The following is a 141,182-nucleotide window of genomic DNA, read 5'->3' as shown; positions in this document are numbered from 1 at the left end:
AAGCCCAAGAATTTGAGGTTGCTGTGAGATGTGACAACACAGCACTCTACCAAGGGTGACATAGTGAGACTCTGTCTCAAAAAAAAAAAAAGAATAAAAAGTAAAATAAAATAAGAAAACAGAAGATATTATGAAAAACAATAAAAAAGATAAATGTGTGGATAAACCCAGATAACAACTGAAAAAAGTTAAATGAAAATAAAATCAGGATATAGACAATAGCATAAAAACTAGGATAGGAAAATGGGATCGAAAAATGATAAGCAGGAATAAATGTAAAACTCTGGTAGATCAAGGATGCAGGTAGGTAATCATAGGCATAATAAAAGCATATATACAATGTAAAGGCTAGTAAAGGGGGAAATAAAAAATGTTGAATCAGGTCAAAAACTAATAAGGAAGGATAGAAAGAGAACTGAAGGGGCCACTAGGAAGCCAATTGTATAATTAAGTGGTAAATCCAGGCACAAACATATCACTCGTTCATATGATTACTTCACTATAGTAACATGCTAAAAAGACAAAGGTTATCATGCTGTAGTACAAAAATAAAACAAAACAATCTAAATGTTTCTTCATGACACGCGGCCATTCAAGCGCATGAACGAGAGGATGGGAAAGGGTGAACCATGCAGACAGAACAGTGGTGGAGGCAGAGATCTGAAAGGCTCCTCAGCAGCAGGACGCGTGGGCTCACCCTGCACATGCGCGCCCACTTCAGTACACCAGGAGCACCACCCAAACTCAAGACTTGTTAGTCACCAAAAAGTCTCAACAGATTTTGAAGTGTTGACAACATACAGAGCACAGTTTATGACCACAGTGAAATTAAGCTACAAATAAATAACAAAAAGATACAGAGAAAAACTCCCAACTGTCTGGAAAGAAAGTGATAAACTTCTGAACACCCCATCAGTCAAGGAGAGATCACATTTAAAATTAAGAAATATTGGCTCGACACCTGTGGCTTAAGCAGCTAAGGCGCCAGCCCCATACACCTGAGCTGGCGGGTTTGAATCCAGTCCGGGCCCACCAAACAACAATGAGAGCTGCAATCAAAAAAAAATATCCCGGCATTGTGGTGGGCGCCTGTAGTCCCAGCTACTTGGGAGGCAGAGGCAGGAGAATCACTTGAGCCCAGGAGTTGGAGATTGCTGTGAGCTGTGATGCCACAGCACTCTACCCAGGGCGACAGCTTGAGGCTCTGTCTCAAAAAAAAAAAGAAAAAAAATTAGGAAATATTTTGAATTGGTGAAGAAAACAACACAAAGTATGAAAACTCATGTGATATAGTTAAAACTGTGTTGAGAATACAAAATACTCTTTCATGCATACATTAGGAAAAATGCTAAAAATCAAAGTACTAATTTTTTTCTCAAGAACTGAAGAAAATAACAGAAAATTGAATTATTAAACTCGATGTATGACAAGAAAAAAAAATCAAAATAACATTGGTAATTAACAAAACAGAAAACGTACATGAGAAAAAAATAGCCAAAAGTTGTTTGCTTGAAATAAAATAATGAAAGTTTAATTGAGAAAATGTAAGAAGGCACAATTTAACTATATCAAAAATGAAAATGGAGATACCAGTAAAGATCCCACAGATGTTAAAGTAAAGATAAAAGAATACACTGAATGATTTATTCCAGTAAATTTGACAATTTAGATAAATTGAACAAATTCTGAAAAATACAACTTGCCAAAACTGATACAAGAAAAATGTATAAGTCTGAATGATCCTATTGAAAAGATGCCACAAAGAAAACTCTAGATCCAGTTGGCTTGCCCCCAAAATTTCTCCAAATGTTTGTGGAATAAATAATACCAATGTTACACAAACTCTTCCAGAGGAAAGAAAAAAAGAGTAATGTTTTACAACTTTATTTAGAAGACCATCATGACCTTATTGTTATAATCTGACAAGATCATTACAGGCGAGCTCTGATGTGAGAATGGGCACCAATGTCAATGTGAAACTCTGATAGATCAAGGATTCAGGTAGCATAATTAACACATGCCTCCAAGGCAATCCCAATTAAAATCTCAGCAGATTTTTTAGTTCTTTAAAAATTAGCAAATCACAATCAACAATATATAAAAATATCCCATACTAATTAAGAAATAATCCATATGCATAAGAACATTAAAAATCAAAAATAAATACAGGCTTGGCACCTGTAGCTCAGCTGTTAGGGCGCTGGCCACATACATCAAGGCCGGCGGGTTCAAACATGGCCCAGGCCAGCTGAACTACAGTATCAACTGCAACAAAGAAATAACTGGGTGTTGTGGCAGGTGCCTGTGGTCCCAGCTACTCGGGAGGCTGAGACAAGAGAATCACTTAAGCCCAAGTGTGTGAGGTTGCTCTGAGTTGTGACACCACGGCACTCTACCGAGGATGACATAGTAAGACTCTGTCTCAAAATAAATACATACGTACATACAAATAACATATAATCAAATGTAAAGTATCACAATTATCTCAACGGGTGCAGAAGAAAAACTTTAAAAAATATATAGCTCCCATTAATTATGAGAATGCTAAGAAATGGAAGAAAAGGGAGTGAACTTGTTACCAGGATGGTGAGGAAGCTGCCACATGTAATCGGGACTGCACTGTGGGCACGAAACTTTACCACTTTAATTAAACAGAAAGAAAGATATATGAGTTGGAAAGCAGGAAATAAAATCCTTAATTCATTGACAATACATAGAAAGTATAAAATCTATTTTTAAAATTATTTATTGATATATTATTTCAGTAATATCACTAAATATAAGGCCAGCCTACAAAGTTATTATTCTATATACTTATAGCAAATAATTAAGAATGAAATTTTAAATTATAATAGTATTTTTTCAAAATCTTTAAAAAAAATCTTCTTAGATCTTGAGCCAGGCACAGTGGTGGCACCCATAGTCCCAGATACTGGGAAGGCTGAGGCAGGCAGATCACTTGAGCCCAGGAGTCTGAGGTTGAGCTGTGATACTACCACTGACCCCCAGCCTAAGCAAAAGAGAAAGACTCAAAAAAAGTGTTCGAGAGCTTGAAAACTATGTTTTATTGAGAGAAATTAGAGAAGACCTAAATGAGAAAGAGAAATACCATGTTCATGGATTGGAAGAGTCTATAAATATATATGTTGATTCTTTTCCCGAAATTAACACGTCTCCAAGGCAATCCCAATTAAAATCTCAGCAGATTTTTCATGTTATTGATTTTATTGATGAATGGACTTTTGGTTTGATATTTGCTTTCTTGATGTGCTGTTGAGCAAAAGAAGCTCAGTATAAAGGAACACACACTCCACGTGTGACGTGAAGACCTGACTGTCAATGCTGGTTTGTGCTGTGAGAGGTCAGGGAGGTGGCCTTCCTGGCACTCCTGCCTTGGGGAGAAGGCGGTGGTGCTGCTTCTTGGTCTGGGAGCTGTCCACAGGGTATGCTTCACCTGTAAAGATATAGCCAGCAGCGTGCTTGGGATGTGCACCTTGTGAGGCACCTGGCTGCACCTGTGGGAGCTGACAAGTAAGCCTGGCCCCACTCCCACCACTGTCAAGCCACCCTGGACCTTCCTGGGAGGCTCTGCCACTCCCCTGAGACACCAGGGACCTTTCACACCCTCTTGGTGTGTGTGGCATCAACACCCTCCAAATCCGAGCTAAGCTTTGGTGGGGTGCTCCCCACTAATGGTGGGCGACTGTAAGAGTGCACTTCCTGATGTCTACATGTAAAAGACTGAAACTGGACCCACACCTTTCCCCACTCACAAAAATTGATTCAAGATGGATAAAGGACTTAAATTTAAGGCATGAAACAATAAAAATCCTCAAAGAAAGCATAGGAAAAACACTGGAAGATATCGGCCTGGGGAAAGACTTCATGAAGAAGACTGCCATGGCAATTGCAACAACAACAAAAATAAACAAATGGGACTTCATTAAACTGAAAAGCTTCTGTACAGCTAAGGAGACAATAACCAAAGCAAAGAGACAACCTACACAATGGGAAAGGATGTTTGCATATTTTCAATCAGACAAAAGCTTGATAACTAGGATCTATAGAGAACTCAAATTAATCCACGTGAAAAAAGCCAACAATCCCATATATCAATGGGCAAGAGACATGAATAGAACTTTCTCTAAAGATGACAGACGAATGGCTAACAAACACATGAAAAAATGTTCATCATCTCTATATATTAGAGAAATGCAAATCAAAACCACCCTGAGATATCATCTAACCCCAGTGAGAATGGCCCACATCACAAAATCTCAAAACTGCAGATGCTGGCGTGGATGTGGAGAGAAGGGAACACTTTTACACTGCTGGTGGGACTGCAAACTAGTACAACCTTTCTGGAAGGAAGTATGGAGAAACCTCAAAGCACTCAAGCTAGACCTCCCATTTGATCCTGCAATCCCATTACTGGGCATCTACCCAGAAGGAAAAAAATCCTTTTATCATAAGGATACTTGTACTAGACTGTTTATTGCAGCTCAATTTACAATCGCCAAAATGTGGAAACAGCCTAAATGCCCACCAACCCAGGAATGGATTAACAAGCTGTGGTATATGTATACCATGGAATACTATTCAGCCATTAAAAAAAATGGAGACTTTACATCCTTCGTATTAACCTGGATGGAAGTGGAAGACATTATTCTTAGCAAAGCATCACAAGAATGGAGAAGCATGAATCCTATGTACTCAATTTTGATATGAGAACAATTAATGACAATTATGGTTATGGGGGGGAAACAGAAAGAGGGACGGAGGGAGGTGGGTGGGGCCTTGGTGTGTGTCACACTTTATGGGGGCAAGACATGATTGCAAGAGGGACTTTACCTAACAATTGCAATCAGTGTAACCTGGCTTATTGTACCCTCAATGAATCCCCAACAATAAAAAAATAAAAATAAAAAATAAAAAAGAGTGCCCTTCCTTCATTCTAAAGTAGAATGACCCCAGCAGGTTGTTGTGTGGAAATTAACAAGATGAATCTAAAAATTACCTACCTGGAAATGCAACAATCTCCAGGTCAGTCTTGAAAGAAAAGAAGTCAGAGGACTTCCAACATAAGATATATATGAAGAACTAAGGGAGTCCTGCGTGTCACGCAATGTGAACCTGAAGCTGGGAGCACAGGGAGCCGGGTAGCAGAGTCAAGTCACAGGATGTGCTGTGCAGGGGTGGCACCTGGGTCCCCACCGGGGCCAGGATGAGTCGCTGCAGGAGAGGACGGACCGGGTCTCGGTGCTAACTCCTGCTGCTCCCCACACACACAGCCCTGAGTGAGGAGGAAACAACAAACCTTTTAGATCACACCATAGGAAAATGTCTCCATAACCCTGAAATGAAGGGCAACATTTTAAAAGAATACGATTGTATGGGCAGCGCCTGTGGCTCAAGGAGTAGGGCACTGTCCCATATGCCGGAGGTGGCAGGTTCAAACCTAGCCCTGGCCGAAAACCACAAAAGAAAAATAAATACGATTGTATGTAGAACTTAGTTAAGAATAAGAATGTCTGTATGAAAAGATACCATTTAAGGAGTGAAAAGTCCAGGTACTAAGTGTGTAGTGTAATATAATATACTCTTACTACACACACGGTGCCTAATAAATGTATACACATTTTAAGAGGAAAAGCTATCCTATTCTTCCCAGCATTCATTTAACACCTTATCACACTACATATTGCTACAGCAATCATTCATCTTTGAGAAGTAATACATAGATAATACTGCTTACAATGTGAATACCTTTTTCTGGCACTCCCCGTATATCCTAGGTTTGACAATTAAGTTTGTGAATTTACCCTAGAAAAAGTGCTACATACTTACTGCTGAATATCACTACAGTCACCTTCAAAGCACTCCCTCCCCTTGGGGAGTTATGCACTGACACTAATCCCTAGTCCACCCTTCGAAGCAATTTTGGAACTCTTCTGGCATGCCATCAGATCTGTGGTCATACGGCACACAAAAAACACACAACAATGCACTCCCCTCAGCAAGATACTGCCACACATAGACACTGACACGGCTGTTAGACACTGGTGCACCAGGTAGGAACCCTTACTGAGCTGCCTGTGCAGTGCTGCCAGGCAAAGGGTGGCAAGTTCGCAAACTTAACTGTGAGACCTTCATATGATGACAGCTCCACTGGGTATTGCCCTAGTGGGGACTTCTGAGGTGGCTCCATCCAGGACAAGTCTCTGCCAAGGCCCCCTGTCCAGGACATCCTTTGGCACGTGGGTGGAGGCAGCCATGGCTCCTCAGCTCACGCATCTGTGCACCTGCAGAATCAGCGTCTGAGCCCCGGGCACAGCAGCACAAACCTCAACTGGGCCCAGTTAGCCACAGCTGGGCAGCCACGGCCCTGCAATGTTGGGAGCAGGTACTTGAGGGGGGCCTGGGAAGCCAGCGATTTCTGCCCCAAAGATCCTAACATTCTGAACCTGCCTTTGGGGTCATCGTCTCATTGTGTGGTAAACAACACCAGGCTCCCTTGGCCCATAAGAACCTTCTTATCAGGCATCGTCTTGGCCACACACTTGCACACTGTTCATTCTGTGCATGGCCAGGCTGGGATGTTTGAAATGTTTATATTCTGCTTTTCTTTTACTTATAAATTCTATCTTTAAACCATCTCTCTCTTCTCTCACTATACTATAGTAGGCCACATGGCATGTGCTTAGAAACGTCTTCTGCCAGGTGTCCTGGTCCAGTGTCACCCATGTAAAGCCCTGGCACACAGGCTCCATCCAGCCAAGTTCTGTGCAAACTTGTGACACAGACAGCCTTTACTCCAGTTCCCAGTTCCTCGTTTTTGTCTGAGGCCTCATCACGGTGGCCTTCCCTGGCCATATTTCTACCAGATTCTGATCATACCCCTGGGCATCATTGCTGAGAAACATCATTACTGAGCTCTCCCTGTGCTGCCCTCCTCTCAGCCCCTGCCAACTGCCCTGAGTGCCTCCCTCTCGCAGCTCAGGCCTCTGCAAACCTGCCTGGCCCTGTTTGCTGCACAGCATGTTAGGACAGAGCAGCCCACACCTGGTCCCCATTTTCCATCTTGGTCCAGGCAACGTGCAAATAACAAGTATTTCTCACAGTTCCAGAGGCGGGAAAGCCCAAGACTCAGGCACCACACCCCCCGAGGGCCTTGGTGCTGCTTCGCCTGAGACAGAGGGCAAGGGGGCTGGACTGTTCTCTTAGAGCAGCACCTCTGAAAGCCCTACTTAGGACTCTCATGAGGCCACCAGGTCTCAGCACACATTTTGGAGGGGATAGCCACTCACACGATAGCAGGTGAGATCCAGTATTGGCCAGAGGATATAACTGGCAATTCACAGACGGGGACCCAACAGGGCTGACCAGTAAGTGATGCTCGGCCTCACCAAGACAGCCTGGCAGGTGCAGTCCTTTTCAAGAATGGGTGTTGTTTTGGGTGCGACATGAATGATGTCTTGCCTGCTGTTGCATTTTGACAGGTTGAATTTCCCACAAGGTTTCAGGACACTTGGGGACACAAGTGCTTTCATTGTCACACATGCATTGTGCCTCAGATCCGCTTTGCCAACAGTGGGCTCCTTGGGTACGCTGGGTGGGACACGCCTTCCTTCCCACAGCACCGCCTCCTTAGAAGGCGAGGGTGCCAGGCACCCTCTCACCTTTGACAAACTTCTGCCTTCCTTCCTGCGAGGCTGTCAGGGCACCAGCTCTGTGCTAGGCCCTGTCCTTGCCCACAAGAGCCCAGCCCAAAGACAGAAGAGATGTGGGTTGTGCTGGAGCCTGAGAAATGTTGGGAGGTAGAATTAGATTCAGAAACAAGAAACTGGTGGCCACCCTCAGAAACACGTCCTTCCACGATATGAAGTCATGTTTGCAGACAGTGGCAGGGGTGAGCCTGGTGACTGGGAGTCAGGCCCACAGAGACAGTGTCTGCCTGGCACACAACAGAGGCCCAGCCATGGGCACAGGTGAGGCTGGCCAGGCAGGCCCCGCCCTGCCCTCCCGGCTGACAACACAGATTTGGCCAATGATTTGAGGGACCCAGAGGGCCTCTGAGCTGTCAGAAAGCTCCTATCTGCTGCTGCCAGGGCCCAGCTTCCTCTTACGCATTTGCTTTTGATATTCCTGTTTTTCATACATTTATTAAAGAACTCTCAAGGCATTCCTTAACTGTGGCAAGTATAACAAAGCCAGTTCTGAAACGCACCTTCCTCCTTCTCCCATGGAAGCTTCGCCAGCAAATCTTCACTTTGTTTTCGTGGGCACAGCCTATTGGCTCTGCCAAGATTCCCCACACTGTCTTTTAAAACAGAAGCACGTTTTAAATGTTCTAGTTTACTGGATATGTTTTCTTTTCCTCATGGTGGAAATCATTTCTCATTACTGCAATGGATATTTAATAAACATTATAGTGAAAGGGAAATGCCAACTCACTCAACATGAAAGCTGGAAAGTCATGAAGTGAACAGAGAGTGGGGAAGGGAGATAAGTCCAGCATACGTTTTTTAAAAATAGTGGTGTTGGGGAGTTTTTAAAATAAAGGACTTGATTGTTCCTTATTTATTTCTCTTACACTGTCTTGGCTGGTGAGACTTGGTGCCTTCCTAGGAAACAGCTTTTCTTGTCCGAGTGCTCTGTGAGCCACAAAACACAGATTTGGCCATGACGTTCGGGCACCATGAAGGGTTTTCTGTGGAGCCTGTGGCCCGGGGCTGCAGGGGGCATGACCAGCCCTCTGGGAGTCCCTTCTGAGCTCCCTGTGGAAAATGGTGTTCGGTGAAGGCATGTTTCCAGGGGTCCACCCTCACCCGAAGAGACCACTGTTGGTGCCATGGAACCTCTTCAGAGGCCCCAGCCCCTGTGTTCTCTGCTTCCCCTGAGTCCAGAAGCATCCCACAGGCCTTCTTCCTGGAGTGGGCACTGGAGCGTGTCCTGGAGGCTAACCCTCAAATAATCTCTCTGAGCATGTAGGTTGTGCCTAAATGGCTCGTGGCAAGGAGGCAGCCAAGTCCCCTCCCACCAAGATCCTCTTTGGGTGGCCACCCCTTGATGGTCCTGCTCTCATGTCCCTTCCTCCAGGTGGCAAAGTGGCCGCCAGCAGCAACTGTAGCAACACACTCCATTGTCACACACTCTGGGGGAAGACAGAAGAAAGTGACGTCCCAGATGCTCTCTCTGAAGAAGTTTCCTACAAGCCACAGAGATTCCCCTCTTTGAGGGTCACTGTCCAGAAGCAAGTGGAACTTATGCCAATTTCTGAAGTGAAGACTGGGAGCTCCCGGGCAGCACTGGGAGGACTGAGGACCTTCAAACTGATCGGTCAGTGGTGGGAAGTGCCAGCCAGCCCTGTACCTGCAGAGTGAGGAAGGCCAGACCCTGTAGCTGTCCCCAGCTCCATGAGCGCCCAGGCCCATGCCAGGATGTGTGAGCACCCCCCATACTACCCAGCAGCACCAAGCAGGGGCTGGAGCCACGGGGAGCCCAGAAGTGACGTCAGTGTGAGGCAGGGCTGGGCATGGGCACCGTGTGCAGCATGTCCAAGAACAGCAGAAGCAAACACACAGTAAAGGCACAGGGGAGTGCCAGGTGGAGGGCTCTGGGGTGCAGGCACCACCCTCCATCCTGAGCTGGGAGGGACATGGAGACAGGTGTGTGTGTCTGTGGTGGGCTGTATATTTATGTGCCCCCAAACCCATGAGGGGAGGCCCTGGCCCCCAGTGAGTGGCATTTGTGTGAAGGGCCTCTGGGGATGATTAGGTGGGGGGTGGAGCCCACAGGATGACACTCACACCTTTACATGAAGAGACAGACTAGAGCTTGCATTCTCCACATGTGAGGAGGTGAAGGCCCCCTTTGCCCACGGGACTGACCCTTACCAGGGGCCACATGTGCTCGCACCTTGACCCTGAACCCCCAGCCTCCACAACCATGAGAAAAATGTCTGCTGTTTAAGCCACGTGGCCAACGTGAATTTGTGTGATGGAATTTAACCTAACTGCATGGTTAGCCACATGCTGGCTCTGGCTGGAATGCAGGTGCGTCTGGGTGAGGTGGCTGCACCCTCTGGTGGGGGTGACTCTGGCAGGCACTAGAGAGCCCTGGCTCAGACTTGTTCCCTGAGGTTAAAGTGATTGGGAAATGGGAACAAGTGAAAAGTTTCTCAGGGAACCTACAATTAACTGCCAGTTTTTAAATCTGACAAAAGCTTGTAGTGGGGGCTTGGGAAACAGAGTGGCTTGGGAAAAGAGCTGTCCCCAGCTTGATGAGCCCCCAGGCCCATGGAGTGGCAGATGGCGGGACAGCAAGGTGTCTGGCGCTGGGCCCCAGGGACCTCACTGTGCAGCGCCTCGGGGAGATGCCTGTGCAGGGGCAGCGACAGTGAGCACGGGACCCCCCACGGCACCAGGGCCAGAAAAGCCTGGCCACCTGGCCACCGTCTCTATCTCCCCCTGTCTCTCTGTCTTCCCCTGAATCTCTGTCTCTGTTCTTTCTCGCTCTCTCTCTCTGTCTCTCTGTATTTCTGTCTCTCTATCTCTGTCTCATGTGGCAGCCCATATAGCCTATGGCTAGGAGTAGTGAGAGTTATAAGAAACACCTGTAGCTCAATAATGTTCCAATAATGGAACACCTTGGTGGAAAGGGCATGGAGAGGGATTTGGCTCTCCTAACAAGCATGAGAGCTCGCGAGATGAGAGCAGTGGTGAATTGGCAGTCTCTACACCTGTGGTGTTGAGCCGCACGACATCAGCCTTATATTAGGCTGGAGGAGCAGGCAGTCGGGAGCATGCGCATTCTATCACAGACCCGCTTACTCTGACTCTGTCTCCTCTTCTGTCTGCAGAACACCAGCACGGCGTCTCTGCTGAGAATTACCAAGCTCTGCTAAAGACTAAGATCTATCTTTCTAAGAAGACTGCTTTACTCTCTCTAAGACACTCTCTCTCTCCAGCTAAAGTAGATAGCCCTCAGGAACCTAAGAGAAACTGTACCAGAGCAAGGTAACTTAGTGGTCCGCGTCCGGAACCTAGTTAAGCCGGGCCTGAGACCTGGCCAGTCTTGGGCGCTGACAAGTGGTGTCAGGAATGAGATGTGACAGTCTCACACATACACAACTCAATATAGGCAGAACTCTGAGCGAGGTCTTGTTAACGAGGCTGGGAGCACATGGAGGCTCTTGTCTAGGACACTCCATGGCCAGGAGGAAGGGGTGGGCTGGGCAGGATGTGGCGGAGCAGCACAGAGGTCCTGGGAGTGCCCTGAGGTTCTAGCTGCTGCTCTGAGCCCTGTCTTGTGATGGTTATGGGATGGGCCCACTCGGCTCCTCAAGTACAAGCACACAGCTGGTGCTTAATGGCAATCAATTGATCTGTGGAGCTGGAACCAGAAATGTGCAGCCTGCCTCTTCCTCTCCTGTTTGGTCACTAAAGGAAGCAGTGGCTGGTGCATAAAACCTCCAGGCAACACGGGGCAGCCAGCTGTACTCACCCCAGTGCGGGGCAGAGATGGCTGCACCAGAGGCTGAGATGTTCCCTTCAGCTGCTTAGACAGGTGTACAATGGACCACCACACTCAGTACCCAGAGCTCTTCCCCAGGATGAGTAGACCACAGTGTCTGCCTTCCTGGTGTGATGGCATCTGCTGGAGCCTGAAGTTAGGGTAAAATTCTCCTGCGTTATCCACCATGGCCAGTGGATCCTGCTTGCACCCGACATTGGTCTTTCCTGCAGAGGAAGGGGGAGGCACAGGCCCTGAGCACAGGTGCCTGGTCTAATGCAGGCCTGCTGGCCACTCCCTCCTCCTGGTCTGGTTAGGTCTGTGCTTCTCTCCTCTGGCCAGAGGCCATCTAGCTCCCCAAGATGAGCCATCGCCCCTTTCCTTCCTCTATTTTTCAGCACTTCGAATCTTCCTCTGAGCTGAGATGCCACATGGCAGTCCCAAGAATGCCCGCCACCACCACTCCCCTTCCTCTCAGCCAAGTGAGGACAAGGCATCCTTCTCTGCAGGAGCCAAGACAAAGGCTCTGGGGGCTCCCATGGGACAGGGCTATCCAGGCTGAAGGTTGGTCCAGCAGAGGCCAGTAGATGGCTTGACTCTGCTGGTGGTGACTATAGCCGGTGTCTTCCTGGGACTCCGTTGCAGCGTCTTGAGGTGTCTGGATCACAAGCACCTAGTTTCCTTAAAAAGAAGCCTCTCTTCCATGGCGGAATTAGGATATGCTGCTTTTGCAGCCTCAGGAGGAGTTTTTTTTGTGGCACATGGGTGGAAAGAGGTGCCTTTCAGGGACTCTGCATGGCAGTGTGGCAGGCACACTGTGGGCTGTCCTCTGGAGCCATCGAGAGGACCCATGTCCAAAGGCAAAAGCCACTTGGGAGAACAGGAAGGTGCTTGCTGGTGCCTTTTGCAAGTTGACTTTCTGCCTTTGTCCTACTGATTTTCTGGAAAGAAAAGCTTCTCTGGAGGCTGAGATAAAACACTCCTTCTGTTTGCAGTTTCCCTCGAAAGCCACACAGGATAAAAAGAAGCTGCTGGGTGCTTTTCAACCTCATGGGCTCCAGCGTCCTGTCCCGTGAGCACACCAAGCACCCTGCACAAGAGAAGGCCAAGAAGAGAAAGATACAGGAACAAAAGAGAAACTGTCCCTCTCCTTCAACTTGTCTGTGAGCCTGAGAGAAACTTTTCTTTACTGAAGGAAGAAAAATACACTTTTCTCAGCAAGCCCTGCCTGGCAAGGATGGATGTTTTTTATGCTGATTTATAAAACCACCTGGAACTCAGATGCTGCTTGGGCTCTGCCCCCTCTCACGCCTTCCCAGTTGGGGTTAGCTGCACCCCAAAGGAGGGAGTCCTACAGCCGTTTAGATCCGGTGCCCACCCGTTTTTATTGCCACAAATACCTGTCATCAAGTGGTCAGTTTTCATTGTGGACTTTGGGGGGGAGATCTTAGTGCTAATTCTATTTATTCCTTTAAAGCAAATGATAATAAATCAGCACCAACCTGAGACGTCAGAACTCAGTTCCCATGAATGAAGTAGCATTCAAGAAAATAAAACCTCTCCAGAATCATCCTTCATACCTCACGGCTCTTTCTCCAACTCCCACTTTCCTTATGAGGCCGTCTGTCCCTGTGGCCTAAGGAAGTTGGTCAGCAGTCTCGGGACCAAAGCCACCTGCGGGGCAGTGACCCTCACGGGGCAGTGACCCTCAGAAAGACCTTCCCCAAATCAGCTGCTCTGGCCTCTCAGAGTGAGCCTGGTATACTCTGCCACCTGCCTTTCCTTACACATTCAATTTCTTAAATGTTTTTCTCCATCTATTAAAAAATGTGTTTTTTTGTAAAAAATTTCAGAACTACAGCAAGAAAAGGCCCCAACTTCCTTCTAAGTTCCATTAACTATTTAATAGCATATTTCAAGATGTTCCTGTGTGAACATGGAAATACCTACCAACAAGCTCTGGTGTCCCCTTGGGGGCCACTCGGATCGCCATCTGTCTGAAGGCTGAGTAGGGTCCACATACAGATGTGAGGAATTAAGCCCAGATCCCCAGGGATGGATGTGCAGGGTGTTTCTAGTGTTTTACTTTATTTACAAACAGGGCTGCAGTGGAGGTGCAGACACATGCACACATCCATATGAGCACACACAGAAGCATGCACACATGCCCATATGATCACACACACCCCCACACAGACAGACACACAGAGGCACACATACGCACACACAGGCACCCCCCCCACACAACACACACACACAGGCACACACCCACACTACCCCACCCATACACACACAGGCACACATACACACACACAGGCACCCCCCCCCCACACACACACAGGCACACCCCCCCCCACACACACAGGCACACACCTACACACACACAGTTGGGGGCTCACAGTTGGGGCTTTCAATAGGGGCTCTCAGCGGGGGAGTTCTCAGTGTAGGGCTCACAACGAGAGGGGCTCTCAGTGGGAGGCTTGTAGTGAGGGGACTTGCAGTGGGGCCTCACGGGTTGCTCTCAGTGGTGGGGCTCAAAGTTGGGGGCTCACAGTGGAAGGCTCATAGAGGGGGGCTTACACCTTAAGGGAGGTTGCCAAGCCCCAGGGTACATTTGGGGGCCTGGTTCTTGGTTCTAGATGTATTCAGGACAGGGCTGCCAGGCCACTTAGTCAGGAATCTCCCTGGCTAACTTCAACAGGAGCCTGGGCCAGAACCCTTTGTACCTGGGGAGGGCCTGGTTGACCTTGTGGCTGGTGGGATGGCAGCTGTGTCCCCTGCCCTCCCCCAGGAGGGCAGAGTGTGGGGCAAGGGGCTTGCGACAACTCTAACCCAAAAGCAGTTGTATTCCCTCACCACTTGTGGAAATATCCCTTGCTTGGAAAGGAGGTGACCACCAAGTTTCCTTCGTCAGGCTGTTTTTCCCCTGAAAGGATCACCGTGCAACCTCTGTCTGTGCCTCTGCTGGGGACAACAGCACACAGGCCGGCTCTGTGGTCACCTTTCATCTCTTTCTGCCTTTATTGCAAATTCTTCTAAGGAGGTGTTTGCCAAGTGGTTCCCAGAAGCCTGTCCCCAGGCCAGACAGAGCCCATAATGAAGTTTTCCCTGGTCTGTGGTAAAGACAGAAAAATGGCACCAGTGGAAGAATCTCTGCCTAAGGCCACAGGGAGCTCACTGCACAGTTGTTTGTTGTCCTTTGTTCTGGGGTCATTCTGTGAGGCAACTCCTAGCAGCACTCGCTCAGGGAAGGACAGATCAGCTCTGCGCTGCTCTCCCTGGGAGTCTGACAGCCTGCCTGGGACCTCAGACACTCCTCACATCAGGAGGGGCACATCTGTCCCTCCCTTGAACCTGGGGGTCCTTTCTGATGGCTTCAAAAAACAGAGTCAGCAGAGGGAAACCTGCCTGACTATCAGGGCTGGGTCAGAAAAGGCCTGTACCCTTCTCCTGGGACACCTCTGATAGCCCCCAGCTGGGGAGAGCGGGGATGAGAGAGAAAGAATTAGAAACAGAGAGAAAGGGGGAGAGGGAGAGAATTAGAAATGGAGAGAAGGGGAGAGGGAGAGAATTAGAGACATAGAAATGAGGAGGGAGAGAAATAGGGATGGGGGAGAATGTGAGGGAACCAGGAGATGGAGAGGGGGCGAGAGGGAGCAGCACTGTGCCCATGGTAGGGGTGGGGGGAGTCCTCGCACAAGGCAGGGGAGACTTAACTCCACCGGCAGCTCCTGGGCGGAAGAATCAGGTGAGCTGAGATGTTCAAAGTCAGAGTCCTCAGTGCCTTGGTCTGTCCACCGTGCTGCTGCTTGTCTGCAGAGCCACTCGGTCCTGGAGCTGTCCTGTCTGCACCTCAGGCCTGCGGGGCACCTGTGTCTTTGGTTCTGGGTGATGTCAGAGGAGTGGTTCCTGGGAAGCAGAAAGTCACGTGTGCAGCTGAGGAGAAATGTATCCCAGAGGCTTAGGGACATCTGAGGAGGTTGGGTGACACTTGGAAGAAAGAGGTTTTACTAGAATTCAAGGAGAGAGGTTTTTATTTAATAAAGTTCTTGAAAGCTTAACAAGCATTCGAATTAAAGGTGTGACTTGTGTTGGGAAAAAGACACTTAAGCCAGAAGGCCTGGACAGAAGGCCCCAGAAGGCAGCCACTGTGGGAGGCTCCTCTGTCCAGATCACCGCAGGGTGTGGAGACCACCCAGACTGCCTGACAGTGTCCAGTGCCAGGTGGCAACAGGTGACAGAAAGAGGCTTCTGCAGAGGAGGAGTCAGTTGTTTTAAGTGTGTTCCCAGTTTGTGGTAGGTTCACTGGCACACAGAAAGCCCAGGGGAGAGAGGAGTCAGTTTCACTCCACACTGCAGCGCAGTTATCAAGCACCAACTGTGTGACCTGAGTGTAGTGCTCGCTGCTCTCGGGGGCACGGCACATCTTACCCAGAAACTCTAAACCAATTACACGGGGTGGGGGGTGGGGTGTAGCTGGGGCCCTGGGCTCCAACAACCAATTCTTGACTCCAGGGCCTGATGGAGGCAGATGCTCATTCTGAGGACCCTGTCTGGGTCTTGGGATCCCCTGAGAGAAAGTCCTGGATTGGGGGTCCTTGTTGTTCACAGGAAGAAGACGACCCAGGAGGCAGAGCCAGGCTGGGTGAGCACAGGGCCCCACCTGACCCACATGCAGCATCCATGTGGGAACTGTTGTGGGTGAGTGCTGGGTGGCCAGCAACTTGAATCAGTCTCACTTGGTCGTAGGGACAGAGACCAGGGATTGAGATCTGGGGAGAGAAAGAGAAGAGAAGAGAGAGAGGGAGGGTAGGGAGAAAGGGGGAGAGAGAGAGAGAGAGAGAGAGAGACAGAGAGTGGGGGAGGGAGAGAGGAAGGAGAGAACCGGAGAGAGGGAAGGGAAGAGAGGGAAGTGGAGTGAGGAAGAGAGGGAGGGAGGGATGGGGAGAGGGAGAGAGTGAGGGAGGAGAAGGGAGAAAGAGGGAGAGAAAGAGAGGGAGGAGGGAGAGAGGGAGGGAAAGGGAAAGGGGGAGAGAGAGGGAGGGAGAAAGAGGGAGAGAAGAAGGGGAGAGGGAAGGGGAGCAGAAGGAAAGGGGGAGAGAGAGAGGGAGGAGAAGGGAGAAAGAGGGAGAGAAAGAGAGGGAGGAGGGAGAGAGGGAGGGAAAGGGAAAGGGGGAGAGAGAGGGAGGGAGAAAGAGGGAGAGAGAGGGAGGGAGAAAGAGGGAGAGGAAGGGGAGAGGGAAGGGGAGCAGAAGGAAAGGGGGAGAGAGAGAGGGAGGAGGTGGAGGGGGAGAGGGAGGGAGGGAAGCAGGAAGAGGGAGAGGGAGAAAGGGGGAGAGAGAAGAGGATGAGAGGAAGGGAGGGATGGGGGAGAGGGAGAAAGAAGGGAAGGGAGAGGAGGAGGAGGAGGGAGGGAGGATGGGGAGAGAGAGAAGGAGGGGGATAGGGAAGGAGGAGAAAGGAGGGGAAGGGAGGGAGATCTCAATCTGGCAGCTGCTAGGTGGTTGTTAGCAGTTTGTAACACAGAGATCCCAACCTTTACCTCCAGTTAAGACAGAACATATTTTATTGTACCAGAGAGGACCCCAGGCGGAAGCTGGGCCACGGCAAGAAGTCCCTCCCTCCTGGAGCTGAGATCTCCATCTCTGCCACTTAAGCCACAACCTGGGTACCAATAACAGTGGCATCCTGCACAGCTTGGCTGGCCTATGCCCTGGCCCTGGGCTCTGAGGGTGCAGTAACTCTCTGGCCCAGCCAGTGCAGGTCTCTCTCTGTGGATAGCCTTTCAGCCGGTAGCCTCCAGGGCCCCGTCATGTCTTGGGGCCGGGGTGGGCCTGCAAACCACACTGCCCCAAAGTCGATACCTCCTTCAGGATCATCCCAGATGAGGGACACCAGTAGGATGTGCTGGGAAGTGGGACAATTGTGGCCCATTGGCCTGAGCTTACCCTGGCAGGAACCTCTGCAGGCCAGTCTCATGTGCAGAGGAAGTGAAAGGAAAGAGGAAATGGGCACCAGAGGTGACAGGTTGCTCCTGTCCCCAAGAAAAGGGGTACCCAGAACCACCCCAGAGGCCCAGCTGGAGGAAGCCAGTCTCCTGGCCCCTTCCCAGCCTCCCTGTCCCTCACCTCCTGCAGGGCAGGGCCTCTCACCTGTGCCCGCCATCTGACATCTCTGGAAATCCCATTCATTGCCCTGGTGGGACAGGGAATTGCATTCTTCTCACTTCCCTGTATCTGCCCTTTGCCCTGCAGCTTTGCAAGGTGTTTGCTGTTTATATTTCAAGACTTCCAGGGACAAACTGAGCTTTCTAAAACAAGCACAGTGGAATTTGACACCAGTCACCCAGTGTGGAATATTTTCTTCCACTGGTCACAAACTCATCCCAAGACTCCAGCAGTGATTTTTGTAGGATCTTCCAGCAGCTGTCCCAGAGACAAAGACAGGCTCACTGGGGAATGGGCCAAAGCCAAACCCTTCCTTCCCCAGACACCTTGAGCCCAGTGAAAAAGGATCTTTCCTGTGTCAACTAGAACCCCAAGAGATGATACTAGACATTTAGGCAGAGCAGGAAGCCCACACTGTCCACACTGTCCCCAGAGTGGGGGTCCATGCTCTGCTGCACCCACACCCTCTGCCCCTGGACACATTGCTGGTGCCATGTTTACTGGTGACAAAAAAAGAAAAGCCCCTAATAAAATGCCAAGAAGGAAGTTCTTTGAAAAACAAGCTTGTCCTTCCAGAGTCTGGCTTGGGTACTGCAAACCCTCAGGCCAGCCTTGGCCCTGGGAAGGCCTAGTCTCAGAATCCAAGGCCAGGCAGGCTGTGCGGACGACAGGGGATGCCTCTGATGGTGGCCGGGAGGAGTCCCAGGAGTGCTGGACCTCACTACCCAGGTTGGAAAGAGTCTCAGTGTGCACCAAAAGAAAGGAACCTTGAGGTGACCCTCACAATGTGAGGGAGGTGACCACTATCCACCTGAGGACTATGGTGACTCCCTCGCACTCTGAGGAAAGTGACCGCTGTCTGCCCGAGGGCTGTGATGACCCCCTCACACTCTGAGGGAGGTAACTGCTGTATGGTGTCAGACAGGACAGCCCCATACAAGGTCTGTGGCCCCTGTAGCCCACTCACTGGCACTGTTCCCCACTCCGAAATGTGGGACCACCTTTTTCCTTTTGCTCATCCAGGCTTCCCAGAAAACCTACCAAATCCCAAATGCCTGGTGTGCTCTCAGCTGCCTCAGCAGGATGTGAGCAGGTGGAGATTTGGACTTGAAGCTCACTTCTTTCTGGCTCCCCTGCTCCTAGAAAGTGGGTCTATAGCTGCCAGGCAGATGTTTATAACTCAGGGACTACCTGTATTTTAGAAAAGGAAGTAAACAACATTCCAGGAAGGTAGCTTGTCCTGCTGGCTGACGTCTGCTGGGCTTCGGAGATGGTGCCATTGGGAAGTTCACAGGTGCCTGTGCAAGCCTGTGTGTGTACTGTAGACCCGAGGCGAGATGACCTCAGACCCCTCCACTGCCCACATGTCCTGCCTTCTGCTGGCTCCTGCTGCAGGCTGGGCAAGCCCTTCTACCTACTTCACTTTGTTTTGATCATGATAAAAACAAGCAAAACCTGTATGTAAAGTAAATCATTCAAAATTATGCTGAGAACATAATTGGAAAACCACTTTGTGAACTGGGTGGGTTCTTCCCTCCTGGGTCTCTAAACACAAAATTTGCATGAAAGATTTCTGAAAATATTTATTTGAAATTGAAAGCTCCATCTCCCTCTCAACCCAAGGTGAGGCCAGCATGGGCCCCTCTAAGACAGTTTCCTTGAGCAGCACATGGTTATTAAATGTAATTGTCCTGTGCAGGTGACTCAACCTATGGATTTGGTCAGAATGACACGTGGGGGTAAACATGGAATTATCCCGCAGCCTCCGGGCACACCAGGAAGCAGCTATCGAGGCTCCATCCCTGCTTGCCTTGCAGTGGTGTTAACAGCCGGGTACCCAGCATGACGTCGTGATGCGTTTGTAATTCAGGCCATGCTTTCATGTGGTTGCACTGGGCAGGAGCAGTGAAATAAGAGATCCAGTGTTTTGTGAGCCCATTTTGAACTTTCTGTCCATGCGCTAGAAGGAAATCTATAAAATGCCAAAGTATGTTGGTCCTAAGGGAAGCCAGGTGCGTGAGGGGAGTCGGCAGCTAGTATTTCACGAGCATGCACTCCCAGGCCCAAGGACCAGGAACCTGTGATTCTGAAGTCCTCTTGGGCACTCAGCAACCTGGGATCCATTTGCAAAATTAAGAGCACTCAGGAAAGAAAATACCATCACCACCCTGGGGGTGGGGAGACAAGAAGCTGCCTAGTGGTGTCTGTCTGTCCCAAATCAGGCTGTTCCTGTTTGTGCACATCCCTAGGCTCAGAGGACCTTTGACTGTGTGACTGTTCTGCGGCTGCTTCGGGGTCTGGAGGCAGCTTTTCTCACACTATGTGGGAAAGCAGAGGAAGGGGGAAGCTCTCTGCTCACTTCCACCAGCGCTCCACATAAAGACACCAAGTCTCTTCAAAAGAGGCCTATCCATGCCAGGGGCAGGAGCTGCATTATTATAGGACCCTACTATACCTTCTAGAAATTTCCAGGAGCCAAAATCCAGGGTAAGTGGAGGCTGAAATTGAGCTCCAAGGCACTGGCAAGGGTGGCAATCTCAGAGGCTGAGCTGGTGGCTTTCTGCCTGGGTCTCCCTCGTGTGTCCAAACACACACACGGAAGCTCCCTGCCTGGTAAACACACATACACACACACACACAGCAGCTCCACGCCACTGCCTAGGCTCATCTCAGTGCCAGCATTGGGCAGGAGCTGCAGGATCAGGATCCTCTTGGGCCACAGAGGAAGCCACAGCCAACTGGTGGAGGTACCCCCGGGTCTGCTGCTCTGTACACAGTGGTTTCAGCCTTTGGTCACAGTGCTGGGGCCCCTGGTTCCCATTGTGCCCACCACACCACCCACCCTTCCTGGATGCTTCTTAAGAAGAAGGGGGGAGGGTCAGGACAATAATGGTCGGGATTACCACAAAACGGCACTCGCCAGAGCTCTCAAGACAGTCCAATCTCTGTTGAGAGGCCCATTTTAGGTGACGCCTGTGAAAGCTTGGGTGCATTATTCTAAGTTAAAGAATACACATGTGCTTCATTTCCTAAGATTTTATGACTGCAAAAGCAGGCAGGCCTACTCTGCTTCCCAAGACCACAGGACCCCAGACCCGCCCCTTCCTGCTAGTAAGGAGACACATGGGGAGGGCAGGGGCCCTCCGTGGAGCGTGCCAAGCTGTGCCCACTTAGACTGAGGGCTGGGCCCACAGTGCCGTGCACACTGCTGCCTGGGGCTCTGGCCTCCCCAGGCCATATAGCTCACCAGGGGAGCCGGCAGTGGCCACTGCACCTGGGCACAGATGTGGTAGAGGAAGAGAAGAGGGCCTGGGAGGGCCTGACAGGGTGGACCAGGCTCTGGGGCTAGATGCCCCGCAGAGGGGCACTTCCCATGGGCAGAGGCAGCTTGTGATTGCAGCCTGGTGGGAGGCCTTGTTTGGAGGTACAGATATGTCTGCTTGCAAGAAGTGGCCCCTTGGCCAGGGCCCCTCAGAAGACAGGAGGAATACTCTCAGGCCTGAGTCTGTGGGCCCCAGCAGATGGCAAGCTCAAGGCACCTGCCAGGTTTAGTGGCCAACTCTGGTTTAGCCTTTAGTTGTGTGTTGACCGGCTATGTGCCTGAGGGGCCATGCAGTGCCCTGGCCTCTGCCTCACAGGATGACGGCAGCACCTGGCCCAAACATGGCATCTGACAAGGGGTGTCCTTACAGGGCAGGAGGCAGGGACAGGGGCCAAGTGGCTGCACTGGTAAGTGGGCAGAAGCTGCTCCAGTGAGGCCAGTGGGAACGGAGAGGGCTGGGGACTGTGCCAGTCACAGAAGGCCTAGTGGAGCCAGAGCTGGACAGGTGTGTGATCCTTCAGTGCTGCCCAGCAGCCCCTCCGCCAGGGCTGAGAACCAGCACCACTGAGGTTTGGGAGTGTGAGGGACAAAAGCTTATGAAGAAAATGCTGAATTTGCTGCTGAAGTGCTGTGGAGACAGCACCAACCCAGCAGGTACTTCCAGGGCAGAGGAAGCAAGGGGGAATCCAAAGGGGTGGTGAGAAAGGGGCAGAGTGGCCAGCAGGGGTGGGTTGCAAAGGAGGAAACAGGGTGCAGGGGCTGGTGCCAGGAGCCGGAGGCACACAAAGGGACAGGGAGTGGGTGAGGACCACTGAGCTGGGTGTGGAGGAGGCCAAGGGCAGGCGGCCAGGCCTGGGGGGCTCCTGGGCTCCCCAACCAGGTCCAACACAGGCCCTGGCCAAACTCATGATGAGGCCACAGGGCTGGTCCAACCTGGTAGTCCAACGCTGGACCTTCACCTAGCCCGGCCAGGAGCTGGAGCTGGCCTTGGGGAGCAACCGAGTGTCCCTGGCCACTTGCATACATAGCCTCCCGGGTCCCTGTCTCCCAGTCCTTTCCTCGAATTGGGGATCTCTTGACCCAAAAGACCTGGTGAGCGGCTGGAGCTGTCCCCTGTAAGGTTCGTATGGAGCCCCAGGCCGCCCTTGTAGTGGCCTAGGTCAGGCGCGCACAGTCCCCACAATCAGGTCTGTCCGCGCCAGGGTGGCCTGGGAGGGCTCGGGGCGGGGCGGGGAGGGGGTGGGGGCGGGGACGAGGGTTCCGTGCGCTGCGGGCCGCGGCCGCGTGGGGCGCTGCGGGGGCGGCGGTTAAAGTCCAGGCGCGGGCGCGCGCGCTCAGAGTGAGCTCGGCTGCCACTACTGTTGCTGCTGTAGCCACGCAGGGGCTGAGCTGCGACCGCGCCCCTGTCCGAGCCCCGAGCCCCGAGCCTCGGCGCCCGAATCCGGTGCCCCGACCCCAGCCAGGCGCAGAGGCTGCGGCGCCGCGGTCCTCGCAGTCCCCGCGGACGCCTGGCCCCGGCTCCGGACCGCAGACCCGCACCTGAGCGCGGTGCGCGGAGCGGCCCGGCGGGTCGGGACCCGGACGGCTGCTGGCGGCGGCGGGATGGGGAAATTCCAGTCCAAGCATTGTGAAGTGCAGGCCGGCCAGGCGGGTGGGCGGGGCGCGGGCCAGTCACTGTCCCTCCCTTTGCCCCCGCGTCCTCCGGCCGCCGCCGCCTGCAGGCAGAGAGAGAGTCCGGAAGGTGAGCGGACGGGCTTGGCGGGGGCGACGACCCTCCAGGCCCCGAGCCCAACGCGCATCCGGCGGTGCAGTCCTCGGAGTGGGCAAGGCCGCCGGGGAGAGGGAGTGTGCGGGACCCAGCCCACCACGCCTTCCGCGGCCCCCAGGGCAGGAGGTGGCGCCGGGCGGCCGGACACCGCCAAAGCGCAGCGCCGGCGGGGCTGACGCGGGTCCCCTTCCTTCCCTCCTCGGTGCCGGTTCCCGGACGTCCGCTCGGCTGGCCTCAGGGGACAGCTCTGTGGTGTTCGGGTACGCGAGCGGCCGCAAGGGCGCGGAGGAGGCGGAGCGGCGGGCTGAAGGCGGCGTGGAGCACCGCGCGCGGGATAAGCAGGTAGGCGGCCGCGGGGACGGCAGCCAGAGGATGAGGGATCGGACTTGCTCTTGCCTGGACAAGGACAGAGAAGGCGTGAGCTAAGATGGCCCGGCCAGAGTGACGTTCCACCGGCCAAGGGAACCTGACCCCTGCAGCCTCGTGATGTCCCTGCTGGGGGTCGGTCGTGTGGAGTGGAGCCTTATTGGCGTCCAGTGGTGGAGGTGTAGGGGTTCCGTGGACCTTGTCTGGGGGTGGGGGCTCTGCATTTCAGGCTGCAGGAGCTGGGAATGGGACGGGAGGGGAACTGGGCTGGAGGAGCTGGGGGGCCTGGATGTCCCATGCTGGAGGAGCTGGGAGCGAGACTGGGGGCTTGGGGCCAGGTGCTTGCACAGCAAAAATGGTGGGGAGGTGGAGGCTAGCGGTGCCTTCCTTCTTTTGGAGAGCTGGCCACAGGACTGCAGGGGGAAGGCAGAGGGACAGCTGGACAGCCATAGCCAGCCAGATTGCAACTGCTACTTGCAGATGCCGCCAGAGGTCCCAGGGGGTCTGGCTTGGGACACAGGTGTCCCTGGGGGTGGATTGGGAAGGTGCTTTCTCTAGAAGCAGAGAGCTACAGGGGCAGAGGGGCCCTGGAAGGATCTTGGATAAATTAGACTAGCACACGTTTGTAGCACAGGCGGAAGTTGGTATTAGATGGTCATCTGTGTTAATATGAGTGCACTGCAGTAGTGTCGACAGTCACATCCCATGTCCCAAACCCTCACCTGCCCACTGCTTCCTCCCACACCCCCAGAGTCCTCCACAGACAGAGTACACTGGCTCACAGAGTCAGCTTCCTTTTTGGAAGGGCATTCTTCTGTCAGCTGATAAATAAAATGTTCTGGCTGTATTTGTAAACATTTTGTGCATCCCTGTCCTGGGAAGGGGCCCAGATATGCCCGGAAATTAACCTGTAATAGAGTTAGGGTTTGTGCTTCCTGAGGCAACTTTCTGGTGCCTTGCTCATTAAGGCAGGAAATATATTCTAAGGTAGTGGTCCCCAACCTTTTTGGCACCAGGGACTTTTTGTGGGAGCCAGTTTTTTCAGGGATGGAGGGAGGCAGATGGTATGAGACTGCAGGCAATTGATTCATTGTGGTCCCTGTGTAGTCAAGCCTCCCTGTAATATGTCTGCAGCTGTCCCCAGCACTGGCATCACTGCCTCAGCTCCATCAGATCATTGGGCGTTAGGTTCTCCTAAGGAGCTGTAACCCAGATTTTTCGCACATGCAGTTTACAGTAGGGCCTGTGCTCCTGTGAAACTCTGACACAGCTGCTGACCTGACAGAAGGCAGAGCTCAGGCAGTGATGGGGAGTGGCTGTGAATACAGATGCAACTTTACTCACCTGCCACTCACCTCCTGCTGTGTGACCTGGTTCCTAACAGGGCATGGACCAGTACCAGGGGTTGGGGTCTGCAGTTCTAAGGTATAATAATGATGGATGGGCATTCACCTTATTTGTGGTCAAGAGCTTAGGCCAGTCCTTGGCCCTTGGCTGTCTGGCCTGGGGCCTTCTCTGGAAGCATGGTCAGTGCAGGCACATTTGGCTTCATCACAAAGTGGTTGCAATGAAGCAGAGTTATTGTTTAGGCCAAGATGTCCACACTTAGGGACTTTTCTTTTTTTGAGACAGAGTCTCGCTATGTTGACCTCTGTAGAGTGATGTACCGTCACAGCTCACAGCAACCTCCAACTCTTGGGCTTAAGCGATTCTCTTGCGTCAGCCTCCCATGTAGCTGGGACTACAGATGCCTGCCACAACACCCAGCTATTTTTTGGTTGTAGTTGTCATTGTTTGACAGGCCCAGACTGGGTTCCAACCCACCAGCTCTGATGTATGTGGCCGGTGCCCTAGCCACTGAGCTCCAGGCACTAAGCCTAGGGACTTTGGGGTGGGGGGGCAGCTTGGGTTTTACCTTTTAATTTTACATTCATTTCATGAAAGAAAGTTCCTTTTTAATACATGAAGGATGAAATCTCAGAATGAAGGACTGTCCCTTAAATACATTTCACTTTCAGACAAAGGCATTGCTTCTTGCTTCCCTCATTTTGCCATCAGTCTGACCATTTCTGGCCAGCCACCCACCTGGAGTTGAGATGGGCAGCCCCGGTGTGCTCAATGCCCCATTGCTGCCCCTGCTCACCAGACGGCATGTGCTACCTGGGGTGGCTTGTGCTGAGAGCTCTGTCTGTGGCCTGTCCTCCCGCACAGCCTAAGGAAGGCCAGCCCTGGACCACCCACTGCACCCCCTGGTGATGTGGGATGAGGACAGCATGGGGACTCCCTCTTCTCTGCAGTTCTGCCCATGTTTTCATGCAAGGTGACCCATGCGCACCATTTTGCCACAAGAATTGTGGCAAATAACCTGTGGAAATTAAGTCCACATCCACAACCTCTAACTCTCCCCCCACCACCTAAAAGTAAAGCAGATGAGGTTGGCTTCTCCATTGTTAGTGAGCTATGCTGTTTTCTGCCTTTATTTACATCTGAAAAACTCTTATAAATGTCAGCATTTCCCAGGGAGGTGGCCCAGCTGCCCCATCTAGATGGTTCTCCCTGTCAATTCTGAGATGTACAGCAGTTTGGACTTGGTGGGATCTGCCCAGCTTCATTACTAACTGTCACCAAAGGGCCAGGACTGTGGGTTTGTTGGTGATGGTGTAACAGAGGATCTTGAGTGGAGTGCATGTGTTCAGAGAATGTGGAGAGACAGGTGGTGGGTGACATGGCAGCACCTATGGGGCTGTTTTTAAGTGGGGTAGTGATCAGCCAGGAGAAGCAGGTCACATCACAGCTCCATCCTGGGAGAGGGCCCTCTAGCTAGCATCCAGGCTGCCCAAAGAGCTTTAACTTCTCTGAGATGCTTCCTGTGGCTGGTAGTTCAGAAGACAAGAGTTACTGTTAACATTTGCAGTTTTGTTGTGAATTAAACATAGATTTCCATGAAGCCTGAGAAAGGAGGGTCCCAGCTAACTCCAGAGGTGGAGTTTTAACTGAGGCTCATGGTAGACCAGTCTAGTGAGTCGAGGAGGCTGTGGCTGTGTTCTCTATGAAGGCTTTCCACCACCTGCAGGAGGTAGAGGGCAGAATCTTGGTTGTCTTGCTTGGATGGACCTTGCCTCTCAGCTCCACTTATAGTCCTGGCCACACCCACACGCAGTTCTCAGCTCATTGGCATGTGTAGCATGTCTGCTGAAAGGAAGCAGCCTCGAAAGGAACTGGGACGCCTCATGAGAATAGAGACCCGCTGGTACCTTTGAGGGCTGAACCCCAGGGCCAGTCCCAGGGATATGAGCCCCACCCTCTGGCTCTAGCAGACCTTGCCCTCCGTGTAGCCTTGCCCATAGGTGGCCCTCTCTTTGCTTTTAGAGTCTATGGCCCCATGATGTGGCTTGATGCCTTCCCAGTGGCTAGGATGCCTGGGACCCTCACACTCTCATGCCCTGCAGAGGCCACCTGGGAGGGGTCGGAGCGTTGGATGTAGTAGTGGGGTCCACAAGTCTCAGTGAGCAGGAACAGATTCGTGTAGACGTTCCTGGGACTCTCCCACGGCCTCAGTCAATGCAGAGAGCTGCAGATACGTGTTTATAGGCAATGTGGGAGGGACTGAATTTGTCCCAAGACAAGGCCGTGTGGATGCCATGGGCCATGTGGAAGGAGTGGTATTTCCTATTTGACTTTGCGCAAGTAGGTGGTGGCTGCTTCAGCATCTGCATTCACCAGATGCCATGGATGAATAGTGGCCTTAGCAGGGAGCAGGGGTTCATGGGGACACTGTTGGGCACAGACTCCAAGGGCTGACCCTGGGTCTTCCATGGTCCATATTCTGGGTACCCTGTGACCTCATGGAATTTAAGCCCAAGAGAGGCCTCAGCATCAGAGCCAGGAGTGGCAGCCACAGTACATTGTGGCCACACCTCACTTGTTTGGTGCCCATTGTGTGCCTGGCCTGTCGGTGCCAGCAACTGTGTCTCTACCTTGGGCTGTGCACGGAGCCTGGGGGCTCACTTGGAGGCGGGACACTGAGGATGGACTTGGGGGTCCCAGGGACATGGGGGTCCCCAAGGTCAGGCAACATTAAGCCCTCAGCCCTTCCCACACTTCTGAAATTGCCCTGCTAGATCCCACTCCACCTAGGGATGGGCCACATAGTCCTGACTAATCCCCGCCCTTGAGAGGACTTAAGGAATAATCTGGCAGGTGCCCCCCTGTAGAAAAAACTTCACAGGAAGGGACAAGATCAGCAAGGGGCAGCAGAGGGAGGTGGCCACAGATCATGCCTGGGATGAGTGGAGAAGTTTGTCTTGTTTCTTGCCTGAAAATGTGGGTAGGTGCTGTCTGCAGGAGTAGAAAGGACTCGCCAGGCCACCTGGCTTCCCCCACTGCGGGAGGTGCTGGGGTCATCTCTAGGCATGCAACCAACAGCATCTGGTGCCCAGCAGGGGCTGAGAGCCACATGGATTGGCCCAACACTGTGTGTGTAGCACCCCGTATGTCCTGTAGCAGGCGCTCTATGACGTGGACCAGGTGAAGCTGTGGATGGCACCCCAGTGGTGGGGCTGGAGAGCGGATCGTGTTGGCCACGGTAGGGGCCTGAGGCCACCTGGTGTCCCAGCACCCAGGCGTGTGAAAGCCTGCGCTCTGGCTGGCAGCGGCAGAGTCGACCCTCCTGTCCATAAATACACCTTGGTGGAAGCTTCAGAGAAGCCCAAAACCACCAGGGGAGAGCTAGACAGAGACTGGGACTAGCGCACCTGCTCCCAGGACTGGCTCTGGAGCTAGAGGTGTCACAGAAAAAGCTGAAGAAGGAGCCCACAGGAAGCACTGCCCCTGGACGTCTGTAACAGCCTCTGGAGCCAAGACTGCCTGCTTGGCAGCTGGACGAGCTGGGATTTCAGCTTTCTGGACATAGAAGAAGAGATGTGACCCTGCCTTGCCCTCCTCAGTGGGGCCACAGCCACTGCAGAGAAACACGGACTGCCTCTAAGCAGCCATGTGTCTTCCTCATCCTCATCTTCATTTGTGGCTGGGTCACTTGAGTAACTTTGAGGGTGTGGTGGTTTGCTTGAAGAGCTTACATTTTACCTGTATTTGAAGCTTCTGGCTAGTTTGCAGTCTTCAGAAATAAGCCCTGGCAATGTCTGTCTGACCTGTGTCCACCTAAAGGGCTGTGGGCGGAGATTCAGATGAGGCATGAGCTCCTGAGGGCTCTGGCGGGAGCTGGTGTATGCTGAGGGTCCTGTGGGAAAGGGCAGAGCCATGGGGGTGACCAAATGTGGGCTCACCCCTGGGCTGGAAACCCCATGTGACCAGAGCCCTGGTAAGGAGTGGGGTTCACCAGCCAGTGCCCCATCTGTGCACTGTGACCCTGCCTTGCACACATTGATGGCCTGGCCACCTGTCTGAAAGGAACATCAGTGGGGCTGTGAGATCCTGAGATCAGTCTGTCTGCCTGGCCTGCCTTGTTGGAGGCCGTCACCATCACCTCCTGGCAATACACCTGCGCAGAGCTGGCTGGAGAAGGTCCAGACTCCTGGGCTGAGGAGAGGGTGGAATGTGACCCCACGACTGACCCCCACTGTGTGGCCAAAGGGTGTCCACCTTGTCAGTCCCTGCAGAAGTTTTCAAAGAAATCTTGATCAGATATCACAACTGGGAACCCCTGACGTGGCCATTTTAAAATGTGGCCCCTTCGCTAACCAAGGCTTCCTTTACCTCAGAGTTAGTGAAGGCACCTGCGTGCCTGGTGCTCACCAGGGTGGCCAAGGCCCTCTTGTCCCTGGACCTCAGGTGTCCCTCTGTGGTGTGAGGTGTGAGCTCCCTTGTGGTGCTATGAGGAGAGAGAAAGGGACAGAGATGAAGGACCCGAGACCGGAGCTGGTGCAGGACGCTCTTGGTGGCAGGTGATGCCCACTTCCACTCGGCCAGGTAGTGAGAGCCAGGGCCAGCCCAGTGGGGCCAGGAGCTGCCTGGGAGAATGGGCCCCATACAACGGGGCTTTCCTGTCCTTCTCTGGCATCTGCACGAAGCACTGGGGATGCACCAAGCCAGAGGGACACAGGAGAAGTGTGGCTCCGGCCAATTGCTCTGAGCTCAGCCTCGCCCCAGCCTCGCCGCCAGACTTGCTGCTGGTCTCTCAGTGACCTCGTGGTGACTGTGTGGGTGGGTCCCACAGCCTCCTTACCAGGCCAGTCCCACCGAGCAGGCACAGCAGTCACTGAGGCCAGTGAGACGGCCAGGGGGTCTCAGCCACTTGGCCTCAAATTCAGGGAAAGCCTCCCTGCCAAGGCGCTTCCTACAGGCAGGTGGAACTGCTCCCAGAGGGACACCCAAGTCATCACAGGAAGTTGTCAGGGAAGCCTTCCAAGGCTTTGTCAGGCCTAGGGTGAGATCACCTTTGAAGGCAGTACTGTGTGTCGACACTAGGTGCACTTCCACACTGTGCACCCAGTGGGACCTTAGGCCTTCTGTGGGGCTGGAACCACAGGAGGTCACAGAGCAAAGTGAGAGAGGTTGTGGAGTGAGGTGACAGGGTCCTGTCCCACTCATGGCCACTCCCCAGCCTAATGGTGGTTCACTGGGCCAATGCTTAGGGTGTAGTCCTGGAGAGGAAACGAGGCACTGGCCTCTTCAGCACCGCCTTTCTGGAGGCCGCCTCTCCACTGAGCAGTTTGGATGCAGTTAGAGAGCTGTGCAGACACCCCTATCTGCCCGCAACAGCGGTACCTCCCAAGCTAGCAAGCTGTAGTCTGCTTTCATCTGGAGGGAGTCTTGGCAGGGCCCTGCTGGCAGCCACTCATACCATTGAACAAACTGGTCTGCTGGGTCCTGTTTGCTGCTTTTGGCCGGGACCTTCTCAGGGCACTGCCAGACCCTGGCAGCCAGAAGGGAAGGATTTGTTCTTTTGTTCTGTAGAATTTTCCAAGGAAACTGCAACTAGTGTTGAGCTTTGAAGTTAGAGAAGCTAAAAGCATGGAATACTTTAATAAAATTTTAAGTTGGAGATTATTTTGACACAACCATTAAACATCTGGTGGATTTGAATTCGGAGCTCTGCTGTAGCAGGTGCCGTCCTGTGGCAGGACCTATCCTGACACACAGCTTTGCTTTGCTGTCAGCTTTCTAGGACTGGGTCTCTGGTGACAGCTAAGGGAAGGTATGGTCTAGCTGCAGTTCCATTTGTCCTTTTGAAATTGAAGACCTGATCTTGTGCAGTTGTCAGGAAGGACCTGCCAGTGCTGGGGCCCCGGCACCTCCTTCCCTCTGGCCCCAGGCCTAACTAGGGCTCTCTGGGACACTTCGGCATTCAGCATGCAATAAGCTCAGCCATCCTCTGAAGGTCCCAGCAGATGCTGGCCTCTCTGTGCACTGAATGCAGGACCCCCTGCTTGTGCCACCAACTCTCCAGGGCAACTTCTCATGCCCAACGCTGACCAGCCCCAGACAGGACGGGCAGGAAGGGTTTCACATGGTCTCTGGCTTCTCCGCTGAATACTCTGGTGTCATCCTGGGACCAGAAAGGATGCTGCCTGTGGGCTCATGCCCAGGGAGCCCACCAGGTCTCTCTGCCCCGTCCCAGGGTGCTCCAGCCCCTAGTCCCTTCTTTTTGCTGACATTCACCCTGGGGACCCCTTCCCCTTGGTGGCTGCACCTCATGTCTCTGTCTAGTTTGGCCTCTCCCTGAGCCCTGCAAGGCAGGCCCCCTTGGATCTAAGAGGCATCTCCACCTCTGCATGGACAGGACTGAACTGATGTTTCTCCCCACCCTGCCCCCTACAGAATGTCTTCTCCCCATTCAGGACAAACACCACCACACAGCCTCTGTCCTGTCAGTCTGCCCTGCCCCTCCTGGCCCCTGCTTTGCTGGGGGTTTGTAGGGTCTGCTCCCTTTGGCTCTGGGTGTAGGCCCTGCTCAGACTGAGCCCTGCTCCTCCCCAGCCTGTATAACTTGCCTCCCATTGCCCGGTTGGCTCTGAGGTTCTCCAGACCTGGTCCTTATCCCTCCTGGGGGGTGCCTTCCAGGGCCCCTACCCATCTGTGCAGCATGAGGACAGCAGGCCTGTGGAGCCCTCCCTGCAGGTGGGACACCTCCTGGGTGTGCTCTCCTGATCTGGCCTGGCTGCCTCCCTGCTCTGGGCCTTGAACCCCCTGTGGGCAGGGCTGGGCTCCCTTGGGCACTTTACCCAGGAGGAGGCCACAGCTGTGGGCACCGTCCTTTTGCTTTAGGGCCACGGTTCATCTGGGACAGTCAGGAGCCTTGTTCTCCCAGGGTGGGAGCAGGATTTCAATCTGAAAGACTGTGGGGGATGGTCCTCATTGCAGAATTCCCTGAAAAGGAGGTAAATCTCCTAAGGAGTGCCTCCACAACTGCTTGGCATTCCTCATAGAAAGACTGGGGTTCATTTACGCACCTTGTAAGCTGGCCGTTTGTGCAGGGTGGCAGTGCCAAGGAAGAGACACCTTCCCTGCCAGGCAGACCGTGGCCCGTGAGCACACCTTGGCGTCCTGGTCTGCGCCCACTAACTGGTCCACATGTGTTCACTGTGAGTGCTGAGTCTGTGCCCACTAACTGGTCCATATGTGTTCACTGTGAGTGCTGAGTCTGTGCCCACTAACTGGTCCATGTGTGTTCACCGTGAGTGCTGAGTCTGCGCCCAGTAACTGGTCCATATGTGTTCACTGTGAGTGCTGAGTCTGTGCCCACTAACTGGTCCATGTGTGTTCACCATGATGCTGAGTTTGGCTTCAGGATGCTGAGAACAGTAGGTGGTGACATGGACATGGATTCAGTTCTGTGGCCTCCTAGAACATTCCAGAGAATTGCAACTGTGTGTGTAGGTTCTGTCTCCTCATGGCCACTGCCTCCGAGCAGCCTCTCCTTGGCCCACTCCCTGCCCTCAGACCCCCACTCATCCCTCCCTAGGCCAGTCTTAGGGCAGGATCCATACTCGAGGACACAGCCAAGGGCCCAGGGGAGTCCTGCCCACCTATGGGGTTGAGTCAGGTGTTTTCTGGTTTTGCTGCCATTACGCAGTTATGGCTCTGTCCACAGCCTTGTTTTAAAAGGTCAGTCCCAGGTGCAGTGGCTCCTGACTGTAATCCTAGCACTCTGAGAGGCTGAAGTGGGAGAATTGCTTGAGGCCTGGAGTCTAATACCATCTGGGCAACATAGTGAGACTCTGTCCCCCCAAAAAAGAAAAAAATAATTAGCTGGGCGTGGTAGCACAGGCCTGTAGTCCCAGCTACTCTGCTTACGTGAGCCCAGGCATTTGAGGCTGTGTGAGCTCTGATGACACCACGGCACTCCAGCCTGGACAACAGAGCAACACTGTGTCCCTAAAAACAACAAAATAGACCAAGCCGTGGCAGAGATAATGGAGTTGGCAGCAAGACATTAGAGCAGTGATGATAAATATGTTCCTTATTGGCTGGGTGCTGTGGCTCATGCCTGTAATCCCAGCACTTGGGAGGCTGAGGTGGGTGGATTGCCTGATCTCATGAGTTTAAGACCAGCTTGAGCAAGGGCAAGATCCTGCCTCTAAAAAGTAGCTGGGCATTATGGCAGGCTCCTGTAGTCCCAGATACTTGAGAGGCTAATGCAAAAGGATTGCTTGAACCCAAGAGTTGGAGGTTACTGTGAACTATGACACCATGGCACTCTACCCAGGGTAACCAAGTGAGACTTTGTATCAAAAAAAAAAAAAAAAAAACCCAAACAAATAAATATATATATTCCTTGTTTTCCAGAAGGTCAAGGAAACATGAGCATGGTGAGGCTAGAAGTGGAAGAAGATGTTAGAAAACCTAGTAGAACTCATATGGAAAGAACAGTGCTGGAGAGGAGCAGTGTGCAATGGGGTGGACGCCGCGTGAGGCCCAGCAGGCAGCTGTGGCAGGAGAAATGACCACACAGAGCACAGAGCGCATAGAAAGATTACGCAGCAGTGCGTCAAGCAGCCCTGTGTGGAGCTGGGGTCCGAAGGAGAGAACAGAAAGAGCAATGGGCAAATACTTGAGGAAATATTGGCCACAACTTTCCAAATTTGATGGAAACTCTGGACCACAGACCAGGCAAGCTCACACAGTGTGTTCCAAGAATAATAAAGATGACATCGGGCCATGTCCTTATCGAGCTGCCCAAAAATACTAATAAAGAGAAGAGCTTAAAAGCAGCCAGAGGAAGGCGTCATGGTGGGAGGGCCGGCACAAAGAGTCTGGCTGTGCCCAGGGGCTCTATGACCTTGCCCCCAGCCCTGGGCAGGGGCTCCTGGTGGCTCCTCACACTGCACCCCTGTGAGATGCTGTCACTTTCCCCCTTACGGGAGGAAACCGGACAAGCAGGGTCAGTCAGGGACTCCAACTCAGCCCGGGCAGACCCCAGTGCTGTTCTTGCCACCTGGCTGCCATTCCTGACTGGAATCTAGGGTCAACAATAACCTTGCACCCCAAGGAAGGGACTCTCAAGGGAGGGGCTGCCCTCTGGGGCTGGGGGGCTGCTGTGAGACATGGCTTGTCAGGACAGTCAGTGGTGAGGCAGTGGCAAAGGGTGGACACCTGAATACCTCTGCAGATACTCTGCCAGTGCAAAGGCCCTGTGGCAGGCGTGGGGGAGGGAGAGGCCTGGACAGTAGGGGTTCGGGTCAGGGTTCAGGGTGTGCAGGACTGAGGCAGGCTTGGGGGCCAGAGAGAGAATAACCACGGCTCCACTGTGCCCCTCCCAGGAGTGCCCCAGGTACGTGGCCACTTCTGCCAATGCTGAGTGCTGGGCAGCCTTTGGGCAGCACCCTGGGTTGGAGGACCTGCTCCCTGAGTTATAGAGCCCACAGGTGGGTGCATCTGGCCTTTTCTCTCTCATTGATTTGTTTTGAGTGATTTAGGTGTTCTTTAAACCGCTGAGTTCAGCCAGGAAGATGGGTAGTGCCTGTCAGGTCTGGTGAGGTTTCTTGAGGTGCACACTGCATTTGGAGCAGTGGGCAGCATGGCTATGCCGGGAGTGGGGGCTCAGGGTTGGGGTGACTCAGCAGCCACATGGGGGGTCCTTGGAGGCACAACAGCAGGCAGGCCTTGTGTGGGGACTCACACCGGGACGGTCCCCAAGGCAGACTGGGCGTGGTAGCAGGAGCCGGCTGCTTACCACAGGCAGAGCCCTGCCCGGCAGAAAGGCCCCAGGTGGGAACTTGGGAGATAGCCTGCAGCTTCCAGCCCACCTCTCAGGAGGGCAGCCAGGGAAAACCACCCTGGGGTTCTTTGGGCTTGTTCTCAGGTCTCTTTTGTTTGTCGCGAAGAGAACATGGCTCAGAGTCTGGCATGGATGAAGGACCACTGGGACAGAGTGGGGCCTGACCCTGCTTTGGGGTGTTGGGGAACGGCGGGTAGGGGCAGTGGATGCTGCATCTCTGTCCACAGTGCTGTTTGGACTCAGGGCCCTGGCAGTGAGTCCTGGGTCAGGGCAAAGTGACCAGGCCTGCCCTGGCCTTCCCACTGGACCACTATCCCTCTGCTTTCAGCTCTAGGGACCAGAAATGCATCCACGGCCCTCATGTCCTGATGCTTAAACCCCCACCTGTGCCCAATCTCTGTGCTCTCTTGACCCTGAGAAGGGCTGTGAGGGGGGGTTTCCTGCCACTGAGGGTTCAAGCCTTGGACCCTTCCCAAGATGAGATTGTGTGTTATTTGACAAAGATGTGCATTAGGTCTCCTCAGAACACTTTTTATCTCTCACAGGCAAGGTCTCAACTAAATTCCTTTACGAGGAGGTTTTGGTTTATATATACAAAGGTAGCTGAGTTTTAGTCTTTGCTCCAGATACCGGAGCGGCAGGTGGGAGGCTGGGCCAAGTTGACCTCACAGACCTTCCTGCCAACAGCAACAGGCCTAGTTTGGAAGTTATTAAATTGTGGTGTGCAGGGAATGTTTCCACATCATACTACAGAGGGCACGTAAAAAAGACAAAAAGCTTATTTCTGTTTTCAGAGTAGCTTGGTCCTCAGGATCTCAGCCAGTGCTCATGTCCAAGTGCCTTGTCACCTTCAGCCTGTGGCTCTCTGGTGTGACATGGGCCCTGCACGTCAACACACGCTGCCTTCAAAAGTAGAAGAAAACCTTAAAATGAAGTAGTGTTCTTTTCCAGCTTTGAACCATGAGGCTTTACTACAATTGAAAGAAAACTGAAGTGTCCATGGGTTTGCAGTGCAGGACTCTGGCTCTGCATCCCCCAGCAGGACGGAGCCTCGTCCGGAGGAAGCGACTGAGAGTGGCTAGGGATCTGCGTCAAGGTTTGTTGGTGTTTTGAGGCCTGTCGTTCAGCTCAGTGGGCAGCGTTGGAGTCTGGAAGGTCAATCCCCTTGGTTTTCTTCTCTGTGAAATTGCAGATCATTAGCTCCAAAAATAATAACAGCAGCAGCACGTCAGTTGAGAGAAGGAAATTAGTCTGCAGAGTAGTGGCAAAAAGACATTGTAGACTAAAAACAAAATTTTAAGATGCTAAGAATTTAAAGCATAGAAGAAGTTTCTGACTGTCCATGTCTGTCTGTGTGTAGAGCATGCACATGTGTGTATACATAACACAGGGTATATACATGTACACACAAGTGCTACATGTATGTTTAATACTGAGCTGAAGATGTTTCATTTCACGGCATCTCCTCTCCATTTGCTGCACCGCAGACACCCTTGGTCTCCCCCATCACTTCATCACCTCCATACAACCCAATCATCTGCATATATCCCCAGTCACCCCTGGTCACCCCCATCACCCCATACATCCCCATATACTCCTAGTCATCCCCATATACCTCCATCATCCCCATGTCCCTGAGTCACCTCCATCATCCCCATACAACACCATCATTCCCACACACCCCCATCATCCCCATATACCCCTGGTCACTCCTAGTCACCCCTGGACAACCTACCCACCCTCAGACAACCTGGGTGAAGGACACTGGGCAGGAATGGACCCTGTTCCTGAGCTGAGGTGTGAGCTGGCTGCACTCATGGTGTCTCTGTCCCACTCAAGCTGAGTAACATGGGCAACTCCATCCCAGCCCCTCTCTCCAGGCATGGGGAGGACGTCCTGGCCACCCAGCTTGGGAGCTCAGTGGGTTCTCAGTGGCCCCTTCCTGCTTGTGACATTTTTCCTGTGTATGTTTGATGTTGGAGTTATCACTCTCTTGCTGCTAATGGTGACCATTGGATGGTGCCCAGGGGTCTCACCGGTGGGTGTGGTCAGCCGTCCTGCCTTAGGCTGCCCAGATGTGGCCCTGGCAAGTGCAGGCCCCTTAGGATCGAGTGTTTGCTAGGTGGGTGGGTGCCAACAAATAAATCCTATTAATGCAGAAAAATGTGTGGTCCATTCCCTACTGTTGTGATTAAAATGATGAGAGGCTGTGGTAGGTGAGATGAAGATGGAGATGGAAACAGGTTAATGTTCTGGCCTCTTAGAGGGAGTTCAGTCATAGTGAAGCACTATCCTGTGAGAATATAATGAGTAGTTTAGAAGACCTTTTGGTCCCAAAGTTGCTGCTTTTGTAGATATAAATTTCAAATTTTGTTGTTAAAAACATAATAGTCCTAGCCTTGAAATACCGATGGGCAAATTCCAGGAGCCCCTGCCTCAGATCTGGAAGCTCCGTTGTAATTTTGAAGGAAACTAAAGGCATTTGTCACTTGTGTGAGAAGACCATTTGGATGGCCTGCGGGTTTTACTTCCTCAAATCTTTCCCTTTGGAATCAGAAGTTCAGAATAATATGTGCGGCACCTAAATGGCAGCTCCTGCGGTGTTGTCGTAACCTCTCTGGGCCTCGGCTGCACATGTGTCGGAATTATTAAGCCCGTAAAACTACATTGTCACATCTGAAACTGTTTAGCAGTTGAAACCGAGACTCGACTTCAAAGCCAGCCATGGAGTTTCCAGACAGACACGCAGGCGGATCACCTTGAAGTCAAATTCCAGCGGATGGCAGCCTTGCAGACGCAGCCTCCGCCACCTCCTCCCACCTCCTTGTAAGAAAACACACTCTATTCCTGAGGCATTGGTGGGGCACACTCTGCCTCCCCACAAACCTGCGTTCTGGTGACATTTGGGAGCTGGCACCTTTGCATTTGGGTGTCCCCACAGAGAGGAGTGGGGGAGTTCTGTGCATTTAAAGAGGCTGGAAACAGCTTCCCCCACCACCACCACCTACCCTGGGCCTGAAGCCCACCGCCCTTTCTGCTTCCTGCCCCTCCCCTGCCCCACTCCTGGCACAGGGTCCCCCACTCCCACCCCCACCCCCTGCTGACTGAGGCTGTGACCTTGCCTTCCTGTCCCCTGGAGCCTATACCTGGACCCTCCGGACCCCCCATAAAGCCCAGAGACGCTGGCCTCAGCTCTGCCACCCTTGTGCCTTTTCCTACATAGTTCCATTCTGTCCTCTCTCCCTGGGCTGCCTGCAGACACCACATTAATCACGCCCATGTCCAGCCCCTGAGTAGCCTCTGAGGTAGGAGCCCAGGCCCCTCCCAGACTTCTCTGAGACTGGCACTGCCCTCCCCACACCCAGCCTCCAGTCTGAGCCCCAGAGACTCCCTTGATACTCGCCACAGCCCCACAGCTCTGCTCCACTACCACTACCAGGCAGCCCTGGGCCTTGGTACCCAAATTTGGGGCACCACCAAGTTTGCAGGATTAGCCTTGGTTGAGCTGACTCCAAAAAGAGCAAGGTTGTCGTGGTGCCTTTTGCTTCTGGATAGTTCTGTGGCCAGTCGGGTGCAGAGTGGCCGTGGGAGCTGAGGTCATCACTTGGACCCCCCTTTCCCATTCTCTAAGGCCTGGGGAACCAATTTCCGGGTGGTTTCCCAAGGATCTGGTAAAGGCTGTCCCAATAGGTGGTCCAGGGGCCTGCGGGGTGGGCAGTGCCACTGTGCAGGGGCTGCTGTGGCTGTGGCTAGTGGTGGCATGGATGCAGGAGATGCCCAGCCTGGCCCTATGTATAGGAGCAGCATCTTCCAGACAGCAGCCCCAACCAGGCTCCACACCCCTCGTCTCCAGAGGCAACTGGGAGCACCCACCTTCTGTTCCATCAAGACAGTTTCAGAAAATGCCACCCAATACACAGCTCAGTTCCCTTCTCCTGTCACCCTCACAGCCTCCCCCAAAGGGGCCTGTTCCCCTCCTCCTCGTCTTCTATATGTGTGCATGTGTGTACGTGTATGCTTGTGTGCATTCATGTGCATGTGTGTACCTTCTTGCATGCACGTGTGTACGTGTGTACATGTGTGCGTGCACTGTGTACATTCATGTGTGCATGCACATGTGTATGAGGGTATGCTTATGTGTGCATGCACATGTGTGTATGTCCAAGTGTGTGTGTGCATGCGTATGTGCATGTATGTGTGCATGCACTGTGCATATGTATGTGCATGTGTGTACGTGTGTGCATGCACTGTGTACATTCATGTGTGCGTGTACATTCATGTGTGCATGCACATGTGTATGCATGTATACTTATGTGTGCATGCACATGCGTGTACATGTGTGTATATGTCCAAGTGTGTGTGTGCATGCACTGTGCATATGTATGTGTATGTGTGTATATGTCCAAGTGTGTGTGTGCATGCACTGTGCATGTGTATGTGCATGTGTGTACATGTGTGTATATGTCCAAGTGTGTGTGTGCATGCACTGTGCATGTGTATGTGCATGTGTGTACATGTGTGCATGGACTGTCTCTCCCTCCATCCCTCTGCCACTGTGTCTGTCTCTGTCTCTGTGTCTCGTCTTTCTTTGTATCTCTGTGTCTCTCTGCTCCCCTCTCTTCCCTCTTCATCCCCCCTTCTTGGACTCCTATGCATGCAGAACCTCTCCTGCTCATACCCCCAGGACACCTGGAAGAGAAATGGGCCTCAGGAATGAATGCTCCCAGTCCAGCCTCTTGGCAGCGATGTGACCTTTACCTTCTGTTTGGGGGGGCCAGTATTTCTGTAGCCCTAGACCAGGTGTTAGGATGTGAGCCCCAAGGGAGGTCATCCACATGTGTTTTCTTGGGCAGCCAGGCGTGCTGGGGAAACACAGGCAATGAGTTTGCAGGGTGTTGTGGGGTGGCCCTTCTCCTCCATGGCCAGACCCGCAGGTACAGACGGCCCCGCCCCCATGAATGAGTCTGAATTCTGGATCCATAGGAAGGAAGGCCAGGTCTAGCCCCGTCTTAGACTTGGCTCACTGCTAGCTTTCTGGACAGGAGTAAATATTTTCCTGTGGGGAAAACAGAATTCTCCAGAACACAAGTCATAGTGAGTGGCTCTTGGAAATGCAGGCACTGTCCCAAGCAGTCTGTCCCGCACAGCCCAGCTCCATGGCAGCTTTTGAAGAGCAGCTTGCAGTGGCTCATCCCTTGGCCAGGATTGCTGGGTGGGAGAAGAGACCCTCAGAGCCCGTGCTGCTGCTGTCTCCATGCAGAATGACACTCTTGCCTGTTCTCCAGGCCAGGTAGGGAGCCAAGTCACTGTTTCTGCATATCTGTCCTCTTCCTTGAGGCTTGAAGCAGCTTGACCCCTGGTGTCAGTACCCGCAGACCCCAGCTCTCCCCAGGCCTCATTCTGCCCACATGGCCCCCACCTGCAGTCCTGGGCCATCTTTGGCCCCACCTACCCTGAGAGGGGGCATAGCTCTGCTCTGGGTGGTGACCAGCATGGGGCTGGCACCTCCAGGTCTCCAGGGGTGTCCATGATAGGTCACTCAGAGTGTCTGTTCTGACGGGTGGCATGCAGGGACCAGTCTCCCTCCAAGTGCTATTGCACAGGAGTATGCAGAGAAAGCCAGGAGCTGAGGTTTCATGTGAAATCTCCCACCTCACTCCTTGGCAGCTGTGGAACGTGTCTCAAGGCCTATGACCTGGGCTGTCCTGGGGCCTTGACTGGGCGGAGTTGAGGCAGGGTTTGCTTACTGGGTGGGTGGGTGGGGCACAGACAGCTTAATTCTGTGCTTGTGACTAAAGGAGTGAACAAGGATTTGCTGTGTAGCCAGGGTGTGGACAGTGGCCTCTGGGAGGGGTGAGAGGACTTGAAGCCTAATGTTGGCTGCAGGGAGGCATTGCTGGCCCAGGGGCCTCTGTGGGCTGGGATGGGACCGTCTTCCACTGGTCCCAGGTGAGGCTGGTGGAGCAGAGGCCAGCTTGCTCAGGCACACAGGACAGGCCCAAGGTGGGCACCATGGGTTTCTTTAGGGCCCTGTTCCCACTGGGATTCAAACCCTCTGGGGCAGGGCATTGGTTGGGCTCTTTGTCAGTTCCCAGTTGCCTGGAGGGGCCTAGAGGTAAGGGGCTGGGGCTTCAGCACAGCAGGGCAGGGCATGGGGCAGCCACAGGAGGGTGGTGGGGAGCCCAAAAGAGTTGACTTGAGCACCAGGGAGACCCACCAAGAGCACCTCTGAGCACAGGCAGCTCCTGCTGACCAGGAGGGCTTGACAGGGTGTGGTTGGTGGTGCCACACACACGGCAGGAAGGGCTCAAGGAAGGGGTATGGCCCTGCAGAATGGGGCTCATGGTTGGAGGGTGTTCTATGAGGGTTTTGGCTCCTTTGTGATGGCAAAGTGGGGGCCCTCAGGCGGGGGTCACACTCAGGAACATCAGGAGAGGCACTGTCTGCTTGGCCAGGTTGGCCCCAAAGCCAGTGTTCTGTGGGCTGTGGCCACTGAAGAAGTCATGCCAGGGGGGATGGGGCTACATACCTGGCTGTCAGCCTGGGAGCAGGTTCTATATGTTGTAGTTAGCCTTCCGGGCCCTTTCATTTAACTGAAGCAGGTACACTCAAGGACATATTTAAGTAACTGGGTGGATTTGATTTAATTCACTGTTTCAGAGAGCAGAATTAGTTTTCCCTGCAAATGTTCATTTTTCCCCTTACTGGATCCTGTCTGCATCTCCGAAGTAGGTTGATTTAGCTCTTCGAAAAAGCACTGTAGCGGTGCCTGTGGCTCAAGGAGTAGGGCGCCGGTCCCATATGCCGGAGGTGGCGGGTTCAAACCTAGCCCCGGCCAAAAAAAAAAGCACTGTAGGGCGGCGCCTGTGGCTCAGTGAGTATGGCGCCAGCCCCATATACCGAGGGTGGCGGGTTCAAACCTGGCCCTGGCCAAACTGCAACAAAAAAGTAGCCGGGCATTGTGGTGGGTGCCTGTAGTCCCAGCTACTTGGGAGGCTGAAGCAAGAGAATCGCCTAAGCCCAAGAGCTGGAGGTTGCTGTGAGCTGTGGTGCCACAACACTCTACTAAGGGCCATAAAGCGAGACTCTGTCTCTTAAAAAAAAAAAGAAAAGAAAGAAAAAAGAAAAAGCACTGTATATTCTAAAGTTGGGATATTTGTGGATATATATTTTTCACTATAATTTCCCTCATATTAGGGAATTCAGTCATGAGCTCATTATCGTAGCCTTGGGTAGTTTGCAGCCTGGGTTTGTTGTGGTAGCCTTGGTTGGTGGTTGGGGCCTTGGCAGTGCCTCCAGGAGACAAACTGAGGGTCTGTGCAGATTCTTTCCATCTGGAGCAGCTGTGTTGCCCCAGACTCCATGCATTTACACTTTTGTCTGGTACCAATTCAATACTTCAAAAATCAAATGCTCAGATTACTTTAGAAATGAGAAATGGAAGGTATTTTTAAAATTTCCACTATATTAACTTCATAGAGTACAAGGTGGGCTTTGTTTTTAATCAATGTTTTCAGCCAGGTGCAACCCCTTGAAAATCCCAGGCCCTGGCTGGATATGGTGTTTCACGCCTGTAATCCTAGCACTCTGGGAGGCTGAGGCAGGTGGATCGCCTGAGTTCAGGAGTTCGAGACCAGCCTGAGTCACAGGGAGACCCTGTCTCTAAAAAATAGCTGGGGTGTTGTGGTGGGCGCCTACAGTCCCAGCTACTTGGGAGACTGAGGCGAGAGAATCACTTGAGCACAAGAGTTTGAAGTTGCTTTTGGGCTATGATGCCATAGCACTCTACTGAGGGCAACAGAGTAAGACTCTGTCTTAAAAGAAAAAAAGAAAATCCCAGGCCCTGTCACCCTCACTGTGTCTCTTCAGGGCTGGCCCCACCACTCCCATCACCTCTCATCTGGCTGGCCCCTGAAGGGCTATACTTGGAGTCCTTTCACCAGGAAATGCTGTGTACGGCTGGAGGAAGCAGGATCCCTCTAGGACCTTGCAGAGTTTGAGCACACTAACCACTTGCCTCATGGGAGGTGCGGGGTGGGCAGAGGACCATGAAACCCTGAGGGGCTCCTTACCCAGGCCCCCTGTCTACCTTCTCCATGTTGCAGGACAAGGTCTGAGTCGGGGCTCCCGGGATGGATGCAGGTGCCTCAGAGGATACCCACTTCGGTGTTCAGGGTCACCACTGTCCCTCCCTACCAGTGGTGGACAGGGGCAGGGAGCTCACAATCCTCAGCCTGGGTGCAAGCTCCCCTGGCTACCTCGTGAAAACATTTCTATCAGTAGCTGATGCGTTGTGCCTCGTGCACCCACAAGGAAGCTGCAGGCACAGGCTACACCCAGGAGCCCTGTGGGCACCACCCTATACCCCACGGAAGCCTGGAGCTGCAGCTTCACAGGCTGCTTTGCTTTTACAGAGAAAAATTAACCCCAAGTCAGGTTTTTAGAGACTATTTGGTTTAGTCCCACATCTACCTACGACAGAGATCCTTCCAGCTCAGGACACTTTGCTGTGAACGGGCTTCACAGGGCCAGAGTGCACTCTCAGTACCACGCAAAGTCAGTGGGCTGCATGCCAAAGCAGGATATGCTTTTTTAAGAATTAGGTATTTGTTTCTTACTAAAATAACCTCAAGCTCTGCTTCCCCCAGCTGTCCCCCTGGGGCCCACAGGGCCTCCACCTCTGGGTTACCCTGTGCCCCGTGGGGAGCTCAACAGGACTCAACCTCAGTGGAGTGACTGTAGGGCCTGTTTGTAAATGGGGGGCCTAATCTCCTTCCCTCTGCTGTGGCCTGGGGTGGCAGCCAGCCTTCCTGGAACCTTCCTCTATCCCCTGTGAGGACCCTGAACGATGAGCAGTGTGGCAGCAAGGACCTGCACCCAGCTTTGTCCCCAGCCCTCTTTGCCTGGGAGCCCAAGCATCTGGGTCGTCAAGGTGTGCTTGCGGGGTGGCTGTGGGACCCGTGCCCCACAGGAGACAAGGAGAGGTGCAGGACCTCACCTGACCCCATTGGGAAGGAATGACAAAGCTGCGGCCATGAGGGAGACAGCCTCTGGCTGATGGGGACAGGTCTGAGCGCCATGTGGTGTCTCCTCACTCAGTTCTCCAGTGACCTGCAAGTTCCTGGAGCCAGAAACAGAAAAGCTGGGATGTAGCGACACCCACCACGCCTCTCTCAGGAAAGGCCCTGGGGCTCTGCAGTCCAGTGCGCAGGATCCCTTGGCTCAGGGCCACTCCCCAATCACACTGTCTCCTACCCCAGCCCTTTCCTTCTGGAGGCTGTTTGTGAGACCATGTGAGCTAGTTCTGTTCAGCAGTTCCTTAGGTCAAAGGCCTTTAGATTTGTTTGAGGCCCTTTCCCTTTTTTTGCATAACTGGTCCCACCAGGCAGCCCTGGAGGAGGCACTGTCCCCTGGCGCTTGGTTCTGGGCACTGCAGAGTGGTGCACGTATCAGCCTCTGGCAGGAGGTGCTGGGAGCTGGCTGGGGGAGCAAGGGTCTCCCATGCAGCCTCTGGCACACAGTGTTGTGGCCTGGGGCTCAGGTTCAGATGACCTGGAGCACAGGCTCACTTTGAATAAGCAGGCATGGTCCCTGGGAACTACTGCTTCATCCTGGAGGTATCATGATGGGACCTAAAACACAGGGGACTGTGTGTTTTGCTCTCTAAAACTCTGAGTCTCAGGGAGGTGTGGGGGGGTGGGAGGGACACCCCAGAGGCCCCGTCAGGTTCTAGCTGTAGCTGCCCTGAGCTCGTGTCTAGGTCTCCCCATCTGCCCAGCTGAGCTATGTGGTCACTCACAGCCTTGTTTTCTCTGCAGGAGCTGCCCAGCGGGAACCCCAAGGACGGGTCTGTCCGGGAGAACCAGTGTCCTCTGGAGGGTAAGTGTAGCCCCTGTGGTACCTCCCCCCACCCCTTTACCTCCCAGAGTGCCTGTGGCAAGGCTCCTGGGAGGCCTCCCTCATGCCACCCAAGCAGGTCATGTGTAGCCTCAGAGGCTGTTTGTTGTAACACGCCCTTCGCACACTGTCCATTCGGATCCACATGGATGGGCAGCTTGGATCTGCTAAGTGGTCAGAGTGTCTGGGAGCCTGTGGTCTTTACTGGGGCAGGCCAGGTCTTGTGCGAAGGTTACCTATGAGTCCTTGAATCAGATGGGTCTGAGGATGGGTGTCTGCGTGAGGCCAACCCTGAACAGTGAGCCTGTGAGATGCCAGCCTGGTCTGAGTCCCTGCCACACACACGTGTCTTCGGGGTATCAGTCTTCCCTATGGGATATGCAGGATGTGACTAGGCTCAGGTGCCCAGAGGGTGCCAGGACCTGACTCGTTGGGAGTTCAGCCAGCTCAGACATGCACCTGTCCATAGGTGCTCAGCAGGCACCCAGGCCCCCTAGGCCGGGTCACAGCCTGGGAGAGCTGGAGGGCTCTGCCCATCCCTCATGGCCAGAGGCTGTGGCAAGGGAGGCTGCTATGATGTTACACTCAGCTCCAGATAGCTTGTGCAGCCAGGGAGGGGAGCCCCAGGACACTGGGACCACTGCCCTGGGGCCCGAGGGGCCTCCTTGTACTCCATGGCATTGGTATCTTAAATCCCCGGGGATGGTGTGAGGTGCTATAGGCTGGGGGGCAGGGGAGGTATGTGGCTGTGGCTAGCCCTGGTGGGAGTCCTCTGCCCTTGCCTGGGTCCCTTGACACCCTTTGTTCTGTGAGCACAGGTTCTCGGCTCCAGCCATCAGGGAGGGACCACAGCTCAGCAGAGGAGGGCTGCATCCTCCCACACCCTCTGCCCCCAAGTTACCTCTCTCACCCCTGCAGTGGCACTGCCCCCGGAGAAGGCTGAGGGCCACGAGGGCCCAGGACAGCTTTTCAGCACAGAGGATGGAGAGAGGGTGACGCCCTGTGAGGGCCTGCGAGGGCCCGGCAGAAAGCGCCTGCACATCGATGTAGGTCTTTCTTTGCACCCCTCACCCTCCTGAGTGTCCCCGGGCAGGGTGGGCGTGTGTTGGCTCTAACCAGGCATCCGTGCATGCTCTGGCCTGGCAGTTCCACTGTTTGGCCAGTTTGAGGTGTTTGAGTGAGACTTGGACGTGCTGCTGGTCAGCCACTTTGGACACAGGATGTCACTGTGAACTTGGCCAAACTGACGGATGTGGCATAGATAATCCGAGAAGCTTTCCCAGCCATGGCATGCACCACACAGCAGGATAATGCCAAAGCCGATTCACAAGCTGTCTCGCTTTTCCGGCCCCGGGGACCACGAAGCAGGGGTCCCACTTTCCTGCCAGGGCCTAGGGACATTTTGTCGGTTTTAAACTGAGATTTGTGGAGCTGACAACCCTTGACAATTGGCATGGCCTTGTCTCCTTCCAGGTGATGCTGAGCACTGGGAAGAGCCAGATCACAGGGCACAAAGCTGGGTCCCCACCAGGAGGGGAGGTATGGGGTGAGGACAGGGTCTGCAGAGCCCTCTCCCAGCTGCAAAGAGGACATTTAGATCACCCTTGAGCTGGGGCTGCAGGAGACCCCTCAGAAAGGCCCCAGGACACTGCCCTCTGTGGGTCAGGGGTCACTGGCATGATGGCACATGAGAGGCTGAGGGCCCTGGGGGGCACTTCCAGCCAAGTGCCCCACTGACTCCTTGCCCCATCTCTGTGTGCCACCCACAGGCCCTCCAGTGTGACGTCTCGGTGGAGGACGATGACCACCAAGAGTGGACATTCACACTCTATGACTTTGACAACAGTGGGAAAGTCACCAGGGAGGTAGCATGCTTGTGTTTGCACCAGGCAGTCATGGGAGGGACTGCTCAGGGCCCAGTCTCCTAGCTCTCCAACCAGGCTGGGCCCAGTGGACAGAGAGATGGGGACACAGGGGGGAAGGGCTCCTGGCTTGTTGCTGCCCAGCATTCCAGGCAGCTTCCAGCGCTGTAGGGTATCCTCACAAGAGCAGGCCTGCCTTGGCCCACTGGAGGCACAGACAGGGCTGCCTTTGGGGGTATGGCCAGCACTGCCCAGATGTCTGTGCTCAACCCTGGGGTTCACCTGGGATGCTGAGTGGATGGAGCAGGGGGTCAGAGAGGACATTGCCCCCTTGAGGTCTGCTATGACATTGATGCCCGGCCCTAGGACATGTCCAGCCTGATGCACACCATCTATGAGGTAGTCGATGCCTCCATCAATCACTCCTCAGGCAGCAGCAAGACTCTCCGAGTGAAGCTGACGGTCAGCCCTGAGCCCTCTGGCAGGAGGAAAGAGGGGCTTCCCTCCAGCCAGGGTGAGTGGGTCTGAGCCCTTACCCAGGAGCTGGCCTGGCTAAGAGAACAAAATGAGTGGGTGGGCAAATGAGGGAGGGAGCCAGTGAGCTCACATGCAGGAGCCCTCTTGTAGACCGGGAGCCCCCTCGCTGCAGAATGGAGGGTGAGCTCGCCGAGGACCCACGGGCAGCTGACAGGAGGCTGTTTGCCCACATCAGGTAAGGAGCTGGGCCTGTGGGGGGGTGGCTCCATTTTGAGAAGCCCCTGCTTACCGCAAGCCTAACAAGCTGTCTGACGTGCACCCAGCAAACCCAAGCTCGTCACCTGGGCGGGCGCTCTAGGCACTGCCTGTCGGGTGAGGGCCCCATCCCATGGCCAGTGGCCTGACTGAGCTCCTGAGTTTGTCTGACAGAGCTTTGGCAGCTGGGGCTCCCAGTCTGGACTCACTCTGGTTTTATGTGGTCCTGCTCACCAGCTTTGGAGGTGACAGGGCTGGGGGTGGCCACCATTGCTTCAAGTGGTGAGCAGAGAACACAGTGTGAGTGGTTCAGCCCAGCGCCTGTGGCTCTGAGGCACATGGTGTGTGATGGGGATCCTGGGGTCCTAGCTGAGCTGCCCATGACCTTGTTTCTGGAGACAATGTGCAGCTGTGTCCGCGCTGTGGGCCCTTCCTCCTGCCCTGCAGAGAAGTGGACACTGGTTGGCGCCCCAGGGACTCCGTGTGCCTGCTGCAGGCTCCATCATCAGGAGCGCTGTTCTGCGGGTGCCGGTGGCCAGGCTCCTCCTCTGTGCTCTGCACAGGAGGCCCAATGCTGACCCACAGTCCTGCTCTGCACGGGGGCCCTACTGTGTGGACGAGAGCACAGAGCGCAGAAACCACTACCTAGACCTGGCCGGTATCGAGAACTACACGTCTAAATTTGGTCCTGGTAGGTACTGAGACCCCATGCAGCAGGCCCTGGACGGGTATGAGTCTGGGATTCCCCCACCGGAGCCCCAGATGTGGACCTGTCTCCCCTCCTGGCTACCTGTTGGTGCCTCCTGAAAGCAAGGGGACCGCCTATCCATGGTGAGAATACCTGGTCCAAAGTGAGAAGGAGACCCTGCCTTGGGGTGAGAAGTGGGCATCTCGAGAGGATTACCAGCTCACCGAGAGGAGTTGGTTCACCAGCAGCATGGCCTGCCAGCCTGCCAGCCTGCCCGGCACAGACCCACACATGGCTGTAGAGAGATTACTGAGTCAGAGTCTGGCTGCTCCCCAAGGGCTGGGGGCCAGGTGACCCTCACTGGCCCTGATGAGGAATCCACAGAAGCAGAAGGGGTCTGCTTAAGCAATTCAAACATTTTTAAAATGTCTTTGAGGAGCTTCTTGAGTCTGAAATACCTTGGCTAAAGGGCTGTGGCCCGGGTGCAGGTGGCTAAAGCAGTCTGTTAGCTGGATGAGCTTTGTCTCTTGGGCTAGTCTGTGCGCAGGGCTGTGCCCTCACAGGCTTAAACAGCACACTGTGGGACAGCAGCCCACGGGCCTTCCCAGAATCTATTTCATAAGGAAGATTTAGTGGAAATGAGTTCTGGAGGCCCCTTTGCTGCACATTTTCTGACATAACACAATGTTCTGCCTTAGACAGGGTCTCAGCCCTGCCAGAGACGCTCTCCTCGTAGGACCCACCATGTGGTCAGGGGCTGCATTCAAGGAGAACAGGGTGGAGCCAGGCAGGGGTCACCTAAGGTGACCAGACCCGTTTCCTATGGGTGACAGTAGGGTCCCCTGGGCAGGGCACGTCCTGGGTTCTGGCATCACCTCTTCCTGCAGTTGCTTTGGGCACATGGCTGTCTGCAGACCCGGCTCCCAGGCAGCCTGTGGCAGGTCCCTGTGTAGTTGTTCCCAGTGTGGCCCTTGGTAATGTGTCACTGCTGTGAAGAGAAGTCAGAAACCCAACCCACGGGTTTGGGTGCTGCATGCCAGGCCTCACACTCTGTCCCTGCCCCCAGGGTCCCCTCCGGTGCCGGCCAGGCAGGAGCACCACGGCAGGGCCTCACACCTACAGAACAGGTCGCGTTCCCAGGAGTCGGATGCACACCTGCTGCAGCACCGCAGGTCCCAGGTGTTGGCCGATCATGCCACGTTGGCCACAGAGCCTGCTGCCCGAGTCCTAGACATGCAGTCCCGGCTGAAGGTGCAGGACAAGCCGCTCCTCAAGTCACCCAAGGGCATGGGGAAGCTGCCTGGAATGTTGGGCAACAGCAAGCCCGGGAGAGTCTTCAGCTACTACCTGCTGGCCCAGGCCCCCCCAGATGGTCATCCCCCTCCACAGGCCCCACTGCCGGCCTATGGCCACAAGCGATACCGGCAGAAGGGCAGGGAGGGCCACTCGCCACTCAAGGCCACGCATGGCCAGCCTGCCTCTGTGGAACATGAGGCGGTACGGGACCTGCCACCCATGGTGACAGGTGAGGGCTACCCGGTGCCCATGATCCAGAGGCACGAGCACCACCACCACCACGAGCACCACCATCACCACCACCACCACCATCTGCACCCCGCCTAGCCCCACTACGCGCCCTCAGACCCCAGGTGCAGGTGGGGAGGTAGCACCTCGAGGAACACGGGAAAAAGGGCCCTGTTTCCTCCGTAATGCCGCTGGCGCTCCTGTTTAAAGCTGTTCTGTGTAGCCCATAAAACCCACACAGGTGCATAGAAAGCGCTCCTGTGTCTGCCTCCATGTATGATTCTAAACAAGGCCCCAGAACACTGAAGGAGCTTCTGCTCAGACACTGCCACCTCTGGGTGCTCCTGGCACAGGGAGGCAAGGCCAAGATTGAGTGCAAAAGTTGGAGCCTCTCATGTAATTTGCTCCTCATAAGGTCAGGGAGGGTCCTGGGAGCACCTGTTCCTTGGCAGGGTCCTCGATTCCCTGAGCTGTGCTGAGCAGAATTCACAAAGGGAGCCGGGCTGTGTGGGAACTATCTAGAAATGCTGGAGGTGCCGCCAAGGCGGTACGCACAGGCAGAAGGACAGAATAGGGGTTGGAAGTGGTGGAGATGCCAGACGCAGGGGATCCTCACCTGGCTCATGGAGCAGAGCATGGGCAGCCTCCGCAACACGGCCCCTCTGGGGAGGACTTCAGGCTCCAGGGCACAGCGATAGCTGTGGAGGCTATGCAGCCTCAAGGCCCTGTCACCTGAGACTGGTGCCTGAAGCTTTCTGGCCACCACAGGTGACTTTGTGCTCCCTCTTGGCACCATTTTTAGGGATAAAGCAAATTTACAGTCAGTTGGTAATAGAGGTTTTTTTCCAGGCATAATAAAAATTTTTGTGTTTTGTAGTATGTAATACCTTATATTAAAAGTCTTCAAAGAGACAGACACCTCCATCAACGTGTGGCATGGGGTGCCATGTGGAGCCCACACATTTACAGGAGACGTGACACACAGCACACACCCCAGTGTTGTGGGTGGGGTTTCTTTTTTCATTGTACTGGTCTAAGAACACCCCAAATCCCAAGACTAGACCCCAGGTGGGTCTGTTCTGACAGGAACCCTCCGCACCTCCATCTGGGGCTGACAGGCAGGACTGTCCTCTGGAGAAACCAAAGCTGGCTGTGCCAGGTCACTCTTTCTTCACCCAAACGTCCCAGGGGTCTTCTGAGTGACCTAGGAGTTGAGGAAGGTATTTATAAGTCTTTCCTGCTGTTACACAACAAAAGTCTCACTGTGTGTTTATCTAGAATATTTCTTTGGGGCTGAATGAAGACAGTGCGTCACAGGTTCAGTGCATTTCTGTCCCACCTTGGAGGCCGTGGACTGCTGGGCCGGTGTTTCTGAGCTCTCCCTCATCACTGGCCACACTGTGCCTTTCTGTATCAACCACAAAATCACAGGGCCCTAGGGCAGCCAGTGCAGCGGGCTGTGCAGCTTCCTCTGTAAGCACTGAACACTCCGGCATCCAGGCAGCCATCCGTGCTCTTGCTGTTTCCTCCAAAACTCTCGCTTGACGTTGGGGTACTGTGGTGTCTTGGGTGGGGCAGCCTCCCCCCAGGCTATCCTCAGTGCACCCTTCCCATTCTGGAATTTCAGATGGAAGCTGGCACTTGGGGACAGCTCTAAGCATCTGGCCCCACATCCATAAGCCCAAGCCACATCCAGCACCAAGGACTTCCTAGGCCTTGCTCTGGATGCCTGAGTCAAACTGGCTGCCCTCTGCAGAGCCTGTCCTCTAGCTGCACCATCCTCAGTGGCAGTATGGGTCACAGGAAGCCCTGGTGTTCCTGCCCTGCACTGTACCCTTCCAACACGCTGATCTCACCTCCAGATGTCCTATTCCAGAGCCCTCACTGCCCCAGGAAAAGGGCTGCCTCCAATGGGGGTCCCCACCAGAGGGACAACCTCAGTTCCCTCTGCCTGGGGGGTCCTCCGGTTCCTGATTAGCCCCCACTCTCCTCTCATCAGCGTGGCCTCCAGCCCTGGTCACTGTTTCCCTTCATGTTTGTGTGGGGTCATGGTCTTCGCTGCCCCCCTGCACAAGCTGGCATCTGCTTCAAGGTGCCACTGTAGTGGGTGGACAGGAGGGTCACAGCTCAGTGACAGCATCACCAGAGGCATGGTCCCTACAGGGCTGGGGTCCCTCTGAGCTGGGGCTTTGTCCTGGGTGTGGACGTGGGCACGGCCAGCATTTACCAAAGGCCTGAGGACAGCTGTGTCCTCACAGTCACTTCCCAACAGTCTGATCCCTGCCTGTGCTGTGTCCTGTGTCTTGTATGTAAGACCCACTGGAAACACATGACCGACAGCTTCTCATGTCACACAACTGTCACTGCATGCAGCCAGTGTTCCCACACGCTCAGTCAGGAAAGCTCTGCCAGAAACTTCAGAACGTTTTCGTCCTGAGACCCCTGGTAACTGCTGGTCTGCTTTCTTCATGGAGCTGCCTGTTCACGTGCATGGAATCTCATAGCACAAGACCCTGTGTGGCGGCTTCCTCCACCGAATGAGATGTTCTCCAGGCTCACTAGGGTTTCATCCCCTGACTCAATGACGCCACTGTGGGACAGCGCTCGTCCACTCTGTGAGCTCGGCCACCGTGAAGGATGCTGCTGTGCACGTGGCCGGTTTTCAAGGACACGTTTTTCCCAGCTGTGTACCGGGTTAACCCAGGTTGGGGCCGCCCTCGCATTCCTGCTCACACTGCTAGGGTCTCCACACCAGTGTGAGGCAGTGCCTCCCTGGGCTGCTGCGGTGAAACACTGCCCTCTAACTGAGGCTTCCCTTGGTGCAGATTGGGTCACCTCTACACATTGCTGCCGTCTTCAGGCACCACGCTGCCGAGGCTACTGGGAGAAGGGGACGAGACAGTCCCTCTGACTAAAGTGGGTGTTTTGTTTCCATGTCTCTTGACAATTCACGTAGTAATTCTTTAGCCACCAAGTTTGCTTTGGCTGATCAGACCTCAGAGCTCTCCAAGACAAAGGGTGGGTGCATTTTTGCCCATTATTTAATTTTAATGCTGAACGAGACACACAAGACTCTTCAACATACCAGATTTCACAGGATTTTTTTCTTCTACAAACATTTTATTCTTCTACAAACAAAGTCATACAAAGACAAGGAACCTATAATAGGAAAACATGAAATCAATTTTAAATGGCTGCTGTTACTGGTCACATGTTTACAATGGAAAGGAGCTGGGTGCTGACAGGCTACATGTGGGCAGTGCTGGGGCCCGACAGCTGAGCCCATGCAATGCACCCTGAGGGAACGAAGCTTCAGCCATCTGGCAGCACTCTCAGCTGCTGACCTCCCACTCCCAGCTGCTGACCAACACTCAGAGCTGGTGCTGACACTGCTGTGCCTTCAGCCTGCCCTGCTCGGACACAGCACCTTCAGGACTTACTCTCAAGAGTTGAGTTTTGCTGCTTAACTTAGCACAGAAGCCCCTAGACTCGCTGACCATCTGGGACATGCCCCAAGGCCAGCGTCCCATGCTGTCCACAGCACTTAGCAGTGTCCGAAAGCCTGTCCTGGCTGCAGCTCCGTGCGGGGTGGACAGTCCTGGGAGCCTGAGAGCCAGAGGGAAGCAGGCAAGGGCGTGGCCGTTTGGGTCCTCTTCACCGACAACCTAGCGTCTGTTTAAATAAATAAATAAGCCACATAGGAGGGAAGCACAAATCACTGCCACCACCTGCAGCCTGTGAGCGTGATCATGACCTACAGAGCAGAGGGGTCAAAGGCAAAGTGCAGATGCCACCAGGTCCCTGGAAGCCACTGTGCATTCCAGTGTACACCAGGAGCCCAAGGCAGGGCACACTAAGCTCAGCAGGACTTGATGCTCCAGGGCCTCCTGTGTCTGAGCCCAGGGGAGGGCAGGACAACATGTCTGCCAGCAGTTCTGAAAGGCTCTCCCAGGCCGTGGGGAAGGCTTGGCATTCACTGTGTGTGTGTTGCCCTGGGGTCCATAGGTGCCACCATCTGTAGCCTGTGCTCAGGGCAGGGGCCCAGTCAGTGCTATGAGGAAAAGCAGGGGTGGATTCTGGTGGGGAGCAGAGGCTGGGACAGGACTGCAGTGGACGGATGAACATGCTCCTTCCCAGATCTGAGCCGGGGCAGGAAGATACTGGCATCTGCCCACATACCCAGCGACAACTGGCTGCAACCCTGGAAACTGGGCTCCTTGTCCATTTGGCTGCCTCAAATGTGGGCCTGTCTGTGAGCCCACTCCCCACGTGGGAGGGTACGCTGACCTTGGTCTACGGAGCCAAGCCAAGGATACAGGCATGGACAGAGTCCTTTTGCGCACCAGTTTAATGTGCACGGACACGGGAGAGGAACGAAGCTGTGAGCCCCAGGCTGCTGTGTCATCATCAGTGCCCAGAGACGGCTTCAGCCCAGCTGGGCTTTTCAAGAATGTCCAGTATGGGCAGATGAAGCATGACTGCCCCAGAAGCTGGACAGGCCCCGTCAGGGAAAGCACTTCCAGAAGCTTCTCTGTCCACTCTGCTGTCTCCCCTCAGACATGAGGAAACTTCCAGCCGCACTCCCCTCTTGGCCCATCGTTTAAGCCTGCCTGGAATAGGAAAGCCCCGGGTGATAGGTCTAGAAACTTCCAAGGGAGGCCCTAGGGACAGGTCAGGCTGCATCTTGGGTGAGCCCATCTGCTTGTCCACCGCAGCCCGGTGCTGTCCGGTGTTAGGAGTAGATGGTGATAACCTCGCGGCCACCACCCCTGACCAAGAGGACTCTGTTCAGCCCCTCAGTCAAGACCTCAAGAAACTCCATGTCTGGGTCGCAGGGTTAAGGCCATAGCAAATGTCATGGGGTGTGAGAAGGAGAAGTCCTGAGGGTGGGGCTTCACCCTCCCCACTGGTGTGCTAAGACACCACTAGAAAGAGCTGAGAGACTGAGATATCATCTAACCCCAGTGAGAATGGCCCACATCACAAATTCTCAAAACTGCAGATGCTGGTGTGGATGTGGAGAGAAGGGAACACTTTTACACTGCTGGTGGGACTGCAAACTAGTACAACCTTTCTGGAAGGAAGTATGGAGAAACCTCAAAGCACTCAAGCTAGACCTCCCATTTGATCCTGCAATCCCATTACTGGGCATCTACCCAGAAGGAAAAAAATCCTTTTATCATAAGGACACTTGTACTAGACTGTTTATTGCAGCTCAATTTACAATCGCCAAAATGTAGAAACAGCCTAAATGCCCACTAACCCAGGAATGGATTAAAAAGCTGTGGTATATGTATACCATGGAATACTATTCAGCCATTAAAAAAAATGGAGACTTTACATCCTTCGTATTAACCTGGATGGAAGTGGAAGACATTATTCTTAGCAAAGCATCACAAGAATGGAGAAGCATGAATCCTATGTACTCAATTTTGATATGAGGACAATTAATGACAAGGTTATGAGGGGGGGAAGCAGAAAGAGGGACGGAGGGACGGGGGTGGGGCCTTGGTGTGTGTCACACCTTCTGGGGGCAAGACATGATTGCAAGAGGGACTTTACCTAACAATTGCAATCAGTGTAACCTGGCTTATTGTACCTTCAATGAATCCCCAACAATAAATTAAAAAAAAAATTAATTATGTATAATTTCTGATATATGCTTGTTCAAATGGTCTTATCTTTGCTATAGTTCAAATTTCCAAGGACTTTGTTCTTTTGGATATCGTATAAAGGAAATTTATTAGACCAACTGACAAAATAGGAATATAGATAATAGATTAGGCAAACGTACTGCATCAATGTGAATTTCAGAATGTGTCAACTGCATTGCTGTTATGTAAGAGAATACTTCTATTCTTAGAAAATACTCATTTATGTACTAGGGATAGAGGATCATTATATATACACATACAATTTACCTTCAAATAATTTGGAAAATTTTAAGAAATGCTAACATATACATATAGGATATGGGATAAAACATGAACAGTAGGTAAAGAGAAGTAAAAGGCAAAAATGCATTCTTTGTATGATTTGAACTATTTTAATTTTTGGAAAATTTTAAATATGCTATTATTTTGAAATGTAAAAAAACATATTTAATTTTTTAATAAAATCAAATGGCAATCAAGTAAAAAAAAAAAAAAAAGAAAGAGCCGAGAGGATGCAGGGGAGAGGCCACAGCGAGGACGGGCACACCCGACAGGAACAGCCAGGCGCCGGGTCTGTGACCCCCGCAGGGTCCTGACTGAGGCCTTCCGACCAGCAGACCCTGAGGGCCACCCTGCCCAGTAGTGCTGGGCACAGACCTAGCAAGGAGGAACATGGCACCAAACCCACAAATAGGAGTCCCCAGGACACCTAGGGGACCATGGTATCCTGGGTACCAAGAAAGAGCAAATTCCTAAAGCTTGGGGCCAATTTGAGTCTTAAAACCTGAGAGCCTGGAGTGGCACCTGTAGGGCAGCGGCTAGGGCACTAGCCGCATACACCGGAGCTGGAGGGTTCGATCCCAGCCCAGCCGCATACACCGGAGCTGGAGGGTTCGATCCCAGCCCCTGGCCTGCCAAAAACAATGACAACCACAACCAAAAAATAGCTGGGTATTGGGGCGGGCACCTGTATTCCCAGCTTTTGGGAGGCTGAGGCAAGAGAATCGCTTAAGCCCAAGAGTTTTGAGGTGACACCACGGCACTCTACTGAGGGTGACATAGTAAGACTCTGTCCCAAAAAACAAACAAACAAACAACAATGACAAAAAAACACCTGAGAGGCTGGCTTCTCACCTGCCACAACCTCCAGGGCACGTGGGCCTGAACCTCAGGACGTCCCAGGATGCCACCGACCACCAGCAGCACAAGACAGGGCAGCTTCCCCAGACTCTGCGCAGTCAGCTGTTAGCTCCTCCCCCCTGGCTCATGCCTAGGGTCAGAGCCTGTGAGCTGGGAGCCCCCTGGGGGATTGGGGGCGGGGACCCAGGGACCCATCAGTCCCACCTTGGTGCTGGTGCACAGGCTTCCTGGCACAGCAGTGGGTTGGGGTTATAGCGTCCCTGAGGGGCATTCAGGGGCACAGGCTCCATGGTAGCTGCCTTCAGCAGCCCAATCCCTGGGTCTTCCTGTTTTCTCCACAGCTATTAGCCACAGATGATGCCAAGTGGATTTACTATCTCCTCACGTCCACCCACTGAAAGATGTCCCCAAAATATGCCAAACCCTTGCAGGGCTTTCCTGGCACTCCAAGGCCCAGGTGCTAAGAGACCCTGCCCATGGGTCTCAACCCTCTGCCTCTGCTTAAGAAACAGGCTGAATGTTGGAGCTGGAGGTCTGCTCTCTGGCTGCGCAGACCCATGCGGGCCCCTCCCCCACACTGATGCCAAGGTCACCCCTAGCTCTTTGGTGGGGGTGCCAGTCCCCGGAGCCCCACCTGACTGAAGAGAGGACAGCCAGCCTCACTCACATCGCCCACGACACTGACTCCAATGAGTGACGTTAGGCAGTGGGTTCTGCACACACCCCAGTGGGCAACTCTGGAAAAGGATACAGTTCTCGTCCCCTTGCCGGCTGCGGGGAGGCCCCGGCATATTCAGCAGGACCAGCTGTGCATCCTGGGATTTGCTGAGGACGACCTCATTGAGCCTCACTGCTGTGTGCATCCTCCTCACGTTAGACTGGTCCCTGCAGGGCAGTGGGCGGTGGGTGGCGGTCAGCAGGACACGAGGCTGTGCCCAGCCCTGGCCACCCACTGCATGCACATGTGAGTCTGCAGGAGTCAGGCAGACCCATTGGGTAAGGCGTCCAGGAGGTGACCGTGTGAGTCTCTGCCAGGCTACAGGGCAATTTATCCAGCAATGAGAAGCACTGGGCTTCTCAACGCCTTAAAACTAACCACCTCCAAAGATGCCAACATTCACCAAGGGACATGGCACAGCCCACGCCAGCACTTGGCCCACTGTCTGTGTATGCAAAGCAGCAGTTCTCATGGACAGACAAGCGGGCAGAGCCACCATCCTGGCATCCCAGCATGGGTACAGCCCCACATGGCCTGCACTGTCTCCCGCCGAAATCCCAGGGCTGCTCTCAGACCCTGTCCTGGGCCTGCCAAGGGCCTCCTCCTGAGGACCACAACATGGAAGCTCAGGATGGAAACGTCCAGAGTCCCAGCCAGACTGCGGGGGCATCAGACCCAAGCTGCCACCTGGACCCTGTCTCATGGGAGGGCCGGTCTCTGCGCTCCAGGAAGCAGCAAGAGCAGTACCTTCTTACGCCACTTCTCAGAGCATCCCTGGACCCCCAGGAGGTCCTTGGCCAGGTACATTTGGGGACATGCAGACTGGGGCTGGTGGCAGTGCAGGGACCAGTGCCCACAGAAACAGCAACCTCCTACACCCCCACCGGCCACACACAGAACCAGCCAAGGGCAACGCTGCTGGAAGCACCGACCTCTATCTGTGCTGATGCCCAGCCCCTGCACTGACCCAGGTCAAAGTGCATCTGTGGTCACCACCACAGCCCCTAAGGGAGGTCACCTGTGTCCTGGACACAGAGGGCCGGGTGGGTGGACAAATGGGGCTGCCTCACCCCGGGTCAGGGAAAGGGCCTCAGGATGCCCGGGATCATGCCCTGTGTCCTGGACACAGAGGGCCGGGTGGGTGGATAAATGGGGTTGCCTCACCCCGGGTCAGGGAAAGGGCCTCAGGATGCTCAGGGTCACGCCCTGTCATCAACTGGACTTTTCGCCAAATAAATCTGATGATAACTACCAATTACAAGAAGGAAAACAGGGAAATGGGCCCTTTATCTTCTCTCTCCAATTTAGTGTGATGAAATTACAGATGGGGTCTTTGTCCACGGCACAACCAAGGGTCTTTCATTACAAAAACTAACTATAATTACCAGCATGTTTGGGGACAAACAGCAATTCCAGAGATGTGTGTGTGTGTGACATTAAAAGATCTGTCAGTTTTAAGAGATGTCCTGAAAAACACATATAATCTTAAAATCAGAGGTTTGGATCTGGGTGGGTTTGGGTCCCAGGGCAACATGCCCTTGTGGAGTCACAGGCATGACAGGGACCAGGAGCAGCCTGGCCTCTCCCAGAAGCTGATAACACCCTGAACTTGCTCCCAACAGCCTGGCTGTGCATCAGAGCACAAGACACACATGAACATATACTCACAGAAGCCCTCACATGAGTGCACACGAACATGCACCCACCCCAAGTATGTTCCTCCAGACCCCCTGCTAAGTCACATGCATCCCACATCAGGACTGACCAGAGAGGGCAGGGCTGACCTCCAGACCTTCTGGAAGTTTCTCCCAGCTTAGGGCACAAGCAGCGGCCAGGCCAGCAGGGTAAGGCCAGGCTCCAGCACGCCCCATGTGGCATCAGGGCTGCAGGGTCCTGGCTCCTATTTTCTGAGCACAGGCTGCTGGGATATGAACCTGACCCTTCCACACATGGCATATCCTCACATGTGCATGTGAATGCAAACCCTGCTTCTGTGTCTCTGTAGTTCAGGGCTTTTGTTTTAATTATTACACTATCTTGGAGGCCCTGAGATTTATAGGGTAAGAAAGTAGAAAGCAGAGTTTTCTGAGTTTCCCCAGTTCCTGTACATCCCCTGGTGTCAGCCCCCTGTGGCCCAAATCCTTTTCATGACACCGTGTCCAGCTGGCTCAGGCTTGGGGGTTGAGCAAAAAACAGCGTGCAGCTGCTCAGCCCAGGCACTCTTCCCCAGCGCCAGGATGCCACCTGCCCTGGAGGGAGATGGAGAGCCTCCCCAACCCCCAACAGCCCCTGCTGGTCTCGTGGCATGGACCCTCAGACCATCCCCAGCCCATGGAACTCATCCTCCATGCCTGGAGGCGCAGACATGGGGGCTTCTCCCTAAGGCCTAAGTTGGGGCCACCCCCACCTTCACCTGGACGCAAAGGGCAGCAACTTCCTAGGGGTGAGCAGGGTTCACGCCAACAGCATGGCTTGCTGGGGACCCATCTGAGCCTAACGCCCTCATCAGGAGCACGTGGATAGGGTCACTGATCATGTGCCCTCTCCATTCAGGAAGGGTGTGAACCGACCTCCTGGGTCTCAGTTCTTGGGTGTCACTTAAAGGACAGATTTTGGGTGTGCTCTGAGCCACTCTGAACAGAACAAGAGCAAAGTAAATGGAAGCAGGCACTGAGGCCACAGCAGCACCCAGCATGCTCAGCCCACACGTGGCCACTGTGCACACAACATGCGTGGGTGAGCACACACAGGCCACACAGAGGCATGCAAGGCAGCCTGGGCCCAGCAAGCAGACTTACAGGTGTCCCCATTCTCTACGTGGGAGAGAAGAACACAAGAACATGTTACTTCAACAGTGAACACGAAGCACATTTCAAAACAACCCTCAGCCATGCCCTGGGCGCCCTGGTCAGCGGTGGCCTGGGCCCTTCAAGGGTCTTTCCTGCAAGCGTCCTGCCTGAGAACTCAGGGATCTAGGGCTTAGCTCCACTGTCTTGGACACCGGTTCCCATGTGGCTCTGGCTCTTACCAGGCCCTGGGATCAGCCACGCTGCACCCCAGGGCCCTTGGCCAGCCCCAGACAGGACTCAGAGCAATGTCATGGGGGACCATGGCGGGCCCGTAAGCTCAACAGGCAGCCTAAATGTCAGCAGAGCTATCAGTCCACATAGCTCTTACCTATTGAGGCCAGTGCCTCTGTCCACAGCCGTGGCCAGACCCACCAACACAGACCATAAGCCCTGGGCTCTACAACCACCTGCACTGCCAAGCTCAGCCCTCAGCAAGTTCCTGCTCTGTAACAGGCAGCCAGGGTGTGGGTTTGGCCCCTGAAGCTCTTCGGTGGACAAGGAAGGGAGCCTGTCCCCACTGTTGGGTCTGTTTAGCCAGGACCTGACCCCCGAGGCCGCACATGAGTGAACACACAAGGACACTCACGGTTTTAGGCTGAAGAGGTCTTTGAATCCAGACATACTGGCATCTCTGTTCTTGTACTTCTCCGCAATCAGCTTCTCCCTCGTCCAGGTCATCTGTACCTTGTCTGGAGTGGACGGGGCTTGGGTCCTGGCGGCTACAGCTGAGTGGGACGCAGTATTCCTATCGTGGATTAGCTGGGCCTGGTGGGGAGAAGCAGGGTTAACCATGGGCATTAGTGTGACCAGCAAGTGCAAGGGAGAGGGCAGGCTGGCCGCAGAACCTAAAGAGCCATGAGCAACTGCCCTAGGACCCTGCACCCGGCCTCCCTGCCCCAGGCTCCCACGCCAAACCCGTCACTTCCTTCTCTCCCTCCTCCTGCCTTCCTGTCCTGGCCCTGAAAGCCAGGAGAGAAAGGACTCATGACCATGACCTCTGTGGATGTAGGGTCCAGTTTCTCTGTCCCTAGGGAAGCCAGGGATCTAGGGGGCAGCAAGGGCGCTTTTCACAGCGGGTCAATGGGTCACTTCTGACTCCCCTGGGAAGATGAAAAGGAAAATCCTCCTGGGTGCTGTCCACAGTCCAGAGGCGCTGCAAGGTCACACATGGTGTGCAGTCCAGGTGTGACAATTCTCAGGTGAACCATGTCCTCCCCAGAGTCCTTTACATCTGCAATGCTATCAGGAGCCAGCCGCAGGGCAGGCTGAATATGTGCTCCAGGCGTGGTACCAGCGTGGAAAGGCCCCTACCAGGTAGCAGGTGCTCTGTGGCCTGCCCCTCTTGCCCACATGGGGCTTATCCTTAGTTCTCAATGCTCTGATCCCTGCCTGGACACGGCACGGGGGACAGAGTTGTCCCAGAGGTGCATTTTGTGAGCACCAAATGCTTAGCTTCTCGGTTGACTTACAAAGCGAAAATGCTGAGAGTGACTTCACCAGAGCAAATTCTTCCTCCCCCAAAGGTTTCAAAATTCTGAATTTTGACATTGACCCGTATCAGAAGGCCCTAAGATCAGCATATATGGAGGGGCCAGGGCTGGCCCCCTCCCAGATGCCCAGCCGGGCTTGGTGTCCCAGGAGCCGTGGCTTGGTGTCCCAGGAGCCGTGCGTGGGGTTGAGCACCTGGAGCATTATGTCCAGCTACATGGGTGGCCTCAAGGAATGGGGCCTCTAGACTAGACCATTCTCATCTGAGCCCAGAGTCCCCTGGACACCAGGCTGTGTCCTGAATCTGCCTCTGCCCCGGGCCCAGCTCCCACTGAGGTTGCCCTTGGGAAGCACAGGCTGGAGCAGCCCCCAGGACCCCACCATGCTGGGCCCAACAGGACCGGCCAGAGCAGCCACACCTGCACCACTGCCCCAACTCATTCTGCTCCAGGGCTGCTCACTCTTCCCACCATGCCCGTAATTCACCCCTTTTGCTCATCCTTGCTCAGAGACCCCTGTGCCCACAACAAACTGCTGGAGCACATCCCAGAAACATCCTTGGTGGCCGCTTGTGCCACAAGGACTCCTCCCCACTATGGGAGTCTTGTCTTCTGCAGCCCGACCCATCTGCGTGCCCACACGCCACGGCACAGGAAACACAGGACACAGGGAGGAAATGCACAGAAGGCACTTCATGGTCATCACCAGGGGCTGACTTTCCAGAGACGCCAAAACGCTGCCTGTACCTGGTGCCAGGCAGGTCACCAGACAGGACCACTGGCCCATGTGGTGGTGCAGGCCCAGGAGACCTCAGCACTCCTGCAGCCCAGGAGGGTGGTGGAGCTGCACAGAGAAGCCTCCAGCCACCACATCCCATTGCCTAATTTCTTAATTTCCAAGCACATTCTGTGAGAACAGTTCCTCTACTTTAAACATATTAGGTTTTTAGGTGAGAACTAAGATGAGATAGCAGGATCTCGTCCCTCAGACAGGAGGCCATGCTTACAACCAGCAAGGACTCCCAAGGATGAAAAGCCAACCTCTCACCCTGGACTGGATGGCTCCGGACCTGGTCACCAAGGGCCCAGGCTGTTCCTTCCACAAATGTGTCCCGAGAGGGGGCCGCAGGCTGAACCCAGGCCACTGTCCTGGCCAAAAACGGCTCCGGGGCCCGATGCCCTAGGACAGTGAAGGGAGGGCGGAAGGGGCCTCTCTGGGCAGGTTTGACTGCTGGGAGCTCTACACAGAAGCACCCAGAGAAGACTCAACAGGAACCAGGCGACAAAAAGGGAGGACGGGGCTGCCACACCCTCAGTCCTGGGGTGCAGCCTCCTTCCTTTAGGATCACCTCAGACCCTTACACAGCCTCGCCCCCCAGCTCCTATGACTGACAGGACTCTGTACCCCAAGTTCCACACCTGGCTGCCCAGAGCACCACAAAAGTGCCTGTTAAGTGCGGTGGCAGTGGGGATGTGAAGAGGCACAAAGACAGAGCAGCCCAGCTCTGGCCAGCCCCAGAGACCCCAGCCGCTGGACCCCCTGGGAAGCAGCACAGGAGATGCAGTGGGAAGGCCTGTGCCATGACAGACACCCGCCTGCCACTTCTGGTGACCGCAGCACCGACGGTCCAGCAAGGCTGGGCTGGTCATGCACGTGTGGGAAACCCTCAGACTGTGGGGACAGTCAGGGCAGGTGTGCTGAGCCAGGTGTGGTAAGAAGCAGCCACATGGACCCACGCGTGGTGGTGACACTTTCAGGTTGAAGCAGGAGAAGCCTCAGTCACAGTGGCATCTGCCACCTCAACCTCACAGTTCTCATGGCAGCAGGGCCTAGGTGTCCTGGCCAAGGTGCCGAGGGACCTAGTGACCCTTCCTCCTGTCTGAGGCTTGGGCCCACTGCTGCTGCCATGACTCTGGGCACCAGAAGCCACAGACAAACCAGGGCGAGGTGATACTACTCACACCCCCGACGGGGCTATATCCACACCAGAGCCCAGGGGACCACATGCAGATGAGGACATGGAGGGAGGGTCCCCACAGGATCCACATCCTCACTAGGGGCTATAACCCCCCTCCTTGGCTGTGTCAAGAAGTGGCCAGTGAGGAGACTGACACTGTCCTCTGAGCACACTGGACACACTGGACCCCCACAGAGACAGCCGGGGTCCTTGATAGCACGGTCTTCCATTGCAGTGACATGAGGGAGACTGTAACACTGGGCCTTGCTCACAGCTCATGCCCCACATGGGCGGCCAGCAGGGCTCCCTCGAGCAGCCACACAGGGCCGTCCCTGGCTACATGTCCAAACACCAGGCCCACGGTAACCTCACAGGTGCCTAGCCTGACTCTCCTGTGACCCTGAACTCAGAAACCAGAGCCTAAAGGGCGCCAGGTCTGACTTCCAAGAGGGCCCTCCCAACTCACCCTTCCTGACACCTTCCGGCTCACAATCCATTACACCACGTTGCCCCTTAACCATGGTAGCCCCTTCTCCTGGTGGACCCCAGACTGAAACCTCAGGACAATCTCTCAGCTGCCAGGGACCTGCCCAGGGAAACAGCACTGGGTCCTCCAGAGTCTCCAGGAGGTTCTGTGGGCTCTGAGCCCACCCACGCCCGCTAGGGGCCTGCAGGTAGCCAGCACCGCAATTCCACACGTCCCTCATCAGTCAGCAACCACAGGGTGTCTCCTCTCCCTGCCAGCTGCCATCACCGTCCTCACAGAAAATCATCAAGTCCACACACATCCACCTGACCAGCCTACACAGACCTGTGTGTGCAACCCCAGCTAAAGACTACATGCATGTGTCTGCATGTGTATGTACATCGGTGTATCTGTGTCTGCACGTATGTGTGTGTCTGCATATCTGCATGTTTGCGTCTGCATGTGTAGTGTCTTCATGGGTCTGCGTATCTGTGTGTCTACATGTCTGCACCTATCTGTTTCTGTGTGTGTCTACGTGTGCCTGTGTGTGTTGGTGTGTGGGGGCAGCCGGCAACCCTCTCCCCCATCTCCGATTACCCCCGCCCCCCGCCGTAGTTCTGGCCTCGGCAGCCTTGTGCACTCAGGGGAGGGGCCTTGAGGCTCCAGACCCACCTCTCTCTCCTGCTCGTTCTTGGACAGCTGCATCTGCTTCAGCATCTGGGATCTCTGCTCCATCATCAGAGTCTTTTCATAGGTGAACGCAGAAATGTCATTTTCAACCTAGAAAGTTCCACAGCACAGCATAAAAAATCAGGCATCAGGGCGGCGCCTGTGGCTCAAGGAGTAGGGCGCCGGTCCCATATGCCGGAGGTGGTGGGTTCAAACCCAGCCCCAGCCCCCCCCAAAAAAAAAACCAGGCATCAGACCAAACATCCTTATTACCCCTGGAGCCCACATATCCACCCCCAACAGTTGCTGCTCTGGGTGCAGACCCAAAGCACAGGTGCCCTGGGCTCCAGGACAGACAAACCCCACGCAGGAGTCACATGCAACCTCCAGCACCACAGGGGCTGAGGGGCAGGGTTGGGGCACTGGTACACAGGCTGGGGGGGCCTGGTACGTGGTGGGGGCTGGTATGCAGGCTGGGGGGTGCTGGTACGTGGGGGGCTGGTACACAGGCTCAGTGGGGGCTGCTGGTGCGCAGGCTCGGCCTTGCTTTGCCAGGCCAGGCAGCATTTTCTTTCATAACTTGGAAATAATGTTATTGGATTGATTATTAAAACCCGTAACACCAGCTCAGCACCTGTGGCTCAAGCGGCTAAGGCGCCAGCCACATACACCTGAGCTGGCAGGTTTGAATCCAGCCTGGGCCCACCAAACGACGACAGCTGCAACCAAAAAATAGCTGAGCATTGTGGCAGGAGCCTGTAGTACTTGGGAGGCGGAGGCAGGAGAACTGCTTGAACCCAGGAGTTTGAGGTTGCTATGAGCTGTGATGCCATGGCAATCTACCCAGGGCGACAGCTTGAGGCTCTGTCTCAAAAACAGTAACACTGGTTGGCGCAGTGGCTTGTGCCTATAATCCCAGCACTCAAGAGAGGCCAGGCAGGAGATTAACTTGAGGTCAGGAGTTAAAGACCAGCCTAACCAAGCTCTATTAAAAATAGAAAAAAAATTAGCCAGGTGTGGTGGCAGGCACCTGTAGTCCCAGCTACTCGGGAGGCTGAGGCATGAGGATTGCTTGAGCCCAGGAGTTTGAGGTTGCTGTGAGTATGGGTGACTGTGAGTATGGGTGACAGAGTGAGACTCTGTTTAAAAAACAAAACAAAACAAAACAAACTGAACAAACCAGTAACATGAACAAGGCAACTCCACAGTGGGGACCCCATAAGCAAAAGCTATGACAAGTGACGGGATAACCTTGGAAGGCAGAAGCCTGTTCAGACAAGGTCCTGAATGCAGAAATCACACCAGGAGGAACCTTACTTAGAAACCCAGTGCTTGCAACAAAGTAGCAGACACCAAACCCACTGTACAAAGCTGGGTGGAAGAAGAAAACCCAGTGGGTGACAAGGGCCACATCCCTGCATCTGTGGGCCTGGTGCCTGCAGACCCAGTGCCTTGGGAGGCCCAGGCAGGAGTTACGCAGGAACCCAGGAGTTTGAGGCTGCAGAGAGCAGTGACCACGGAGCTCTGGGCCACAGGGTGAGACCCTGTCACCAAAAATAAAGAAAATAAAAATCTCCACAGAGTAAGAGAGAAAAAAATAACCCTGTAGAACAATCAAGTTCATAGGACTGACACAAGGAACCCAAAATGTCATCAATAACAACATGAAGAGATGCTCCTCTCGCCAAGAGCATAATGCATTTGTCCTGGCCGGGTGCGGTGGCTCACATCTGTAATCCTAGCACTCTGGGAGGCCAAGGTAGGTGGCTTGCCTAAGCTCATGGGTTCCAGACCAGCCTGAGCAAGAACAAGACTCCATCTCTAAAAATAACAGGGTGATAATTATAGTGGGCGCCTACAGTTCCAACTATGTGGGAAGCTGAGGCAAGGAGAATCACTTGAGTCCCAGAGTTTGACACTGCTGTGAGCTATGACACCAAGCACTCTACTGAGAGCAACAAAGTGAGACTCTGTCTCAAAAAAAAAAGTGACTGCCCCGTGCAACGTGGGGCCCTGCACGGGGGCCCAAGGGTGTCCAGGCACACAGCACAGGGAGGTACCAAGCCACTCCCTGGAGTGAGCAGCGTGCTGTGGCTGGGCAGGCGCTCACCATCTCCACCACCTCCACCTCGGCGCTGATCCGCAGGTGGTACAGGAATGTCTGCAGGTCCTTCTTCATCTGGATGCTGTTGTCATCCTCCTGGGCCACCGTGAAGATGCGCATCCGACACTTGCGCCACACCTGGGGAGCAGGCACTTGCTCAGCCTCGGAGCTGCTGGGAGTACCCCCCCACGCCGCCCCTGCGCAGCCCACCTTGTGCTGGCGCAGTAGGAAGGGCAGCAGCATGAGCATGCCACCGTCATGCACGATCCACCACACATCAATGCTCCCGCCGCCAAAGCGTTCCTGGTTTTGTGGAAACAAGTCCACATTTTTGGCCACCAGCAAGGCCTGCTGCGCTGCGGTGGTGTCACGGACGGTTTCTGTGGGGAGAGGCCACCACAGGTGAGTCGCCAGGGCAGGGGGCGTTTGGGGGCCCCAAGCAGAACATGGGAGCACATGGAGGGCTAGGGTCCCCTGAGACGTGCCCAGACACCAGCTGCTGCGGGAGGCAGATAGGGCGAGGTGGTGGGGTCCCAGCGGAAACCCTACCCTTGGCTCATCAGCCCCTACACAGAGGGCCAAACTCAGTCAGACTGAAGACCTGTTCCCCGGGACCGCGCAGAGCCCACGCTGGCCTCACCTACCAATGAAGTTCCTCCAGGAGAAAGGATTGTCCACCTGCTTCCAGGACGCCGGCCAGGCCATGAGCACGGTGTTGTGCTTCATGCCCCCGAGTCCAGCTGACTGGACCAGGTGGGAGGTGCCGTCCCGCAGGTTGGAGGAGACAACCAGCTGGCAGAAGCCCTTGGTCTTCTCTGCACCCATCAGAGACCGGATGTTCTGCAGGACACAGGCCAGGTCAGTGCAGTGGCCGCAAAGAGTGGCGTGCAGGGTACCCCTAGCATCCCTGCCACCCCTGCTGAGGTGCCCAGGCTGGTGTGCCCACGGACAGCAGGGTGCACCTGGTGTCACAGGACACATGAGGCCAGGTGGCTCTCTGGGGTGACCGAACTGTCACAAACCCATGCTGTTGTTTGTGGACACTTTCCACTGTCTCTCTCTCTGGATTATCACATTTCACAGGGGCCAGGAGTGAAATACCAGAGAAGCAACAAACCAGACACCACCAGTGCGCGGTTTTTGCCCTGCCCTGTCCTCTCGCAGGCGTCTACCCAGGCTGCACAGCCCAGCAGCTTATTTCCAGGGGAAGCAGGACACATATGAGCAAGGCCAAAGCCTGTGGTAGGCCGTGGTGCTGTGGATGCTAGCCTCCTGCCCCTGCCAAGTTCCCAGGCTCCCGGGGTGCAGCCTCAGGCCACTGAGTGCTCTTAGGCTGTGCCACCTTGTGAGACCGCTCTGTGGGTTTCAGGCCTATGTGGCACCGGTGACACTTTGACGCTCTGACCTCCCCATTTGGAGTGTAGAGTCCCACCTTTGTGTTTGGGATGCAAACAGACAAAGGGGATCCTAAGTTTCAAAGCCTGTGCACATGGGATGGCCACAGCCATCCAGGGTGGCCACAGCCAAGGTCTCACCAGTATCCAAACTAGATGATTTAAAGGGTGAGGTTTGGAACCTCTGAGTTGATGAGATTTGGATACTGGGATGCGTGGAATGTAATTTACATGTAAAGCAAATATGAACTGGGTTGAATGGTTACCCCCAAATGATGTTCAAGTTCTTAATCCCAGGAAGCTGTGAACATGACTTCATTTGGAAAAAATGTCCTTGTGGATATAATTAGGAATTTTACAAATAACATAGGATCATCCTGGATTACTGAGCTGGGCTCTAAAACCAGTGACAAGTGTCCTTATGGGGAAGGTGGGGGAGATCTGAGACAGAGGATAAGAGATAGCTGTGTGAAGATGAGGCCGACATGGCCCTCGCCCACGATGCCTGGAGACACGAGAGCTGTGAGAGGCAGGAGCCTGGCCCTGCCATGCCTGGAGCTCAGGCTGATGGGAGTGGGGCATGTCCTTGGCTGGAGCTGCCAGTGTGGAAGGATGCAGAGTTGAGCTCCTTCTCTGCCTGGTGCTGAGAATCCAGCTGACCCCAGGCCAGCCCAGCAGGCAGCACCGCAGCCTGGCTTGCCCAGGGCACCTCAAGCCCCACATACAACATTGTAGCCCAACCAGCCTCCCCTAGCACCTCCTGCCCTCACCCACATCTACCCAGCTGTCTGGGGAACCCAGAGGAGCCATGTGGGGAATAGTACTAGGAAGAGTCAGGAGAGAGCCTGCTCACACTTTCTAAATTTTACAACCTCATATATCTTAATGATTGGTGGAGAACGTGTCCCCTGACAAAGTGCAATGGGCCCAGTGCCGGTCAGCGTGTCCCTGCCTGTGCCAAAGCTCTTTAAACTGCAGATAAGAGCAGGAACCGCAGCTTCCCTACTCTGCCATCTTTAAATACTTCTCAAGTAAAAAGCATTTTGAGATAAGATGATCTCACCATAAATTTGGTTTACAAGTGAAAAAGTGACAATGATAAAGATGGTTCTCCCACAGAGGAGTGTGGCCAGAGGGTCCAGCTGCCCCCACCACTTGAATCCCCTCCTGCTTTTGAGAGCACAGGTTAAGTAGAACTCGGTCCAGACCCTTGGACAGTGTCCCATCAGACAGCTGTGACTCCAGGACTTTCTACCAAGAATACTCCCACTGCGTTGAACACGGTGTGTACCAGGATGCCATCTACAAATGTCCTGCACTGGACACCACCTCAGTGTCCGAGACACAGAAATATTAGGGAGAAAAATACTCTGCAGTAGGAGCATCACAGAGGAACATCTGTGAAACAGACACCACACAGCCACCAAAAATAAAGCGCGCATTCTGTGAAAATAGACAGTTGGTATTTTAAAGCAAGCATAGAAGAACGTCCCAGACTGTCTGAAAGGGGCTGTGAACCTGCCCGTGTCCAAGGAGGTTCTGGCACCCCCTCCCCTCCAGCTGCTTTCTCCTCAGCCCCTGAGAGATACTGGGGCACGACAGGAGCTGGGGGCCGTACCCCATCCTGTGCCCCGACACACCCACCCTGCGCTGCAGCCAGTGACTGCACAGCTACCACACAGCATCAGAAACAAGGTGCCAAGACCGTCCCCACCCACAGACCCATCCATTGGAGCAGACACAGGAAGCTGTAAGACACCACGGTGGCTCAGGTGCCACAAGAAGTGGCTTCCAGCCCAAAGAACAGCAGGCACCCTCGAGAACAACTATGATGCAGCCTCACAGTTTACAGCCAATGGAGGCCACCATTTTAACTGGAGTGTCCTGTGGTACAGAAAGAGAATCACTGTCCCGGAAAGAAAAGGACCCAGCATGTCTCCTGAACAAGCTAAGCCTCCCAGCAGCCAGAGAGGCAGGCTGTCCAATCCCACTGGACCTGGCTCCAAGTCCCAGTGGTCCAGCCCTCCTTTGGGTAGTTGTGCCATCCCCAGGTTATCCCCAGCTTGGGTATGAAAGAGCCTCTAGGTGTGGCTGCAGGTCTACAGACATGGTGATAGAGGGCCACGCTCAGGACACCTGGCCGCACCAGCAAGACCTTGGGGCAGCTGCAGGAGGAAGCAGCCACCCCCACATGGCGCAGGCCCATAGTTGCATCCACAGGCACCGAAGGGGCAGAGACAGGCAGCACGCAGGCCTCATGTTGTTGCACAGTGAAGCCAAACACAGCAGAGCCATCACAGCGGGTACCAGGTGGAGCCCTCGTCCCAGGTTCAGCCTCAGAAAGCTCACGGCCCCAGGTGCCTAGGCCCACAGCCTCCAGGGCACAGCTGGGCTGCCCCAAGGTCTTGGCAAGCTGCACACCCTTCACTCCTGCTCACTTCAACTCAAAAGCCCATCGTCAAGGAAACAGATGATAGCACAGCACACAAAATTGCATGGACATGACCCCCACCCACCTCCTCAGCCTGCTGCGCCTCCAAGTGCTTGTCCAGGTAGGTGCCCTCCAGCACCGAGCCCACGATGGTCAGGCCCTTGCCAGCCTTCAGCTGTGAGGTGAAGGACAGCAGACGGGGGTGCTTCACACGCTGCTCAGCATCCAGGTTCAGCAATACCAGCACCTGGGGCCTGCAGGCCAGATGGGGCAGGGCAGGGGTCAGCATGGACTCAACACGAGTAGGATGGAAGGGACAGGGGACAGGCACAGGTGAGAGAGACTGGACACGTGGGTGAGACTGGACACACAGGTGAGACAGGTTAGACTGGGCACGCGGGTGAGACAGGTGGGACGGGTGAGACTGGGCACGCGGGTGAGACAGGTGGGACGGGTGAGACTGGGCACGCGGGTGAGACAGGTGGGACAGGTGAGACTGGGCATGCGGGTGAGACAGGTGGGACGGGTGAGACTGGGCACGCGGGTGAGACAGGTGGGACGGGTTAGACTGGGCACGCGGGTGAGACAGGTGAGACGGGTTAGACTGGGCATGCGGGTGAGACAGGTGGGATGGGTTAGACTGGGCATGCGGGTGTGACAGATAAGACATGTGACAGGTGGGATAGGTCACGGAGGTGAAACAGGTCACACACAGGTAAGAGGCAGGATGAATAAGACAGAACAGGTAGGACTGATGAGGTAGGCCACACAGGTAAGAAAGGTTAGGAAGCTAAGATCCGTGGGACAGGTGACAAAGGTGGGGCAGGAAGTGGCTGGCTGCCTGTGTCCTCGCCCTGTGGCAGGGACATGTGCCTGTCCCCAAGACCACTGGGGGCCCCAGTCTGGCCTCTGAGATGTCCTTGCTGGCAGAGACCTCTCCCCAGCACATCGCCTGGCTGAAGTGAGAAGGCTGAAACTCACGGGACGGGGGCATCCCCACTGAGAATGGGGCGGGGGCTGTGGGCCAAGCTAACCTCCAGTTCTTAGTATGGGGGGGGCCCTGCTCCACGCGGAGCAGGGCGTAGCGGGCGGCATTCAGCGACAGGCCCCGGATGCCATCACCCCACTCCTTCTCAGCCCTGCAAAGAAAGGAAGTCCATCAGCTACGCACCCAGCACCTAATACAGAGCCCACAGGCAGACCCTGGCATCCCAGCTCGCATCTCCCATCAGCCAACGTGGGGTTTCTTCTCTGGTCTGCGAGACGGCCGGGGTGGGGTGGGAGGGCAGGGACCCAGGGCCCCCCTGGAAGCACCTGAGGGCCATCAGAACAGTGTGCCCTGAAGAGAGGCAGCAGACTCTGGTCCCCATCCCCCACTGACTGCCCACGAAAGGGCCAGGAGGGGATGTACTGCATACCCTGTTTCCCCGAAAATAAGACAGTGTCTTATTTTAAGGTGTGCTCCCAAAGATGCGCTAGGTCTTATTTTCAGGGGGCGTCTTATCTTTCCTGTAAGTAGGTCTTATTTTTGGAGGATGTCTTATTTTCGGGGAAACAGGGTACTGCAGAGCCTGTGCCTCCCTTCCAGGGGCCAGTGAGTGGCAACAGCAGACAGGGTCTCCTTGGGAAGCCTCCATGCCCTCTGCCCTTGGGAGCTGCAGTTTAGGGGCTATGTCTTTGGAGGAACCAAGGGTGATGCTTGATATGTACCAGGAGCCCTCCCACCGGGGGCAGAGGTCAGAGGCCGTGACATGAGGGCACCACAGCTAGCACGCGGAGGGCAAGCGTGGCTGTGGTTTGCAATCACAGACATAGCCGATGACATGTCACAGGACAGAAGAAACAAACAGTGGCAGATGCAACCTGCCGCCTGCCACCAAGATGGCACAGAGCTGAGCTCTTAGGCTGAGATGCCATCTCCACCAAGTGTAGGTGAACCTGGGCTACAGCAGCTCAGCCTTCCCCAGGCCACTGCCACCATCCCCACCGACCCCAGAGGACTTACCCGCGGAACTCGATGTACTTGTAGATGCAGCCGGCAATGAGCATGGCAACCAGCGCGTAGTACCAGGAGCAGAGGAACATCAGGGCCAAACACAGGCTCATGCCCAGGAAGGACAGCGTCCTGGGGGGCAGGCGGTGCCCGCTCAGACCACATCTGAGCATCTGCCCCAGGCGTTCCCTTCCCTCAGTGTCCTTGTGGGCGTCCCCTGGCAAGCCAGCACCGACTCTGCACCCTGGCTCCCTCGCACGGGTACCCCGGCTCCAGGACCACAGGGATGCCCATGCCCTTCCCAGCCTGATGCATTCAGCACCACAGCTGTTCCTGCGGCCACCAGGCAGGGCGCAGGAGGCCAGCATGGACATCTGGATGTGCAGAGATGTCACTACCAACCATAAGGGCAGAGACCAAAGACAGGTAGCCCTGTCTTTGAAAGAAACTGTCTTTCTTTGGGGCTTGATCCAGAAAGACAGTTAAGAACCCCCAGGGTCCGCAGGCCATGTGAGTCCTCCCTGGTCACCAAGGCAAGAGGCAAGTCCTCACCAGTGGTAGTACTTGAAGCGCGGGCGCCAGTTGGGAGTGCGCAGCAGGGTCTGCACGGCGCAGGCCAGGTTCACGAACAGGTAGCACATGAGGAAGAACCTGCCGTGGGTGCAGGCACTGAGCACACGGCTGGGGCCTCACAGGGCCTTCCGCAGAGCTGCTCAACCTCCACACCACTGTCCATCCAGGAAAGTCCCTATCCTGTTCACTCTGTCCTCCATCCAGGAGAGTCCCTATCCTGTTCACTCTGTCTTCCATCATGGGGAGTCCCTGTCCTGTCCACTCTGTCCTCCACCATGGGGAATCCCTGTCCTGTTCACTCCACTATCCTCCACCATGGGGAGTCTCTCTCCTGTGCACTCTGTCCTCCACCATGGGGAGTCCCTGTCCTGTCCACTCTGTCCTCCTCCATGGGGAATCCCTGTCCTATGCACTCTGTCCTCCACCATGGGAGTCCCTGTCCTGTCCACTGTCCTCCACCATGGGGAGTCCCTGTCCTATCCACTGTCCTCCACCATGGGGAGTCCCTGTCCTGTCCACTCCGCTATCCTCCACCATGGGGAATCCCTGTCCTGTGCACTCTGTCCTCCACCATGGGGAATCCCTGTCCTGTCCACTGTCCTCCACCATGGGGAGTCCCTGTCCACTCTGCTATCCTCCACCATGGGGAGTCCCTCTCCTGTGCACTGTCCTCCACCATGGGGAGTCCCTGTCCTGTTCACTCTGTCCTCCACCATGGGGAGTCCCTGTCCTCCACCATGGGGAGTCCCTGTCCACTCCGCTATCCTCCACCATGGGGAGTCCCTGTCCTGTGCACTGTCCTCCACCATGGGGAGTCCCTGTCCTGTTCACTCTGTCCTCCACCATGGGGAGTCCCTGTCCTGTCCACTCTGTCCTCCACCATGGGGAGTCCCTGTCCTGTCCACTCTGTCCTCCACCATGGGGAGTCCCTGTCCTGTCCACTCCGCTATCCTCCACCATGGGGAGTCCCTGTCCTGTCCACTCTGTCCTTCACCATGGGGAGTCCCTGTCCTGTCCACTCTGTCCTTCACCATGGGGAGTCCCTGTCCTGTCCACTCTGTCCTCTACCATGGGGAGTCCCTGTCCTGTGCACTCTGTCCTCCACCATGGGGAGTCCCTGTCCTGTGCACTCTGTCCTCCACCATGGGGAGTCCCTGTCCTGTGCACTCTGTCCTCCACCATGGGGAGTCCCTGTCCTGTGCACTCTGTCCTCCACCATGGGGAGTCCCTGTCCTGTGCACTCTGTCCTCCACCATGGGGAGTCCCTGTCCTGTGCACTCTGTCCTCCACCATGGGGAGTCCCTGTCCTGTCCACTCTGTCCTTCACCATGGGGAGTCCCTGTCCTGTGCACTCTGTCCTCCACCATGGGGAGTCCCTGTCCTGTGCACTCTGTCCTCCACCATGGGGAGTCCCTGTCCTGTGCACTCTGTCCTCCACCATGGGGAGTCCCTGTCCTGTGCACTCTGTCCTCCACCATGGGGAGTCCCTGTCCTGTGCACTCTGTCCTCCACCATGGGGAGTCCCTGTCCTGTCCACTCTGTCCTCCACCATGGGGAGTCCCTGTCCTGTGCACTCTGTCCTCCACCATGGGGAGTCCCTGTCCTGTGCACTCTGTCCTCCACCATGGGGAGTCCCTGTCCTGTGCACTCTGTCCTCCACCATGGGGAGTCCCTGTCCTGTGCACTCTGTCCTCCACCATGGGGAGTCCCTGTCCTGTGCACTCTGTCCTCCACCATGGGGAGTCCCTGTCCTGTGCACTCTGTCCTCCACCATGGGGAGTCCCTGTCCTGTTCACTCTGTCCTCCACCATGGGGAGTCCCTGTTCTGTCCACTCCGCTATCCTCCACCATGGGGAGTCCCTGTCCTGTCCACTCTGGCCTCTACCAAGTCCTGTCCATACTGTCCCTCCCCTGATGGGTTCTCCATGCACATAACTTAGCCCCCACATTTCTGCACACAACCGAGTCAGGCTCCCCAGACCTTTTCTGTCCCCTGGCCATTGCTCCCCGATAGGCATCTGCCTAGCACACTGTCCCAGCTGGCCCTCTGAAGGCACAGGCCTTGAGGCCCTAGGTGCTGCCTTCCCTAGCCTCCATACCCTCCTGGCCTAAGCCTGCACCCATAGGCCCTATGGAGCCAGCCCCCTCCTGCAGCCCCGACACCCACCGTGTCTGTCAGTGAGGCTGCGCTCTGGGCCACATACAACCATAGGAATAAGTGGCGGCCAGGTACCCTGCACCCTTGTCCCCACAACTCACATGGAGAGGATTGGGGCCACGCTGTCCAGGGAGGCGATGAGGACGCCCATCTCACAGATGAGGGCAGTGAGCAGCAGGGCCCAGGTGGGCTCCCCGTTGGCCTTCCCATGGCCAAACACCTAAGGGAAGAGGGACAGGTGGGGACAGAAGAAATGCCTTCCTGTTGGGAGAGAATACATAGGGCAGCCCAGCAGAAACTGACACTCAAGGCACAGCAGCTGCACCTCAGGCAGGGAAGCCCACCAGCCAGGGAGCCAGTCTTTATCTGGCTTTGCTCCTACCCTGCGTGGCCCCAAGCACAGAAGCTCCTGTCTCAAGTTTCCCTGACCACATTGGGTGATGTCTAAGTACAGAAGCCCCTGCCTCAGTTTCCCTGACCACGCAGGGCGGTGTGTCCAGGCACAGAAGCCCCTGCCTCAGTTTCCCTGACCACACAGGGCGGTGTGTCCAGGCACAGAAGCCCCTGTCTCAGTTTCCCTGACCACACAGGGTGGTGTGCCCAGGCACAGAATCCCCTGCCTCAGTTTCCCTGACCACACAGGGCGGTGTGTCCAGGCACAGAAGCCCCTGCCTCAGTTTCCCTGACCACACAGGGCGGTGTGCCCAGGCATAGAATCCCCTGCCTCAGTTTCTCTGACTACACAGGGAGGTATGCCCAGGCACAGAAACCCCTGCCTCAGTTTCCCCGACCACATGGGGCGGTGTGTTCAGGTAGGGAAGCCCGTGTCTCAGTTTCCCCAACCATGCAGGGCAGTGTGCCCAGGTATTTACCAGCTCCCACCCCTTGTAAGAAGCCTGGCTGAGCCTCTGGGGGTTCCCTGCAGACAACACTGCTCTTCTGAGGCCACCACTCCTCTCCTTTTAAGGGATCAGTGCAGCATGCCAGGGGCTCACCTGAAGGAAGGGGATGATGCCGTCACGGGCGATGGCCTGCAACAGGCGGGGTGCCCCCGTGAGGCTCTGCAGGCCAGCACCACAGGTGGAGAAGAAGGAGCCAATAACGATGACCCAGGGCGATGGCCAGGCCAGCATGCCGATGACCAGGTTCCCCTGCAGTGCCTCCCCGAACCTGCAGACAGGTGGCATCGCTCAAAGTGCCAGGTAAAAGCCACAAAAGCTATTTTACCTACGAAGGGGCCTCCTGGTGGGGCCCCAGTTCCAATCTCACCACAAACCCTGGGCAGCATCTGCCCACCTGGCCAGAACTCTCCGACAGTAGGGGTATCTGGCTCCCTTGATGTTCCTCTCAGGAGCAAGGGAAGAGCTGGCCTAGCACCCAGACCCCACTGTCAGAGACCGCTCAGCAGCCCGAGGCACAGGTTCAGTGGACACCCTGCCGGGGCTCAACACCTCCACTTGGCAGCAGGCCCAGGGTCCCAAACCTGCTGCCTCCCTAGAGGGGCCTGCACTCCGGTGCCCCAGCTCTACCAGGTTGGGGTTCACTCTGAGTGTCCCCTAGCTCAGGGCAATAACATGTTAACGTCTGGGCCAAACAAGGGGGTCCCATCCCTGGCCCAGGGTGGCTGTCTGCTCCAGATGACATCGTAACATCCGAGAGTGACTCTAATCTCAAGGCTGAACACAGCAGTCAGCGCGAGTGGTGGGGAGACGTACTTGTCTCGCAGGACCACGCCCTCGATGCAGGCCCCGAAGAGCACGATGCAGGAGAGGTCTACAGCACGTCAAGGAGCAGCAGCTAGAGTGGACGTGGGTGCTAGCCAGGAGTGACCCTGCCCCACCCATCCTAGGCACGCTGCAGTGCCCTGACCCCGTGGTCCTCAGGGTACTCTCCTCAAAGCTCCCTACCCCCACCCCGGCTCCACAGAACAAAGCTCAGGTGGTCAGCATGTGTCTGGCCTAGAGACACTCGCTCAACTGGACAGAACGGGACTCCTGGACTTCATAAGCCAGTGACCCAGCCTGCTGAAAACCATTCAATGCTGCACGTGCTAACCAGGACTATCCCACAGCATCTCATGTGTGTGATAGTTTAAGTAGCACAGGGCAGGGCCATGTGGTCAGAAGCTGTATGGCCCCCTCCCCTGGCCTTGACCATTCAAGGATACAAATGAAGGATGTGGTCACAATTGCCAAAATGGTCCCTGTTGGGATGGACTTCTGGGCATCCTTGAGGTCCCCGGACCGGTTTGAGCCCGCCATGATACCTGAAGAAACAGAAGATCCTGTTACCAGCACACCAGGCTGGGGCAGAGTCAGACATGGCCACCACGAGCTGGAATAGCCCAAGTTTGTGTTAGCCAGTAGCCCCAGAGGAGCCAGGCCCAGGGCCTATGCCTAGATCCCGCCTGTTCACACTGTAGGACTGCAGCTGTGAGGTACAGGCCAAGGAGTGCTAGACATCCCCACACACAGATTTCTAGTACCCAAACTGAGTTGGGGAGCAGGGGGATTCGCAGGACCCTGCCAAGGGCTCCTGTGGCCTTGTGACCCCCACGGCCCAGGGCCAGGCTCCCTGAGGATGTAGCCAGACTCTGACTGACCCAGCGGAACCAATGTCAATGGAAGCATGACAAAACATGACCCCAGGAGCACCTGGAGCCTGGCACAGTAGGCCCAGGGACTGACAGCCCCTCCTGCCACAGCATCCACATCAAGTGGTGCCAACCGAGCTCAGAGAGGCCCAGGCACCATGTGACCCCACCACAGGGTCAGCTGGAAAACTGCATGCTGACGATGGTGTCAGGGGCAGCAGAGACATGGGGACCAGTGCTGTAGGTGTCCTCAACACCTGGTGCCATCCAGAGGTCCTCCCGCCTCCCACTGTGCCTGCACTCAGAGCCCAGCATCTGAAAAGATGCCAGCCCACTGACCTGAGTGCCCTGTCACTGGATCTAAGCTCTGGGGCCTGGGATGGGCTGGGACAGAGTCTAGGAGGTGGCCACGGCACAGACATGGGCTGGGAGCAGAGGGGCAGTAACAGCCACACAGGTGCCAGCTGCCAGCTGAGTTGATGTGCTGGTATGTGACAGCTGAGGGGAGTTGGCACAGCCTAAGCCATCTAGACCCGATGAGGACACACGTCTCACTCTTGGGTAGGGCACACATGGCCAAGGCTCCCACTCAGAGGCCACCTGACAGTGGACAGCACCTCAGCATCAAACACCCCAAAGCCAAACAGCAGCCTGCTCAGAGCACACCCACTAGACGGGGCTCTCACAGCCCAGAACAGGCTGGGGCACATACTGCTGTCCCCCAACCAAACACATAGGAAAGGGGGGCAGGGCTGAGCATGTCAGAAACGAGAGCCAGAGATGGAGAGACAGACAGAAAAAGACACTGAGAGATAGAGAGAGACACAGAGACAGCTGGAGTGCAGCTGGCCTTACCGGTCACGGAGGGGAAGTAGATGCCAACCAGTAGTGTGAAGTAGGTGGTGATGTCCATGAGCACATAGGGCAGCCCGCTGGCTCGGCTCTCCTCAAGCGTGGACGCCGCAGGCATGCCCTCCTTCTCCACATAGGACCCCTTGCTCGCATATGCACTCCACAAGTTTTCTGTGGGTAAAAAGCAGGCTAGGCAAGGAGTCTTTCTAATGGGGTTCTAGCACCTTCCGTCAGGGCTCCCACTGTGGGAGAACTTGCACCCCAGCAAACACCACTTGTGGCTGGAGAGGCTCTGACATCACAGGAGGACAGCTAATTCTAGAAACTCATGTCTGTGAAAACTACCTTCCCCACACCCACGAGCAAAGTGCAGCACAAAGGCTAACTCCACATGCACAACACACGTCCTAAAAAGCCACCTGTTTCCTGTCACCTGTTCTTGGAGCAGGTTCCACTTGGAACGCACCTGCTAGGGCGTCCTTTTCCCTAAGACCTCAGGCCTGGTCCCTGGGCTGGGAGGAGGGATGTGGAGGGAAAAATGCGCATTCCCACTGTTAAAATCACCCAAGCTTCCCTTGCAACCCTGTGCACTCATGGAAATAGATAACCAACTCCGAGACCACAGCTGGCCTGGGCAGAGGGGCTGTCCTAGGTTCAGGCTGGAATGAACAGGGCCAGGCACCTGGGTGCAGCAGGGACCAGGGTCTCGGGTGCCAGCACCCCACCAGCCCCCACCCACCCCAGACCCTGCAGGAGCTCCTACCCAGGAAGACACCGCTGGCCACACCGGGGATGCCCTGGATCTCAGTGACATTGTTCTGAGCAAAGTACTCGTCACAGGTAGCGCTGGGCTGGGAGTCGTTGCAGAAGAGGCCCCAGAGTGCGGTGGTCGCTGAACCATTGCTGTCCGCGTGCACCTTGGCACAGACGTCAAAGCTGCGCCTCGAGAGAGTACGGTTCCCCAGCAGGCAGACCCTGGGGGCGGGCAGCCATGACGCCTATGGCCATATCCCAAGTGAGGGGGGGCGGGGAAGGGAAGGAAGAGGGGGCCCAAGGAGGTCCTGGCAGTGGCTTTTCTTCTGACAATGAGCCTTCCAAAGTAGGAGGGCTATCGAGACACACGAGGGACCAGAGCCCAGCCCTGCAGGCCCCTATACTTCTCAGCCAGCCTGGTCCAAACGTATTAAGTGGAAAGTCCAGGAGTAACCCCAAGCCCTCCACTGTGCCCTGCCCTGAGCACGTGGTGGACCCCACAGCCCCTCCCTTCGTCTGGCATCTGCGCTGTGGACATCCAGCTGCACCACTGGAAGCCCACAGTGAGGTGTTCATGCACCAATGTCCAACTTGGTCACGACCCATAGAGTGTACCGGAGCTGGTTTCTAAGTTAAACTTCCTCACGGGCACAAAGGCTCCACCTCACTTGGCCTCGGCACACTGAAGGCTCAGAATGTGCCCCCAGCAAGCCAGATGCCCGCCCCGCCCCCAAACAAGCTCCCAGGACATGGGGCTGCTCTGCCTCCCTCTGCTGGGGGTACCAAATGCAGGTGAACGATGCTGTTCCCACAAGGGGAGGGGGGCCAGGCCTTTCCTTGGTCCTGCTCTCTGGGTGCTTGGGGGCCTTGGGCCACCTGCCCCAACTGCCCTTCCGAAAACAGGACGAGGAAAGAGGCCATTGGGGCATCTGTGATGAAGGCCAAAGTGGTGGTGGGAGGGGCACACCCAGAAGCTCCACATGGCCTGACTGTCCCCTGGGCTGCTGGCCACCCAGTACCTGTGGGGCCCTCACCTGGCCTTCTGCCCTAACAGACATGGCGATACCCAGCACAGGAGCACTTGTGTCTACCGCAACCTCAGCTAATGCCCAGGTCACACCCACACCCTGCTCCTCGGGACTGGACTCCGGTCACACACCACGCACAGCTCGGAGGGCCCCAGACAGCCCTGGGAACTCACGGAATGTCCGGGGGGTCAAAAGCAGTCTTGATGACGCCTGCATAGATGGCCAGGATGGATAGCACCACACAGGCCAGGAATACCAGGGCCAGCTTGTTGACATACTTGACACCCACGAAGACCACCACGGCCATGAGCGCCAGCGTGCAGGTGCCATACACACGCATGTTGTGCAGCATGGCCGCCGCCTCCCCGGCTGCCCCCTCCGCCTGGAAGATGGCCGCGCTGGGCGAGATGTAGGTCTGTGGGCACAAGGTGGTCAGGAGAGCCCTGCCAGACCCAACTGGCCCCAGAGACCCAGGCCCCAAACCCACACACCACACAGGGAAGCCCATCCCTGGGAGGCTCTGGAACCTGCTGGAGTCACAGAGTGAACCCCACCAGCCCAGGCTGCTAGACACTGGATTTGGCAGGGGCAGGGACGTGGGAGGAATAAGGATGACAGTGTTAGGGGGCATCCCATGGCCTTGACGGGGCCTCACTAGGCTCTGAGAACAAGAAAGGGACTTGAAAACTCGCTTGGTGATGACAGGTGTGAGTTGTGGCTTCTTCTTGGAAGGCCATGATGTGCCTTGGTGAGCAACCTGCTGGTCTGTGACACTGACCATCACACACAAAGATAAGTGAGAGGACACAGAAGGGGCTGGAGTCCTGGGCAGGGGCTGTCCAGTCTCAACCCAGATCTGTGGCCCTGACATCCAGGAAGCCATTGCCCTGTGCTCACCACTGATTGCAGTGGGGGTGCCTGAGCAGGCCCAAGTGGCTGCTGTCTGGAGGCTCCTGCAGGGAGCAGGGGGTAGGGACAGGGCATGGTGGGGGCGGCCTGGCCAAGGAACTACCCAAACAACACACCTACCAAAAAAATTTCGATGGTCCCCAAGATGTACATGGCCCCTGCAAAAGTCGTGCCCAGGTAGAAGCAGAGGCCTACAGCACCTCCAAACTCAGGTCCCAGTGCCCGGGAAATCATGTAGTAGGAGCCGCCGGCTATAACACAAACAGCAAGGGAGACCCAACAGGTCAGAGGTGCCACATGCCATGAACTCTGCTGTCAGGAGCAGAACTCATGGATGTGGGGACACCTGTCTCCCTCCCACGCCCCAGAGACAAAGACGCGTAGCTCCTGCTCCACAGGAGTCCACAGCAGCTCTTAGGTGACAGCGTCTTCATGGAAATTATCACGAGGAAGGGGATGAAAGCCCACTGCCTGCAGGACGGCATGAAGGCAAAAGAGAACAACCCCGGCTGTCTAAAACTGGTGTGTTCCATGTCATATCTAAAGGGCCCTCTTAGACAGCTGACACCCCCAGTGCCATGGTCTGCCCACCCGGCTGTGGACGACCCTGGACCGTCTGGGTGCCATCTCCGTGTGAGGCTGCTAGGCTGAGCCTGAGGACAGCCAGAGACGCAGGTGCCCATGGCACTTGTTTGCCCAGGGCTAGGACGGAGGCTGCTGTGGACTAGGGAACTTTAACTGCTGGGAGGTTCAGTGGAAGGGGCCAAGCACAGGAATCAGGAGCCATGTAAGCTGAGCCATTTATGCACACACAGGACACCAGACTGTAGGGAAGAGAGCTGGCACAGTCTCAGCTCACTGATGACTGTTGGTTGTGAGTTACTGTTACTAATGTAAGTTGTGGGAACAGCGTGTATCTCACCTGTTTTCATGGGACAAATGTTCAAAGCACTTAGTCCAAGGCACAACCCGAGCCCTGGGTCCCGCTGCAAATAACCCCCTTCCTACAGGGCCCTGGCATGGCCACTGCTGGCCCCAGGACAGATGGTGACAGAGATGGCAGCAAAATGGGGAGAAACACAGATGGCCATGATTTCAAGGGCTCAAGTATCCCGAAGAGCCGGCAGAGACCAGAGATGCAGGTAGCCCCCAGCCCACCCTCACTAGGTGGAGCAGGAGAAAACCCCTGGCGGCAGTCAGGGAGGTGGGGACTCTGAGTCCAGAGGGAGCGCTTACTGGAGCTCTATGCCAGTAACCTCTAGGCCTGCAGGGCCAGGCTGGGGGCGGCTCTGGCTGCCTGCTTTGGAAAAGCCCAACCAAACATCTGGGGGCTCTACGGACGAGGTGCCAGATCCAGGATACCAGCCTGCAGTCCTAGTGCAGATGAGAGCAGTGAACTCAGATGCAGGAGCTTCTTGCTCAGCCACCCAAAGCAGGCAGTCATGGGTGTATCCCCCTGGGGCCTTCAGAGACAGGGGTCTTTCCGCCTCCCCTGAGAAACACAACACCCTGGTGCAGGGCTAAGGCAAGTAGAGTCAGGATCCCCAGAGGCCCCTGCGCACACAGTGTCATAACTGTGCCCTGAAAAGAAGACCCAGCTAAAGGGTCTGGAGGGCTGCATGGTGATGGGATCCTTTACCTGGGACCACACCATTGGTAGCGATGGCACTCATGGAAATGGCAGTCAGCAGTGTCTGCAAAAAACAGGTGTGTTTTAGAAGAAGGTACTTTGCAGAAGCCCACCAGCCTCAGACACTCTGTGAAGACTGGCCCACACACCCCGCCACACACTCCCAGGCCTGGTCCCAGGAGCTGCTGAGTATCCAGGGCCCAGAGGCCCCATCCCCTGCTACGCAGTCCACAAAGCTGCCTGCGAACTTCAGACTTGGGAACCAGCCCCCAAAGACCTTGGGGCACAATGGGACCCTGTGTCTGCCTGCCATGGAGCTACCTCCCCTTGGGGTGCAAGGATGCCATCTTAGTGCCCACCTCCCAGGGCTGCTGGGGAACTTGGGTGGGCCCTGCCTCTAGTCGCCCTGCCTGTGGGACCAGGAAGTCCCCACACCGTGGGGTGGAAGGAGATACATCTACAGTGTTTTAATTCTTCCCAGGCAGAATGTCTCAGGTCAACTGGGTAACTAAAACCACCAAATTCTGCTTCTTAACAAGAATGAATGGCAACAGGAAAGGCTGGCAGGGGACAAGTGTTCTCGGAACGTTTCAGGCTGGGGCTTGTCCGGCCAAGTGATGGCTCTGGCAGCATAGGGAGGTCTGAGCTGGCTATGCCGCCCAGCCTGATGGGTCCCTTCCTCCACCACAGGGCTCTCTGAAAATGCTCACAATCTTCCTAACTGAAAGGTGACCTTGCCAAATCCCCCAGAAGCATTCAGCTGCTGGGACCGCCACGCGGCTTCTCTGCTAAGCTGTGACCTTCCTTTCTGAAGGAGGTGGGGGACCCCACTGACCTATTGATAAGCAGACTGGCTCCACAGCCAATCCTCCCTGCGGCTGTGGCCCGCTCTGGCTGAGAAGACGGCTCTCTGCAGAGGTGTCTTCAATGGAGCCCAGGGCTTGGCCAGCAGCCCCTGGACAACCATGGCTCTCAGGGTACAGGAAAGCCCTGCTGCTCAGCTAAGCTGCCCCCAAGACAAGGACACCGCAGCTGGGACCCAGGGAACTCACGCAGGAGCAGCACATGGCCACAATGAGGAAGGACTCCAGGACGCCAGCCGCCCCCACGATCCAGGTGAGGCGCAGGAAGAGAATCACGCCCAGGATGTTCTGCAGGCAGGGCAGGTAGACACCGATGAATGTGCCCATGCGCGGGGTCTGAAAGACAGGCAGCATGTCCATAGCCGTGGGGACAGGGGAAGGCCAGGATGGACCCCAGGGCCAGCGGCAACTGCACCACATCCCACACAGCCACAGCGGGACCCCCTTGCCCAGGAGCTTCCTGTACCCACCCCGCACCCCAGGGCAGAGATCAGGCTCAGAGAGTTATAAAAGTACTGGGAGAAGGGGACCCAGCTCTGACCTCACACCCAGGAAAGCTAGGAGTCCAGGTGACGTGGCCAGAAGGATAAGAGAGCTGACTACCTGCGTAACTAAGCATTCCAGCTTCTGGCAGCATCCTAAACCCTCAGAGGATGTCACCACAAGAAGACAGCGCAGCTCATAGCTCTGCCCGCTTAGGCCAGCGTCCCTGGTGACCATGCGGGAGAAAAGCACTAAAATCCACATGCTACCTGGCCTGTCAAGTGCAGGCTCTGGGTACACGCCCCACTACCCCCCACTGTCCCATCCAAGGCCACCTGTGGGCCAAAGGCAGGAAGTGCAGACCTGGGACAACAGCCAGGACAGGCCTGAGATCTGGGGACACAAGAGCGGTCAGGGGACAGGCCTGAGATCTGGGGACACAGAGCTATCAAGGGAGAGGCCTGAGATTTGGAGGCACGAGAGCTGTCAGGGGACAGGCCTGAGATTTGGAGGCACGAGAGCTGTCAGGGGACAGGCCTGAGATCTGGGGACATAGAACTATCAGGACAGGCCTGAGATCTGGGGGCATGAGAGCTGTCAGGGGACAGGCCTGAGATCTGGGGAACACAAGAATGAAAAGACAGTCCCCAGGATGAGAGGAAATCTGAACAGGAGAAACTCCTCACATTTAGTCAATAGGAAAAAGGGGGAAGATGTGCTTTGAAAACATCTGTGAATGAGCCAGGGACCTTGTGTGGAGACCAGCATGGGCTGCAACCCTGGTCAGGTGATGAAGGCAGGTGCTGACAGTCACATCTAGGACGGAGAGGGTGTGGGACAGGCTTCTCAGGGTCACCTTATAGGAACACCTTCTACAGCAAAGCTGGGGACAGGGCAGGCAGAAGAGTCCCATGCCTCTGAGACCCCGAGGAAAGAAAATGGTTTGTTTATTTATTTAGAGACAGAGTCCCACTCAGCCACCCTGAGATAGACTGCTGTGGCATCACAGCTCACAGCAACCTCAAACTGTTGGGCTTAAGTGATTCTCTTGCCTCAGCCTCTCAAGTAGCTGGGACTACAGGTGCCCACCACAACATCTGGCTATTTTTTTTGTTGCAATTATCATTGTTGTTTAGCAGGCCCAGGCTGGGTTTGAACCCACCAGCTCTGGTACACGTGGCCAGTGCCCTAACCACTGAGTACAGGTGCCAAGCCTGGTTTTTTGGGGGTTTTTTTTGTTTTGTTTTTTTGAGACAGACTCACCATGTCACCCTCAGTAGAGTGCCGTAGCATCACAGCTCACAGCAACCTCAAACTCCAGGACTTAAGCGATCCTCTTGCCTCAGCCTCCCAAGTAGCTGGGACTATAGGCCACAATGCTCAGCTATTCTTTAGAGATGGGGTCTCACTCTTGCTCAGGCTGGTTTCAAACTCCTGAGTTCAAGTGATCCACCCACCTCGGCCTCCCGAATGTTGTAATTACAGGTGTGAGCCACCACATCCAGCCCAGGAAAACAGTTTGAAGGATGTATCCCAGAGTATGGGAAGCCCTGGGTCTGGAAGTCTGGCAGAACTGAGGGGTCCCCTGAGCCCTAGAAGCCTAACGCTAACCCTGGGGCAGTGATGTGTGCTGGGCTTGGGCACAGTGCCTCAAAAGGACAGGGTGACCCTGGGCACAGCTGGCTACTGAGCCCTCCACCCAGGAAACCTGACGTGCCTGTGGTTCTTGGTGCAGACAGCAGAGGTGGTGGTAGTCGGATAAGCTCATAAATGTGAGAACATGCACGCTGGGTGCTAGGCCAGCTCTCAGCACGTGACATGCGGGACAAAGTCCCTCCGGCCAGAGCCAGCGGGCAGCCTCTGGCCCATTCAAGGGCTTCCACTTGCTAGGGCTCAGCCTCTGATTGAGCAGAGGACAAGTAAGTCCAGACACTGGCTCCTTGCCCAGAGGTGAGGACTGAGGCCTTCTGAAAGAGCACAGCTAGCCCTGGCCTCTCACTCGACCTAATTGCGCCGCAGGAGGCTGGAGATGCCTGGGTCTGAAAAGGCCCTGTAAAGGGAAAGAGCAATTTACAGAGAAACGGATGCTGTGTCTCTGGAGACGAGTCTGAGCCCCACCAGAGGGAACAATGTGGCTTGCTGCCACAGGGACGTAGCCATGCGCATTTCCAACTGAAACCATCCCAGAGCACTGTACGCCAGGCTGGCAGAGAAAAACGGGAGCCCTGCCTGCTCTGTGGAATGAGACCCTGGCAGCATCGGTGTAGGACTCCTGCACCAGTGGCCAGGGAGCTATCATGCCTGGTGGGGTCATGGTGGGGGTGGGTGGCAGGCAGCCTTCTGGGCTGGGATGCTGTAGGTCCTGACCAGGGTGTAGTCTGAACAGAACCTGCAGCTGGACACTGAGCTCACATCTTGGTTCAGAGCAGGTGAGACTTGGGGTGCATTTTCCAAGGCACCTTGAGAAGACTGGCTGGCTGGGCTCTGCACAAGGGTCTCTCGAGGTGCTGGGGCAGTGGGGGCGGGGGGAAGGGGGGTGATGGGTGCTTGGTGTTTGTGGCCAGGCCTGGCAGTGCCTTGAGCTGAATAGAGCCAAGGCTGAGGGTCAGTTTCGGAGTCTTTCAGACCAGGCATTCACAAGAAAGCGTCTGTTCCTGGACCAGGCCAAGGTCTCCCTGGTACACAAGGTGCAGGGAATGGACAAGTGGATGGACAGGTATGTGCATCTGCATAGGGAAGGCCTGAGGCTCCGGAGTCTGAGAGCAAGAGCCAGACCACGAGGAGGCACCCAGACACCCACAGAACCCCAGAAATGGGGTTGCCTCAGGTAATAAACCTACCATCGTGGTGTCCACATGTGGCCTCCCCTGCTAGGAGGGGCCAGCTGATGCACTGGGCTGGCTCAGGCTCTGGGCTGGGGACAGGCCTGGCAGGGAATGCCGGAGAAAGGTGAGACTCAGTTCTGAAGAAGCCACTGCCCCGCCGACCCCAGAAAGGCTGCAAGTCATGCCCTTCATTCCTTTTTCTCTTACTGCTTCAATCCCAGACACATGGTGCTTCTCAGAAGCGACAACCAGCTTGGTGTGGGGCTCATACTTGCAACCTCTGCGCTATGGGACGCCAAGGTGGGGGGAATCACTTTAGCCCAGGAGTTCAAAGCTGCAGTGAACTGTGATCATGCCACTAAACTCCAGCCTCGGCAACAGAGCGAGACACTGTCTCTTAAAAAAAAGCCACCAGGGCGGCGCCTGTGGCTCAAGGAGTAGGGTGCCGGTCCCATATGCTGCAGGTGGTGGGTTCAAACCCAGCCCCGGCCAAAAAAAAAAAAAGCCACCATACACCCTTAGCTGCCTACAGGGCATGACTTATGCTGCCAGGACCCAGGAAACACCAGTTTGGTGTCAAGACCATGGGGCTGGGAGGGAGACACAGCCCTGACGACCCTCCTGGCCTGTGGAGGCTGGGCCCACCACAAGGCTTTCCTCAGTGGAGTTTTGTTTGAATCTTCTGATTTTACAGTGATACATACGTATTGCAAAAACTTTAAACAGCAGAGGGAGATGAGAAGAAACCAGGACCCCCATCACCCCTGGGTAAGGACCGTACTGGCCAGACACGGCCCCTCTTCTGTACACATGCTGACCTAGGGCAGTGCCTATGGCTCAAAGGAGTAGGGTGCTGGCCCCATATGCGGGAGGTGGTGGATTCAAACCCAATCCTAGCCAAAAAAAAAAAAAAAAACTGCACATGCTGACCCGGTGTGGGAACACCCTGCCCAGTCCCAGCCATGGCAGTGCTCAGGTAACTGTGCTCAGTCGCAGCAGTATATCGGAGCCTCTCATGGGATACTTCAGTAGTTTCTATGCTTTGACTTTTTTTTGAAGACAGAGTCTCACTCTGTCATCCAGGCTAGAGCTGTGCCTCACAGCCACCTCAGACTCCTGGGCTCAAGTGATCCTCCTGCCTTAGCTTCCTGAGCAGCTAGGACTATAGGCACCTGCCACCATGCCTGGCTAATTTTTTTTTTTTTTTTATTAAATCAAAGCTGTGTACATTAATGCGATCATGGGGTACCATACACTGGTTTTACAGACCGTTTGACATTTTCATCACACTGGTTAATGTAGCCTTCCTGGCATTTTCTTAGTTATTGTGTTAAGACATTTATATTCTACATTTACTAAGTTTCACATGTACCCTTGCAAGATGCACCATAGGTGTAATCCCACCAATCGCCCTCCCTCCGCCCATCCTCCCCCCCCCCTTCCCTGTATTCTTAGGTTATAACTGGGTTATAGCTTTCATATGAAAGCCATAAATTAGTTTCATAGTAGGGCTGAGTACATTGGATACTTTTTCTTCCATTCTTATGCCTGGCTAATTTTAAAGTTTTTGTAGAGATAGGATCTTGCTATGTCGCACAGGCTGGACTCAAACAATCCTCTTGCCATGACCTCCCAGGGTGCAGGGATTACAGACATAAGCCTCCATTCCCAGCCACACTCTGACTCACAAAAACTTCCCAAAGGAACAGCCTTCCCAGGGACCCCACCATGCTCCCCTTCTTAGGATAAACTCTCGGATAGTCCCTGGGAAATTCCTAAGAAAATGGTATCAGACTAAGTGTTCTATGATTGAAAAACAAAAAGGATGACCCCACTGCTCCACTTGCGGCCCCTCGGGAAGATGCCACTCAGCGTCAGGTCCCTGCCCTCCAGCCCCATCGTCTAGGGCAGCTCTTGCAGGATGAACAGAGACCCCAACCTCTGTCCCCAACAACCAAACACAGAGCTGGCAGATGTGCAGGCTGACTGCTGTGCCTCCCCTGGAGGGCACTGAGGGAGAAGAATGGAGAAGAGACCAGGAAACAGGCCCTGGGACCCCCATGCAGATAGAAGAGGCAGCTCTACTATGAATGCTGTACCTGGGCCTCACGCCGCCGGCTGTCCTCAGCTTCCTCATGCTCCACTACGCCCTGGCTCAGGTTGGTGTAGTTGGCCAGCTTGTTGAGCAGCGAGGACACCATGGGGTTGCTGTCCATCTCTTCCTGCAGCGTGAGGGCATCAGTCACCACGGCTTGTGCACGAGTGCCCTCCCACACCCACGTCTGGGGGCCGCCCTGCCCGGGGAGCCCTGCTGGCCCCCCTAACTCCACAAGTTCCTGTCCTAATTTCATGATCTGGACACCTGTACCCCAGGTCAGAGGTTGTGACCACCAGCCAGGGAGGTGCACCCTCAGACCCAGGAGACCCCTCACAACAGGCCTCCCTTCTCTGCCCAACAGTGTGAGACTGGGCCTCCCATGTGGAGAGAGGCCCTGCCTCAACCCAAGCTCACTGCCAGCCTGAGACCCTCCATGAAAGCCATGGCTGTAGGTGCCTTCTGGTAGAAAACAGAATTACCTCAAAAAGTGCCATGTTCTTTCCTTCAAAGAAACTCTCTTTCTCCACTTCAACACTGTTAACAAACGGGACATTTTCTCTTGGGTTTCCATCTCCTGCTGAGGAAGGAACAACGCAGGTTGAGCTTTGGAAAGAGGTAAAAGGACAAAAGGCAAGAGACACCTTGGCTGGAGGCGGGCCCTGGGGACCCACCGTGGGCAGGAGGCAGGTCCTAGGGACCCCACCATCAGTGGGAGGCGCACCCTGGGAACCCACTGTGAGAGGCAGGCCCTGGGAACCCACCGTGAAAGGCAGGCCCTGGGGACCCACTGTGAGAGGTGGGCCCTGGGGACCCACCGTGGGCAGGAGGCAGGTCCTAGGGACCCCACCATCAGTGGGAGGCGCACCCTGGGAACCCACTGTGAGAGGTGGGCCCTGGGGACCCCACCGTGGGTGGGAGGTGGGCTCTGTGGGTGAAGACAGGCCCTGAGGACCCCATCTGGTCCCCGGCACAGCAGTATGGCCACCAGTTGGTCATGTCTGGTCCTCAGCTAAGGGGACTTGTTTTCACAAACTCTCCTTCCTCCCAAACACCCAAGATCACTGGTGCCTGAGAGCACATGTGCTATTCTGCGAAGTGAGTGTGAGGAAGCGGGAGGAGCTGCCCCAGAGCCACCTGCAAGTCCCCCAGACCCTCCAGCTTTGAAAATTTTTCCTTCGACTCAGAGTTTGGTAAAATCACTTTCAGAGTCCGGTTGCACCTCCCAGACTCACTACATGATCCACCACTTTCCAGGGTACACAGGCTTTTCCACTCTGGCCCACAGTGAAGACACCAACAGCACCAAGTGTGTGGCCCCTGATTGGACAACCCCCTCCTGCCTGTTCCCCAAGACTAGGGAGGAAGGCCCTGTGATGGCAGGGGCAGTGCCAGGTGTTGGCTTGGGACCCTGGAGGTGGGGCAGGGCGAGCTAAGGCTCCTTAGCACTGAGAACTGCTGGCATCTACAGCAGGTCAGAAAACCCGAAGAACATGCGTGATACAGGTTGACTGTCCCTGTCCCCTCCCTGAAGCAGCAGTGCCGAGGAGTTCTGGCCAAGAAGGCCCTGTACTTGTGAATGTGACAGGGGTGATACAAGGGGCTTTGAGCAGCACGAACACTCTCACATGAGGCCGCGACAGCAGGCTCCACCTCAGGTGACCTGTTACAGCAGCACAAACAGACCTAGTCAGCACTGGCCACCTACAAACACCAAGTTCTGCCTGCAGCCCATAGCCAGGAGCACGGGTCTGTGAATGCACAAGGGTGTACACACACCCCTCGCCCCAGCACACCCTGGGGAAGACCCTGCCCAGCAGCCTGCACACTGCCCCTCACTGTTCAAAACACTGGGGGCCACCTGCCTGGCTCCACACAGACCCTGGAGGCACACGCCCAGGCCTCACACACAACAGCAGCTGGACAGCGAGAGCCAGCAGGATGAGTGGCCAAGAGGACGGGGCTTCCTTGGGCTCCCCTACATCACAGCCCTGCAGATACCCACCCACCTACCCGCCAACGGCAGAGGCTGCAGGATGGCTGAGGGCAACTCGGGGGCAGGTCTCAGGCCCCCAAAACCACAGCCCAGGGGCCCTCACAGGGAGGGGTTTGCCTGTGCAGCCAGGCCTTGCTCACTTTCTGGGGGCTGTGACCGCCATGTGGAGGCCTTCCCACCACCCGCTCTGGAAAAGAGCAGAGCAAGCTGTGGTGACAGCCCAGCCCAGGAAAGGGGACCTGGAGGGGAAGACACACAGAGGCACCCTCATGGCCACCCATGGAAACACCTGTCCTCACTCCACAAAGTCCCTTGGCCCTTTCAGCCCAGTGTAAATTTAGGAGAATCTCTAAATACAGTGTGGAAAATGGGGCTGGTTTCTCACTGTCTAGGAAGCAAGTACGTGGAGCAGGGAGTGTGAGTGTGAGTGGAAGCACCACGTGAGGGCCATGTTTGTCACCTTTGCAACACGTGCACAAGTGTGCACCAGCTGCCCATACACGTCCACACGCACGTGGGTGTGCACAGCACAGTTCCAAGTAGCACTGACCATCTGCACCTGGTTTCTGTTATCTCCACATGGATGCTCAGGGCTCCCGGGAGAGCTGGTGATTCTGGGGCTGGGCAGGGAGGCCAGAAGCAGAAGCACCTCGAGCTGGATGGGAAGGAAATGTTCTGAGAAGGAGAAGGATGGTGCCCTGTCAAAGTGGTATGCAGAGAGCTAAACAGACTCCTGCGGCTGCCTGGGACATCCCAGCATCAAAGAACTGATCACAGTACGGAAGCCACCACCCACCCAGCAAGAGCCCAAGATATGAACAGAGGAACTAACCCAGGCAGGGCCAACCCCAAAGTAGGGAGAACAGGAGACAGAGCTGCCTCCCAGTGCCAAATCTGACACCACCCCAATCTTCATGGCAGCCCTGACCCTGACCCCATCCCAATCCTCACAGAAGCCACCTGAGGTGAGAACCACTGGTGCTGCCAGGACTAGTGGTGAAGCTGGGAGGACATGGACATGTCTCCGATGTTCCTGAGGGGCACGGGCCACTGAGAGGGAGACGCGTCCAGTCGCACCAGGGAAAGCAACCCATGTCTCAGTCTGTGTCCATCACATCACGGTGTGTCCTTTGAGCACTGTCGAGATGAGTCTATACACCTGACCAGGGATATCCACACAGCTGCCTGCTCTTAAAATGCCCCGGAAGAAAGGAGGACTCAGATGTAAGGAAGGAGGCAGCTGCCCGAGTGCAGGTGTCTCTCAGTGCAGCAGCTCTGGGCTCAGTGACGAGATCCCGGTCAGATCTCCTCTGTGCCACTCTTAATCTCTGATTTGGGTAAACATATTACAAAGATTTTAAAAGAAAAAGCATTGATTTTAGGAAATACACCCAGCAAAGAACGTTACATCTGCTACTTACTACAGTTTAGGAAAAAGTTTGTGTGAGAGGCAGGGCTAAGGCAGGATTTAGAGACTGGCCTGGGCAACACAGCAAGACCCTCTCTCTACAAAAAATTAAAAGTAACCAATGTGGTCCTGCACACCTGTGGTCCCAGCTACTCAGGAAGCTGAGCTGGGAAGATCACTTTACCATCCAAGACTTGGAGGCTGCTGTGACCAAAGCACTGCATTCCAGCTTGGGTGACAGAGCGAGACCCTACCTCTTAAAAAAGAAAAGAAAAAGAAAAATACGTGTAGACAAAAACACACGGAGAGATGGGAGGAGGCAGGGGGTGGAGGGACAGGATGCAACATTGGGGCCACGGGGGGCAGAGGGTGCATGGAAATCACTTGTGCTCTTCTTGAAACTTCTCTGGAGTTACATCAAAATTGGATTAAAAGAAAAAATACAAATATATTCAACTAAAAAGAATTTCTAAAAATCTCCCCCATAAATTCTGTCTTTCCAAGACGAAATCCCAACTGAGAGCTTTTCACTCCATTTCACATTTTGTGCAGACTCTGGCTCAGAGCCCCTCTTCTGGATACAACCACCAACCCCAACTGTTATGCAGATCAGCAGTTATCGCAAGTGCTCCCAGAGTAAACGGGGGAGGGGGTGAAGTGGGGAGTGGGAAGTGCTCATTTCTAGACTGGGAACTTTGTCTAGTAGGTGCAGACCACCAAGCTCTGACCAGACAGGGGAGAGAGGGAGGGACAGAGGTGGGAGGACAGGAAGGTTTCAGATTCTCCCTCAGGCCGAGCCAACCCCCTGCTGATGACCTTGGACAAAGTCGCTGGCTCCTAGGGCTCAAGTTTCTCTTTGCACCACTTAAGAGACTCAGCCCACAGGCCCGGCATCCCACACCAGGAGCGCTGGCTCACAGCTCAGCTGCCGGCCTGCGTCCTCTCTGGCAACACAGTCTGGTCATAGTCGGGTTCTAAACAGCATGAAACTATGGCTTGCAAGGGCTGTTTATCTGCAGGAGCAGAGACAAATGTGCACATGGCAGCCATGTTCCCCTGACCTAAGACAACTGTCTTCCCATGGCCATGAACACTCCTAGGCAGCAAGGGGACGGCCACCTGTGCTCACGGCACACCTTGCTTCATGTGAAACTCGAGGAAAGGCGGCAACATCCACCAGGCCCCAAGGACACCCACCTGCCTGCTGATAGAGACACAGGAAACAGTGGCCTGGACAGGACTCCAAATAAACAAAGCAAAGGAGCTCCCCACATGCCACACAGGAGGCGCAAAACAAAACCAGAAACAACTTGGTCAAATGAATATTTAGCAATTCACTTTATAGGATGACCATGAAGTCTGAGAAACTTGGAAAAGAAGGGCCAGGCTACACGTCCGGCACTGTGAAGCCACGCACAGAGGCCTGGCTGGGCTGCGGAGTCAGGAGTGCAGGGCACTCTGCACCTTCCGCTTTCATTTTGCTGCTTTTAAAGTAACATGATGAGCACAGAGAAGGGAGAAATGCATAAAAAGGGACAGCAAAACACCCGTCAGAATGTTGGCAAATCCTTGTCACCAAAAAGTCTTAAATCCGGGGCAGCACCTGTGGCTCAGTGGGTAGGGCACCAGTCCCATATACCGAGTGTGGCGGATTCGAACCCGGCGCTGGCCAGCTAAAAAAGCAGAAAGTCTTAAATCATAATTATAATCATAGATCCTTTAAAAAGAATATGTTCACTCTAACTCTCTAGAGAAGAGTGTCCACTTAGCCCCTACATGCTTTCAAAAGTGCTTATGCCAGCTGGCACCGGTAGCACAGGGGTTACAGCGCCAGCCACATACACCGAGGCTGGCGGGTTTGAACCCAGCACAGGCCTGCTAAGCAACAATGACAACTGCAACAAAAAATAGCTGGGCTTTGGGCAGCTCCTGTAGCTCAGTGAGTAGGGCGCCAGCCCCATATACGGAGGGTGATGAGTTGGAACCCAGCCCCAGCCACACTGCAACAAAAAAATAGTCAGGTGTTGTGGCGGGCATTGAGACTCTGTCTCAAAAAAATAAAATAAAATAAAAAATAAAAAAAGGGGGGCTCATGTCTCAGCAGGAAGCAAGCACCCATTTGGGAGACGTGGAAATGTTCCCTGTGGCTAGAACAGCCAGGAGCTAAGCCTGACCAAGTGTATCTCTATGACATCACTGCCTCAGTTCTACTGCAGTCCAGGGACTCTCCACTGAAACTCAAATGCTTCTGGCCAGGCATGGTGGCTGTCACCTGTGATCCCAGCACTCTGGGAGGCCAAGGTGGGTGGATTGGCCTGAGCTCTGGAGTTTGAGACCAGCCTGAGCAAGAGCTAGACCTGGTCTCTACTGAAAACAGAAAAATTAGCCAGGCGTTGTGGCAGGTGCCTGTAGTCCCAGGTACTCAGGAGGCTGAGGCAGGAGAATCACTTGAGCCCCAGGAGTTTGAAGTTGCTGTGAGCTATGACACCATGGCATTCTACCCAAGGTGACTTAGATTCTGTCTCAAAAAAAAATTAAATAGGCTGGGGCGTGGCGGTTCATGCCTGTAATTCCAGCACTTGGGAGGCTGAAGTGGGTGGATTGCCTGAGGTCACAAGTTCGAGAGCAGCCTGAGCAAGAGCAAGACCTCGTCTCTAAAAAATAGCCAGGTGTTGTGGCAGGTGTCTGTAGTCCCAGCTACCCAGGAGGCTGAGGCAGGAGGATGGCTTGAACCCAAGAGTTTGAGGTTGCTGTGAGCTAAGATACCACAGCACTCTACTGAGGGTAACAAACTGAAACTCTGTCTCAAAAAAAAAAAAAAGTGCTCGCTTCGGCAGCACATATACTAAAATTGGAACGATACAGAGAAGATTAGCATGGCCCCTGCGCAAGGATGACACGCAAATTCGTGAAGCGTTCCATATTTTTAAGTTTACCATCTTAACCATTAAAAAAAAAAAAAAAAAAATTAAATGCTTCTACCTGAAGGTTCACCCGCATTTCTGTAAAGTGAAAGAAAATGCCAAGACCATATTATGTGGATGATTTTTATGTCTATCTTTAAGTTTAAATACATTCAAATTTGAGTTCATATTTTTTCAGAAGGAAGAACATATTACACCTGAGGCTTGAAAAAGGGAAACCCTGGATTCTAGAAAATTCTTGGGGAGATGAAGACATCACAGAACCTGTCCCCCATCTCCCCCTCCCTGCATGGAGCACCCTGGCTCCACACAGCCACCGCACACCCAGGGGATGCTGCGTACTCCTGAGGACACTGAGAAGGGCAGTGGGCTCCCCTCCAGCTGGACCCACCCAGAGCAGGGATAAAGCTGCCTGCCCTGGGTGGCAGCTCCTTCCTCCTCCTCCTGACCACTCACAGTGACCCAGGGACCTGAGGATAGACCCCTGGTGTCCTCCTAGGGCAGGTCCCTGGCTGGCAGGAAGTCCCCTGAGTGCCAGGGTGCCCTGTGGCACGGCCTCCGACAGCTTGGCTGAAGGGAAGGACCCCAGACAAGGGAGGGCCTGGCAGACAGATCAAGTGTCCTCGGACAAGCCACCTCCACAGGCCTGGAGAGCAGGAAGCAGACACCTGCTGTCCCCAGGCAGGTGCGGCACAAACTGCCCAGCCCCCACCAAGGTCAGTCTGCTCTGAGGGAGGGATGCCTGTCTCCTCCTCAGGATAGATGTTTAATCAGTCTGGCCAGGGGTCATAGCACTAACCTCCTAACAAGACTTATCTCCCTGGGGCAGCACCTGTGGCTCAAAGGAGTAAGGCACCAACCCTGTACGCCAGAGGTGGTGGGTTCAAACCCAGCCCCGGCCAAAAACCACAAAAAAAAAAAAAAAAAAAAAAAGGACTTATCTCCCCTCCTCCCCAGAGGTAAGCCCTAAAATGCCTGTTAACCTGTTCACTTCATATTACAGAGGTAGCAGCAACTGAAAAGGCTGGTTTGGAAATGCAGCCTGCGCCTCACTTGTGCCCCCCAACCTGGGGTGCAGCAGAATTTACTTTAGACATGCCACACAGACATGAACACACAGAGGGGCAGTAGGGTCGGCCCTCTTAGGACACCCAGGATGGGTCGTCCAAAGCTCAGGCTTTGTCCTGTCTCACAACAGTTGTGAGTAATGACTGCTCCTATGCCTGAGAAACACAGCTGACATGCTTATAAGAAAGGGTCTTCAGGGCGGCACCTGTGGCTCAAAGGAGTAGAGAGCCAGCCCCATATGCCAGAGGTGGCGGGTTCAAACCCAGCCCTGGCCAAAAACTGCAAAAAAAAAAAAAAAAAAAAGAAAGAAAGAAAGAAAGGGTCTTCAGCCAGTAACATCCTCAATGAAATAAACCAGGTGTAGAATTTCAACCTCCTCCTCCCCACAGCTGCCCATGAATGACACCACCAGGGCTGGAGGCCCATGGTCCACTCACTGAGTGAGGGTCCAGATAGCCATGACCACAGAACAGACCAAAGGTGCTGACAGGGATCTTCCCTCTAATACGGAGGGGACTATCTGTGAACTACCCCCACAACAATGCGTAAAACATCCATAAAATTGCTCCCCACCTGTGTGGTCAGGATGCTGGAGCTGGCTGTCCTAGAGGTGCCTGACAAACACGTGCAGGTGGTGAATTCTGCAGACCCAGCTGCCGCGGTCCCAGCAGGACATACCAGAGTCACGCACAAAGAAGCCAATATGGTGCCGTGTATGCAGGGCTGGGACCCACCACACGGCCACCACCTTACCTGGGTCTCACCTCAGCACATGGCTTCATGGACTCCACCAGAGCCACCCGCAGGCACGTCCACAGGACACACACCCAACACCCACAAGCGTCTCAACACAAGCCCAATCTGAGCAGGGAGCCAATAATGGGAATTGGTCACAACACTTAACTACACAAAGCATCCTTGAACCATTGCCTTTCTCATTAAAAACAAATAAGGCAGCAGGGTGGGGGTGCAAAGTGGACTGAGCTCAGTGAAGAAAGCCCGACGGGGAGGGGCTCCATGGCGTCCACAGGACATGGACACACCTGACAGGTGACCTGGTGACCAGCCAGCACCCTTAAGTCCTGCTGATGGTGTGTGTCCCAGACATGAGAGTCCCTCCCCAGGACACGGAGCCCAGACTGACCCTGCCTGAGGGACATTCTCCAGAACACCTGCCTGAACTCCCCCAAACTGCCCAGGTCCTTAAAAAGGGAAGTAAGAAACTGCGCAGCCATAGGAGCCTGGGGAGAAGTGAAGATCACGTGCCACATAGGACCCTGAGGTCTTGGGATAGGAAAGGCCGCAGAGGAACAACCTTTGAAATCCTAACAACCTGGGCTAGGCGAGATGGCCACACCTGCAATCCCAGCACGTGGGAGGCTGAGGCAGGAGGACCACCTGCACCCAGGAGTTCAAGCTGCAGTGAGCTGTGACTGAACCACTGCACTCCATCCTGGGTGACAGAGAGAGTAAGGGAGAGAGAGAAATCCTAGCAGCATGGAGAGCCATGGACAGTCAGACCCCAGGGCAGCTCTCTGCTAGGGCCAGGTATACCAGGTGCCTCCTCAGACCCCACAGCCTGGTCTCTACCCTACCCCCTAGTGGGAAATAGCCAAGCCTTCCCCAAGAGGCCCCTGTGCATGGAGGATGGGCTCTTGACAGCTGCCACTTGTTGCTTCTTATTGAGGTTCAAGGAAAGCTCCGACAGCCCATCTGCTTCCTGAGCACTGCTGTGGACATAGAACACAAGGCTCATCCACCACTGGAGGCTGTGGGTCTCGACAGGGGCCTGTACCAAGCTGGGTGCACCCAAGGCGACTGGCAGCATCTGCTCAGCAGGCCCAGCCCACCAGGTCCAGCTCACCTGGCCCCCACCAGGCTTGGGGCCCACCAAGACCTCAGGGGACCTCTCCCAGAGATGCCCTGAGGCTCTGGCAGGTGGGGGTGGGTGGGTCGGGAGCTGTCCTTCTTCTCTGCCTGTGAAGGTTGCGAGTACCTGCTCTAGCCAGGAGCACTGGCCAGGAGATATTGCCTTGTTTTTTCCACCTTTTCATTTTTTTTTTTTCCCACCTTTTCATTTTATTACCAGAAAGGATCCATGTAAGCATAGGGGACACATGCCCCACGCACCCCCAGGAGGTGCCACAGTGCCCATAAGAGCCCACCACGCTTAGGCTTCCCTTTGTTATTGTTTTCTTTTTTTTTTATTGAGACAAGGCCTCAAGCTGTTGCCCTGGAAAGAGCACCATAGCATCACAGCTCACAGCAACCTCCAACTCCTGGGCTCAAGCAATTCTCTTACCTCGGCCTCCCAAGTAGCTGGGACCTCAGGCGCCCACCACAACGCTGGCTATTTTTTGGTTGCAGCCATCATTGTTGTTTGGCGATGGGGCTGGATTGGAACCTGCCAGCTCAGGTGTATGTGGCTGACGCCTCAGCCGCTTGAGCCACAGGCACCGCACCTAGGCTTCCCTCTGAATGAGGGTTTGCTTGGCCAGGAGATGCATACTTGCTAGGTTTGGACACACAGGTGCCCTGCGTCACTCATCAACATCCGCCCCCCCCTTCCAAGAAACCCACCACTCTCTTTTTCCTGCCAAGACGCAGCCTCTGATGTTTGTTTCACCCAAGTTTTTCTTGCACCTTACTGTGCTTCTATAAAGTTGAAGCCCCACCCCTGCTGCCAGCAAGCTAACTGCAACTTCTCCCAGCCAAGCCAACTAGGGTTGCCCCTCCCAGGGAGGACAGGGGAGCTGAGGTGTGCAGGGTGGTATCCTCTGGCCACAGGACAGGGTGGCCCCTCTAACCAGACCAGAAAGCAGGTGGATTGGGGATTCAGCAGAGTTGACCAGTTCGCAAAGCCCAGCAGGCAGCCCCAGGCCTGTCATCCTATCTGGGACCTGGGGCCACGAGACCCAATCATCTGCTCTGGGCCATTGGGTCAGACCCCCATGCTCGTTGTCCTGGTTTAGAAAAGTGCTCCCTCCAGGTAATATCCCCAGCAGGCCCCTCATCTCTTGTCAAATCACAAGGCTTGCCCCAGCTGCCCCGCATGCAGGCCCAGCCTCTTCCCTCCATAGGCAGAGGGCAGAAAGAGCCAGTTGAGCTGGTTGGTCAGCTGCCTCCAAGCTGGGGGTCTCCCCAGCTCACCAGCACAGGACACCAGGCAAAGATCACCAGGGACCTGTCTGTCCTCCAGGCCTGAGGGCAAGGGACAAACAGCTAGCAGAAGTGGAAGTGGCAGAGCCCCAGGTGCCACCTGGGGTCCCCCACCCCCCAGCCCAGGGCCCAGGAGCACCCCATAAAGCCACTTGCTGGCAGACAATTTGTTTGAAGTGCAATAAATTCCCAAACACTAAAAATTAGCCAGTGACTCCTGACCCTTGTTCCTACCTTCACATTCGGCAGCTGCATGCACCCTAAAATCTAGCAACCTAGCGAATCTAGGCAAGTGGGGTCCCCATGAGGCATAAGCTTACAAGAAAGAGTTCTAATTTGGGCCCAGAAACTGCACCTGTGCTTATAGCAGCAAGCCCCCTGAAACTGTAACATGTTCTGAAAAAGAGGGAACACTGAAGTGGCCCAGCCACCAGCCTGAGACAGCCACTCTGCATCCGGGGCACTTCTATGCCACCTTCCCTTCTGGAGTGAGGGTCCCAGGGAAGGACCAGCCCACCTGGGGTTTCCAGGAGAATGAAGGACGGTCCTAAGGACACACCTGCCTTTTGGGGGAGAAGCTGAGTATCTGATGGGGTGGAAGGTGGGTCCGGGTCCCACGTCTCACAGGGCCCTATGCCTAGCACAGTCACCCAGGCACTGCCCTTCCTTTGCCCTGCCAACTCTCCTCCACTGAACGGTGCCCTAATGCCCGTTTCTTCAAGGCTGAAGTTGCACTCAGGTCTCTGTCCTAGGCCGAGGGAGGGGGCTCCAAAGCAGAGCTGGAGGCACCATTGCCACAAAGCTAGGGCCCCCACCCCATGTGAGTGTCCCCAGCTGGCCCAGGCCCACCTTAGGGGTAGGTGTGTCCCTCCCCTCCCCCCAACACCCATCCGGCCCCACAGTTCAGACAACCAGAGATTCTCTTAGGAAACACTAAAAACCTGGGGAATTCATGGAGTAGCCAGACAAGGCGTCCAGATGCTGCAGGGACAACAGCCACGCACTAGGTGAGACAGTGGGGCCTGGGCACGATCCCAAGGCTGGCTAATCTTTTGTTCATTCCTGATTCAAAATGTCCTTGTCCTGACAGTCTGTGTGGAAAGTACTGCCAGAATGCTGTTTTACTCCTGCACTCAGAAAACCAGGCAGCTCACTGAGAGGCCCTGCCACGGACGCCACTGCCACAGATGCCACAGCCATGGACGCCACAGCTACAGACATAACAGCCACAGACGCCACTGCCACAGATGCCACAGCCACGGACATAGCAGCCACAGACGCCACTGCCACGGACGCCACTGCCACAGACATAACAGCCACAGACACTGCCACAGACGCTGCTGTCAGAAATAACAGCCACAGACACTGTCACAAACACCACTGCCACAGACACCACTGTCACAGACGCCACAGCCACGGACACTGCCACAGATGCCACAGCCACAGGCATAACAGCCACAGACACTGTCACAAACACCACTGCCACAGACACTGCCACAGACTTAACAGCCACAGACACCACAGCCACAGACGCTACGGCCACAGATACCACGGCCACAGATGCCACAGCCATAGATAGACACTGACACAAACACCACTGCCACAGATGCCACAGCCACAGACACTACCATAGACACCACATCCACTGACATTACCACAGACACCACAGCCACAGACACTGCCACAACCACCACCACCACAGACAGACACTGCCACAGATGCCACCACCACAGACACCACTGCCGTAGACACTACTGCTACAGACGCCATTGTAGCAGACAGGCCCAGCCACAGACACTGCCACCACAGACGCTGCTACAGACACACTGCTGCAGATACTACTGCAGCAAACAGGCCCCACCAGAGACACCACCACAAATATGCATCACAACACTGTCAGTGTGTGTGTAAGTGAGTTTACACTACAGAACATGAGGGGGTCCCCAGCAAGCACACGAGCACACACGGACCACATGCAGCACAAACTCACACGCTGACACGTGCGTGAGCACACACGGATTACACGCAGCACAAACTCACATGCACACACACGCACAGACATGCTGCTCTTACAAATACACAACACATTCCTCTGTACTCTCACACACAACTACTTGCTCACACAAAAAAAACACATACCTCACATATGAGAACCACACATACACACCTATGCACACAAATGCACTCACATGTGCCCACGCCCATACGTGTATAGTCACATGGACATGCTGTCTCACGCACATACACATATACATGCACACACATATTCACATATGCACACATGCCTAGAACTCTCACACCTGCAACTCCTGGGGATTCAGTACCCAAGCTGCATACCCCAGTGCCCAGGCCCTGCGCTCCACAGCTCCACAAGCTTCCTGGGCACAGTCTTGCCCAAGTGCAGTCTTGTTCTGGGACTTTCCATCCATAGGACACCCCCCCCCCCCACCATGGGAAGGTGGCCTCTGTGACCTTCCTTCTCGACACCCCTCATCACATGGCTGGCCGTTTGCTGGGCCCGGTTCAGCCTCTCCTCCCCCAGAAGCCAGAGCAGCCATCTGAGCCTGGAAGGGCAAGGGGAGTAGCTACAGGAGGATGGGTGGTGAAGGGGCCCAGGCCTGGCAGGCGACCCTCAGGGCATCCGTGGGCCCTCCCCAGGGAGGCTCCTGTTACAGCCCCGTCTGGGCTGTGGCTCTCTGCTAAGTGGCAGGGGAGGCTGGGAGCAGCCTGGCGCCCTTCCCTCCCAGTGAGGGTCGGAGTCTCTGAGCCTCCCTGAGAGCCCAGACCAGACCCACTGGCGCCAAAGACCTGCAGAAGGGGGAGCCAGGGAGACAAGAGGTCATGGCCACCGTGACAGCCCGGTTCCTGGCAGGGGGACTGGGCAGAGAATACATGAGGATCGCATTACTAGCCTCCTCCCCGTCTCCCTGCACAGGAGCTCTGGTGGCCGTGGGGGGAGGGGGCGGCACCACCAGCACTCTGTGGGGCTCCTCCCACACATGCATGGGTATAAGTCAGCCGCGGACCACAGTGCTCTAACCACTCAGAGCAGCTCAGACTCCAGGGGAACCCGGGCTGGGTGGTGACTCACACTCCAGATCCCAATGTCCCTCCACAGAGCCATGTGAGTCGCAAGGGTGGCTGTGGGGCTCTGAGAACACCCCAGAACACAGGAAGTTACCAAGCAGCCCAGCCCCACATGTGACTCGGAAACAACTCTCCTCCCCACCATTGTTTTCTCAAAATGAAACCACCCAGGGAGAGAAAGAGGAAGAGCCCCACGTGCCAGTCCTAGGGTACCAGGACGCTAGGGCCTGGCCTCAGAGCCCTACCACAGCCAGCAGGCGGCCTGCGCCACACACATGTCCCAGGCCTTCCAGGAGCAGCACACGCCTTTCCCTGCAGGGATGCAGTCACCTTCCAACCAAAAGCAGCCCGTGGGACCAGGCTGCTCAGAGCAGTCCTGGTAGGGGGCCCAAGGACCCCTGAGGAGACGGCAGCCATGGTCAGGAGCATGGGAGGGGCTGAGGCCAGAGGGTTATCTGCGTAGACCAGACCTCTGAACAGGGAGTCTCCCTCTTTCTATAAAGGAAAGGTATTAACCCTCTGTGTGCTGCCCTCGCCCCCAGAACACTGCCCCAGCACCCTGAGAGGGAGACCAGGCCCTGCCAGTGCCTCCCCAGCCCTGGCCCACTGCCCAGGAGAGCAGCTTGTCCACTGCCGAGTGCCACCCAAGCCCTGGTCCCAAGGGCTCCCACCCCCACAGGCAGTGGGGTCTTCCCTCTGGAGGCCCCAGAAGGCTTCATACTCCTCAGGGCAGCTGTCACCACAAAGTGACTCTAGGAGCCACCCCTGGAATGGTGGCTGAGGTCACAGCACCTGGCCACAAGAACAGTGGTTAATACTTAACGTTAAGCATCAAACTTTGCCCTCAAGTCTCTGGTCCCACAAGGCTGTGGTCAGGATTGAGCCTCTGAGCCTATGTCTCCAGCCCTAAAGATAGCACCCCTGGGAAGGTGTCTAAGGTCACTTGTCCTCCAGTGCACAAGTTTCCTGGTCAGGTCCAGGGAGCTGTCAGGGCACAGAGCCCCTAACCTGAGGTGGTTTTGCACCCCCTCACTGCCTGACAGGTAGGGGTAGAAGACCCTCACTCATGCTGAGGGTCCAAATGGCAGACAGCTCTGGCCCACTCGGCCACTACCTGACATTTGCTGAGCCCCAGAAGAGGGAGACCCCTGAGCTCCCACGTGGCTTTAGCCCAACCAGCTGTGTACCCAGGACAAAGCACCCAGCCCTCTCTGGGCACCCTATCCTGATGGCCATCCAGACCATGGGAGAGGCCATGTCAGCCATGAAGCTGAGCAGGGTCGAGTGCTGGAGTCCAGCAACACCTCGCCCACTAAGAGAGGAAGGGCATCGCACAACTCCTAGGCCCTGTGTATGCATGTGCAAACCTGTGTGTGAGAACATGCATGTGCAGGCACCAGTGGCATGGCCCTTGCCCTGTGTCCTGGTATTGGCCACTGCGCTTGGTGCTCCAGACCAAAAGATGCAGCAAAGAGGCAGCAGTCCCATCAAGGAGCTAGGACACAGTCCCTGAGAGCCACCAGCAGAGATGTGGACCAATGGGCTGAGAGCACACAGCACTAGCGTGGGTGCCACTCACTCCAGAGCCCGTGACACCTCCCACATCCCATGTTCCCTACTAAGCGACACCAAAGTCCAGCTGAGCACACATGGGGCCCCACAGTGCCCTGGGACTCACGTTCGGCCTGGCCAGCCCCAGGCTGTCTTTCCCATAAAAATGCCTATGACTAGCTCAGTAACCTGTGGCTGCAGACCCTGACTCACTATCCCAAGGCCCCTCAGAGGGCCAAGAGACTCTACATGCCAACACTTCACACTCACTGAGGGCTGGGAGAGATACTTCTTTTTCTTTTATATATTTATTTTTGAGACAGAACCTCAAGCTGTCGCCCTGGGTAGAGTGCCACGGCATCACAGCTCACAGCAATCTCCAACTCCTGGGCTCAAGCGATTCTCCTGCCTCCACCTCCCAAGTAGCTGGGACTATAGGCGCCCACCACAATGCCCGACTATTTTTTGGTTGCAGCCTGGTCATTGTTGTTTGGCGGGCCTGGGCTGGATTCTAACCCACCAGCTCAGGTGTATGTGGCTGGCACCTTAGCCACTTAAGCCATAGGCGCCAAGCCCAGGAGAGGCACTTCTGAGAAGCCAATTGCCCATCCTGGTCCCCGCTAGGGAGCGATCCGCACCAGTCCCTGCTCAGACCTGCCCCATTCACGCTCCCAAGCCCCCCACCCACTGCCCCTCCCACCTCTCACCACTCGGCCAGCACCACTGTCCACGGCATCTGAGTTCTGAACATGTGTCTCTATCTCAGTGGCCACCCAAAGCCAGGCCTCTGTGGTGGTCTCCCCACGGAGCCCACCCCATCATATGTCACACGTTGGCTCCTCCCGTCCACCTCATAGTTGCACCCCAGGCCCACGCGGAACACAGCCTGGGCAGACAAGCCTACCTGTGGTCATCTTCTGCCACACATCCCAGCTGCCAGCTTTGCTAGGCTCATGCGGCTAGCCTCAGAACCTTCTTTGCGCTGCTGCCTACTCACAGCTTGCAGGCCCCAGCATAGCACAGCCATGGACCTGGGTCCAGGAGGCAATGGGTGCCAGATATGACCAAAGGCCTAGGAGCTGAGGACAAATATCAGACCTAGAACAAGAAGCTCACACTACTGGGAGATGCCCAGCCACCCAATGGACAGGCCTGGCTCCAGACAGAAGACCGGATGCCAGGCACCACCATGCATGTGACCCTCTCTACCAAGTGCACACATGTGGACGTGCACATGCTGCACGCAAGCATTCACTCAGCATGCACAGGCGCACCATGGGCTTGGCACTGCCCCAACATGCTTCACCATGTGACTCCTAAGGGGACAGGCTGGGGCTCCACAGAGCAAGGACATAGATCTGGACACCCTGCAGCTTCTCTTTCGTGTGTGACTTTCAGTTCCTTTGGTTTTAAAAAGGGAATTTGGTTCACAAAATACATGTTTTGCCATCTCTGGCCCCCACCCTGAATATCAGCGGTCTCTGAGAAAGACATTCTGACTCTCAGCCCCACTTGTGAGGAGCCCGACAAGGCAGTGCTGGTTGGCTCCACTGGGTGGGGGTGTCCTCCCTGCCTGGCCACCTGTTGTGTACATGTGGCATCCCCCAGACAAGGTAGGAGCTGCCGCCTCCCATCCTCACCCAGAAGGACCAAGCCTGGAAGCTTTGCACTCTGCCCCCCTCCTGTAACGTACTATTCCCTGGATCGCCACATCCCAAAGGTGACCCCAAGATCAGCTGGCCAGCGTACATCACCTCCCATCCCAGCAGCAGCAGCCCTGGGGCAGCACAGAACACTGTCCACTGCTGGCCTGTACCCTACACCACACTGAGTGAAGGTGACCCAAAGCCACCTCAGTGCATCGGGAACAGAGAATAGCAAGACCTCTGGTGATCAGTGAGCCTGCAGGAGGCTCCATCCAGCCCCAGGACAGTCCCAAGAGAGACTAGCCACACCTGGGGTGCAGGGACGGGTTGCCCAGGCTGTAGGGGCACTGCTCTCCTATGAGCACTCACACTGAGGCTGCAGCAGCTACACTGGGAGCTCCTTCTAAAGGGTGGGGCAGGCAGGCCAGCAGGGCCCTCGCTGGGTGACAGCTGCTGGCCTTCACACCACACAGCCTGGACTTTCCCTCAAGTCACCACAAACCCCTCAACTGAGGTTGGAGAAGGGCCCTGCCCCAGCACAGCGTCCTCACCAGCTCCTCCTCTCTGATGGTTCCCCTTGAGGGCCTGAGAAGGAAGGTATTCTTCCTGCTCCATGATGAGGCGTTTCTTATCCAGACAATATGGGAGCAGGTTCTCTGTCCTGCAGCTGGGCCGAGGGACATGGCCTGTCCTGGTTCTGGCAGAGACAGCTGGGAAGCTACGTGGGGCCTGGCTCCTTCCAGCTCTCAGTGCCACGGGCCCAGGAAGCGCCTCACCACCAGTCTGGGCTGGCCAGGCCTTGCCAAGCTGCCTTGGGTTTGGCAGGAGGTCGTGTGGGCACACCCCTCCCCATCTCACCTGGCGTCCTGCACTCTGGGTGCCCAGAGTCCCACTTCCCTGTGGGCTGCGGTACCCAGAGTCCCTACTCCCAAGACAGCCTGGTGCATCCCAAGATCCTGCCCAGAACTCCAGGCCTCTGAGATGGCTCAGTGTACCCACAGTGCTGGTGACTCCCTGATTGGGTGGGTTTGTGTCACCCTTGCCTGTGACCATGTGGCATGGACCTCAGGCAGCATGGACCCTACACAGCATGGACCCCACAAACAGGCCTCTGAGAGGGGCTTCTACAGGGTCTACTGTTCACCACCAAAGAGCAAACTGTTGCGCGCCTTCCTCAAGTACAGCCCCTCCTAAGGCCTGTCACACCTCTAAGCACCATACTGAAAATCCGGACAGTCAAGTGGGTCCCAAAAGCCACATCACGCGTGCCTGCAACAGCCTGGCAAGTCAAGTCGTGTGGCCGCTCAGCCAAACTCCTCCCTGGGTGAGCACCCCTTGCTCGTCTGAGATTGTTCACCTGGCATCGTGCGGGCAGCGGCACTCCTGACTAGTCCTCAACAGAAGTGAGGAAACTGGCTGCAGAATGGGAACGGGCTGGCTGGAGACGCTGGCCCGCCACCGCAGGCTGGGGCACTGCTTGATGGGGGTGGGAACAAGGAAAGGGGGGCAAGAAAGTTATCTCTGACTTAGAAAAAGCGACACCTGAAGCCACGGAGAAGGGGAACACCTGGGAAGGAGCAGGAATCCTGGTGTCCACAGCACACCAGGCGCAGCACATGCAGGCGCAGAGTGGGGGCCGGACAGAACGCACCCCCTCAGACACCCTGGAGGGCCTGCCTGCCCCCAGCCTCTGAAGGGGAGCTGAGACCCCAAGATTACACAGCTTCTCCAAGGTGACACACCCATCAGCAGAAGAGAAGTTGGGTTTGGAGCCAGGACAGAGGGAAGAAGCTGGGGGGGGGGGGGTTCCCCAGAGGAAGTGCAAGACCTGCCAACCTCCAGACTCCAAGAACAAGGGGGCCCAGAGGACACAGCCTGAACAAGGCCTGGGCCGGCCTCCCTGCCCAGGACCCCACAGGAGGCCTGTCCAAGGTCAGCTGGAGGCAGAACTGGACCTCAGCCAGGGCTTATCTGGCTGGCTGCCCTTGGCCCAGTGGCGCTAAGGCCAGCTCCGAGGAAGCAGGAAGGCATTGGCTCGCGGAAACCACTCTGGGACCTCAGTCACTACTCAGGCTAAGGGGTGCAGGCTCCGCCCTCCCAAAGCCCCCCCACCAACAGTCCCCGCCGGCCTCCAGAGGCAAAGGCGCCTCTAGTGGCCCCTCCTGAACCCCTGTGGGCTCGGCCATCCAGGCAGTGAACGGCCGGTAGTTGTTACACCTTGTGGCTAAGCGGGGACATAGGGCTTTAAGCGGGAGTGAGAGCAGAGAGAAGCGCAGAGAACAAGCGGCGGACAGGCGGAGCGGCCCCCTCCCCTCCCGGGGCCCGGCTTCCCAGCCTGGATCACCCTCCGGCCGCTCTCAGGCCGCCCCCTGCCGCCTGGGCCGCCCCACCACTCCCGCGCAGTCCCCCTACCCGCCCTGGGCCGCCAGAGGGTCCCGGCCGCTGCCTTTGTCCGGGCGGGCAGGTGCGGCTGCGCTTACCCGGGCTGGGGCTGTCGAGCTCCGGGCCCTCGGGGGGACCCGGTGCCTCCGTCCGCTCAGCCGCGTCGTCCCCGCCGCCGTCGGCGCGCGCCTCCACGGGCACCACGGTGAAGTTGGTGGGCATGGTGGCTGCGGCCCTCTGGCCCGCTCCGGCCCGGCTCCCGCCGACGCCGCTGCCGCTACCGGACTTGAGCGCAGGGGCGGGGTCCTCTCGCCCCGCCCCGCCAGGGCCACGTGACCTCACCTGCCCGCCCCCGCGGCCCCGGGAAAAGTTTGCCGGCAGCGGGGCGGGGCTACTTTCCGCGGGTACCCCAAGCCCAGCCCCGCGCCCGCCGAAATGCCCGGAACCCTGGACACTGGGCCTTCGCGGCCCGCGCCCTCTCCCCGCAAAGGGCGCACGTCCCGCGATCCCCGGCCCCTCCCGCACAGTCCGTGCCCTGCGGTCCTCTCTTCCCCTCTCGCAGTCATCCCCACCCCGGGGCGATTCCTGGACCCCCCAGCACAGTCTGCACCCCACCCTCGGGCAGTTCCCTGACCTGGCCCGCGGGCCTTTGGCTCCTCTGGTGGTCCTGACTCACCCAGCCTGGCCCCGGAAGGTATTTGCTGCAGGAGCCAGGTTGGCCTGGGGGCGGGCTCCTCTGGGACTTTGTCCTAAGCTCTGTGACATGCCCATACCGGCCCGCTCTGTGGAGTGTACAACCCTGGGGAAATGCACTACCCCACCCCACTTGGCCATGGTGGTCTGGGGAAGACCCCCAAACAGAGGGCTCATAGGGTGGTGCAGGGAAGCCCCCAACAAGGTGGGGTTCCAGACCCCAAAAAGCATGTATCAGGATGGCATAGGCCTTGTCCTTACTAGCACCTGACCCATTTTTCACAAAAACTGGGAACAACCAATGTCTGTCAATAGGGAACTGGGCTAAAATGTATAGCCACTAAATGCCATGAATTGCTTCAAAACTGTTCTCCAGCAACCAAGCAGAAATGCAGGTGGTGTGGGCTAAGATGGTCTCAGATTGTTGCCACATGGAAACATCACATGATTTAACCATAGTTTAAAAATGCACATGTTGCTATAACCCTAAAAGGCAGCTGGGAGGTTAGAGGTCATCTCTGGGCTCTTGAGTCCTGGGGATCTGCACTGTTTCATACTGACAACCAGGAAATGAGAAACCAAATTCTGAAAAGCCACTTCCTATGAGAGGCACAGAACACCCAGGAGTGACCTGGGTTTTTGGCCTGTGCCCCATGGACTCTTCCAGCCAGATGCTGAAGGCCTGGGCCCCCTGGAGTGTCCCCATCAAGCAGAATGGGGGTACCTGGCCCACACTCCCACCCGCCAACCCACCCCCACCCCCCAGGGCAGGACAGGGCTGCACACAGCTCTGAGCAGCTGCCACTCCACCCTGTCAAGATAAAATGGAGGGAAACTGCTATCTACCCAAAGGTAAGACCATGTCCATGTGTCCTCCCAGGGAGACTGGCCTTATTGAAAAGATCTGAGGGTAGGAACAGAAGCACCCAAGGGGTGTATTGTAGGGTTTGCTCCTTGGGTAAGCTCTGGCCTCAGTCACCCCCACATGGCTGAGCAGAGGTCAGAGAGCCAGCACAAAGTTTCTCCCAGGAATGGCTCAGGTCCCCATCCCATAACTAGCAGCAGAACTACACACAGGGTCCGGGAGCTCTGCTGGGGAGGAGGACTGCCAGCCACCCATTGATGGCAGTCCTCAGAGAGGCTGGGCCAAGTCTAACCCTGTCATTTCACAGAAGGGACACAGGCCCAGAGGTTCCTTCTCAGAAATTAGCAAACCTTGCCAAGGGCAAGGACCCCACCTTGTAGCTGAGGCTGTCTCTCATTTAAATTATAGATCTTGTAATAGGCCTGGGGCAGGGGCAGCAGCATCTGCTTTGGGGTCTTCAGTTTTGTGAGTCATTACAAGGTGGACACCCTGCCACCACCGCCTGAGTCAAGACCCAGAAGTTGCCAGCTGGCTGTACCCCAGCCTCAGCACTCCCAGCCCCAGAAGTCACTGTCCTGACAGCACAGATGGGTCCCTTGGTTTGCGGATTTCCCCCAGGGCACTTTCTTAAATCTGGTGGCTCCCTTGTCAGTGACTAATAGTCCTTCAGCACTCTCTCCCTGCAGCCCTGTCCTCCACCCTCCACCCCTTCCTGTCCTCAGGCTGCACCTGTTGCAGATCCAGCCCTGATGTGTCAAAGGCCCCACCTGTACAGAGCAGGCCATTGGTTATGGGCCTGTGTACTCCTGACAGTGGGCATCTGGAGTCAGGAGCCCCGGGGACCCAGATTTGTTGGACAGGGCTGGGGTACTCTAAGCGGGAGTCAGCAGCTGTCACTGGCCATTGGTGCTCCATGTCCAGCCGAGTGGATTCATGGAACTTGCTTGTCATTGATGCACTGGAATAACCTCTTCAGGAGAGACATCCCTTGTCTGGCCATCTGTGTATCATTCCTACAGGAAAGGCCAGCAGATGCCAGCTTCTCCCTTATTCCCAGTTCTAATGATAGTGAGGTGGTCCTGTATCATCCCCAAACATGCTGACAAACTCATGGATTCAAACATTGCTGTTGGCTTCAATCATCTTGCCTTTGCTTGGTGAAGCCTCTTCAAATCAAGTCCTATGTCCTTTTGATGTGACCCTGCTGTTGTGGTGACCTGTTGGCCACTCATCAAGACATAGCCGGAGGTTCCGGGCTTCATGTGGAGTTGCAGTAGGTGGTGGTAGTTGGTGTGTGTAGATTCTCAAAACAGGCCCTGATTGCTGCCACTGAGAATTTCCAAGGGATTAGGCTGTTGCTGTGTCCACTTCCAAGTCTGGAGAATTAAGAGTTGCCTCACCTATCCTCCTCCAGGGACAGCCACGGTAGGAATGATAGTGGGGGGACAGACAGGGGCCTTCGGGCATGTCAGTGCTGTGTGCTTGGAGCTGGGCACATTTGCAAGTCCTTTGTCTGTTCTGCCCCAAGGTGGGGGTTCTGCCTTCTTGCCAGGCCCTGGGTCAGCCAGCCCTTCCACTTTCCTTGCAGGGCCCGGGCTGCAAGGTGGCCCTCTGATGGGTGCCCTGTCTGCATTCTTCTGGGCTGGGAACCTGCTGTCTATACCTCGCAGAGTGCACCCTTGAGCTGAAGCACACAGAAGTGCCTATGGAAGGGCATGCTGGCAGGAGGCCAGAGGCCCAAGACCACTCCTCACCAGAAGGTGGCCTGTTGCACGCCCAGGTGTGCACTCCTATCCAGGGATGGCAAGTGTAGCCATTGCTGTCCCAAGACGCTGCTCTGACCAGAAGGCCAAGCCCACCAGAAGAGCCCATTTGAAATAACTAGCTTTTGGGGGTGGGGGGTGAGGCTCCAGAGGCCATGACGGCCCTATGAGACCTGGGCTTTCTCCTGACCTGGAGCCTGTCAGCACTGGGAAGAATGAAGGGCCACCTCTCTGGAAAGGGTTTACCCTGCTTCTGGAATTCTGCAGAAAAGTGCTGGGCTCTTCAGGAACCTCCTTTTCACCAGAGGATGGGTAAACACCAGAAGCAGCCTCCACTCTTTCCCCAGCTTGTTTGGGAAAGCTGCCTGGCCTGAGGGCTGCCCCTGTGTCTGGGCCCCCAAGGGCTCCTATGCCAGCTGTGAGGCAGACCCCTGGGCCAGAGGCAGAGCCACTGTGAGAGAAGCAACAACAGAGTTGGGTCTGAGGAACAGACGTGCAGCCCCACCCAGAGCTCCATAAGGACCTTGGTGCTACTTTGTGTTTGAGAAAAGTGAGTGACAGACACACACCAAAAGAACATAGAACTTGAGTACCCAGGGGAGGTGTGCAGTCCTTTAATTACAGCTCCTGAGTCTTGGTGAGGCTCCGGAGCACAGCTTTAAGGTTGTCCAGAACTTTGTACAGACATTCTGTCACTGTGGTGACATCCTGAACTAGGAACACCCAAAGGCCTCTTGTTTCCTTTAAAGTCTGAGATGTCCAGAACACAGTTTACCTGCCCACACAAATGTGTGCTGCCATCTCTGGGGAAGAGACCATGTCAGAGTCTACTGGGACCAGAACCTTCCAGCCCAGCGGCTAGACACAGGGCCCTTGGGAACAGGGCAGGATTTGGGAGCCCTTGGAGGTGCAGGTGGCAAAGCTCCTTGAGAAACCATGAGAACCCATGAGGTGCTGAGTTTGGGGAATGTAGCAAACAGCCCAAGGCCCCAGCTCAAAATCCAGAGATTCTAGGAAGGGGAGAGGGGCATGGTCTGAGGGCAGCCCTGGGGTGAACAGGCTCCCACCCTGGTGGTCTGCAGTAGTCAATCACAGCCTTGGCAAGGGTGGGCCAGCCAGATGAGCAGGCTCCTGTTAGGCCTGAAGGGAGCAGGTGGGGTGATGGGTGGGCCTGAGACCCTTGAATGGAGAGGTAAGAAGATGCCACATGGAAAAACCTTTCAGCACAATCCAAGATCATCACATAGACCTTCTGGCCATACCAGGCCAGCAGAATTCATGGTGCCACAAAGCCTTCAAGAGGCAGCTGCAGTCAGACCAGGGAAAAGTTAAGGGAAAAGAGCATGACCCCATATGAGCCACTGGCCAAATGGGAGGGCCAAATAAAGCCATTCTTGAGCAAGTTCCCCACCTGCAGACTGGGTTGGGGGATGCCTTCCCAAGGGACAGGAGAAAAGCCTAGGCCAGCAGGGCTACTCTAGTCTACCATGACCTGAAATTGGTGACGCAGAAGATGGGCCAGCCTTACACAACACATTCATGACACACTCACAACACACTCACAAAAAAAGGGGCTAAACCCTGAAAATACCAAGGAATGTGTGATGGCATCCTCTGGGGAGGTGGCAGGGGAGGGGATCCCTGGAAGAAGCCGTCAACACAGAGGTGAGCCCAGGCAACCCTGCACCCTGCACCCTGCAGAGCTGGGGAAGCAGCCAGGGCCTCTAGGAGTATAAGCACCAATTGTTTTAATTTAAAAAAGGAAAGATAAGCAATCTACACAGTTCTCAGTGATAACACACCAGGCCTCCCAAAAGGAATGTTCTGGCTCAGAAGGGAGGGAGGAGGGTGCAGGCTGAGGCTTTCTGTGAGGCTCAGGAGAGCCATCTGGGAGAAGGTAGAGCACTCTGGAAAGCTCTGAGGATATAGCGAACAGCTCAAATGCTCCCTAATGAGCACTCCAGAAAACTGACTACAGCTTGCTGGGCATGTTTAAAGCCTGTGGCTGGCAGGAACCCAGAGGCCACAGGTGGCCGTAGCTGCTACCACCTTTCTCCCAGACCCCACTTCTGGGCCAGACTGGGTGGGCCTGGATGCCACAGGGCACCTGCGGGGTCGTCCAGCAGCAGTGCAGGTGACAATCCTGCTATTCCCCAGACATACCAAGGCCAGCGGCTCCTAGGAGCATCTCTGAACTACCTGGAGATGTCTGAGGCTGCCTCTCCATCCACTCCTGTCCAGGTATGGCCATATGGTTGCCCATCCTGCCTGTTGTCAGTGCCAGGACCTACTTGGTCCATGCAGGTGGTAAGGAATAATCCTAAATGTTGGGGCAACAAATGCTCTTAGGTGCTCAATGGTGAATAGGCTTCCAGCTTCATTCTTCAGCCCCCACCACCCATCTGCCACCTGGTGCCAGCCCCACCAGCTCAAGCTCCCCACCCACCCCCACCCTGGGAAGGGGCTGACCTGGAAGGCCAAGTCTCAGGGTGCAGGCCAAGAGCATACCCAAGGAATGGACAAGATGGGGCGGCCTCAGCACTGTAGTGGGATGGGCAGGCTGGGGACAGAGGTTCCTAGCTGTGGGCTCTGAGCCTCTGACATCCCTCCAGGCCACTTGCTCCCCGTTGCTACCCATCCTCCTTTCAAACACAGCAGGCTGCTGAGGTGACCCCTTAGTTTTCTTTGCCTGTCTCAGAGTCAACTCAAAGACCTTTCTGTTGACAGACACTGCAGGGTGCCCTGCTTCACCCTCAGTGTGTGGTGGAGCCCTCGGAGCTGAGAGGGACCTGGCCCCTCTGTAGGATCAGCAAGAGATTCCTTGGAGTGGTCCTCAGCAGAGCTTTCTGGGAGGCTCCCAGCTTACAGGGTGTAGCCTGCAGTCGGGCACAAAACAGGTTCACAGCCAGAATAATGGCTGCAAATCCCTTCAGGGTCTCAAAACACACCCCTATAAGAGAAACACTGACAAGTGGTCTTCATTAAAATCACATACTTCTGGGCACGATAGCTCACGCCTGTAATCCTAGCACTCAGAGGCCTAGGCAGGCGGATTGCCTGAGCTAGTGGGTTCCAGATCATCCTGAGCCAGAGTGAGACCCTGTCTCTAAAAATAGAAGGGCGTTGTAGTCCCAGTTACTCAGGAGGCTGAGGCAAGAGAATTGCTTGAGCCCAAGAGTTTGAGGTTGCTGTGAGCTATTATGCCACAGCACTCTACCAAGTACAACAAAAGAGAGGCCCCATATGCCAGAGGTGGTGGGTTCAAACCCAGCCCCGGCCAAAAACTGCAGGAGAAAAAAAAAAAAGAAAAGAAAAAAATCACATACTTCTGTCTGGGCTCAGTGGCTCACATCTGTAAAACCAGCACTTTAGGAAGCTGAGTTTGGAGGTCCCTTAAGCCAGGAGTTTGAGACCATCCTGAGCAACATAGCAAAACTCCTATCTCTACAAAATATAAAAATAAAAATTATATGGGCATTGTGGTGGGCACCTACTGTCCCAGCTGCTCGGGAGGCTGAGACAGGAGGATTAAGGGAGTCCAAGAGTTTGAGGCCACAGTGAGCTATGACGCTATGGCACTGCAGCCTGAGCAACAGAGCAAGACCCTATCACTGAAAAAAAAAAAAAAGTAATTATACCCTCTTCATTTCAAAGACACTCTGAAGGGTGGAAAAGCAACCTAAGTGCCACATAGAAACTCCCAGGCCAGAACAAGGGGACAGCTGAGACTGGGGCAGACACTGTGCAGCCAAGGGAGGCCCTGTGGCAGGGTGCAAGGGGTCATTGCGCCTGCCAGACACCCAGCACGGCAAACCAGCCCTCAGTGAGCAAGGCACAGCCTGAGAACCTGACTTCTGCACTGTTGACAGTCTGTGTAGTGCGCAGCCACCACGGAGAACCGGCAGTGACCAAAAACTAAGGACACGTCCTTGTCAGGACCTAGCAACTCCACTTACAGCAGCCTGGCCTGGAAAGAGTGAACCACGTCCCCACCTGCAGAGCAGTGGGCGGAGGGCTACAAGCCTCCCACGTCACCGCAGCAGGGACGCCTTGTGGATGGGCCAGAGGAGGCTACTGTGATTCTGTCTCCATGAAGCTCAGGGAGGCATGGCCAGCCTGCTACTCAACGAGACAGCAGCATCCTAGTTGGTGGGCCCATAGGCAGACGTGTTCGCAAAGCCCACCAGATGCAGAGCACAGCACAGCTGGTGAGAGAAAACAACACTGGTAGGTGCCCCAACCCGTCCTCACTGTTCGCCTCCTGCAGGTCTGCGGTTCCCTAGCAGTTGGGAGTGTGGGGTGTTTCTAGCACATCCTCTGTCAGCAAGGAACAGGCTACACTGAGCCATGAAAAGAACTCTGCCCATCCAGCATGGTCCCCAAAGTGCCTCCATCCCTGGAAGTCAGTGTGAGTCCCCCAATGATGATCCCTTAGACTGGGGAGGTACTTACCCGGCCAGAGGCCTGCACTGAGGTCAGAAAATTGGGAGCCCATCTAGCCCTGAAGTAGCACAGTTCCTGTGCCTCGTGCTGGGCCCCCCATGCCGGCCAAATCCCCGCAGAGGGGACTATCACCCTGACAGCCTCCAGGTGCCAGAAATAACTCTGAGCTCACTATGTGAAAAACTTCACTAATCTCAGAAGAAAGCATTTCCACCTGTAGGCATAATTACAATAGTGCCCACGTGTGGGTTCCAGAGCCGCTGAGAGTGGGGCTGGGACACAGGAACAAGTTCCAGGAGCCCCTGGGCTGTGGCCCCAGCCCCAGTGACTCAGGCTCTTCCCAGGTCCTGAGCCCCATACCTGTGCCAGCCTTGCCCAGGCCCCAGGGATGAGCACTAGGTACACCCCTGGGCCATCCTCCTAGCCTCAGCTATGTGTTCCCTGGCCTTGGGAGGGACCCTGTCCTGTCACCTGGGGCCAGTGCCGCGCCCACGCTGGCAGGGCAGGTTGCCCCCAGGTCCATTCCCAGGCACCACTACAACTGCATACAGAGCACATCCCGGCCTCACGGCCCTCTCAGAGTCTGTGCCTCCTCCCCTGCCGTCAGTGAGGCCTGTCTGGCAACCATGTTCCAGAATTCCCCAGGGACCATGGCATGGGGACACGCTGCTGCCATAGCTCTTCGCTGGCTCCCCTTTCTGGGGTGTGTTCCCCTACCCTTTGAGAGACCAGAGCCCCTGAGGCTGTGTAAGGAGGAGGTGAGGCTGCCATGCCTCCAACATCAGAGCCTGTGCCTGGTCAGACAAACCCTCATGGTGTGGCTGCTGTGGGCCTATGGCCTTGGCCGCTCAGTGCCAGAGTAGCTCTCTGTTATAAAGGTCCACTCAGTTTTCATTTTGTTTTTTCCTTTTTAAAAAAATCCGTTTTATTTACTTGTGGTAAAATACACAGAGCACAAAGTTTCCATGCACAGCTCTATGGCATTACGTGCATTCGCGTCGCTGTGTGACTCACCACCATCTGTCCCCAGACTCTTCCTCTTCCAAACTAAAGCTGTGTTCCCACCGCACACTAACCCCCTCCCACTCCCGCCCAGCCCCGCACCAGCCATCTACTTTATGATTCTGGGAACTCGACACCCTCAAGGCCCTCATGTAAGTGGAATTACACAGCATGTGTCCTCTCGGGTCACCGAGTTGCTGTGTGTCAGTGCTGCCATCCCTGCTGTGGCTGGTGCTGCTCCCCTTCAAGGCAGGAATACTGGCTACTGGGATAACTTTTGTTGTGCTAAATGAGCTCCTAGGTAGAGTGATGTGGCACCACTCCCAGGGTGTGTCTAAGTGACAGAGACAGCATTTAAAGAAGCCCATAGGCACACACAGCCCTGGGGGAGAGACCAGCCATCCTGGGGCGCAGGGGTCTGAATGTTCTGCCCCTAGGCATCTGGGCTGCGCCAGCACTGCTCACACACAGACACTCACAATCATTACATTGAACAGCTGCCACCGCCCCAGATAAGCAGGGCCCTCCCTGGCGCCCCCAGCAGTGATTTCTATCCTATTTTTACCCACAGCTCAGATAAGGTGACCTATGGCCAGTGCCCAAGGTTACCCACAGGGTCCCAGTGAGGCATTGGCTTGCCCTGGGTTTCCCAATTCCCTCTTGGGAGCAGGTTCTGAGGGCCACACAGAGAGGCTCCCTCACGGTACAGAGCAGGGGAGCCCTGTGCCTTGAATCTCCAGGGTCCCGGCACCTGTTGGGACAGCCCTGGCAGGTGACTCCACCTTCCAGAAACCTACAGCAGCCAACACTGGGGATCCTAGCAAAAGTCCCCTGAGCACATGCATAAAGCTGTTAGCCTGGTCCCCATCCCAGAGGGGCATCCACTCGGCGGTGACAGGGCTGGAGACAGGGAGCAGACGTTCCCTGACATGGGGTGTAGCCAGCCCTCAGCCTTTCTGAATGCCCTTGTCCTTCATGTCTGTGGGGACATGTGTATATCTGTAGGCCAAGTACACTTGTGATTCAGCTACCGGCCATTCTGTCAGTTTTCCAAACTGGCTGGGCAGCTCCTCAAGTTCTAAACTTTAAATTTTGCTTGGCAAACTGAACTAGAACCCCCTCCTTTTTCTCATGACTTTCTTCTATTTCATTAGGAAAAGAGAGAAGAGGAATTATGTTTGATGAACAATTTCTGGGTTAGATGACAATCTCTTCGTTTAATTACCTCATTCAAACTTAAATATTTGGCTTGAATCACATGAGAGCAGTCAGGAAAATACGCAATTAAAATTCACTGCTATCTATGGAGAGGGGTTTTTTGTGCAAATACTGTAAGTCATTAATTTCTATTTTCTCACAGCAATGAGTTAAAAATACATTTTTAAAAATAAGTTTTGATTGCCATTGAAGTATACCAACACCCCTGGACCTCACAGCTCCAGCCCACAGATAATTCCAGGTCAGTCTGCCCCAGCTCAGTAACTGGGTTTCTTCCTAAGAGACAACTTCCCAGGCTAACGCTCCCTAACACCAGGAAGCCAGTGAGTCAAGCCAATTAGGACAATCTAAATGCTGCACTTTGTTTTTTAGGAAAAAAAAACAAATGCACCTTAAAAAAAAAAAAAAGTGTGCACCTCTAGGTTCTGGCCACAGAGGAGCTGTGCGATGTGGTCCCAGAGCAGGCAGACCCCGAGGGCCACAGATGATGCTCTACAGGGGCAAAAACAGTCATTAAAAAGGCAAAGTCAAATCATTTCCAGATCATACAAACAGAGGGAAGCACAGAAAGATGTGCTTTGTGGACAGGACACGGACACTGGCGCTGAGGCAGTAGCTGCAGTGCACTGTGGCTTGGAGAACTTCAACGGCCAAGTACAGGCAGAATGGAAACGCAGATTGACAACAGCACAGGATGGGGCTGGGGGAGCAAGTGACAAGCAGTTAAAGTCCTCATCTCACCCTGACAAGTCAAGGGCCTTTGTCCAGGGCAGCGATGACAAGAATGACAGAATCCAGAACCAGCAAGCTGATAAAGGGAGAGAATGAATAATAATTTTAAAATGTTTAAAAGAAGTCAAGGAAAAGAACACCCCATGCTCTGTTCACTAATGGATCAGCACCTCTAAACTCACGTGCTCAAAGCCAGCCCCGGTCAGCAAAGCCCACAGAGCTAGGAGGAGAGACAGACAAGTCATGGGCACAGTTGGAGAGCTTAAGACACCTCTCTCAGGTGGGCAAAAGACAATCATGCCAGGGATAAAGGTATGAATAACACATGAACACCACGGATGTGAGGGACGGATCTGGCAGAGAACTGGGTCCTAACAAAGGAGGAATGGAGCAGAAAATCAACACGGAAAGACACCAGACAGCCCTGGGCTTGAGAGATTAAGTGACACATTGTAAGAAATCAGTGTGCTAAAAACTAAGCCATAATTGATATCAAATAATATTTGAACTAAGGCAGTGCCCGTAGCTCAGTGAGTAGGGCGCTGGCCACATGCACCCAGGCTGGCGGGTTCAAACCCAGCCTGAGCTAGCTAAATAACGATGACAACTGCAACAAAAAAATAGCCAGGCATCATGGCACGTGCCTGTAGTCCCAGCTACTTGGGAGGCTGAGGCAAGAGAATTGCTTAAGCTCAAAGGTTTGAGGTTGCTGTGAGTCGTAACACCACGGCACTCTACTGAGGGTGACATAATGAGACTCTGTCTCAAAAAAAAAAAAAAAAAAAGTTAGGGCGGCGCCTGTGGCTCAGTCGGTAGGGCGCTGGCCCCATATGCCGAGGGTGGCGGGTTCAAACCCGGCCCCGGCCAAACTGCAACCAAAAAATAGCCGGGCGTTGTGGCGGGCGCCTGTGGTCCCAGCTGCTCCGGAGGCTGAGGCAGGAGAATCGCTTAAGCCCAGGAGTTGGAGGTTGCTGTGAGCTGTGTGAGGCCACGGCACTCTGCCAAGGGCCATAAAGTGAGACTCTGTCTCTACAAAAAAAAAAAAAAAAAGGTAAATAATATTTCAACTAAATTATGATGAAAATACAACCTGTCAAAACTGTAAATATGCAGCTAAAACTGTGCTTAAGGGAAGAGTCACCACTGTAGAGCCTACACACATTACAAAGTAGTGCAGTGGGTTGAACTGTGTCCCACCCCCAGGCACCTGGGAATGTGACCTTATTTGGAGATAGGGTCTTGCAGATGTAATTACAGAGCTGAGATGAGGTCATCCTGGAGCAGGATGGGCCCCGAGTCTCATGACCGTGTCTTTATCCCGGGAGACTTGAAGACACAGAGGAAAGTCAAAGGGCAGAGGGTCACGTGGCGATGAGGCAGAGATTGTAGCGGTGTGGCCACACGCCCAGCATTGCCTGGAGCCACCAGAGGCTGAAGGAGACAGAGAGAATCCTGTGAGAGCCTCAGAAGGGAGGGACGTAGTTAGGCCTGCCAACATCGTGACCTCAGATTTCTGATCCCCACAGGTGAGAGGGAATAAATTTCTGCTGTTTTAATCCACCCAGTCTGTGGTCATTTGATACAGCAGCCCTGGGCAATTGTAGAAGATATTATGAATTTTGTCATAATAAGTTTGCAAATGTAGATAAAATAGACAAGTTCTCTAGGAAATAAAACCAGCAAAATTTACACAAGAAGAAATAGAAGCTCTGAATTGTACTATTATCTCATGAAGAATTTAAATCCATAAATTAACACCACCACCCCCCATGCAGATACACACATTAAACCTTCAGGGCCAGATGGGTGCACTGGTACATTTTTCCAAATACTTAAGGAAAAAGTAACATGAGTTATATTAAACTCCTCTAGAGAATTTCTTTTTAAAAAGAAGTCATATTGCATAACTCATGTTAGAAAATCAGCATTTATCATCAAGGAACTGAAAGATTAAAAACACAAGGCAATATACTACCCCCCCACAAGAACATCCAAAATGTTAACTAAGATATTTTAGGGCTGTAAGGTTCTATTTTACCTGGAGGGTAGTCACATGCAAGTGATCACTTTTTGGTTATTTGAGAAATGGTAAATGTAGGATTTGTGTAGCTTTAGCTGTTTATGCTGTACATTGGTGCAAGTTTACTAAGAAATAGACTGTGTCCATCAGGAAATCCCAGGAGTAGGCACAGGTGTGGGAAGAAGCCACCTTGAGGAACTGACCCCTGCCCCTGGGCCTGTGTGTGGTCTCACTGTGGCAGGAAGTCAGTGTTAATGAGACTGCAGTGGGTTCGAGGTTGCTGGATGCCAGTGCCAGGGTGATCTGCAGTGTGAGAACTAAAAGTTAAGTATTAAATAATGCAACTCTTGCATGGAGCATTCAGGTGGGAGAGGCTCAGGGGAAATCTTGTGTCATCTCTGCCCAAGAAATAAAATGGATTCAGACAAATATAAAGTCATCTCCAAATGCACCAAGGGATGCCTTCACCTGGGGGCATCTTGGGCGGACCCCCGGGGTGTATAGTCTCCTGATGTCCCTGGAGCACGTCTTGGCACAAGTGGACACCCCACAGGGGTTGAACTTTCTAGGATCCACCATCTCAGATGCAGGAAATGTGCTGCCCAGCCCTGACAGAGAGGCCACTGGCACTCAATAAGCACAAGCAGGGCCTGCATGGCTGCCACCTCCCTGCACTGACCCCCCTCCTTAAGTTGACCTGATTTCCATAGACAGGATGTGTACCACATGGCCTCAATGGCAGTCCCTTATCTGACCACGTCCGAACCTTGACTAGTTTGCTACAGTTCCTTGGGTGGTCAACTTACAGAGGATCTGCTGTATCTGATAGGCAGTGAGCTCAGCAGGTACACAAGGGTTTGCTGAGAATGGCACGGTCCCAGGTGGGCGGCGGACGGTGGACCATTTGGGCTGCCCAGCAATGCCAATCCTGGCAGGCTGCAGGAGATCATACCCGTGTGTGCTGTGTGTGTGGGTCTGCACACCACAGGGATGGCCCCGAGCATCTACCCACACTGTCTCCACACAGCTCCCAGCCCTTCCCTAGAACTGAGCACATGTGTGCACACGTGTGTGCAAGCAGAAGCCAGGCCGGCTCCCACCTCCACCCACATAGGCAGAACCCCAGATCCCTGCTCCGTGGTGCTCACTTCCTGCCAAGGGCTCTGTCCCAATTTCTGCCCAGTTCACCTCCCTCTGGCCTCTCCTTCAGCTTCTCTGATGGCCACACACACCCAGCCTCTTCAAGGCTCGGGGGGGCCCTGGAGATCCCAAGTCTGAAGGCCCCTCCTTGCTACCCTGCACCCCTATGACCCATGTGGCAGCCGCCACCAGGATCTGCCCTTCCTGGGGTAAAGCACATCCCCTAGACACACGTGGTACTTCCAAGGGCCTCCCTCAGCCACTGCCACAGACCCTCATCCCCTCCCCGTGGCAGGGAGTACCTCTTCTCATCACCAGGTGAAAGCTGGAGGTGGCCCTAGTCACTCGGTTGACACCCCTGCCCCTCTCCTCCCCAGGAGCAGGTTCCACTCAGGCATGGAGGCGGCCACAGGGCCACCAGGAGTGTCACAGGGGACTGTGCAGGGTCGGCCCTGAGATCCAGGCTCTTAGGTGTGGGGGGCCGGGAAGTCCCATGAGTAGAGCCCAGCTAGCCACCCTTCCCTGCCCCTCGTTCTACCTGAGGTGCAGGTCCCTTAGGTCCCCAGGGTCAGGGAGAGGATGGCTCCAGGTCCTGCATAGGATGCCCTCCACCTGATGAGCGCCTGGCCCCCATCAGGCGCCTCTGGGCAGGGCTTCCAAAGTGGCCACACAGATATGCACTGTGCAACCACACTTTGTTTCTGCCTCCACTCTGGGAGGATATACTTTCTGAACATGACTAAGCAGGAAGGAACAATTTCAGCAGAGATTTCATTCAGGAATACCTCGGCCTGCTCTCAACACACCTCTGCCTGAACCCTGGTGATTCAGAAGGAAGAGAACCCTGCTGTCATCGGCGGCTGGCTGGTGCACAGCAACTATCTCCTGATGCACAGAATGGCCACCTGATTCCTGGGTATGCCACGCCTGCGGGGCTGGGATCAGCCTTGGGGGTGCCTGCACCAGCTGGGGCAGCTAGGGCCCCTTCTGTGTTTGCCCCTAAAAAGCAAGTTTAAAAACCCAGAAACGTTCGATGTTATCTCCATGGTTTTATTTCTGAATGCAGCTTAGCACATGCTGAAACCCTCTGATGGTTGCCTGTGTCTGGTTTGTGCGGCCCCCGTGGGGGGAGTGGTATCTGCTGCCCCCAACAACGGGCCTCCACAGCAGCTCCAGAATCCTCCAGAATCTTCCAGAAGTCATAGCAATTTCTTCAGCCACTGATTGCAGGCCCCAGGGGAGCCTGGCAGAGGGGAGGTGCTCCCACACTATGTGTCTGGGCAGGAGAGCTTCAGGTATGGTGGGGACCAAGTCCGGTCCCACTTGGGTGTGGGCTCCTGGGCTTCCCCCAGCAAGCCCCTCCTCCATGTTCCTTGAACTTGCTGCTTAGATACACCTGTGTCTGCAAAGACGGGGCACCAGAGCTTGCAGCCAACACACCTGGACAGCTGCAGGGAGCCCTCTACCCACATAGCTGATGGGCAGGGGTCTTTCTTCAGGACACAGCAGGAGGAGGCAGCAAGCGGGTGAGAATAGGGCAGGGAGGCTGGAGGAAGCTGCGCTCACAGGCCCAGGGAGTGACCTGGGGGTTCCTGTTGGTGGCCCCTGAGTGGTCTGTGGCACTGGGGCCCTGGGTGCTGGGGAGGAGTGGGGAGGCAGAAGCGGGTGAGCAGGAGCAAGTCTGGTCTCTGGAGGCCTAGGAGCCCCAGCACAAGCAGGGGCCTGCCGTCCTCCCCTGCCCCCTACCGGCCATGCTGCTCTGGGCTAAGTGGCACCTGCAGGCTGGAGCCCTTCCCTCACTGTAGACCCTGATGAGGCAGTCTGCATCTAGGGAAGGCCCCTCAGAGGCTGTTTCCCCTGGAGCAACAGCTGAAGGTCCACGAGGAGGAAGCTGGGGTCAGCACAGCATGAAGGTCCTGGAAGTGCAGAGCTCTGCCAGCTGGCCACCTGCTGCACAGTTCTCACAGACAGGGCAGGCACCAGCCCTGAGGACTCGGCAGAGGGCTGTCCAGTGCTGGGGGCATCACCTGATCTCCCTAGGTCCCTATCTGGGTAGCAGCTGGGACAGAGCCTGGGGCCAGCACACAGAAGGGGGCAACCTTTTTGGCTCCTGCTCAGCCTAGTCCTCTGGGGAGGCCGGAGCCCCAGAAGCAGATCCCAAGTGGGGCTTACACTCCTTCACATAGATGGCTGCGACTTGCTGCCTTGGTTTCTATTAAACTGAGGCTGGTTCTGTCCCTTTCCTTCCCTTCCAGGAGACTCTAATGCAGTGGTTCTCAACCTGTGGGTCGTGACCTACAGGAACTGTATTAAAAGGCCACGGCATTAGGAAAGCTGAGAACCACTGCTCTAATGGATAAAGGAGGCACCTTGTCTGCTTTCTGGACCATTTTGGGGCTGGCTCTGCCCGGCGCTTTCCAAGAGAGTCGTAACATCCCGAAATACCTTGGAGTATTCCAGTCCCTTCTACTGGACACATGCCAGCCCTCCTGCACTCCAGAAATCGGGGTCATCAGCTGATCCTGACAACATTAATGGCCAGAAGGACCCTGTGGCCAGATAGGATACAGGGTGCTCAGTCCAGTGGGAACCTGAGATGGGTGATGAGTGTTACGTCACTAGGACAGAGCAATGATGTGGCCCAAACAAACACTGCCCGCTGAGGCCCAAACGCTGCCCACTGGGGTTCAGACACTGCCTGCTGAGGCCCAAACACACTGCCCACTGGGGTTCAAACAATGCCCACTGAGGCCCAAACACTGCCCACTGTAGTTCAAACACTGCCCACTGAGACCCAAACACACTGCCCACTGTGGTTCAAACACTGCCCACTGAGGCCCAAACACTGCCCACTGAGGCCCAAACCCTGCCCACTGAGGCCCAAACACTGCCCACTATGGTTCAAACACTGCCCACTGAGGCCCAAACACTGCCCACTGAGGCCCAAACCCTGCCCACTGAGGCCCAAACACTGCCCACTATGGTTCAAACACTGCCCGCTGAGGCCCAACACTGCCCACTGTAGTTCAAACACTGCCCACTGAGGCCCAAACCCTGCCCACTGTGGTTCAAACACTGTCCACTGAGGCCCAAACCCTGCCCACTGAGGCCCAAACCCTGCTCACTGAGGCCCAAACACTGCCCACTGTGGTTCAAACACTGCCCACTGAGGCCCAAACCCTGCCCATTGTGGTTCAAACACTGCCCACTGAGGCCCAAACCCTGCCCACTGAGGCCCAAACCCTGCCCACTATGGTTCAAACACTGCCCACTGAGGCCCAAACCCTGCCCACTGAGGCCCAACCCTGCCCACTGAGGCCCAAACACTGCTCACTGAGGCCCAAACACTGCCCACTGTGGTTCAAACACTGCCCACTGAGGCCCAAACCCTGCCCATTGTGGTTCAAACACTGCCCACTGAGGCCCAAACCCTGCCCACTGAGGCCCAAACCCTGGCCACTGAGGCCCAAACACTGCCCACTATGGTTCAAACACTGCCCACTATGGTTCAAACCCTGCCCACTGAGGCCCAAACCCTGGCCACTGAGGCCCAAACACTGCCCACTATGGTTCAAACACTGCCCACTATGGTTCAAACACTGCCCGCTGAGGCCCAACACTGCCCACTATGGTTCAAACACTGCCCACTGAGGCCCAACACTGCCCACTGTGCACTGCTTGTGCTTGTCTGTGCTGCTGTCGGCTGGGCCTGGGTGGACCGCACCAGGTGGCTAGGCTGGGGCAGGTGACAGAAGCTCCCACCAGCTTCTGGGTGTATCTCCCCAGGGTCTTGGCCACCTGTCCTGGGAGGGGAGGTTTTCCAGATGTGCACAGAGCCCTGGGGGCGTCCACAGGTCACAGCGCTGTATTCCTCATTTCCTGGCCACTGGACAAAGGCAAAGATGAACCTAACACTGTGCCTTCTGGGGCAGGTTCTAGACATAGAGAGCAGAAGGAAGCAGCCACCAAGGCCGTGGCTGCAGGTGACACTGAGTGACCAGTGGACACACTGGGCAGAAGCTTGTGGTTGTTGGAGGAGGGGGCTGTTGGCTACTTGGGAGGGTGGGCACATCAGCTCTGGAGCTGAGAAAAGACCAGGGACTGGGGCTGCAGGGGACGCATCCCAGGGTCACCCACTGGCCCACCTTCTGCTCTGCAGCCAACTTCCCAAGGAGTCCTAGGGAAACCTAGTCACTTCCCTGGGTAGCAAACACCCACATGCATGGGATGTCTGGAGGCCACAACCGCAGGCGGGGCAGGGTCGGCCTTCTGGTGCTTGTGGACAGTGGGGAGATGGGCGCTGTGGCCCAGACCTCCTCGTGGGCACTGTCGGGGCAGGTTCCTGGATGCTCTGGAGAGTCAGGATCTAGGACAGGCCAACCTGTGCTTAGAAAGCTCCTGGGTGATTTGACACCTGGAGCACGTACCCTCCAGCCCCATCGAGCTAAGAGTGTGGGACAGCGATGTTTCCCTAGTGTGTTAAAGACTCAAATCCATCAAGATGGCAGGTATCGGGGACAGCAGTACATGTCGGCAGCGGGGAGGAGGCTTGAGTCCACACGCACTGTGTCTGGGGGGAGGAGGTGTGATCCTGTGTGCACCAGGGCTGGAGCTGGGGTGTAAACTGGGACAGCTGATATGGAAATCAGTGTTGGCAGGTCCCTAGAGTTAGGGATGGGTGGCCGTGTGGCCCTGCACGCACACCCACAGAACCGAGAGTGGAGCTCACAGAGACACGCGCCCATGTTCACAGCAGCATTACTCACGATAGCCAAGGGTGGGAGCAGCACAAGTGTCCATGGGGACAGGGGCAGGCAGTGCGGCCACCCTCACAGTGCCGTGCTACTCAGCTCACATGGGAGGGCAGGCAGTGCCAGGTGCACAGCGAGCCTTGAGGACGTGGTTCCAAGTGAAATGCATCGGTCACAGGAGCACAAACCCTGTCTGACCCCACTCAGATGCCAGCCCCAGAGTCATCGAACTGGGGTGGGAGTTAGTTCTTTTTTGGGGGGGGGGAGTTAGTTCTTAATGAGGACAGAGTGTCAAGTTCTGGGGATGGTGGTGACAGTGGCACAACAGTGTGCGTGCACTTACCGCGCTGAACTGTTCAGTTAAAAATGACAAAAACAGTAAATGTCATAGTATGTGTTCTTTGGGACAAAAAACAGAACTGACATTGAACTGGACACTCACACAGACCCAGGACAAGGGGGTGTGGGGGAGGTGGTCCTTCCTCTGGGTGCCCAGCGACCTGCAGGGCAAGGTTCCCACACTCTGCAATGCTCCCCACACTTCCCAGAGTAGCCTTGGGAGACATAGGCCTCTCCCAGCTCTGGCCTGCCCTGCCGTGCACGGAGGAGCGCACCAGTGAGAAACCCAGAACAGTACACTGAGTCTGTAAGATTGACTAAAAAGGCCAGAGGGCAAACCACACACAGCCACAGTGTCCTGTTCCCAGGCCCTGGAAAAATGCCCTTGAGGGCACATATTTGGGCTCTAGGCCCAGGTGAGCTTACCTGTGTGGGGGCCCAGAGGATGTCAGCCCGGCAAAGAGCCCCACAAACAAGCCCCAGGCAGTGTTCACCCTATGAGCCCCCCACAGAACACAGTGCGGAGCACCTTCTCCAGAGGACGTGGACAGTTGGGCCACACGCACAGTCATGCCCTCGGCCCACATCCAGACCCCGTGTTCAAACAAACAACAGTGAGGAGAAATTCCAGAGCACACAGGAGAGTCACCAATGACGAGGTGAGTGTCGCCCTCCTCCAGGCTTTGTCCTGAAGGGAATCATCCTCCCATGGGAGGGAGGTGCACCGGTGTCACACCCGGCCTGCTCAGCTATCACCATGTCACTGCCACTCAACACACACAGACACAATGACCTGCACCCAACACACGCGCACCCCAAGGACACATACAGATACATGTCCAAGACATAGACACACACACAGAGGACACACAGACACATGTGTAGTCCATGCACACAGACACATCTTCACACACAGGACACACAGACACATGTGTAGTCCATGCACACAGACACATCTTCACACACAGGACACACAGACACATGTGTACTACATGCACGCAGACACACCTGCACACACAGAGGACACACAGACACATGTGTAGTGCATGCACGCAGACACACCTGCACACACAGAGGACACACAGACACTTGTGTAGCGCACGCACGCAGACACACCTGCACACACAGAGGACACACAGACACTTGTGTAGCGCACGCACGCAGACACACCTGCACACACAGAGGACACACAGACACATGTGTAGTACATGCACACAGACACACCTGCACACACAGAGGACACACAGACACATGTGTAGTACACACACACAGACACACCTGCACACACAGAGGACACACAGACACTTGTGTAGTACACGCACACAGACACACCTGCACACACAGGACCCACAGACACACACCTGCACCCACAGGACACACAGACATACCTATACACAGACTTACCTGCATACACAGGACACACACAGACACATGCCTAGTACATGCACACATGATGCACACACGCACACAAATGTCACAGGTTTGTCCCTCACCTGGCCTGGCCCCTGCAGGCCGCATACTGAGCACTGGCCTTGTCCCTTCCTCCCTCACTGCAGGTGCCCCACACACAGCCCTGGGCCTCTGTGAACATGTGTCTCTGCCCTGTGTAGAGAGGTGACTGTGGCCTTACAGTGGGGGGACTGAGTCAGACAGCTGTTCTGAGGGTCAGGAAGGTCGGGGCTCAGGGCCACTTCATGCCAGCTGGGCAAGTTGTCCAGCAGTGAGCTCAGTGGGCTGGAGAGGGGGATGTGGGGTCTACATAAGGAAGGGCCCCCTGCAATGGGCAGCTCCAGGCCGGGACGAGGGCCTGTGACTGTGGGAGACAGACTCCCTCGATTGGGCATCCCAGAACTGCCCCTGGAGTAGTTGGGTCAGTGCGGCCCTCAGAGGGCACCTGTGTTTGGTTACTGGGAGCTGCACATCCTCCCAGGGACCATATCTACCTGGCCTCAAAGCCTTCAGCCAGCTTCCCTGCAGAGTGCCCTGTCCTCTGAGGGGCCCCGGGAGACCCTGGTCCCAACTACACTGACCATGTAGACCTGTGTCCTGCACCCAATCCAGCTTGAGTGGAACCACAGTCCAGGCCGGATGCACAGGGGTGTGGACTCCTCCAGAGGGTTAGCAGCAGGATCAGGGCACATACCCTGAACAGCACCTCCTTCTCTGGGTCAGCATGAGAAGAACTAGGACCCCTTGTGTCCCAGGTGCCCAGTGCAGGAACCCTGGCCCCTTCTGGTACAGCCCAGATCCCAGCCGCCGCTACCCTGTGGTCTGCTCAGCCTTGGTTCCAGGGACACCCAGGTCTGGAGGAAACAGGCAGACAGGGGTGGCAGGTATAGCTCGAAAAGGACTGTGGGAACTTCCAGCTCACTCCCCTCTCCCTGCACCCCCCAGTGAGGCATTGGCTTTAAACAGGGATCTGGGGCCTCCAAAGGCACCACACTGCCCAACACTGCCCAGCACTTCCTGAGCTTGGGAACTTGGGGACCTTGGGGCTGCTCTGAGTGCTGACAAACTCAAGGGGATGAGACGGCTTGTCACCAGGCAACAAGCAGAGCTTGGAGGAGCCAGGGCCCCAAGCAGGGCTCAGGTGGCCAGCAGAGGGGTGTGGGGAGACTCCATCTTGCCAGGAGGGATAGGTTCTAAGTGACCTCAGAGTGGGTCATGAGGTGGGGAAACTCAGAGTGAGTAAGAGATCATGGGGCTTGGTGGGGTACAGCCCGTACCTCGTCAGCATTGCTGCTCTGCAGGCCAGAGCCCCATGGGGCAGAGGGGGTCCTGCCCCAGCCTCTCCTCATTGTAGACACCATCGTCCTTCCCCGCGTCCCTGTGTCTCTGTCTAAATTCCCCTTTTCTAAGGACAAGAACGTAGCCTGTCAGACTAGTGTCCACCCTAAAGGCCTTGTTTTAAATCACTTTCCTCTGTAAAGACTCTGCCTCCAGACAGGGCCATGTTCTGAGGTCTCCAGCATAGGAACTTGAGAGACACGGTTCAGCCCATAACACAGTTGTCACAGTTGTGACAGCTGTCGTCATCACAGACATCAAAGTGTCACAGCCATCATGTCACAGGTGTCACATCATCAGTTGTCACATCGTAATTGCCACAGTTGTCACAAGTGTCAGTCATCATATGATGGGCGTCACATCACAGGTGTCACAGCCATCACAGGATCACAGGGGCCCAATCTGCCCAGCTGTCCCTGGGATGACTAGATTTTGTCTCTTTTCTTCTTTGCCTTATCCCAGCACCTAGACTGTGTGGCCAGTAAGCTTGTGTGGTCACCCAGGTTCAGATCTAAATTAAAAAGTTACAAATCTAGTCCCGCAGTGGCAGGAGCCACACCTCAAGCGCTCAGTGGTCACATGTGGCCAGTGGCTACCAAAGGGATGGCATGGACACAGAACAGTGCTAACAGCCCAGTAGATGCTGGTGGCGGCTCTGCCCCGAGATCCCAGGCACAGGTAACAAACTTGAGAAAAGCTGACTAGGACCCTTGAGACAACAGGTTGGAGAGAAACCCCACTTTGGTCTAAGTCATTACTATTTGGGATGCCATTGGGAGGGTCACAGCTACTGCAGGGAAGGAAGCCCTGTCTGCCCAGGTGGGCGCTGGGGTCTGACAGGCAGGGTGAGGGAAGGCCCTGCCTGCTCTCAGAGCCATGCTTAGCCAGAGACGCTTCATCCAATGCCACTGGGCAGGCCACTCCACACAGACCTGGTGACCCTGGTGACTTTGGTGACCAAAAAGGAAAGAAGCATGATGTGTCCTCTGTTCCCACCTGTGGGTGGGCCAAGGGCCACCAGCTGCCACCAATACTCCTCCCTCCACACCCAAAGCACAGACCTCAGAGCAGAACAAAGGCAGAAGGTCACCTGGAGAAGAAAACAGGCTCTGGGGCCCCGAACCCACAAGTGGGGAGGCCAAGGGGCCCAGGCAGGCAAATTACAGTGCCAGAAGCCATGGGGCTTCCGTGAGGCCCCTCCAAGGTTGGAGCAGGGAATCCTCAGCTCCAGAACCACCCCCAGATGTTTTCCACAGCACAGGAAGGCAAGCACTTAGCCCACCATGCGTGGTCACCCTCCTCTCAAGCGAACAAGTCCCAGGTCTGCCTGTGAGGTGCCCCCATGGCAGAATCCCACAGACTGGTGGCTTAAACACCAGAGGTGAGTTTGCCACAGGTCTGGGGGATATAAGGCGTTGCCAGGTGGGCTTCCCCCTTCCCAGCTGGCCAGGGTGGGCCCAGGGTCTGTGAAGGGCACAAAGAAGAAACTGTGGAGAGATGCATGTGTCCTCTGGGTCCCAGCTTCCCTTTAAGAGCACCCCCCCACGCCCGGAAACTTCCAGCATCACAATGATATGCATCTGGTTTCGTGTTGTCTCTGAATCCTAACAGATTTTCTGTAGCAAGCGACCTGTTGTAAAACTGAAATATTTGTTCAGCCACCTAAAACTGACCACCTGACACCCACAGACACCCAGCCCCTTGCAGAGGAACTAGACCACTGCCCAGGACCCAGCAGGGAGCTCTTGGCCCACGCAGGGCGGTAAGGTCACAGATGGACACATGGACCCCTGGAGGGCGTGACGTGGAGCCTGCCCTGCCCACCTCGATGCAGGAGACCCAAACACACCTGGGCACAGAGACGTGCGGGAAGGACCTGGTCTGGAAACCGCCAGAGGCCCAGAAGAAGTGACCAGGCATGGCGCTGTGTGCCAGCAGCTGGATGTCTCACTGTCTAATTCCTGACAAGGGACACCAAGAAAGGGGCTGGAGGTGGGAAGAGAAAATCTGGCCTGTGGAACAAGGGAGCCCAGAGGGCCCCTGGGATCCTTCACCACCCAACCAATACAAAAGGGCAATCCTGCCTGGTGGTGCCAAGAGGCCCAAGAAGGACGCCCAGATTTGAGCTCAGAGGAAGGGGTATTTACACCCAACACGGCCCTTGTCTGCACCTCTCTCTCTCTTCTCCACGACAGGGACCCACTTCCGACTCTTTGGAAATGCTCTATACTTTCTCTTTGTTCTTCCTAAATACAATCTGTCGCCCTGAAACTATTCTAGTGCCTTCGCTTTCTCTTCATGATGAACGGCGCCACTTCAGTTTTATTTTCTGTTTCCACCCACTTCTGCTTTCGATCCCCGCCATGCTTCAGTTGAACTTTCTAGCTCAGCCAAGTAATCAAACCAGGTCACCTGACCCCCAACATCTCTGTGTTTTGGTGGTTTTATGATTCCTTACTTTTTATGTGTGTGCGTCTGTGTGAGACAGAGTTTCACTTTCTTGCCCCCAGTAGAGTGCCATAGCGTCATAGCTCACAGCAACCTCAAACTCTTAGGCTCAAGTGATTCTCTTGCCTCAGCTTCCCGAGTACTTGGGACTACAGGAACCCACCACAGTGCCCAGCTATTTTTTAGAGACAGGGTCTTGCTCTTGCTCAGGCTGGTCTCGAACTCTTGAGCTTAAGCAATCCACCTGCCTTGGCCTCCCAGAGTACTGGGATAACAGGCGTGAGCTACCACACCTGGCCTGATTCCTTACTTTTAAAGTCAAATCCTGAGAATAAAATGAATAGGGTATCTCTGCAAGCAGAAGCCCTGCCAAAGGTGAAGGGCAGAAGGTTGGAGCTGGCACACGCCCACCACAATGCTGCCCTGTGCATGTGTGGTGTGTGTGTGTGTGTGGTGCATGCATGTGTGTGTGTGTGCAGTGTGTGCAGTGTGTGTGTGTGCACGTGTGGTGCTTGTGCAGTGTGTGCATGTGTAGTGTGTGTGCGTGGTGCATGTGCAGTGTGTGCATGTGTGGTGTGTGTGCACGTGTGGTGCATGCGCAGTGTGTGCATGCATGTGTGTGCACGTGTGGTGTGTGTGCGCGTGTGGTGCATGTGCAATGTGTGCATGTGTGGTGTGTGTGCGTGTGGTGCGTGTGCAGTGTGTGCATGTGTGGTGTGAGTGTGCATGGTGCGTGTGCAGTGTGTGCATGTGTGGTGTGTGTGTGTGGTGCATGTGCAGTGTGTGCATGTGTGGTGTGTGTGTGTGTGGTGCGTGTGCAGTGTGTGCATGTGTGGTGTGTGCGCATGTGTGGTGCATGTGCAGTGTGTGCATGTGTGGTGTGTGTGTGTGTGGTGCGTGTGCAGTGTGTGCATGTGTGGTGTGTGTGCGTGGTGCGTGTGCAGTGTGTGCATGTGTGGTGTGTGCGCGTGGTGCGTGTGCAGTGTGTGCATGTGTGGTGTGTGTGCGTGGTGCGTGTGCAGTGTGTGCATGTGTGGTGTGTGCGTGTGGTGCGTGTGCGGTGTGTGCATGTGTGGTGTGTGCGTGTGGTGCGTGTGCATTGTGTGCATGTGTGGTGTGTGCGTGTGGTGTGTGTGCAGTGTGTGCATGTGTGGTGTGTGTGCGTGGTGCATGTGCAGTGTGTGCATGCATGTGTGTGTGCGTGTGGTGCATGTGCAGTGTGTGCATGTGTGGTGTGTGTGCATGGTGTGTGTGCAGCGTGTGCATGTGTGGTGTGTGTGCATTGTGCGTGTGCAGCGTGTGCATGTGTGGTGTGTGTGCGCGTGGTGCATGTGCAGGGTGTGCATGCATGTGTGTGTGCGTGTGGTGCATGTGCAGTGTGTGCATGCATGTGTGTGTGCGTGTGGTGCGTGTGCAGTGTGTGCATGTGTGGTGTGCGTGTGCTGTTTGTGGTGCTTGTGCGGTGTGTGCGTGTGCAGTGTGTGCATGTGCTGTGTGTGTGGGGGTGGGCACACACAGACTTGCAGGGACCCCTAAAGAGGTTTTCATGGGTGATGTTTCTGAACACTTTTTCTTTTTACTGTGATGACTGATTTTACCTGTCAGCTTGGCTGGGCCACAGTGCCTACACATTCGTTCAACCATTATTCTAGATGGTTTGTGAGGGTGTTTTGGATGAGACCGACATCCAGATCAGTGGACTGTAAGTAGCATAGGTGACCCGCATAATGTGGGTGGGCCTTGGCCAGTCAGTGAAGGCCTGCATGGGACAAAAATGGCCTGGTCATATCTTGGCCTCACTCCACCTGCAGCAAACAGCATCCAGGCTGCAGGTGCCTGCGTAAGGCGGGGATGGAGTGTCCTGGGTGGGCCACAGCCCTGGGTGGTCACTCCTCTAACCCCAGCTAGGGGTGCCTCTGGGGTTCACAGAGGAGCAGCCTAGAGCAGCAGGGGTGTCAGGAGGGTGGGCCAGGCTGCTGGGGATGTTATCTGAAAGAGGAAGTTCCCTGGACAAAAATATCTCTTCCAAGAAGCCTGAAAGCCACCTTGCTGAGAGTAATTTAGATGAAGAATGACTCCTCCTGGGAGACTGCTAGGTGTGAATTGATTAATCAAATTGGCCTCTTCCACGGGCAGAGACTTGGCCAGGACCCCTCCCTCCCCCAGCCCAAGAAAGACCTGTGTGGGGCATTTAGTTCAGCCCTGGCCCTCCTTCCTGTTTGAGTTTTCTTGTACTTATCGCATTGTGGTAAAATAACATCTTCCATTTCAATTATTTCTGAGGGCCCAGTTCACTCTGCTCACCTTGCTGTGTGGCCATCATCCCCAGCTTCAGAACATTCTCATCTTCCCAAACTAAACTTGTCCCATGAAATATTAAATACCACGTCCCCTCCCCAAGCCCCTGGCACTCCATGCTACCTTCTGTCTATAAACTTCACTTAGTAGGAGCCTCCTATAAGTGAAATCATTTATCTTTTTGTGTCTGATTTATTTAATTAAGCACAATGTCTGCAAGTGTCAGCAGGTTGAAGCATGAGATGAATTTCTTTCCTTTTTAAGGCTAAATAATATCCCATTATATGTGTTGTCAAAAGACAAAATTGCAACCTATTTACTTACATATCATATTAGCTTTTATCTGAGAGGAAGAACTAGTGGCAGGAAGGAGGAGACAAAACAATAGGAAAAGCTGACAGGTTGACATCAGTTCCTTCAGGTTATTCTTTCACGGGGCCAAAACGGAGGGGATTTCTGTGCTGACCCAGGTAGACCAGATCTCCTGTTTTCAGGGACAACTCATGTGTTTTAGAATCTATTTGCTTGCTTTAGGTGACTCCAATATGGTTTAATTTGGTGGCTTCTGGACCCAGGGCAGGAGCTCAGGCCAGAACAACGGGCTCCCTAATTTGTACTTTACTGTCCCAGTTACACACCACATTTTCTAATCCATGCAGCCACCCTCGGACACGTGGGCGGCTTCCACTGTTTGTCTACTGTGAATAGTGCTGCTGTGAGCATATGTGTGCAAAAACATGTTCAAGTCCCTGCTTTCAATTCTTGTGGATACCACCCCTAGGAGTGGATTTGTTGGATCAGATGGTATTAATGTGTTTTGTTGGGAGAGGGGAACTGTTAGGTAGTTAGTTAAGAATCTGGCTCTCGGCTTGATGTCTGTAGCTCAATGGCTAGGGCGCCAGCCACATACACCAGAGCTGGTGGGTTTGAACCCAGCCCAGGCCTGCCAAACAACAATGACAACTACAATAAAAAAAAATAGCCGGGCGTTGTGGTGGGCGCCTATAGTTCCAGCTACTTGGGAAGCTGAGGCAAGAGAATTGCTTAAGCCCAAGAGTTTGAAGTTGCTGTGAGCTGTGATGCCACAGCACTCTACCCAGCTTGAAAAAAAAGAATTTGGCTCACTTAGGGGAAAGGATAAGGATGGGACTCTAGGACCCCATCTGGGTGCTGCCCACCTTGGTCCTTTCCGGAGTGACTGCCCACAGCTGGGGAGGAGGGAGTGTCCTGTCAATCTCTCAGTCAGAACTCAGCTGCAGACTGCAAAATGAAGCACACAGCCTCCCAGCCCACGGGCCTAGCAACAGGTGTCCGAGAGCCTGGACAGTGCCCAGAATAACCTTAAGGTCAGCTATAATGTCATGACCTCTGAAACAGGAGGTGGGCCTGAGCCCATGCATATAAAACAGAACTGCTGGCCAGAACCAAGGTCTTTCTTGTCGCAACAAGGGGGCCCATTTGCTATATATGGTGAATGTATCTTCAATAGACTTTGTTTCACACTTGCCTTACTTTGGGGTGTCTGGTAATTTTTTGGCCAAAAGTGCCCCCAAGAACAGAGGACACAGGCAGCTGCCTGAACCCAAGGGACCCCCACGTGCTCCCTGCTGCTCAGCTCTCATCCCCGCAGCGCTGCATGGGACTCCAGTTTCTCGTGTCTGTGACACTTTGATCCTGTTTTGTGCTGAAGGCTGTTCAGGCAGGTGCACAGTGGTCTCTGTGGCCTGTGGCTTTGATGCGTTTCCCCATGATCACTGCTGCTGAGCATCTTTTCACGTGCTTATCAACGATTTGTACATCTTTATACAGTGGTTCTCAACCTTCCTAATGCCACAACCCTTTAATACAGTTCCTGTGGGTCCCAACAGGTTTCTGTGTGGTCACAGGTTGAGAACCACTGTCTTTATAGAAGAAACTTCCATTTGAGTCCTTTGCCCACTTTGAGTTGGTTTGCTTTTTGTTGTTGAGCTGTGTTTGTTCCTTATAGACTTTTTATATATATCAGTCCCTGTCACATCTGTGATGTGCAGACATCTGTGGCCTGCTCTGAGGAGCATCTCCTTGGACGCACCTTTGGATCCCCCCCACTTCACCCTACGGTAGCTGATACCCATGACGCACAGCTGGAACCCCAATCCCATGCCCTTGTTTTCAGGGCACAGACCTCTCCCACGGAGCAGCTGGCCTGGGTGGGTGCCCACCCAGGGCAGTAGGAAGGGTTTTTGGCAGAGGGGGGGTTTCTGGCAAGCTCCTCTGGGTCCAGGGTGTTCCCTGAAGTCCCACAATAGGTTAAGGCAGGCAGCACATCCCCCCAAATAGGTGATCTCACAGGAAGTGATCCTATGTAGGGACAGGCCACTCCGACAGGAGATGGGAGAAGCAGGGTTGACCCAGGCCACTGAGGGCTGAGGCAGGAAACCCAGCCCAGGGCCAGCCCCACCGCAAGGACCCTGGTTCAAACTGTGCAGCCAGGCTGCAATTATCTTTTGAGCGTTAAACCCTTTATTTAAAGAAAATTCTGACATACAAAGGGAGTTAGTCTCAAACCCCATGCCCTCCTCCCATGGTAAAAGGAGACAAATTAAACATTAAGTAGCAAAGAAGAGAAATGACCACCGTGTGTTCAAGCACTTTCTTTTTAAGCCAAGTTAAAAATCACTAAGGCCAGAATTCTTTAAGAGCAAAGTGACAGAATTGGGGCTTGTTCCGCCCCAGGATACCCGGAGGCTGCTTATAGATTAACAGGAGGGCCAAGCTCCATAAAATATTTAAGCAAAAAGAAAACAGAATCCGCCCAGCAGGACGGTGGGTTCTCAGACGCCAGAGCTGGGCGGTTGGCCGGCTGCTCCTGCCCTCCCAGGCAGCCCTGGGAGGAACGCCCCACACAGCTCAGGAAACGGGTTTTCCAAAATTACCTGGAGCAGAGACCTAGGGCCCAACAAAGGACAAAGCTCGATGGAGGAGTGCAGGGTGGGGACAGTGGGGCCACTTCCTCTGACCTCAGCCTCACCCTTCCCCATCCCAGGACACAGGCTCTGGCCAAGACCCCTCTGACATGAGCTTGTTCTTTTCCAGGCTCAGACAACCAAATCCTCACAGCTGCCTTAGGTAGCAAAGTCCACAGCACACTGCACAGAGGCACACAGACAGAGACAGGCACTCGGAGCACATGGCCTGCCCTACCAAGCTCATTTAACAGCCTCCCTCTGGAGACCCTGGGGGTGTCCTCTATCACCCCTGAAGATAGCCTTAATATAGTGTCAAATAGTAGGTCCTCAGTTCCCATGCAGTGGGCTCGACACAGTCATTCCATGGATGGGTGATGGCACCTGTTGCCTTGCAATGCTCCCGTCATCCTGCAACCCTCCTGTCATCCCCACATGGCTAGAGGTGGGCCAGGCAGGCAGCAGCACAGCCTGGGCACAGGATCTGAAACCCCAGGACCGAGAAAGGGAAATGGTCCCTGGAGGGGCCTCAGAGGGTGAGTAGGCAAGGGGCCAACAGGCAGGGAGTAGGAAGGAGAGAGAGGGAGGCCAGGAGGAAGGGAGAAGAGACAAAGGGAGGAGGAGTCAGCAGGGAAGACCCCCTTGACCCAGCAGCTGCCCCCTCTATACTAATCAGCAGCCAGAAGAATCACCCATTCACTCTGGGGCTCCACAGAGAAAACCAAAAGACTTGTGTCCTCTGCTCAGAGCACATTTGGAGGGCGCCCTTCCTAACAGCAGCTGTTTGAGAAGCGAGTCCCTCTTATTCTGGCAGAGGCCATGGCACCAAACACTGGACACCATAAGGCACCACTGCCAGAGCCCAAGAATTGGTTCCCTAGTGTTAGGAGGGTGCTGGGAGCAGGGCCTGAGACCTGGCTGTCACCCAGAACGACCAGTGCCACCTTGCCCCAAAATGCACGCGTCCACACTGATCTAGAGCACAGAGCACAGGAGACACAGACTCCAGCTCCTTCCACACGCCTGTGCCACTGGGCTGTCTGGAGGCCTGTGCCTGCAGTATCCTCACACACACAGACACACACACACCACGTCACACACCACGCATACAGCACACTCACACATGCACCACATGCTCATGCACACTCATACTCACGCCCAGCAATTCAGACACACACAGACACACACCACACACACACATAGTGCACTCACAGACACACCACACACTTATACACACAACCATAGTGCACTCACACAGACACACCACACACTCATACACACACATAGTGCACTCACAGAGACACACCACACACTCATACACACACAGTGCACTCACACTGACACACCACACACTCATACACACACAGTGCACTCACACAGACACACCACACACTCATACACACTCACTCGTACATACGTCACACACACACAGCACACAACTGGGGTCTCTGCAGGGCCCACGGGGAGGCCTTTCCCTGGAGGACATTGCTGGAACTACAGCTGTTCAGACCAACATCAGCCCAGCTGTGGCGGCTCCTACCCAGGGATGTATGTCCTCCGGCCAAGGAGGTCTGAGCCAAGGCCCTAGGCCAGGCCTGGGGGCCCTCAGAGGCACACAACTCACCCCCCAGCCCTGGTGATCCTGGCTATGCCCCCTGCCCCTCTCACCTGCTGTGAGCAGGGAGTGGTCAGCAGGGACCTGTGCTCAGCCCTCCCACACAGACAGGGATGAGGGATGGTCATGGGCTCATCTGGGGCTCTCAGCCTCAGAAAAGGTGCACACAGGAGTGAGATGGCTGAAGAAGGCGGCTGCAGTCACGGGAGAACAGACGGCAGCCCAAACGACCATCTGGGAGCTGTGAGGTCACAAAAGCACAGCCCTCACCTCAGGGGCTGAACACCTGCCAGGCTGTGGCAGGGGAGCCTGGCTCCCAGGCGCGCCCCACACCCCTGCCAGGTGACTTGCTGTGGACTGCAAGCTCAGGAACAGTGAGGGCAGAGGACGCCCTGGGAGCTGTCAGGAGCCAGTTACCCAGGACACTGCCCCACTGGCTCCCCACTGAGTCCCAGGCAGTGAGGGATGGCCGCCCGGTCTGAGACATCCTGGAGGGGCAGGCTCGGGCACTCAGGGGCAAGGCAGTCCCCAGGGCTGGCGCCGAGACACCGCTCTCGCCCGGCCACCCCGAGGGTCCGCTCCAGCGGGCCAGGGCGCACCTACCGTAGCGGCTCGGCTCGCGGCAGTAGCGCAGGATGGGCAGCGCATCCACCCTAGGGGTCGCGGGCGCATTGGCGGGGTCGGGGCTGGAGCCAGGGTCCGCAGCGCGGTGGGAGCCAGGGCTGGGGCGGGGGCGCTGGCTGCTGTCCTCGGCCCTCAGCTCGGCACCCCCAGTCTCGCCCGCCGCGGGGGTCACCACGAAGCGCTGGGACATGACGGCCGGAGCTCGATCCTGGCCGCAGTCCTGGGCTGCTGGACGGCTGTGGGTGCGGGAGGCGGTGCGGAGCCACCGGTGCGCCCTGGGACTGGGCGGGGAGGGCGGAGCGGGGCGGGGCGGGGCGCCCGGGAAAAGGCCGAGGGGGGAGGGACGGGGCAGCCTGGATGGACGCGGCTACCAGGCTTCGCCCAAGTACCTGCCAACCAGCGGGAAGACAGCAGCTTTAGGAGTGTGTGACCTTGGAGATGCCCCCACATGGCCCATCCGAGGCCTGGCTGGGGAAAAGCAGACCTGCTCCAGGCTGGGGTGTGGGAGGAAAGTGACCATCCCCACGCCAGCATGGCGGTCTGAGGACCACTGATGAGGCTCACGGGGTCAGATCTCAAGATTCCTGGCACAAAGGGACTCACTCTCTGGGCCGGAGGTAGGGCCACTCGGAGCTGTGGGGACTGCGGACCTGGAGGTTAGAGAGAGCACCCTAAGCGGTGTGTCTTCAGCCTGCTTCTCCACGTCTAATTCTGACTTTGCCGCCATCTGGCATTTGTTTACACAGCACTTTACAATAGTCAGCATATTGTAGAGTCTGTTCTGCGCATTCATTCACTCAACAAGCATTTACTAGTGGCCCACCTGTGCCTGGTCCTGAGGTCCCCAAGGAGGTGGGGGAAGAGCTCTAGGAGGCAAGGGAGGGAGGGCTTGGGGGGTGCAGTTTTACACAGGGTGAGGGGATCTCAAGCGACCTGAGCCTCCTCTGGAGCATAGCACCTTGGCTTCACAGCAGCCAGAGCCTGGCCATGCCTGCGCACTCACAGCAGAAAAGACATGGAACCACCAGAGATGAGGTCTCAAGGGCACACCCAGCATAAGTCCAAAGATGAAGGGCTCTACTCTGGAAGAGGGGCCTCCCTTCCCTCCCACCTCTTCTCACCACCACCCCCATTCCATTCATGTGGCAGCAAAAAGGGGGGGAACTGGGACAGACAGCTCCACACCCGCAGGCACACTTGTCCACACCTGTCACCTTTGGGCTCTTCTAAGGGGCTGTCTGTAGGCCAAGGCTCACCACGACATGGGACAGCAGTCCCACGGGCTCCCACCCTTCAGTATTTTCTAGCCATGCCTGCCCATTGATTTTCTCCCCAAGGTAAGTATCTGAATCATTTTGGAAAGTGTCCCCCAGAATACTTTTCTGTTTTGATAGAAAAGCATTAAAATGCTCAAATAAATTTGCTGAGAACTATCATCTTTATAGTGTCAAATCTTTTCAGTCAGGTCCTGCACATTTGCTCCATTATGTTTATTCATATTTATTCACATTTTTTGCTGCTACTGCAATGGATCTTACAATTATGTGATAGGTAAAAACAAAACAAACCATGATTGGTTTTTGTATATTTCTTTTTTAACCTGCCACCTCACAGAACTCTGACTTCTCTTATTC

The 141,182-nt window shown here is 55.1% G+C and overlaps 2 protein-coding genes and 1 non-coding gene across 15 annotated transcripts; 2 read left to right on the top strand and 1 right to left on the bottom strand.

Moving 5' to 3' along the window:
• Positions 1–22,338: 22,338 nt before the first annotated feature.
• NKD2 (NKD inhibitor of WNT signaling pathway 2) lies at positions 22,339–49,895 on the top strand. Of its 2 annotated transcripts, XM_053593610.1 has the most exons (10): positions 23,022–23,113; positions 35,268–35,412; positions 37,007–37,142; positions 44,135–44,195; positions 45,032–45,259; positions 45,983–46,078; positions 46,442–46,589; positions 46,703–46,787; positions 47,371–47,498; positions 48,562–49,895. In XM_053593610.1, the coding sequence occupies exons 2-10, from the start codon at positions 35,316–35,318 to the stop codon at positions 49,116–49,118; spliced, it is 1,536 nt and encodes a 511-aa protein (XP_053449585.1). In that variant the 5' UTR covers positions 23,022–23,113; positions 35,268–35,315; the 3' UTR covers positions 49,119–49,895. The 2 variants fall into 2 exon arrangements, with proteins under 2 accessions (XP_053449594.1, XP_053449585.1); XM_053593619.1 differs by lacking the exons at positions 35,268–35,412; positions 37,007–37,142 and adding an exon at positions 22,339–22,744 and having other exon boundaries at positions 23,010–23,113; positions 45,132–45,259.
• SLC12A7 (solute carrier family 12 member 7) lies at positions 47,892–139,788 on the bottom strand. Of its 12 annotated transcripts, none has more exons than XM_053593514.1 (28): positions 139,528–139,788; positions 89,127–89,224; positions 88,649–88,771; positions 83,431–83,577; positions 82,388–82,442; positions 80,869–80,999; positions 80,013–80,254; positions 78,822–79,033; positions 78,062–78,229; positions 76,781–76,879; positions 76,329–76,386; positions 75,609–75,783; positions 74,715–74,833; positions 72,435–72,533; positions 71,895–72,014; positions 70,924–71,028; positions 69,975–70,143; positions 66,709–66,904; positions 66,275–66,444; positions 66,071–66,202; positions 63,964–64,071; positions 59,967–60,145; positions 59,330–59,344; positions 56,565–56,698; positions 52,105–53,843; positions 50,119–50,223; positions 48,612–48,795; positions 47,892–48,483 (listed from the first exon to the last, which is right to left on the bottom strand). In XM_053593514.1, the coding sequence occupies exons 1-25, from the start codon at positions 139,736–139,738 to the stop codon at positions 53,752–53,754; spliced, it is 3,357 nt and encodes a 1,118-aa protein (XP_053449489.1). In that variant the 5' UTR covers positions 139,739–139,788; the 3' UTR covers positions 47,892–48,483; positions 48,612–48,795; positions 50,119–50,223; positions 52,105–53,751. The 12 variants fall into 12 exon arrangements, with proteins under 12 accessions (XP_053449489.1, XP_053449506.1, XP_053449496.1 ...); XM_053593531.1 differs by having other exon boundaries at positions 48,616–48,795; XM_053593521.1 differs by having other exon boundaries at positions 48,651–48,795.
• On the top strand, positions 94,870–94,976 carry LOC128591981 (U6 spliceosomal RNA). The gene has a single exon (XR_008381729.1). It is a non-coding gene; the product is annotated as a U6 spliceosomal RNA (small nuclear RNA).
• Positions 139,789–141,182: the final 1,394 nt, after the last annotated feature.

Source organism: Nycticebus coucang, chromosome 1 (genome assembly GCF_027406575.1).
Source record: "Nycticebus coucang isolate mNycCou1 chromosome 1, mNycCou1.pri, whole genome shotgun sequence".
Lineage (NCBI taxonomy): Eukaryota > Metazoa > Chordata > Mammalia > Primates > Lorisidae > Nycticebus > Nycticebus coucang.
This window is presented reverse-complemented; position numbering and strand designations above follow the sequence as displayed.

Excerpts from the sequence above, each read along its gene's own strand:
- NKD2 (XM_053593610.1), top strand. The coding sequence starts at position 35,316 with ATGGGTTTGCAGTGCAGGACTCTGGCTCTGCATCCCCCAGCAGGACGG. Across the intron at positions 35,413-37,006 it reads GGCTAGGGATCTGCGTCAAG|CAGTTGAAACCGAGACTCGA; the intron begins GTTTGTTGGTGT and ends GAAACTGTTTAG. Across the intron at positions 45,260-45,982 it reads GAAAGCGCCTGCACATCGAT|GCCCTCCAGTGTGACGTCTC; the intron begins GTAGGTCTTTCT and ends TGCCACCCACAG.
- SLC12A7 (XM_053593503.1), bottom strand. The coding sequence starts at position 139,738 with ATGTCCCAGCGCTTCGTGGTGACCCCCGCGGCGGGCGAGACTGGGGGT. Across the intron at positions 75,784-76,328 it reads GGCGTGGTCCTGCGAGACAA|GTTCGGGGAGGCACTGCAGG; the intron begins GTACGTCTCCCC and ends ACCTGTCTGCAG. Across the intron at positions 70,144-70,923 it reads CCCCATACTAAGAACTGGAG|GCCCCAGGTGCTGGTATTGC; the intron begins GTTAGCTTGGCC and ends TCTGGCCTGCAG.